This window comes from Colius striatus, chromosome 11 (genome assembly GCF_028858725.1).
Source record: "Colius striatus isolate bColStr4 chromosome 11, bColStr4.1.hap1, whole genome shotgun sequence".
Taxonomy (NCBI): Eukaryota; Metazoa; Chordata; class Aves; order Coliiformes; family Coliidae; genus Colius; species Colius striatus.
Genome location: NC_084769.1, coordinates 21,525,965 through 21,647,860, shown reverse-complemented (window position 1 = coordinate 21,647,860; position 121,896 = coordinate 21,525,965). Strand labels below are relative to the sequence as shown.

The 121,896-nt window shown below is 38.1% G+C and overlaps 1 protein-coding gene across 1 annotated transcript; it reads left to right on the top strand.

The window, feature by feature from the left end:
• The first annotated feature begins 8,541 nt into the window (after window positions 1-8,541).
• On the top strand, window positions 8,542-107,464 carry STK39 (serine/threonine kinase 39). The gene is made up of 17 exons (XM_062004833.1): window positions 8,542-8,677; window positions 29,028-29,140; window positions 34,142-34,250; window positions 35,516-35,657; window positions 37,514-37,569; window positions 38,234-38,343; window positions 38,452-38,553; window positions 38,744-38,877; window positions 42,141-42,189; window positions 42,296-42,361; window positions 66,448-66,570; window positions 66,707-66,739; window positions 68,670-68,737; window positions 86,600-86,652; window positions 88,521-88,589; window positions 103,371-103,435; window positions 107,192-107,464. Exons 1-17 carry the CDS (start codon window positions 8,557-8,559, stop codon window positions 107,264-107,266), a joined length of 1,488 nt encoding a protein of 495 aa, XP_061860817.1. The 5' UTR covers window positions 8,542-8,556; the 3' UTR covers window positions 107,267-107,464.
• Window positions 107,465-121,896: the final 14,432 nt, after the last annotated feature.

Below are 121,896 nucleotides of genomic sequence, written 5' to 3'. Positions count from 1 at the left end.
CTGTGCTAATGGTTTTAACTTTGCAGGCTCTGCTCTTCAGACATCTTTTTGGAGATCACAGTTCACTTTTTTCTTTTCAAGTCAATCATTTGGTTTTTTTAATCTAATAATTCTATATCTGCCTGCATTTTGGGGTTTTTTTTTTTTTCACTTATGGAAGCAAAGGCTTTCATGGCATTTCTTTGCTCTCCATTTGTGCTCTTGTTGTTAGAAACACTTGCAGGTCTTCCTGGATTTGGAGTTCTGCCACATTTCTCTCCTCAGGGCTGGGCTGGTTCTCAATCCCATGTGGAATATGGGAGTGTTTACCACCCTCTGCATGTTTCTTCCTGGAGTGGACTTCAGCTGTCTCAGCATGTCAGCAGCTTAGCCAAGATTTTGGTCTAGTAAAAGACTGGGAATGCATTTTTGGTTCATAGTTCCAATCACAACCCAATTCACTGTAGGAAACCTGAGGAAGTTCCTAAAGATGCACAGTTTAGCTTGCATATTCCCTTATAGTTTCACTTTCCCTTGGTTAAAAGATATGTGACTTGTACATTTAAAATATATATGCAGCACATTGCTCAAGTCTTTGTAACACAACTTTGTGGCAAACTTACTCTAAGTAAACAGTGTCTGATATGCACGATGTGTTAAAGAATTTTTTTAGTTACTATAGGAAATGAGATGATACTCCAAGAAGTTTTTTCTTTTACTGTTACTGCAGATTCAAATGAAAGCTCTACTTAAGTATCTTCCGGTTGTCTTTTGAACTTTTGCATACTCAGTTGACCCAGACCTTCCAGCTGCCCCGTGCTTCCCACCAAATATTATTCTTGACTTCTGGTTGTTACCAGCAATATTCACTCTGGACCCTACACATCATCAAGTGAGCTGTGCCTGCTCCCTCTTGCATCCTCTTCCCATCCAGCTCTCTCTGGTGCCACTTAAAGATCACATCCCAGAACTACACCACTTCAGCTGATGCTTTGTTTACATGACATGACCTATACCAGTGAACACTTTCAAACCAGCACTTTGCCACGTGTTGGTGTAATCACTAGTAAGACAAAGCTGTGCCTAAGCTAGGACTTGTTTACCAGCAGAGAATGACTTGCATTTTACTGGCACCATTTTAAAATATGTTCTCTGTATGTTGGCAAAATTAGGCTTTTATTTTAGCACAATAAGCACCCTTACATAACCATAGCAAGCAGAACTAGTGAAAGTATGGCTTCTGCTGCTATAAGTAGCTCTGTAGGTGCAATCATAGTGGCCAGGGTAGTGGGTTACAGCTCTGACTTTGATCACTGTATTTGCAGAAGATGCATTACAGACTATAACAGCAAAACCTGCTTATACTAGAGTACCTGAACCTACTTTTCCCAGAGTATCTGCTTTTCATGCACAGTTGATTTGACTATTAGTAACAAAATCAGGAGTGCTTTCTTGGTATGCTGTACCTAGAAGTATATACTAAATATCAGGCTTTAATGGGTAGAGCACCTATGAATAATAATGTGTGCTGGGGGTATTTTGTTTGTTTTAATTATATGCCAGCAAAATTTAAAAATAGATTGTACCTAAACTGCCTAATTTCTGCTTCTTGTCTATTAAAAACAAAGCACTGATGAGTTTAGGCTTCTGTCATTAATGAATAAAGTAGATTTTTAAAGAAATCATGAAAACAATAAGGGGTGCATTAGAAAATAATAGTGTTTATATGGCTATATTTGAAACCTCCTTTTCTTCAATTACACAAATGGTGTGAGTCCCAAAGCAATTGTTAAAGGTCTTTTAAAGAGACTAAAACCTAAATATTTGAGTCAACAAATGTTTTAATACTGTGATCACTCAAGGAGAATATATCTGTATATTTTAGCTTGTCTTACAGACAGGAGAGAAGGAATGGAGAATGTTTAGGAATTTAACGCACCTCATTGTTCTGAGGAAGGGTGACTTTAGTTTTGAGTTCTATTTTTAATGCCTTAACTGACATTTTAATCTTCCTAGAGTAGAGACTACTCATTTATTACTAGGTTTTTGTTTTAGACATGATTCCATTGCTTGTCTTAGGAAAGAAGAGCAACTTCTCATCTTTCTCCTTAGGGCAAATTACCATGTTTCAGCACATTGTGAGAGGGAATTACAGCAATAGACAGTTTTCTGAGTCTGAATCTACTATATGAAGCTATACTGACGTTATTTTTGCTCTGTCCTGTGATTCTGTGAATTAATAGTGGGTATGACAAGCACTCCCAACACGAGAAACACTTGATACTTTTTGACACTAAGTCCATATTGCCAGGCTCTGAGCACACCAACTGGCTTTCCAACCTCTTTCCCCTCTACTAGGGATTTCTCTGTACCCAAGGCCAGATTGGATGTGGTGCTGCTCTGTAACCTTGGATTGGGGTGCTATGAAAACAGTCAAGTTGCAAGAAAGAGCCATGAGAAGCCTTGATGGGCCTTCTCTGTTCAAGCTCAGCCCCCCCATGCTTATGATGCTCGTGTGAGCTATGCTGTAGCTATGCTTGGCCCTTGCCTGAGCCCACCATGCTGTAGTAGTGTCCAGTCTTGCATGCTGCTGATCCTGACCTTGCCTAGCTGACTGAGCTTCCTAGCTGCAGCTTGGACCCCTGCTGGCCCTACAGACTTGCCTAGCAGGCATCAAATTGTCACCGTCCCTGGCTGCAGTCCCTGGGCCTCCCCCCTTTGACTGGCTGGGGTCCCACCAGAATGCCCCTTGCTCGCTGTGACTACTGGCCCTGTAGCCTCACGGGCACCCACAGCTTCTGGCTCACCTGTCCTCACAGGGCAACCCAGCTCTTGCTGCTCCCTGACACGGTTTGCTTAAGCAGGAGCTCTTCATTAAACATTCCTCAAGAATGACCTAGGTCGAGGAGCTCTGACAGTCCTGTGAAAGCAGAGCAAGCTGCCCCGAGAGATAGGAGACTGAGCTTTTTATAATGATCAAGTTGGACTGGGAATTTTGTTGAATTATTTCAGGGGAAATTTAGCCGGCAGCTCTGGACAGTTTAATTTCTCATTTGCATATCATAATACTGGAAGGAAAGCATAAACTATGAACAAGGTTTATTTTGGTTTTAACTGCCATTTTGATTTCCCAGAAAGCATTGCCCATCATACCCAGGTTTGCCATCACACACACACACAAAAAAAAGGGAATTTTAAATAGAATCACAAGTTTTTGTTTAATGGTTAAATTTCTTATACAGGCACACTTAGATTATAAAATTACTTCAGTTTACATTCCCAAGACTAAAAGGAAAATGTCCTAAAGTGTTTCGTTCCTAAGAATGCAAGCACTTTGCTGAATTGAAGTTTGTAGCTTTCAGTAAAGTATGAACTGTTCCTTCCCTAATCTTATAAATAGAAAACGAGGAAAGGCTAGGGCCATTTACTCAAATGATGAATAGCCTTTTATAATGAAGATATTTGTTCTGGACTTAATGTCATTTCATGACCATCTAACAAAGCTAAAACTGTGCTGGTGCTTCAATGGTGGCACATCCCATTCCCCTCTATTGGCCACATTTATCTCATGTCTCTCCTATTAACTTCTCTTTATCGCTTGTTTGGCTGCCCAGTGAACTAGCTAGTGTTTTCAGCTGAACCAAACCAGAAACTAGCTGTCAGCCACATTAGGTCCCTGGTGCTGCTGAGAGGCAGCGTGAAAACCCATCCTTTGAAAATATGTGTTATATTCCCAGTTTTGCTACAGACTTCTTCTACGACCTTTAGCAAATCCCTTAAGCTTTTTCTGTTAGGAGTTGTGAAATTGAGATAATGATATTTCCTAGCCTTTTGGTATATGAAGATTAATTTATTAATATGCATGAGATGCTCATACCCTGTGGTGATGAAAGCAATGGAAGTTCCTAGATGAACTCTTTTATATCTTTGAGTTTTATTCATTCACAGCTACAGAGAGTTCAATCCTGCTACAAGGCTCAGTAAGGCAGACACCTCCACAATGTCTTAGTGATACTAAACTGGAGTTCAAAAGCAACAATAATCTTTAGTCCATTGTCATCTTCATGGTGACTGTATGTTAAATTCATTCAAATAATTTGTTCTGAATCATCGCAGTTCTGAATTGTGAATGTTTGAAAAGTATAATCAGTAGTGTGCCATCAAGATTTAGGTAATGAGCTTATGCTGCTGGAATGAGCTAGTCATTTTTAAGATGGTGATTTTCAGCTTTGATGGTTTGGTAGCAACAGCAAGTTAACTGCATACTCACAGTTTCATCTGAAAAACCTGTATGGGAAGGCTGTGAAGACTTAACAAAACTTAATGGTGGTTCCTACCATGCAATGCCAGCCATGACACTGAGGAATAAGCTCTACTAAGACTGTAGGCTGCATCTACTCTCTCTAGCTCTGCAGGGATGCTCACATACACTCCATTATTCCTTTAAGTGGTGTCTTCAATATGCCTGTCAAGATTGCTCACATTCAGAGCAGTTGAGACATGTACCTATGGCCTGAAAAGCAGGATAGTCAAAGAAGAAAATAGTTAAGAAAAAAATCTGGTGTTCACATGGAAGAGAACAGTACAACAGTACTTCATTCCGTGTCTTACAGAAAGGGTCACTAATCGCAGTGGCATGTATTGTGGTACTGACTGTACTTACCAGAAAGGCAATGGAAGTTTCTCTTGCAATGACTGGGGTATATCATACAAGGAAATAATCAAAAGGCTCATTTGACTATATAACAATATAGTTGAATGGTTATTGGTTCAACAATCATTAATATCCAGGATATAAAATCTTCCCAGTTGAGTTTAAGGAGTAAATTTGCTGAAGTGGAACAGCTTGCAAGGGTTTACAAGGAGGTGGGGAAGAAACGGCATAGGCTTAAAGGTTTTCAACCTAGAGAAAAATAACTGGTTTATTTTGTAAGGTCACTGTGCTCTGATAGACATTAGCTTCAGTGAGACTTAATAAGAACATAGCTGACAGTGACTTCTGAATCAGAAGTTTTCCAGTGTCTTAAATAAGGTGCTTTTTGTAATGTGAATTGTCAAGAAGATTCTCACACTTGTATGAGCAGAAACTAACCTAAGCTGCAAGATTCAATGAAAGCAAGTATTCTAGTGATAATAATGAGCACGTCACCTATTTAACCGTATATTCACTAGAAGAGAAAGGAAGGTTGAATGCATTTAGTCCACTCCCATCAGCACTAGCTGCTGTTGTGTCAGCCTTTATATTTCACAATGTCATTGAAAGCACAGCTGTCCCTAACCACTCCCAAATGAGACACTTTCAGACTTTACATACATAATTGTAGAGAGCTATGCTACACCGTGTGATGGTCTTAATTGCAATATAAGGCCATTTTTGGGGAGAGAGTTGTTTCTCTGATGTAGAAGTAACAGAAGAGAGAGAATAGTTCCTGCTCACTCTGGTTTAGTCTATGTGAGGTTATATGGCTGTCCAGGTGGCATCCGCTGCCTTTCTACTTAGAAAAAAAAGAGTGGGTGGCTGTTATTCCTTGTGCATGCTACTAGTGTAGCTGTTTATCAGCCACAATCCTCATGCCTGTCCTTGACTGTATATAGGTATGTTTATGTTTAAAGCTAATTAATTGGTCTGAAATGTTATTGTAAGCATTGATGTTTTTTCTTGTTTAAATCCTTCAAACCTAGAAATGAAGTCAGAGTTGTTTTGCTTTAAACTTTTTTTTTTCCTTCCTGCCTGCAGAGGGTACTGCTGGGGACTATGGAAAGATCTCAACATCGGCTAACTCTTCTCCCAGGGTGGCTTACAGAATTTTAAACGTTGCTAGTTTTGATTGCATATGTAAAGCTCCTTTTCACTTTGGAATTGATCATTTGGTGACCTAACTCAGTGACCCTGACAATCTCCTGGGAGCCACACTAGGAAAGGACAAACTGCATTCACAGGATCATACCATTGAACTGTCTTCAATTTGGAGGTTAGTGATTCTAAGTAAGCCCAAGCCCTTTCTATGGCATCTCCAAAATCTGCAGATTGCTGTTCTTTTCTGTGTGTGAAAAGCTTTGTGGAAGAACTGCTCCCTGTAATGCTTTGAACAGCAGTCTTCAGTACTGCAGGGCTCTTCTCCTCTGTCCCCAGCAGGGGACCTGTTTTTCAAAGGCAGCTTGCCCTGCTGGCACACATGAACTGCTTCCAGGTCTTGCTCTTGCTTTCTTTTCTATTATTGTACCAGACCCTAAGGCTCTGATATTTTTCCTGAGTTGTACCCTGAATGCCTGGAAAGTCCCCAGGTCCCACTGTTTCTAAAATTGCTCTCCTGGAAAGTTTTTCCTGTAAAAGCTGCTCATTTCAACAAATTGCAGAGCGCAGGTGCACTTTAGAAATTCCCAAAGTTGTAGCCTTATTGGGCAGATTAGGGCAATAATTGTGACAAAAATTAATACAATGGTATCAGATGTAAACCAGCATTTTAGATAGCAATATGACAAGAACATCCCAGAAATTCATGGCTCGGGAACTAACCACTCCTTAACCCTTGCCACCACCCACAGCAACTGAGTACAGATGGAGAACTTGGCCATTTGCCATCAATAGTGAGTAACCCATTTTTCCGTGGTGATTGATTTGGTCTGTGCTGTTGCTGTCTTACTCATTTTTTTTTTTCCATGGCATTGCTGGCAGAAAGGTCTTCTCTACTAAAACAATTTTGTCTAGCCTTGGCGTTAGGCTTAATATTAAATGACCATTTAATACTTCCAAGTCTTGTTGACTTTTAGTTTTGTGGTAGATAATTCCAAATGTGTGTATATGAAAATATTTTAATTGCCTAGCTTTTAACAAATGAGACAGAGTCAAATCATTAGTTTAGCACAAAAGTGTGATTTTTTTTTTCAGCTGCTACAAGTCTCTATAGTGAGCTTTACTGTCACTTGTGAGGAAAATGGAAGCTCAGTGCACAAATGATTCCATATTTGCATGTTGTCAATAGACTTTCTGATGAAATGTTAAGCAGTGGAGAGGAGCTTATTCTTCCTTCAGCTATCTCACCAGCACAGCAAAATACAAGTAAGTTGCTTTCCTTTTTGGAATAACCTTCTATTAACTGAAAGTCTTTACTGAATAAGCTATATTAAAAAGTTTAGTTAGCAAAAAATGATTATCCTGAACAGAACCAGGGCTGAATAAAGTGTCTAACCTGTTGTGTTATATGTATCTTTTAATGACCTGAAATCACACTTCATCATACTTTCTAACAATTTATGAGATTCAGTTTTGCTTTTAATCAGTGCTGACTTTGAAAGCTTTCCTGCTCATGTATTTTCATTCATTTGTTCTAATGACCTTAATTCCAGCTATAGTAGGAAGCAGTACTTTACAATCTACAGAAATCTTTTACCACTCTTCCAGACCTCTATAAATCTTAAAATACAGAGCATTCAAAGTAGGAGTGAGGCTATACACTGCACAAATAGCTATTTTCTAAATTATTTCACAGTAAGCCAAGTCGTGCTGATACACACTGACAGTACTAAGACAGTAGAAAGACACCCCCCCCCCCCCAATAATTCTGTACTATTATTAACAGCGGTTTCATCTAACCATTTTTAAAAAACCTCATTTTGTATAATGGGAAGCAGTAGATAAGTTTAATTATGATTCTTGTCTTGAATATTTGTTTCAGTCACTTGGCCGTGGTTGGCTTAGGGCAATATTTCTTGGTGGCATGAGCTGAGGCAGCATCCACGCTGAGGTGATGTGATGTGGCTCTGCTACCCTCTCTGGAAAGGGCCACTCAGGACAAGCGGCAACTTAACCAGTCTGTAGGACTACAGCTCTCATCACTGATAGAGACAAATGCCTCTTTTCACATTCTTAAGTAACCTTGCAAAAGCAATGCTCTTGCAAGTTACCATATGTAAGCCGGTGAGCTGTGCTCCAGCGATGCCCACGTGCCTGCGGTACTAGCCTAACAGGTGCTTCCAACATCGCCACCATGCGATGTGGCATCCTTCATACCATTCTTTCCCTGCAACAACCCCCCCGCCCCGGCTCAGCCCTGTGGCCTCCGGAGGGGCCTGGGGGTCCGACCGCAGCGTCCCGGCCTGCACACGCTCAGCTCGCCGCCCTTTACAGGACTTCGCTACGCTTCCAGCCGCGGAGAGCCTCACACGGAGCCGCGGGATGAGCGGGTCGGGCAGACGGCCGCAGATGCAGCCAGGCAGGCAGCCGGTAGGTTACGAGGCTCTGGGGCAGGTGGCGATCCCCCGGGGCTGGCGGCGCCTTCACCCTGCCGGAGAGCTCGCCCTGCTCCCTCAGAGGCGCGCGAGAGGGGCGACCCCTGCGCTCCGCCGGCGCCGCCGGGCCCCGACACCGCGCTCCCGCTCCCTCAGCGGCGCGGGGCGAGCGGCCGAGGCCGGCGGCGGTGCCCGCCTCTGCCTCCTCCCCCTCGGTGCCCTGCCTCCTCCCTCCGCCGGGCGGCCGGCTGCGCGGGGAGGGAGGGCGGGAGGGAGCGCGGCCCAAAGGTGTTGCTGGAAGGGAAGTTTGAATAAGGTCGTTGGGTGCCTCGGCGCTCCGACAGCATCATGGCGGAGCAGGGCGAGTCACCGGTCCACGTCCAGCAGCCTCAGCCGGCACCCGCACCCGCCGCCCCGGCCGTCGGCTGGCCCATCTGCAGGGACGCCTACGAGCTGCAGGAGGTTATCGGTCAGTGGAGCGGGAGAGTGGGGAGGGCGGCGGGGCGGAGGCAGGGGATGCCGCGGCGGCTCGCCGGCCACGGGCCTACCGGCGCTCATCCTCCCGCAGACTGAGGCTTGCTCACTGCGGCGGATGCGCCCAGCACTGCAGTGGCGCCGCCGCCGGCTGCTGCAAACTTTACCCGCCCGGCGGCGGGCGGGCGGCACGGCCCCGGGGGGCGGCGGCTCCTTCTAGAACCCGCCGCGCTGTGCCGCGCCGCGCCCCGCCCGGTGCGGCCCGCCACGGCCCCGCGGCGGTGCCGGCGCTCCGCTGCTGCGCGCATCCTCAGCCGCCACCGGTGGCTGCCGCCTCCTGAGCCCTGACCTGCTGCGCACTGGGACCTCGGCAACTCTGCAGATGCGCTCTGTGTGTGCGTGTATATGTGCGTCTGCCTGGGGATGCGCACATGTGCATGCGTCCGCTTAGATTACTCTGCATTTTTCTGGTGGTTTCGTGGGGGAGGTAAATCTCACCCCTAGATATGTTGCTATTGTGATGACTTCCTTTTATTTTTTTTTCCTTTCTTTTAAATATATGTATTTAAACCTTTTTCTCTTCTCCCTTGCTGTTTAATTATGCTCCTATCTCCTTGTGCCCCTCGGCTCAGCTCCCCATGTCTGTCAGTGGCATATAAGGGCAGCGGGGGATTACAGCTTCGTTTCACTCTAGCCAATGTGCTACACGTCCCGGTTTCCTCCCCCCCGTCCCTTTGGGTAGGGGGCTTTCTGGTAACGTGCTTCAGTGCCTTGTTCACGTGTCCAGCTAATGCAGATCAGATGTGTTCAGTTTCCATCTCATATATTTGGATTGGATTATTTTGAATATTACTTTGTGAAAAGCTGACTTGTTAAATGTGTGATAAAGTTTTTAGTCTCCTGACCTAGATATTGCTTGTTGCTAATGAACTACTTTGAGAAAACTTGCTTTTATTTGTATGTTACATCTTAAACCTCTAGCAAATAGTGCAGATGGCAAAGGCCAGCTTTGAGACTGTGATTGCTATTCCTTATAAACGAGGCCACTTAAATGAAAAAAAAAAATCCAGGAGTCTTGCCTGCTGATGTTGTTGGTTGTCTTCAGTATTCCAGACAAATTGCTAGTTGTTGTCAAGCGGATGACAACCAGAACTACATGTTAACTGATTGGAGTTGCATGTGTTGGGTGGATACTCAGCTCCGTCATTAAGCTAAGTAGTTAAGGAAAGTACTTCTGCCTTAAAATGAAACACATTCTCGCGTTCTATTGACACAGGTGGTGCCTTGTGTTTCAGTTTGTCATTCCTATGCTGTGAAGAGGGAATAAGGAAGGATGAAGGTATTTGGGTCCCTGGAGGGGACCAGACTGGTGCTTAGCATCCAGTGAGTGCTGCCAGTAGAACCCCCTGCCATAGGTATGGGTTTACTGGCCAGGGGAGTTGGTCTTACTTGGTCTGGGAAATGAATCTAAGTTAGCCAAATGGAACCAGCTCTACTAGCATGAACTCTATCTTTGCTCTGGTGTAAATCCCTTTTCTAAAGTAAAAAGAAGCCTCCAAGGTGTTGAATTAACCCTTGTCTATGGTGTGATATGAGTCATATGATTATTAAAAGAGTTATTTTCAATTGCAGTACCTGTAGAATGCCTGGGCAAGGATTTAATTCAGAAACTCCTTTCTACTTTCTTCTTTCCACTTAAAAGCATATCTTTTGATATGTAAACAGTATTTCTAAATACTTACGTATAAACATATATATATTGTACACATGGATGCTAAATTTGAGTAGCAAATGCCTATCTGTAGAGAAACTATATTAACAGTTACCTACTGGTGCTATTAAATGTTGATATTATTTATTTAACTACAGTGAATGCTCAGTGAGGAAATTGAGGTCAGGTTATATTGAATCAGATTCTTGAACACATTGAACTTGTCTAACTTCAGTTGAACTTTCCCAAAGCTTAGGCTGCTTACGTGGCTTTCTCTCAAATTCACTGAAACTTATTTTGTATCACTTCATTTAAAAAACTTGTGCTTAGTCAAATGTGTCTGTTTTCATTAACACCTTTTATTTGTTGTCTTATAGGAGTTGTCTTAACTATAGGAGATCCCACTTCCTCCAAAAAAAACCCTCGTAAATTCTATGTGTTTGGGCAAATGTGAGCATAATTTTCTGAGATATTGGATAAATGTTGTTGCTTTTAATGAACCCAGAGAGGGACTCTTAAAGCATCTTTTTTTTATACCTGAGGGAGTGGAGAATGATACAGTTGGAACTTGGTTTAGCAGCAGTTTATAGCCCTTTGCCTCAGCCGTGTCAGAGTTAATTACATCATGAATGTGATTAGTCTTGCCAAAACAGAGCCCTTCACCTCTGGAAAACACTACATACCTCTCCCTGAGGAGCTGGGTAGCTCTTTAGGGTGGGGTTGAGTAACAACACTTTTCCAGCTAAATGACAACATGTTGAAGCATCTTTGGGGGCTTCACAGGAGAAGAGGTACACAGGATGAGGTACAGCAGGATGGTTTATCATAATTCTCCCCAGTGGAACAGGATTGATATTGTATGGTAACTAAAACATAGATTCAGAGTGACTTCAGTGTCATGTTTTAGGAGGCATTTAAAAGATTTGGTGGTGGTAATAAAATGAAAATAATTTAGTCATTAGGGTTGTCTTCATCCTGTGGATTTAGAAGGTTGGAGAAGTTCTGTTTTTACTCTGTGTCAGAATGTGTGCTTTTCTTATTCCTCATCTCAGTCTAGCCAAATGCTATTTTGGAAACCAAGGCCATATGCTATGGATTTCAAATTATGCATTTTTTTCTTTCTTCTCTGTCCATTGCTACCTTTGTGATGGTTGATAGACTCAAGTGTCTGTTACAGAGAAAACGCTGGATTTAAGGAGTGCTGCTTATGAGATGTTCCATGTTTGTTTTACTTTTAAGGTGGCTAGCCAGTTCTTTGTAAACTCTTGGTATGTGATTTTGTGATACATTTAATCTGCTCTGACAGGCAGCTATTGAAAGGATCACAGAGAACTAGTTCTTCAGCTGGGTTAGTTTTCTGTCAGATCAGATTCCCTGTTTGACTTGCTGCATGGCTGTGTGATGGATAGATCTGAAGCAAGAAAGAGGTGCTTCCTGTTAATGCCTATATACAAGTCTTTTCTGGAGCAGGAATAAACTGTTCTGATTGCTGTCTGTAAATGTGTAGGTTAGAGATTTAAGAAGAAATTCTTACATTAAATCAGATCGGTACAGGCTGTCCCTTCTAACAGGAAGTTAGAAGGAGATTCCTAACGTAAGATAGGAGGATTCAAAGCAACCTTCCAGTAAGAGTTAGAGATAAGAAGTGTAATTGCTGTTAAGGGAGAGACAGATTTAATTTAGCAAAGACCTGGGAGATCTCTTTTTATGTTTTTTTAATGCATTAAGTTGAAATGTGCAGCGACTTTTAATGTATGTGCTTTTTTTTTTTTGTAAGCTGGATATTATTTGGATTTTAAAAAAGCTGATAAAAGCAATACTGAGAGTGTTCTTATTCACTTTGGGTTTATAACCATACATCCTGCATGAAATAACTGAAACAGATTTCTCTGAATTAATGTCACTTACATATGCAAGGTTTTTTTCCTCTTCAGTAGCAATAAAAAATATTCACAAAACGAAGGTTTAAATAATAATCAAACGTGAAAACCTGAACGTTTAATAGTGTTAAAAATGTGTTTGTACCTTTCAAGTGGTAATGTGCCATACATTGCATGGATGAGACAAAGCAGCATTCAGTCTAGGTTGTTTTCTTGGTTTTTATTTATGTTTTAGGATGGTTCTGTTGTTTTTAACAATGTTTCTTAAATTGATATGAACAAGTGGCTTTACTTTCTTTTTGGGAAACTATATTGAGTTGATAATCTCCTGCTAGATGTATCTTAATGTTTGTCAGCCTATTTTGATAATTGTGGAAGGAAGATTTTGTTATGGAGAAGCAGTGGATTATCTTGTGATTAAACTGCGTGCTAGCTTTCATTATAAAACTATATTTTCATCTCTTCTGCTGCAACTGACTTGGAAAATTAATTTGGCTAGAAATTAAGTGGTTACTGCTACGTGATGGATTATCTATACCAACTGCAATTCATTAGAAGAGTTGCCTTATCTGAACCGAGGCTTTCATCTTGTTTTGCCTTTTTAACTTAAAGCTCAAAAATATCTTGTTTGTTGCCTCATAAGGCAGTGTTGCTAAGTGAAATGTGTTGGGATTTTAGGTGGAACAGGTTACCATTTGAGACTGTCCTCCTGATTTTACAGTTTTTATTGTGAGCTGCTATTGCATTAATGGCTCTGGGGTCTTTGGTGGTGTTTTTATGGAATGCTATTTACTTACTATTATTTTTTTTCCCCTGGTGTGTGTATATTTCTAATGATTCTTTGACAGACAATAGACTCTCCTATAATTGTTGTTATCGGAGATCTTTGTAGAAGGGTTTCTTTCTGATGATGATACTTGGGAACTGATGTTCAAGTCTGTAAGCAGGGTGTATGCGTTTTGAAAACCTTCTCTATAGTTTGAGGTAAAAATTATAGTTCTGTGTTGTTCTGTTTATCAGGTACTTGCGTCTCATTCACGCTTTCCAAAATTTCTTACCCTGGTGCTTAATCAGGATTTTTGTTTGTTTGTTTGTTTGTTTAGTGGAAAAACACCAGTTGAAGGGTTTTCTTTTGCAGTAGTTTTTATGTATATGCTGCAAATTAAATCAGACTGTGCTCAGTGAAATAGCATATTGTAGCAACTAAAGCTATGGTAAACTGATATTTGTTCTTGTGGAGATGTTTCTAAATCCCCTATAATTCAAGCATAAGAAGCTGTATGATTTGATGTCACACTTAACACTACCAGAGATCTTTACAGTAAAACTTTGTGTAAAAAAGGAAGATGTACCTGCCTTAATTCTGCTGCAAAGCAAATCCCTTACCAATCTTAAAAGTTACTACAGCAGCTTAAGCATATTGTTCATGCACATATTAAATGCAAACTTCATAACATTAATTAATACATTTGTAGCTTGACAAGAAGAGTTTATTATTTTGTAAACTGAAGTTTTGTGTTTTGGGAAATTGGTCAAGATTTTCTGTCAACTAATAACCATTTGAAGAAACTGTAGAAATGTTAAATGCCCATTTAGTATTTCTATAAGGAGTTGCTTTTAAATTCAGTTATCAGAGTAAAGATGGTCATGGTGCAATTTAAAAATACCTTGTAGAACACTTGAAGTGCTGTGCTGCTAATGAGGCTGTGCAGAGCTTATAGTTGTTAATTATTTGCCTTGTCTCGACATGATAATAATAGTGTTGGGGAAGGGAGCTCTGTCTTGTTTTTTTGAATGAAAATGAACTTTCTGCAGTAGAAATGTGCAAATTGGAGACAAGACTAGTTTTCATTGCTTTTAAGAGGTTAGGCTTTGTAAATGATTCAGTGATCAAACTTTGTTATAAAATTTAGTGACTCTTAAAAAAAAGATCATTCATGCAATTGGAATTCAGGCTTGTTGGGAGGAAGATCAATTCTATTTTACAAAAACTTGAATGGCATGAAAATAAAGAAAATTATGTGTATTTTGCACTGAGTTTGTTGTGATTGCAGATAACCAGCAAAAAGAGCTTATCTTAAAATTAATTTGTTAACTGGAAGGGTAAAGGAGGAGCATGTAATCAACACATCGGGCAGTTGGCTGGTACTATGTAATGATCATTTACTGAAAGCATGCTGTGTTTTCCTGCACTTGAAATCTGCCTACTTCCTTTATGCTTGGCCCTCCTGTCCCTGTGCTTTCTCTCTTCTCCTTCACTCAAGTACTTCCTACAGATGAGGTCCAAAGCTTTGAGATCTGGAAAGTCCTATCTCCACAGGAGTTGCTTGAGTGCTAGGAGAGGAGCAGTTCTGCTGGCGAGTAGGTGGACATTTCAAAGTAGTGCATGATTTTGATTCTCACCAAGTCACACAATAGCCAAGGCTTTGCATCTACAAAGTGGGACCACTGCTTTTGACCAGCGTTGTAAGGGTACTTTGGTAGCAGGGGTCAAGTTCAGACCTGGGAGAGCAGTTTTAGGTTGAGTCATGTGTTGATCTGAAACATTAGAACTGTTTAACTGTTTTTGTTTTGTCTTGTGTTTTTTCTTTTCAGTAAAGAATCACTTTCCCTTAGGTCAGAGACCAGTTGTTTTTTTCCAGAATCTATTTGTCAAATGGAGCTTCTCTTTGTTAAATGGAAACAAAACCACATCTGTTCTGACTGGCATGAGGGCCAAAACTAGTGAGCTCTCTGTACAGAGGAGATGTGGGGTGATTGATATAGTGGCTACATGATGTAAACCATATTTCAATTTGTGTGACCTGTTTGGCTCACTCTCTCTCTCCCCTTACTCCTTACCAAAATATTTCAGAACTGTAAGGCAGCAGTAGATAGAAAATGATTTTATTTCCAGTAATAATAGCAAATCTTGGTGTTTAAAGAATGGACCTTAAAAATCAAGTTAAGTTAGTTACTCTTTTTAACTTCTCGGGTTTACTGAAGCCTCTGGGATAGTTCTAAGCAGTGGCAGCAGCAAGGTAATCTGCTTGCAGGACATGGGAGATAAACATGTCCCTAGGAAATTTACTGGTGCCTAAAATTAAGGCAAAATTTTGTTAATGTTTTTTCTTCCCTAAAGGAAATAACACTTGACAGAAGTTGATACTGTGTACTCTGTATAAACAAATAATTAGCTTTTTTGAATTAATTGAATTTTAATTTTCTCCCTTTTTCAGCACAGCATTGCTGGTAGGATGAAATCCTGACCGCTCTGATGGATTTTATGTGTCTTGCTGTGCTTGAGTGTCTTTGGGTATGCATGAGGGTCGCATGGTTGAAACTTGTAGGTGTAAGAGTATTGTCATCTAGCAGTGGCAGAATGAAGTGATGCTGGTATGAACTCTTTGAGAGAAGAATTTACTTTGGAACTTTTCTGTTTCCTTCTGTCAAGTCTCTGTGGTCACTGTGTCATGGTTCTGTATGACTAGCTCCAGAATTGAGCCACCAGTACATATCAGAAACTTGTCTCTTGCCACTTTTTGTAGGGTTTAGCTACTGTCCTCCCTTGCCTACCCTAAGGTTGTGTGGTGGCAATACAGCTCTTCCTTTTCTCTGCCACCTGCTTCTACCTGGAGACCGTTCAACCTGTGCAGGCTAGGAGTGCTAGACTAAAACGATGTGAAAAAAAAATTGCTTAGTAAAGTAGTAATAAGAAAAACTCAGGAAAGCATACAATGAGAAAAAAGCAATCACGTACCTGACAGAGCAGGAGAGACCTAATTTTTCCTGAAAATGCTGTCAAGTCAGAGTTTCTTTGAGAGCTGGTTGCCTTTCGGGATAGAATAGATAGTTGGAGGATGGCAGTAAAGGGGAAGAAGCTTAATCTTCATGGAGCATGTGAATGCTTCCTAGCATTAAGGTGGACTTCAGTTGACTTGTGACTGTTTTGTAGAAAGTTTCCAGGTTAGTGGTGAGATGCTGACAATGGTGATGAAGGTGATGGGATTTTAAAAGAATCCTTCTGAACAATTCCAAGATGTGATTTCCGCCCTCCCTCCTCTGAGCCACTTTAGACTAATAATACGTGGCCTCAGCCACTTTAGACTAATAATATGAACTTCATTAGAATTAGATTAGAATCATCTGATGAAAATTTAATGATATGATAGCATTTAGATTGTTCCAACTCTTCCATTGTTTCATGAGAAGCAGAATGAGAAATAGGTAAGTTTTTTACATGTGGTGTGTGGCCACAATAGGCTTAAATTTTAGCAGGTACGTTTTGTTGGGGTGAAGTAGCTCTGTAGCTCAACATTGCAGTATTCGTTAGAGATATTCATGACAGTGTAGCAGCAATGCTGCCTTTGTTTTGGTAGATTACTGTTCTTCATTCTCAGAAGAGAATGATGCACTGTGTGGTAACATCCGGAAGACTTGGGAAATAATGCATTCATGGTATTAGAATTGTTCCAAGTGTTTACTTTCAAACTAAACGAGAAACAATAAAATACACCAACTAAATCAACACCAGTGTTTGTTGATAGTGCTACTTCAGAAATGAACAGTAATTCTCTTTTAACAGCTTTTTTTCTAGGAAAGAAATCTGGTTCAGCATAGAAAACTTTCAATTTATCTTACTTGTATAAGGTGAAGTGGAGCTAAGCAGAGTTCTGTGGAGTTCTGATGATACCTTGGTAAAGTAAGTTTTCATCCCACACTGAATACCAGATATCAGGTTATTGCGTAGTTACGTGGAGCCATTTCCAGTGTGAGATTTTGCCTACCGGATGCCAAGATTTGTATGCATATTGAATAATGGTTTCTGTATTAATGATGGAGAATGAAATAATCAAAATCTATGTTTCTTTCCTTAAAATGCTTTAGAAATTAGATCTTGCAGTTTATTTTAGGGGGAACTATATCTGGCCATGTAACGGAGTATTTAAAGACTGTAGTAGAACATATGATAGGAAAGGGGTTTTGGTTTTATTTTGGATTTTATTGGGAAGAACTGGTTCTGTGCTAGAGAAAAGAAATTTCCTTACGTCTATGAACTTTGAAGTAAAAGCTTTATTGCTGAGGCAGAGTCGTGCACCTGTATTTGCTTTAAGATGCCATTGCCGTTGTAGGATATTATTGAAATTAACTGTTAGGCTAACCTTTTCCTTTCTTAATACAAAAAGGTAATTTATTTTGAATTTTTTTTTTTTAGATCTTTATGTAGACTGTAGCTCAAAATAGTAGCTTCTTCCTGGTATGTTATCCAAAGTATGTTACTCAAGGACTTTTCTTTGTGGTGTTCCGAAAACTAATGCTGTATGAGATTTGGACAGGCACATAAGAAGGAGTTACAAAACAGTGATAGAGACCTTAGTATTGCTGATTTTGTCTCATCTTGGACAATCAAACCTGTTCAAGGAGTCTCTTTTGATGGAGATTTTCCTCAGCTTTGTACTTCAGGCATAAGCCTGCAGTCATAACAGAGATGATAATGGGACTGGAGCATCTTTCATTTGAGGCTGAGAGCTGGGACTGTGCGATCTGGAGAAAAGAAGACTTGGAAGGATCTTGTCAATAATGTATGAATACATGATAGCAGGGGAATGAAGAAGGGGCAGCTGTACTCTTCTCAGTAGCATCCACAGACAGGACAAGAGACAATGGACAGAAAAATGATGAATCTCAATCTTTTGTTACACAAGAAGATTTTTACAGTGAGGGTAATCAAAGACTACAACCACTTGACTGGAGAGGTCATGGAGTCTCCATCTGTGGAAATACTAAAATACCGGTTAGGCAACCTACTTTAGCTGATGCTCTTGGGGAATTGCACTAAATGATCTCTGGAGGACAATTTCAACCTAAATGAATTTGTGTTTCCATGGTTTTAAACAATTTTTGGTGGTATCTTTGTGTGAAACAGCAGAAAAATACTTGGTTGGGGCTTTGTTCTTTGAAAGAGCATCTAAAATTTAGGAAGCAACTCTGGCAAAAGCACCCCTGTTAACATAAGGGCAGATATGGAGAATACAATGGATTTGTGCATTAAAAATTGGTTCTATGTTGGAATTTCATCAGTATCTTAGTTGCCTATGTCTACAAGTTTCTGATAAAATGGGAGCAGATAAGGGGAGTGAAGTAGTTAATACTTGCATGCATTGTATACATTGTATACAAAACCTCTACAATGTATTTGGATTTGAAGTTCTACTTTGAACAGGATAGACACTAGTTCCTCAGAGCAAACATCCTATCTGCCTTTGTTTTTTGAAAATGCCCAGGAAACTGGTCTGAGCTATTACATCTTTCAGGGGTTAGAGTATGTTTCAGCTGGAGCAGAACTTCCAGTTCAGGTATCTCCAAAATAAGCTTATTTTGAACACACAAGACCCTCTCTTCAAAGCAAATTAAATCTTTGTAAGGAAAGTCGAGCCAATAATCACTTCAAAACTGCTCTGTTTGCTCTAATCCAAAATGCAAATGTACAGGCAATCAAACAGTACTAAATACAGGTTAGTGCTCTTTTTTGAATTTCCCTCTTAAATAGCTGACAGAGGATAAAGTAATTAAAGTTATCTTTTTCTACTCTGTTGAATTTTTTATTTTCTCCTGTATCCGATGGGAGGCTTCGCCCTTGAGTAAAAACTGCATCCTGATACATGTAGTTGTAAATTGTGTTGTCAGTCTTTTTGATACTGTAAGTATTGTGTTACGATTTTCCTATGAAACTCTTGTGTTGGCTGTTCACTCTAGCATAAAACTCCAGACAACTTTGAAACACATAGAAATTTCCAAGGGAAGAATGATGTCATCTTTCACTTTCTTTTCTAGATAAGCTTCTTTGGGTAATAAATCTCAATTTAAACTAACGTTCTTTTGTTGTGCAGCTGACTGAATGATAAGGAAGTTTATTTTAGCAGCTTTTCAAATGAATGTAGAAAAAAAGCTACTTTTTGTGATGCACATGTCTGAGTGAAATGTTTGTGCTCCTTCAGATCAACGAAGGAAAAATGAAATGCCCCTACTTTGTGGAGGACTAATTAGATAGAGAAGGATCTCTCAGGTCTTTTTTTTTAGAAACCACCTCTTCTACAAAAGCCCTGAGGATTTTGCTGTGTCTTTTTGATAACAGGTAGTTTGAAGCCTGTAATTTTTTTGAAAAAACAGCATTTAAAAATGTACGTTTAAGCAGTGATGTGAAAAATTCACTTCTGTGTTAACCTGGTAAGAACAAATGTATTGTTCTCCCAAAAAGTGTGTAAATTTCACCTAGTTTTGTCAAATCCTGTAAAAACAAAAACTCTTTTGCATACTTCAAGGTTTTATTTGTTTCTTTTTCCTGTGTAGTGCTGCATGAATGATGAAGAAAAGTTTTTTTTTTTTTTTTTAAAAAAAGTGAGATATCATATCACTGGTGTAACCTTTGGCCTAACCAGCAAGAAACGGAATCTGTTTTACACAGGTGTTCTTATTTATGGCTTTTGGTTCTGTTAATTTGATTGTAAGTTTTGCCTGTTGTTGGGAAGATGCAGAATGCCTAGGGATTTGAATTCATTCATGTCAAGTACAGTATATCCACATTTCTACTTAGCACAACGATGGCCCCAATGTGACTGCACAAGAGGCTGGCTCCTGCCTGCAGTGTGCCAGGTGGGTGCAACGCAGCAGTGCTGCTGACTATGCTGCAAGAGTAGTGAAGGCATGGGTGAAAAAGCCTACCACGAGTTCTTTGGTTGCCACGTTTTGTGTTACTTCTTCCCTAACAAATTTGCAATGTTGTGAAGTTGGTTCTTTTTTGTTTTGCAGGAAGCCAGTGCAGATCTGATTACCTAAGCAAGATTAACTGGAGAAAGGCTCAGGTGCCTCAGGGCTTTTCTTCTCCCTTTTCTGTCTTGTGAGCTAGTTTTACAGATAATAATACCTCTTATATATGTGCCATTATTATCTGTGGCTCAGTTCTTGTTTTGGTCTTCTCAAAAGTCCTTTCAGAGAATTTTAAAAAATGATTCACGCTCCTGCCAGCATATTCTTTTACATAATCTGATCACCTAGATCCTAACTTAATTTATGATTTCTAATCACATAAGTTATAGAGAGATTATAATACAATTTAACTTCCTGTTTCTAATCACCTGGACCCTCATTAGATTGGGTCAAATCTTAGTATGCGATTGCTGTATCAATACAATAATAATAATCTAGACTGGAACATGCCATGAAAACATGTGAGTTGGTCACTTGCTTCTCAGAGGAAGCAGATGAAGGCCACTGAGGGTCGAGTCTCACTGTCCAGCAGCAACTCTTGCCCATGTTCCCCACTCAAGACTTGTAACTGCTTCATTTTGTGGGCAATGCTCTGTGTGTTGTTACGCTTCCCTATTTTGTCATGGAGTCATCATTGCCACTGAGTTGACTAGGTGCATGGGACCTTCAAGGTGGTCCTGGTTTGGCAGGGGGGTTCGACTAGATGATCTCTAAAGGTGCCTTCCAACCTCTACCATTCTATGATTCTAAGGCCAATAAGAGAGTAAATTGGCCTAGTGCCTGGGAATCTTGAGGCTGGAAGGGAAAGGAAGGAGAAATCTGCTTTGTCTACTTTGTTGACCAGACTTTCAGAGCCTGATAACAAGGGGAAAGGGAATAAATACGAGTTGCACTCAATTATAGAGAAATACCTCTTTGCCTTATGAAATGATTAGTTATGCTAATCACATTACCAGGGGTCAGGAGCAGGAGGTACCAATCACACCAATCTTATCCTGACACCTCCTCAGTGCAAATTCCAGTTATGATGACTGCAAATTCTGAAAAAGTAGTGATCATGGATCTTTATATAAACATTTTTCACTTACAAGTAACAATTCTTAGGAAGATATTTGAGATGGGGAGCTGAGCAAAAGGAATTTAATCTTGTGTAATGTTTGTAATACAGGGTTTGCCTAGATGGTCTAATTTAAGTTGCTATAGTTCCCTTTCAGCTTCTTTATTTAGACAACTCATCTATTTTAAATGACAAGTCAGGGAGAAGATAACACCTGCTGAAAGTGAACTGCTTTAGTTTAGGTTTTCCTTGCCTGCTGTGATGCTGATATTTCCTTGTCATGGTTTGCTAATGAATGGGAAGATGCTCTCATACCAGACCTGGTAATGTACCAGGCTCGCTGAGAGCTCCACAACTCGCATGCAGGAGGACTCAAGACTGTAGAGTACTGAGTTAAAGATTTTGGTGATGACACACACAGATAAACTGCCTGGATATTTGATGTTACTCCACTTTAATTTATAACACATCTACGCTTTTCTTTCATTGTCAATGCCAAGGTTTATTTGGAGTCTGTGCAGATTCCTATTCAAAAGCTGGCAAAGAGAGAAGCATTGTGGTGGTTGTGTGTTTCTGAAGCACTTCTAAAAGTTGATGCTTATGTTCTTTAGCTCTTTGCTTTACCCAAAAGACACACATTCTTTTATAGGTACCTTCTTAAAAAAAGGGCAGGAATGTGTTTTTTGTTATGTGCCTTATCTTATTTTTGTCATTGATAGTTCTCAATCTTTTCCAGTATTGAAATGTGGGGCCATCAGGTAGATTGCTAGCCATGTCTCCTGCTGTGCTGCTGGCACTTTAAACTTACTCACCTGAATGAGTTCCTGTGTGACCTACTCTAGGTGGTCCTGCTCTGGCAGGGGGGCTCAACTAGATGATCTTTTAAGGTCCCTTCCAACCCTTATGATTCTATGTGAGTCTGTGTGTGTGATAACACAGAATAAAACTGTTCTTCTCTAAATACAGTGTATTAGATTGGAAAACTTGTATGGGAGCTAGGATACTGACTGTTTTACTCCTCTACTGTGTCTTCAAAGGCAAGGCTATGTGCAATATGTGACAAGACTGTATGAGGTATCAATATGTATTTCTCTAGTAATGAAGCACGGCTTTATTTCTGCCAAGATTCCATGTGATCTTCATTGACATGTAAGTTACTGTTTTTCTCACGTGCTTAACAAACAGAGCAACTATATTTTTGGCAGTTCATTTATTTCACTTATTTCAATAGAGTTGCACTAAATAAAGCCTCTTTGAAAAAATAATAAAAAGTAATCTCTTGGGCTGGGCTTTCATGTCAGAACTCTTCAGTGTCTGTTGGGAGAGACAAGATGGGAATAGAGGTGAAATGGAAAGAGGTGGTGGACATAGTCTCTTTTTCTTTCCTACCATTCCAAACGACGTGCGTGTTGCCAGGTTTACTTGAATGCCTGAGACATAGTTAATGGTCATCCTTGGGCTTTCCAGTCTGGTCTAATGCACTGATGGCATTGTACCAAGCTGACAAGTACTGAGCTCTGTATGGCCCTAAGCAGAAATCTGCTTACTAATGAAGTATCTGAAAGCAAAAAGCCATTGCTTAGGCTGATACTTCTTTTCAAAGCTGAACACAGTCACTATTTAAATAAGCCCATGTCCAATATAAATATATATAGTTTCACTTTCTAGCCAAAGATTTCTTTAATGCCTTTGTCAATCAGAGTGGAGCTTTTTAAAACCTCTTTGAATCATGACTGGTGATGATAGTTTGTTCTTCTTCGGATCAGGAAGACACTTCAGAAAAGTTCATGCAATGTAGTATGTCTCGGTGCACTGGTGGAGGGAAGAAAGACTTTTGCATTTTCCAAGTTGTTGATGTAATTTCTTCACTGTCTTGTACAGTATTGATTTGTTTTATTTCCTGAATAATTAGTTTGTGATTGATAGTTATTTCTTGTACTATGATGCTAGAAGGAAGTCTGTATTCAAAAAAGTAGATTGTTGTTCTCATGTGGCAGAATATTTTGTTCTGCAGATTTGACTGGGAGTTGTAACATGATACTGCATAACAAACCTCAAAATGTTTAATATAATTTATTTAGATCAGAGCATATGATATAACCAGTGCTTTTACTATTTTAATGAGTGTAGGGGGAACTAGAATAATTCATAGAATAATAGAATGGTAGGGGTTGGAAGGGACCTTTAAAGGTGATCTGTTCCAGCCTCCTGCTAAACCAGGTTCACCTAGATCAGGTCACACAGGAATGCATCCAGGCAGGTTTTCAAAACCTTCAGAGGAGACTCCACACCCTCCCTGGGCAGCCTGTGCCAGGGCTCCCTCACTCTTACAGGAAAGAAGTTTTTCCTGGAGTTTAAGTGGAACTTTTTGTGTTCCAGCTTTTGTCCTTTACCTCTAGTTTTATCACTGGACACTACAGAAAAAAGTGTTGCCCCATTCTCCTGACATTCACCTTTTAAGTACTTAAAACTGTTGATGAGGTTCCTCCCCAGTCTTCTCTAGGGCTGAACAGTCCCATATCCTACAGCCTTTCCTCATAGGAAAAGTGCTCCAGTCGTCCTTGATCATCTTTGTAGTCCTCCAGTGGCTAAGACAAGACAAGGTAGTATCTAAGTGAATTGTAAGAGGAGAGATTGGATCATAGCTTGAGTTAAGAACTCAGAGTGATCAGAAATTGTTAGTAAATTGTATTTATGTGATTATTATGAAGTTCTGAAGAACACAAGCGTTTATGTTATCTGAAGATGGAGAGAGAAATCATGAGTTAGTTTTCTATCAAGAAGGTATGTTTCAGAAAGATGTATAATTTTGTATAGTGATCTAAATGAGCTTTAGTGAGTTGATTTGTAACATTTTTAATGGAAGTGAAAGAAAATGAGTAATACTGAAAGATCTATAGAGTATTGTGGGATAAAAGGTAGAAACTGAAAGAAATTAAAGGTTCCTCTTTCTCCATTTCTTAACTAAAAGTACTTCTGTGCCACCAGCAGGACTGATTTTTTTGAGAATGAGGAGACCAGTTCTGCACAATGCTGACATAGAATTTACTGAAGTACTGATCAGTTCATAACACATATGTAGTAATGCTAGAAATATGCTACACAGTATTGCATGCAACATACAACATAGCTTTCAAAGCTTGTACATAAGCACACATACTTTGTTTGTTACATAAAATACTGCCTGTGGGGTTTTTTTGACTTGAAACTGAAGCTAGATTGCGTTTGTGCAGGCATGATTTATGTGCACAAATGCATTCTGCCCTATGCAAAAGGAATCCTGCAGTTACACTGTGCATGAACTGCACTTAAGAATTACCTAGGGTACTACAGAACTGATCTATCTGAGAGCTTAAGTAAAAATACTGATGCTTCATCCATTTGTATAGATTATATTCTATTTAGTCTTGAATTTGAGACTGACTTAAAATTTGTCTGCATAAATCAGCTACATTTAATAGGAGACCAGCACAGGGCCACCAAGATGATCAGGGGACTGGAACATCTTTCATACGAGGAAAGGCTGCAGGAACTGGGGCTGTTTGGTCTTGAGAAGAGAAGACTGAGGTGGGATCTTATTAATATTTACAAATATCTAAAGGGTGGGTGTCAGGAGCTTGGGACATCCCTTTTTTCTGTGGCATCTAGCAACAGGACAAGGGATAATGCGATGAAGCTGGAACACAAAAAGTTCCACTTAAATATAAGAAAAAAGTATTTCACTTTGAGGGTGAGGGAGCAGTAGAACAGGCTGCCCGGAGGGGTTGTGGAGTCTCCTTCCTTGGAGGTCTTCAAGACCCGCCTGGACGTGTTCCTATGCAACTTTATCTAGGTGGACCTGCTTCTGCAGGGTGGTTGGACTGCATAATCTCTAAAGGTCTCTTCCAACCCCTACCATTCTATGATTCTGTGATTTCTGTATATCAGGAGAGCAGGAAAGGTGTGTAAAAATGCAGATCATATAGATCAGTATGTAAGAGCTTCTATAAATTCTGAGGTAAGGTATCTAGTATTCTACAGTTACAACTACTGTCTAACCCTTCAGATATCTAGTCAACCAGAAAACTTACCATTACAAACAAATTAAATTCTCCTCTTCAGATATTAGGTAGAACCACCATGATGTTGGGGAAGATGTCTTTGGGTAGAGCATCTGAAGGAACCTAATAAATGCAGAAATCTCTCAAATATATTTGTGTTAGATAACTATAGGGTAACACTGAACTACTGAAAAAAAGACTTGGCAAAGGGTGTAATGAGGTTAATGAATTTTGGTTTTTAGGGGAAGAAAATTCAAAAGAGTAGTTCTGGATCTATTTTGAATAGAGTTATTGCACAGTGATGAATGAATGAAAAGTGTCAGACCTTTATACATTATAGGCAATAAATGAAGTATCACATGCTTGTATGAAGAAAGATGAATGCATGTGTGATGTGCAAGTGATATAGTCCAGCCATTGCTCTTCACTGTCTTTTTGAGACTAGTGTAGGACAGATAGAAGTAAAATGTTAATGTCAGCTGATTGCTCTTGTTCAGAAGTCCTTCTTCCCTTTTCTAGCTGGAGACAGATTCTCTGAGGGTTAAATTCCTATTTTTTTTCTTTGTTTTGGTGTTTTTTGTGTTTTTTAAAGAAAAAAAATCTTTCTTTAATTTAGAACAACTTGAATGAACATACTTAAATAAGCTTAAATCCTGGAGGAGCATTTGTGTTTATGGGGTTTTTGTATGCTTTCTGTCAAGCATGTGTAAAGTAGATTGCACAAAACTACTTTTAGGTTATGTTGCTTCAGAAGACACAAAGTGTGGCCATACGTAATAGTGCTTGAATAGGCTTTTATTGCCTGAACCCAAATAGTTAAAAGCAATTTTAAAGACTTTGGTGTACTGAGGACAGGTCAGTAGGGAGTGTATGGTTCATAACATGAAAGAACAGGCTGGCTGTAGGGGCAAGCTTATAGAGAAGGATGGCAGCAAAAATGTGAGGACAAGATGAAACTCTCTGACTTGTCTGTTGTGAAATGGGAGTAGCAGGCATCCTGATGTGGACTGAAATTACATTATTTCACTACTAGCTTTTGAAATTGGCAAAGAGATCTTGTTGGTAGCAGAACAACTTCTTCAGTAGTGGAAAAACCCCATTGTTCTTACAAAGCTGTTTTTTTGAATCTAGTCATTGGTAATCCTTTGTTTTGTTCTTCTGCAGGAAACAGCTGGATATAAAGGCTTCATGGCTTATCCAACTTGAGCTTTCATTATACTAGGTCAGTTTTGTAAATACAGAGTAGCTGCTAAAACCAATCTGTTCCTTGGTTGTGGTGTATAGTTAGTATGTTCTCTGCTGTGAAGGTTTTGGAAGACTTCTAAGGCTCAGCCTACCTGAAGAAGTCATGCCTGCTGGCAAGAATTGGTTGACTAATCTATTCTATGTGATCATTTTTTGTGACCCTAATTTGTTATGATGACTGGTTGTCTATGGCAATTCTGTTTCACTATATGAGTGCATTACTCGTGGTCTGTTATCTCATAACTGAAATGCTTAATTGGGTAGACCTGTTTATGACAGCTGTTCCTCTGGAACACTTCACATTTCTACTTGTTTAATAGACTAAAGAAGGGCATCTCTTTATTGACACAAAAGGAGTCCTCTGGCCAGATGGAAAAGCTGCAGGTTTTCCTCATCTTTATCCCTAGTTATTCTCCTTGTGAGCCAGAGGAGGAGAAGGAAACATAATCTAAGATGAAGGAGGCATATAGCCATAAAGTGCCTGGCTTCTACTTCAGTACTTGAAACTGCATTTTCAAATGGGTTTTATATTTAGGTGCCACTGAGAATGCAGGCTGCACAAATTGCCTTTCTATGCAATAAAGTATTTTGATAGTAGTATTTGAAAGGCAGGAGAAAGAAGGAACCACGTAGATTGGCTTTACTTTCAACAATGCAAAAAGCTTTCTATGTTAATGTTGAAGAATATCCCATTGCAAGTCATTTCTGAGGAGAAAATGCAGTGCATTTCACACTGAAAGGCTTGTCATGTAAATAAGCTTAAAACTCCAGTTCATGTCCTAAAATCTTGTATTTCATCCTCTTTCAGTAGGCAAAAGAGGAACAGATCTTCAACTTTTGCATAAGGACAGCTCAGCATTAATTTTGCAATTGAATTTTTTAACAGTAATAGTGAGTACATAGTCATTGGTTTGGGGTCTCATAGAATTTAAGCAAGTGGTCAGGGATGTGACAAGGCTTTTCTTTGTATTCTAATATTTTCAAGATGTTTTGAAGTGTCATTTCATTTTAACTTGAAGAAGCAGTCAGGATTTCGTCCTGGTGCTGACTGAATAATTTTGCTGTGTGCTTGCTTTTTCTGTTTGTTCTTTATGTGGCTTTTGTACTTGAATCTATTTTGAAAGAGAAGGACTGGTTGTTTCTTACAAGGTGATAAAACGGCTGGCACAGATTAAAGAGATACATCAAGGAAAATCTTGGTCTTTGTTCCTGTGATTTCTTCCTCTTGCCTCAACCTACGGTCGTGTAGCCAAAGTAACAAGAGGGTTTGTGTCTTGATGACAACCAAAGGAGAACTTCATTAAAAAGATGTAGAGGAGTCTTACTTTAACTGAATTGTGCTGACTTGGTGTTTCCTTCCTTGGGAAGTCTTACTTAATTTTTAAAAATCTCTCTTAGTTCTGATGTTACTTAAATTATTGGAATTTTTAAAGGCTTTGTTCTGTAAGGAGACAGAACAGGACATGTCAATATTTGTCTGTGACCGCATCCTGCAAAAACATAACTAGTTAGTCCTGTTGAGACTTTTTTTTTTTTTAAGATAAGCTTGGGACTTTAATGAAATTAAAACACTGAGTTAAAAAGCTTTGTGATTTGAGTTAAAAGGTCATGAGAATAAACAATACATGAAAATAGTTAGGCAAATAGCAATTAAAACACAGACAATAACTTGCAGTCATGAGGTATTGTCGGTGATGTTTTTGGATGTGCAGAGGGAAAAGCTCTCAATTGTTCTAAAGTCGGCTGGTAACCGAATCCCACGTTTGTAGAGCTTGACAACAAAAGCCTTTTTGTTCACAGTTTCTATTCATCTAGGACATGCCAATTACTGAGCATAAATAGGATGTTGTGTATGAGCAGGCCAATATAACATGTTGCTCAATTTGTGACTTATCAGAAGTCCATAATTTGTATTAAAATATTTAGAATTACAGGTGGAAGCTACTTGTTGAAGGACTTTAGATTTCTACATGAATGAGCACAATATAATTACTTTGAAGAAGCATGCACTGCTGTATTTGATGTGGCAGCAAGATGTGCAACCCGGGCAAAACTCTTTCTGAATATTACTTGCAATCATTTCATTAGTTGAGGCAATTGTGACTGGGGCAAAGCTGGTGGGTGTTTGATAAAAGCAGCAAGACCTTTTACTCCTACTGTTCCCAAATAAAGCAAGCTAAAGGCAATTATTCTAATGCTCTCTCCAAAAGTTGTTCAATTCACAAAGTTTTGTTGTCAGTGTACTTGTATGACCATATGTGATTAGCATTTCATGTGAATATGGCAGTTTTTAATCTGCTGGGCCATTCAGTAACACACATAAATTGTTTTAACTGTGCAAGTTTTGTTCTCGATTACAATTTTATCTTTGGATATATCTATTTTAATGGTTCTCAATCTGAAACACATTGAGGGGGTGGGTGTGATAAATGAGCACATCATTTTATGTTGTTGGCTTGGGAATTTTTTGTGGAGTGTAGAACAGAAACTTTGAGGTTTTTCTTCTCCATTTGATAAGTGTGCATGCTGCCTTGCTAGTGGAAAGGTATGCATTTGAGGAAAGCATTGGAAAAGGATAAACAAATTTTAAGTTCTCTGTATTATGTTGGTCAGTAGTTTAAATTTGTCTTGTATTAAGACTGTGCTCCTTTTCTGCCCTTTTTCAGGTAGCGGTGCTACAGCAGTTGTCCAGGCAGCACTATGCAAACCCAGACAAGAGCGTGTAGCAATAAAGAGGATCAACTTAGAAAAATGCCAAACCAGTATGGATGAATTGCTTGTAAGTATATCAGAGAAGAACACATTACATGGAGCATGTCTTCTGTTTTGGTCTTGGATTTTACTTGGTCCTAGAGTGAGGGTAGACTTTTATGCAAGATAGTAATGAGAAAATGATTTGAAAGTAACGAAACGCAGTATGACTTTCCCTTAAAAATATATTTTACTAATGTATATTTTCTAATACCACACAATCAGGAAGTGCAAATGTGAATCTTGTCTTTTGAGAAGTGTGGGAAGAACCTTACCCCTTGCCTTTTGGAGACTCGATTTTGAAGAGATTGTCTGGTTGTCCGTCTTTTCTTAATACCGAAGAAAGAAACATTTTCCTTTGGTTAAACGCTAACAAAAAATGTAAAGCTAAAATTTAGTAGGTATTCTTACAATGTCTAAACTACCAAAATATGGAAAAACCTAGTTGTTAGATCATTTTGTAGTGATAACTTTTGAGGGGAAAAGTAGGAATGGCTACACTGCCATCTACACAGGGAAGCTCTTTTTAAAGCTAATAACATGTATTTATCTGGTAGGCCATACGAAACCATTCAAGGAATGCTGTTTGTTTCAGTCACCGATCAGAGGAGGAAGGGACCTGTTAAGAGGCCCTTTGTAAAAAGGTACTGCAGGAGTCTTTGCTCTGCACTGATTATAGCAATCCAGACAAAGTTGTGAAGAACTGTTAAAAACTGAAGCCTGTTGCTTTCTAATGCTCCTAGTCAGGTGCTTATAAGACTAATGCGTATTTATATATATGCAGCATAACAAGAGTTGAAGGACACAAAACCATTCTAAAAGTGAGAACACTCTCTTCTGTTCCACAGGTTATACTACTGCCTAGAGACTGGGGGCTTTTTCTAATGCAGAAATTCCTGCCTCTGAAGGAAATGATCTCCTCAGCAGGGAATTCCCAGTGCAAAAGATATCTTGAATTTGATACAGAGGGTATGGTCCATCCAATTTCTTCAGAGAAAATGGCTTTTTTACAGTGGAGGACCCAAAATGCTGTTCCCCTGGTGATTAATGGCATTCGCCTTCAGTTTATGTAACAGCTTGTATGGGACATTGTTGCATTTTTTAAAAGAGGACTGTAGTAGTGGAAGCTCCCTCTGAGATAGTGAGACTTCTGTCACCTCAGAAGTAAAAGATAAATTCTGAACTGTGTTTAGAAAGAGAACGGCCCAAGGTGAGATGCTGTGCATGATGAATTAACATCTCCAGTTCATAAAGAACACTTTTGTAAAACCAGAAGTACCAATTGTTGTAACATAAAAAGGTCAAAATTTGGTCTTTTTTTTTTTTTTTTAATTAGAATTGGAACTAGTAATGAGAATTAAGAATTAAAAAGTTATAACAAATAAAAAAAGACAAAACTGCCAAAAATCTGCAAGAGCTATTCAGATGATCTAGAAAAATGACTGCAGTTAGTTACCAGATTGTATGAAGTTACATTAGCAAGTACTTGAGTATCTTTACTGCTGACAGCGTTTCCTCTGTCTGCCAAGTGAGGCAAGAAGTCTTGAATTTTTGGTCCCGTATTGCTTTGTTTTGGTACAAAGACAATTGGCCATACCATCTTTTTTTTATTATTTAATGTTTCAATCAGTTTCTGTTTTTCTGTGTTCAGATTTTGTGTTTCTTTTATTTATCATTGTTTTGATCTTAACATAAATTTTGGCTTTTAGAGTTCCTGGTTAGGAGGGTGAAAAAAAGAGAGCCACCTATGATTTCTTTTGTATGTGCATACACACACACAGGCATGAGTAAACATACATTATTATTATTATTATTATTATTCTTTTTCTGTGAGGGGAAGTGTATTTACTCTGACTCGCTTCTAATAGATTTTAAAATTTTGTTTAAAAAATTGAGATGTTATGCTGGAAAAAAGGGCATCACTGACCTTCAACTCTTGCTGCAACTGTACTAGCACGTTTATTTCAGTTAGAATGCTCTTGTGTTTTGTTTTTTTAACACCATTTTTGAGGCTACTTATTTTTCAAACACTTATTTTTCTGATCAAAGTTTCAACTGGCACAGGAATGTTCTGAAACTCTTGTCTGTCCTATGAACATGCTGTTTTCTAATGTCTGATGGGAGCTACAGATGGTGTGCAAAGGCACCATTCGCAAATTCTCATCTGTGTGGCCTTCAGTGAGGTAGAAATGCAGCAAGCCTGGTGCCCATGTAAGCAGACTTAGGATCTGGGCCAGTGTCAATTAAAATAGAAAACCAGCGTGAGAAGGAGTTTAAATAATACTAAGGTTACACAAACTGCCAAACTCCTGAAATTCAATACTCTATTTCCTGCAGTGTCCTGTGTTCTTAATATTGTAAGCTAAATATAACTTAACCTCATAAGCCAAGGAAAAAGTTCCTGTCCTTATATTATCCTGACTGGGTATCTTCCCCCATCTCCTTACATCCAGTTTTTAAAACAAACAAAACCCTCAACACTATAAACCAAATAATATTCTGTAGGATGGCTTGTGTGATTGAATAGATCACACAATAGAGCTGTTTTAATTTCAGCTCTGAAGATAACCCTTCTCAAGACAGGTTCTCTAGGGAAGTCCCTTGTGGGTTAAGCCCAACTCCTGAAACAGCATACCCCTGAGTTTCCATGGAGGGGACTCTGAGGAAGCACCGACAGAACTATGTGGCACCTGCCTGTTTACCGAGAGCTGGCCCCAGCCCTGTGGGCACTGCAGCTGAGCACCAAGAGGACCTATCTTGCAGTTGCTTATTAACCGCATCACTCACCTGCCCTTAGGCTGATCCTTGTTTTTGTGCAGCTGCTCAGTGAAGCTGGAGCAGGAATAACCTGGCTGAAAAGAAGTTAGCTTTTAACCTGGGCATATTTCCTGATGCAGTGCACAAGCACTTGTGCTAGCACAAGGGAGGGAGAAGCAGAGGGACGATGGAGAGACTTTAAACTTAAAGTGCTTTGCTTTTTGTTTTATGGCTTTGGTGCTGTTGAATGTCTAAAGTGATGTGAATGTGAGGAAGGCTGCAGGGTGTTCTGGATATCCTGCTGCAAGCTTTTTCTCTGACAGTGTACTTTAAATGAATGCTTTTCTGTCACTTGTGCATGTCACAGGCCTTAGCCAACTAATTGAAGTTTGTGGAAGCTTATCATTCTGTGTGTGGTAGGGGCTCACTAGAATTTTAAGTCTGAAATTGATACTTTCCTTACTACAATTTAATCCCTCATATCTTCTGGGGTGCTTTCTATTTATTTTCTATTTATTTTTGTTTTGCAAAGACTCTCTCTGGAAAAAGTCACCGAAGCAGAGACACAAATTGGCCTTGGCCATACTTACTGTGATAGCTCAATTTTTGCCAATGAGTTGGTGCAGGCTGACAAAATACTCAAAGAACTTCTCAGTTAAAGATAATGAAACTTAATTAGTTACATTCCTGCACTACTAATGGGTGAATAAAATATCTGAAGCAGGTAGAATTTGTTAGCTCTCATTGTATTACCAATATAGGAAAACAATAAAACAATCTAAGAAATAAACTAGCAATAAGGAGTGGAAGAATTACAGTTAGGATTTTGTACAGGTAGCTGAATTAAGAACCTGAGACAGTAATTTGGCTTGTGTTTAGGCTGATATGTCTTCTGAGAAAAGGAAATGTGCACCACATTTCTTCTATTTTCCACCTACTGGCTTTCAGGATGGGGAAAGGGCTATTTTGCAAATTACTTATTATTCAGACTCATTCAATGACTATGTAGGTATTCATCCTTCTGTGGTTCAGGGCTCAGAAGTTGTCTAGGGAGGAGGACTAGCTGAATTGTGTGTCAAACTATGGTCTGCCTTAAGAGTTACCCACAGGCATCATGAGAATAATCACAGTCTTTAATACTTTAACTTTTTTTTAGAAAGCAGCTGTGATCTTGAGTGGATTGCAAATAACAACAAAAAGCTCTTTCAAACACTTGCTGAATTGAAGCTGAAAGTTGAAAATGGCATCCATGGTAGCTTTAAGTGTGACTGCCATAGTACATGCCTTGAGCCAGTGCTGGTGAGTCATTGTGTGACACTAATGCACCTGAAAGCAATTGCTTTTCAGGGAGGGAAGGAAGGTGGAAGAGTTTGGTTTTTAGCTAGATTTACTCCCTAACTGGCTCACCCTGCAGAAGCAGGTCCTCTGGTACTAGGGATGAATCAGGACTGTGTGGGCAGAGGTGGAGAGGGGAAAGTAGAGTTGTGGGAGCTTAAGTTGGTATGAGGCCAAACAGTCTGATACAAAAGAGACCTAAATGCTCCTATGTAAAGGATTGTCAGGCTGAGAGCTGCCAAAAAGGTGTTATATCACAATTATGCGAAAGACAGAATAGAAAAAGAACTCTGCTTGAAATGATAGGTACAAGACAGTCATTCTTAATGTGTACAGCTGTGACGTGTCATAGATGGTGTTACTTGGTAGTGCTGTGTTGTGCATATGTTGGTGACTGTGTGCTTCTCCAGTCAATTATTTCCTCTGACTTTTGGTCTGTAACATTGCTCTTTCCTCTTACACTTCAATTTGATTGCGTGGCTTTGGTGTCTGCCTGTCCATCCCACAGCAGCTAAGCCAGTGGTGCTGTTCCTGTTGACAGCTTCCTTTCTCACCTGCTCATGTTCTACTCTTTTCATATTCCCTTTGAACAGGAAAGGCAGTAGATTTTGATCTTTCCTTGCATTTTTTCATCCAGCCTGTACCCACACCTTCAGCACTTGGAGAGTGCTCGTTCTTCATTGCTCACTGAATTTGGGACTTTAACAGTAATTTCTTTGCTTCCCTCAGAAAAAAATAAATGTACTTCCTGGCCAGACCTCCCTAGCATTCTTTGCAATAATGTTTTATCTTGCATGCAGGTCTGTAGATAAATTTAAATGTTTTGGTGCCTTAATGCATACTTCTGTTATAGTATTTCACTTTGGAAATTAAACTTTCTCTCAGTACAAGCAGAACTACCAACTGTCTGTTATGTTGGGCTTTGTATTTCTTACAGAAAGAAATTCAAGCAATGAGTCAATGCAATCACCCCAATGTGGTGACCTATTACACTTCTTTTGTGGTGAAGGATGAACTTTGGCTGGTTATGAAGCTGTTAAGTGGGGGTAAGTTACTGATTTTACTTGTTTAGCTGCAAGGAAATTGTATGGGGTTTTTTATAATGTATCTTCTTTGAATTAATTGACCCAAACCAAGGAAGAAGCAGCGGGAGAGACTGCATAGGATGAACCTTGAGACATAAGTGTGTTATAGGAGGAATGTGCAACCTTAACAAGTTTGTATATGTATATTGATAGTACAGACTAAGAATTACTGAGATAAATTCTGTTGATCTGTATTATTTTATTCTGAAAAAAAACCCAAATTTCTTTCCTAAGGCTATGTAGGGAAAATGGATGATAGTTAAGCCACTTCTGTCAGTGTGACCTTTTTCTTTTTTGAGTTTCTCCAGAATCTACTCCATGTTTGCAAAAATTCATGGTTTTTTTTATTTCATAATGAGTGTTTCTCATTCCTTATTCAAGGAAGATTCTTCCTAGGACAGGCATTATACATGTTGCATTCTTTTTATTGATTCAGCTAACCAAACACTCATTACATTTTTATAATAATGCTTAGTGTTATAAAAATCTTACTTGGTTCTGTGAGAGGAAAAAGAGGCTGAACTGAATCTGCTTGTGGCTTAGAAAAATGAGACTGCAAAATAAGATAGGATGGTCCTGGTTGCTACATGGTATTTTTCAAGATTAGGCTTGATGGCAGCGCATCCTTCTACAAAGCAAGGACAGAAAGTGCTCATAAAGTAACACTTCTAACATCACATTTGGTTCAGTTGAAAGCAAGCATAGACCCTGAGAGATACCAGTGATTCATGACAGGAATTTACTGTGAGCTGTTGAAAAATGTCTGAATAAAAGAAAATGTTGCTATTGGATTCCTTAAAATTTATAGTATCTGAGTTCAATGTCAATCTGGGTGTCATTTGTTTGCAGCTGTACGTTTATGTTGTGAACATGTGAACCATAATCTGAACTGGAAAATAAACCAGACTCTTTACTGTATAAGTCAGTTTACATGAGGGATACTGCTGAAATCTTGATAAAGAGTAGCTTAGTAAGCTGTCAGCAGATCTTTCTAACAATCATCAAATGTTACGGTATTCTTGACAAAAAACCAGTGCTTTATATCTCTTTTCAATGAGGCAGTGGTGTGCTTTGTTCTGAGGGCTAGTTACAGGAGTCTTTAGATGTTCATGCCAAGATTTAAATTGCAGTAGCATAGAAGGAATGAAGAAATAGAACTTCTTCAAGAATCTGGTAAGATAATGGTGCATACATGCTTTTTTTTCTTTCCTGCATCTGTAACGTAGGTTCAATGCTTGATATAATAAAGTATATCGTCAACAGAGGAGAGCATAAAAATGGTGTCCTTGAAGAACCCATAATAGCAACAATTCTTAAAGAAGTTTTGGAAGGCTTAGACTATCTACACAGGAACGGGCAAATTCACAGGTAGGAGCATACACACAATGAATAGCATTTCACAGTTGTGAATATAGTTTGTTGATACTGGCCAGATGCAGTTGCTTGGCTAAGCCTCTGCTTACACACACTGTAAATGTAATCAGTAATTGTCACTAGTAGTACTTGCTTGATCTTTCTCCTGTCTGTTTCTTACAGTTAGACTAGATTTGTGCTGTACTAAGTATGCCAGAACTGTGGTCTATACTCCTGTGCCTGCTGGTACACCAAGTATCTAATCTGAATCCAGTTGATATGGCCTGTGACTTGGTTATTGTGTTGCAAGGTTACAGTAAACTTTTAATCTTGGTTACTAATGTATAAATGTGATTTTTTTTTTTTCCCTGGTAATCAGTAATGCCTATTACAATGCTACAGACCACTCTTTATGACCACATGTGAAGCTGGGATTGGTACTGTGGAAGTGGGTCTTGGTGTATGTGCATCTAGGGCATGTTCTCTTCTATATATTCTCTCTCCACTAACTTACTGAGTGTAAGTGGAGATCACTCAGTGTGGTCTATACATATCTGTTATAGTAACCTCCAGGTTGCTTCCACTTTTTGGATGTTTGAAGTGCTGTTCTCTGACTTTTCTAATTAATTTTACTGAGATGATCTTGCCTTTTGAAGAAGATGCCTTTAGCAGGCTGTCTGTTTCCAACATTAGTCTTTTATAAGGGAATCTTTTAAACAAAAACCAGGTTTGCTGCAGACAGAACTCTGACAATGGAGGTAGTGCAGATGTAGCACAGTAGTTGTTCTTTATGTGTACTTCTCATGTCTCTCATAAATGAACTGCTTCTGATGGAAATCAACAAATGTTTCCTCCTTTTGCAGAGACAAAATTGAGATAAATGGAAAAATAAAAAACTGTTATCTTGACATCTGATTTGGAATGCCAAACATTTGCCTCAAACCTTAATCCATAGTCTTCTGTTGAACAAATGTTGTTGCAGGAAGAACATTTGTTAGCTTTTAAGTATAACAAGACCCTTTAAAGTAAAATTTGGGAATTCCCCTTGTCTAGTCTTAAAGGACCTTAAAAAAGATAAAAAGATCTGTTTGTTACATCTGAGATTTCTTTTTTTTTAATAACATGTAATTTATAAACTGTGCAGTAACACAGAAGTCTTGTTAAAGATGATACAGTGTGTATTCCTTTTGCTGATGTGTTGTGGATGAAAGCTGTGTTAGTTCATGGAACACTATATCAGGTGTTATTTGCCAGTAAAGATGCTTCCAAAATTCTCAGGGATTTTGTTCTGTCCTGTTAATGCCTTCTTATATGTGAATAGCGTGTTAAATGAATATAGCTGACTATTAAGCACATGTTGAATTATTTGATTCTGAATCTCCTAAAAACTTCTCATCATGGTACCCTGGTTGTTATTCCTGAGATTTAATAGCTTCACTGAGTAGAAATCTACAGTATTTTCCTTTCTTGAAGATGAGTCTTCTCTCTGAAGAGATAAGAGCTTTTTTCAGCTTTTTGTTTTCATTAATGGTGCAATTGGATGTGATAAAGCATGAATTCTTACTTTAAAGCTTTGCATTACTAAAGGTGGTAAAACAGACCTGTTCTCAAAATCTGCCCCTGAATTTTGCTAATTTTATGCCAAAGCTGGAGTTGGATCTTTTTATACAAGAGATAATGTTTCTGAGAGTTTGAGTTCTGAACTTTTATTATAAATTAGTTGAATTTTATACTTCAGTTCCTGTTTTTGTCTTTTAAATTTTAAAATGCTATCTTGTGAAACTAATTAGTATACATCATTTATTTATTTACATAAAGCATGCACATTTGTACTTTCATACATAAAAGTAACCTCTGTTTATACATTCTAGAGATTTGAAGGCTGGCAACATTCTTCTGGGTGAAGATGGCTCTGTACAAATAGCAGGTAATGGTGGTGGTGGAGTAATGGCTAAATAAAAGAAAAAGGTAACTGCTGGTGAGTTAGGGCACCAAATGAAAGTTTTTATCGTCTGCCTCTCCCATTCAGCTGTCACTGATGTAGTGGCAGATTAATGGAACACTAAGATTTTTTTGCTGTTTTGGAATTTGGAAAAAACTATGTTGTGGTTTACTCTTAAATATATGTTATTGATCACTTTACTGATTATCTCTGATTTGTCAAGTCTCTATTAGCATTTAAACTATGTATAGTATTTACTTCTGTTCAAGTGAATTCAATTTTCATAGCTATACAGAAATAACTCGTTATCTTTGAATAATAGCAGATGCAAACCTTTTAAACCTTGCCTCAAAAGTGCATGTTTGAAAACCTGAAGTGACAGTTATACTGGAGTCTTGTATAACCATATTCAGGAAGGCCCACACAAGGAGGTTAAATCTAAGCATGGCTTAGGACAGATCTCCCCAGATAAAACTCTACCACTCTTCTGTAGCATTTAAAGAACAGCGTGTCATGAAACAAAAGTAAACTCTGCAGAGGAGACTTTCTAGTAATAAGTCTTTATGAATTGACTCAATTTCTAAAGTGCATAAACTTTTGCTTTGTTGATGGTAGTTTAACAGCTTTCAACTTTTTTCCTCTTTCTCAGATTTTGGTGTTAGTGCATTTTTAGCAACGGGAGGTGATGTTACTCGTAACAAAGTAAGGAAAACATTTGTTGGTACTCCATGTTGGATGGCCCCTGAAGTAATGGAGCAGGTATTCCTAATGTTTGGGGGAAAAAATAAAAAAACCCCAAATTATTAGTCTTTGAATTTGTGAAACTGGAGATATCACCACCATTTTTCCTTTCTGGTTCTTTTCCAGGTGCGAGGGTATGACTTCAAGGCTGATATGTGGAGTTTTGGGATAACAGCCATTGAGTTGGCAACAGGAGCAGCACCTTATCACAAATACCCTCCTATGAAAGTAACAATCACTTTGTATATACTTTATGCTGTTAGCTGTATTATTGATGTTGCTAGATAGTTAGCACTACTTCTTTTTCAGTATAAGCTCAAGATATCGATATATTCTGTGGAGAATATTTTCTTTTTAAATGATGATGTATTTTTAATTTATTTTGCTTACAGTACCTCTTTTTTTGGATTTACTGTAGGTGTTAATGCTGACACTTCAAAACGACCCTCCCACTTTAGAGACGGGTGTAGAGGACAAAGAGATGATGAAAAAGTATGGCAAATCCTTTAGAAAACTAATTTCATTATGCCTTCAAAAAGATCCTTCCAAAAGGTACGTCATGTACAGTGGAATTATTGTTTTAAATATACAGACCAATGTTTAAACATCTTTAAGTGTATGCTTTAAGTTTTGTAAATAGCAACCTTCAGTCATTTTCATCTAGGGAGAAGAAATTGCCTCTTAGTTGTTGCTTAGGTTTTCTTCTGGATTGTTGACCTAATTTACTTAAATATACTGTTGAATTAAACTCTGATGAAACAAAAGTTCTTGCTCTACATCTTAATTTCTCATATGAGGCAAGGTATAAATCTTGATATTGCGCATAAGTCTAACAAGACCTTTCAGATTGATCAGACAGAGCTGTTGGTAATCAAACATATCAGTCTCTTGGCCTTTAAAATAAATAAGTAGTTTTATGTTGATTTTTCTGTCTTATGTCATGAGCTTAGTATTACCTTTTAACTTGACTATTTCCAAAGAAAATTACTTAGTAAGAGGTTTTTATATTTTACTGTTAAGATAGGAGCTCCAAGCTTGTTTAGGGTTTTCCTCATGTTCATATAAGCAATTGCAGGTATCAGCATCTTTGTGATCTGTTCTTTCTTGCTGTTTTTTGTGAATGGGATAGCCAAGATGATGAAAATATTAAACATCTATGCCAAAATCATTGCTGAGGTCCTAAGTTCCCAGAATGATTAATTTATTTATCCTTTTAATTTTGATGTAGACCCATTTTATAGGTTTCCTTTGCTGAAAAGTTGGAGAAAGTACATTTTAATTAACATTGTTTCCTAAGGGTATTTACTGTACCACTTTTTGGAAGAGTTTCAGAGCTGATATTTTGTTCACAGAGAGCAATCTAGATTAAGTAGTATGTGGGTCTTTTCTGGTGTGTACTTCACTGATGTGCTAACTTAAGTCCAGGATATTGCTGTAGGGAGTCAAGTCAAAAAGGTGAGAGCAGGAATACTAGAGAACAAGTATAATTAAGAAAAAAGGTTATTAAATTCTTCAATTCTTCTTTTCACTGAAGAATCATTTGTGTACTGTTTCAGATTCCCAAACCCTTAACAATTGATAAGCAAGTCCTGATATTTTAAGCTTAGCACTGCAGTTTGGCTGCTTACAGATAAGTATGAAAAATGTTGTGGATAATCCAGTTTCCTCTAGTTTCCAGTGCCCAGCAATTTTCAGGGCAAGATTAAATTGGAATGAAAACATGAGAACTAAATAATTAAAATGGTTTTCTTTCTCTCCTTGAATACGTAATACTGTTACCTGATCTGTAGTTTTGACATCAGTGTTGAAACATTAATGTTTAAACTCATTACATCAATTTATTACACTGATACTTAAGCACATACAATATCTCAATATACAGACTTGCCTTGAACGGAACAATCAGGCCAGCAGATAGGTGATTATATCTGTGTTACAGTTACTCTAACAGAGGAGCAAGTGTCCTTATGGTGTGGGATCATCCCTCTTTATATTTCTCCCAGTCCAGGATTTAATTCTTCACAGAGTTACCTCCATAGTCATTGTGTCAGGTGTGATAGAAGTTCCTGCTCTTTATGGCAATTTTCTAGGACTGGTATTGCACTACTGTTTTCTCAGACCATGATGTTTATCTTTTGAGGATCTGTGTGTGGGTGTTTCTCTCTCTCTCTCTCTCTCTCTCTCCAGTGCCAAGGATGCTGCCTACAGTCCTCAGCTGCATTTCACTGTTGCAGCTTGTGTGGAAAACAGGCTGAAAAAGCATGTCCAGACCTTGAGAAGTGTCTGGCATAATTAATGGTAGAGGAATGGAGAACACTAGTTTTGACAAAATTTTACTAGGAATTTAGATTTTAACAGTGCATATCCCAGTGCATATGTGAGATGATACTGATTCACTGACACTTGTCTTCCAGTTAACAGTTAATTTGAGATAGAATAATACATTGATACAGAAACTGATTTTTGGTTTTATTTTTTTTTAAATTCCCCGTTTTACTTACCCCGGGTTTATGTGTGAATTACTGCTAAGCCTAGTGGTCTCCATGGTACCACTAATAAGAACTCCTTTATTGTAGAGTTTGGTGCTTTGAACGGGAAGAAAAGTAAGTGCTCTGTCGAGCTTCTCTCTGTATCTGAATTAGATGCATTTTGTTGATGTCAGGAGTTGATTCATTATTTCTAGCAGGAATGAACTGATATTATACATACACACCACTTATTGGTCTTTACTTAATCTTCAGATGTGTCCTTGGAGGAATGAACTAGTTCAGATTTTGAGATTTTTGAGACTGAAGTTTTTCAAATTGAAACTTTTCACTGTCTTACCTAGTTTGTGCTATATCCAATCCCTTGCTTTAGTTCAAATGGAAAACTATAACAGATGTTGCTTCTATTCATCTAGAAATGATGAATTTGGCTTCCCTAGATTTAGCTGTGTCAAAATTAGTCTTGGATAGTGCTATGGGCTCCTAATAGTAAGGGTGAAAAGAAACTGAAGGATTTTATTTCATGCCAAGAGATATTTCACTTCCTCTCCAGAGTCTACTTTGGTACCAGAGTCTGGCTTTGGCTACATAAGTAGTTCTTTAGATACCTGAAGCTAGGGAAGAGGAATCCTGCTGTTGGAGTCACTTCAGTAGCTGTGGGATTGTGATTATCTGTTGAAAATGTCAAAAACGTAAACTTGATGAGGATGGTGAGAAAGAGACCATGAACAGAACTGCAAATAAAAGTGAAATGTGTAGATTTTAACCATAGAACTGTTGCTTTGATTTTTTTTTTTTTGTCTGTTGGGATGGAAGATGCTCCTGATGACTCTCTCTTTGGTTTATGCATCATTTTAATAGTTTAGTTTAATAGTATAGCTTCCTGTGAATACCTACTGACAGCAATGAAGAATCAGGTAGCAGGTACTAATGTCACTTGGGGAAAATGTATGTTGTTGTTTTATTGCTGTGGAGCAAAGTTCAATTGTGTTCATAGACTCACTTGGGGAGGATCATGATACCTGACGCTTGCTCGTTGTTGTTTTTTTAATGGTAAAGTGCATTTGTATTGAAAGAAAAAGGAGGAAATTTGGCAACTTAGGGACTGATTTTTATTTTTTTTTACTTTGTTATTTTTGCTGTAGGGATGTTTATTTTTTTTAATATGTATTGAGTATGTGTGAATTAATTTAGCAGCTGTCATCATTTGTTCCCCATTCATACAGTACTAATTCAAAAGTGTGAGACGTACTATTTAGCTAACGTCTTGAACTGTATTCACAGAGAGGGGTCTTTGTTTTCTGTTCTAATTTATTATTGATCTTTCAGGCCCACAGCAGCAGAACTTTTAAAATGCAAATTTTTCCAGAAAGCCAAGGTAAAATGTTTAACCCTAAGAGTAAATTTTGCTCTGTCTTAAAATCTATATAAAATTTCATCTTTCCTTGTATTGACTTTTTACTTGTCAAATGTTGGTTTTACAGAACAGAGAATACTTGATTGAAAAGCTTCTCACTAGAACACCTAATATAGCACAAAGAGCAAAAAAGGTGAGTCTATTCACATGTTTTTCTTGGATGGTATGCAAGAGTTCAGTAACTGTTCAGTTGCCTTACATTTTAGGTGACCGACTGAACCATTCTCTTATGCAGTCTTTCAAAGATAGCAATTTTGAATGAATGACTTCTGCACCTGGGGCACTTTGAATACTTTTCTGGCCTTGCCAAAATGAAATATTATATTTTTCATCATACATGATATTTTTTTCCCCAGTAGCTACAGGTGAAATGATTGTGCAAAGAAGAAGTGTGGTGGTTTAGCTCTGGTTGGGTGCCAGATGCCTACCAAGTTATTCTATCACTCCCCCTCCTGAACTGGACAAGGGAGAAAGAAATGTAACAAGAAGTTTGTGAGTTGAGATAAGGATGGTAAGATTGCTCAGCAATTAGTGTCACAGGCAAAACAGACTCAACTTGAGGAGAAATCATAGAATCATAAAGTGGTAGGGGTTAGAAGGGACCTTTAGAGATCTTCTAGTCCAACCTCCCTGCAAAAGCAGGTCCACCTAGATAAGGTTGCATAGGAACATGTCTAGGCGGGTCTTGAAGACCTCCAAGGAAGGAGACTCCACAACCCCCCTGGGCAGCCTGTGCCACTGCTCTGTCACTCTCACGGTGAAATAGTTTTTTCTTATTTCATTTTGTGTTCCAGCTTCATCCCATTACCCCTTGTCCTATTACTATCTACTATAGAAAAGAAGAATGTCCCAACCTCCTGACACCCACCCTTTAGATATTTATAAATGTTAATAAGATCCCCCCTCAATCTGCTCTTCTCTAGACTAAACAGCCCCAGTTCCTGCAGTCTTTCCTCATATGAAAGATGTTCTATACCCTTGATCATCTTAGTGGCCCTGTGCTGGACTCTTTCCAGCAGTTCCCTGTCCTCTTGAGCTGACGAGCCCAGAACTGGACACAGGACTCCAGATGAGGCCTCACCAGGACAGAGTAGAGGGGGAGAAGAACCTCCCTCAGCCTGCTGGCCACACTCTTCTTGATGCATCCCAGGATGTCATTGGCCTTCTTGGCCACGAGGGCACATTACTGGCTCATATTTAGCTTATTATCAATCAGGACTCCCAGGTCTCTCTCTGCAGAGCTGCTCTCCAGCAGGTCAATCCCCAGCCTGTACTGGTGCATGAGATTGTTCCTTCCCAGATGCAGGACTCTGCACTTGTCCTTGTTGAACCTCATGAGGTTCCTCTCTGCCCAACTCTCAAGCTGGTCGAGATCCCGCTAAATGGCAGCACAGCCTTCTGGGGAATCAGCCAGTCCTCCCAGTTTGGTGTCATCAGGGAACTTGCTGAGGGTACACTGTGTTCCCTCATCCAGGTCGTTGATGAAGATGTTGAACAAGATTGGCCCCAGAATCGATCCCTGTGGAACTCCACTGGCCACAGGCCTCCAACTTGACTTTGTGCCATTGATCACCACCCGCTGGGCTCTGTCATTCAGCCAGCTCTTGATCCACCTCACTGTCCACTCATCCAAGCCACACTGCCTGAGCTTTCTGATGAGGATGTTGTGGGAGACAGTGTCAAAAGCCTTTCTGAAATCAAGGTAGATGACATCCGCTGCTCTCCCCTTATCTAGCCAGCTGGTTATGCACTCATAGAAGGATATCAAGTTAGTCAAACAGGATTTCCCCTTGGTGAAGCCATGTTGACTCCCCCTGATAACCCATCTTTTCCTTCAGACGTTCAGTGATAACACTCAGGATGAGTTGTTCCATCACCTTTCCAGGGATGGAGGTGAGGCTGACTGGCCTGTAGTTTCCTGGGTCGTCCTTCCTGCCCATTTTGAAGACTGGCATGACATTGGCCTTTCTCCAGTCCTCAGGCACCTCACCTGTCCTCCATGATTGTTCAAAAATGATAGAGAGAGGCTTAGCAATCACATCAGCCAGCTGTCTCAGCACTCTAGGATGCATCCCACCAGGACCCATTGACTTATGAGCCTTAAGCTTTTTTTAATTAATGAACAATTAGAACAGAGTGGGGAAAATGAGAAACATTAAAACACCTCCTCCTAACCCTCCTTCTTCCCAGGACTCTCCCTTCCTCCCCCAAACAGCGGTGCAGGGGATGGGGGATAGGGGTTACCGTCAGTTCATTACAGATGGACTTTGCTGCTGTTTCTTCTCAGGGGAAGGTCTCCTCGCACTTCCCACTACTACAGTGTGGAGTTGCTCCCACAAGAGATTGGCCAGGCCTGGGTCAGCTGCAGGTCCATCTTAGAATTGACTAGCACTGGCCATGTCAGCTACAAGGGAAACTTCTGGCAGCTCTTTGTTTAAAGAAGCCACCCCTGTAGCCTTCCCCACTGCCAAAACCTGGCCCAGGCAAAACCACTACAATAAGTGATCTGTGAGCATATAGGTTCATGAACTGCAGAATTCATATCTTCGTTGACCACCTAGACAAATGATGAAGATACTGTAAGTAGAATTTATTGAATACTATTTGGTTCCTTGGCCTAAATATTTGGAAGTTGAGTCCAAACTCTGAAAAAAGGGCTGCTGAGTTTTTCAAACCAGTGAAGCCTTATTGCACAGGTGATGGAGTTATACCCACAGCTGTGGCATATGCTGGTATTGCTGTGGTGCCTTTGGTATTTAAGTAAATAAGCTTACCAGATAGTGCACAGCAGAGCTAAAAGAATTCTTAACAGGTAAGTATTTCAAAACTGAAATATGAAGCAAGCTACTGTTCATAAAAGCTAATAAAAAATGATGACTCCTGCTTTTTGTGTGAGAAACCGATGGAACTGCTTTTCTATGGTGACAATTTTTCAGTATGAAGAGCCTGCTTGGAGATTGCTGAGCCTTTGTGTGTGACAGGGTAGTGTACTGAGTTCAGCTTTCTAAAAGGCTTTCTGGGAGGATATTTCAAGAGGGTATTTCAGGAAAGGAGCTGCCTTTGGCACATCAGCTAGGCTTCGGTTACCTGGACTGGCACCTTTAAAATTTATTGTTGCCTTGTGAATATTGGTTCCACACAATTCTTCAACAGGGAATTGTTCCTACATCTGGTGGCCTATGCTTGGAACAGACTGTCAGTAAGATCCTTCTAATCTTATTTTAGTTGAGAGTAATTTGGGAAATCAGTGGGAACGATGAGGCTTTATGAGGCTGGAGTAGAAAGCCAGAACGAGAGGGTTAGAACCCTCTGCAAAGTGTGGAGGTAGGCGTAGTTCGGCTATTTGGCCATCTGATGGCAGCAATGCCCACATAAAAAATTATCTAACGGAGAAAAAATAGGTGTTTCTGTTTCATTTTATATGTTAGACCATACAAGAGTAATGTAGACGAGTTCTAGTATGAATTAGATTTCTATTAGAGCCTGTACCTCATGAGATTTATCTCCTAGCTGTGTCCTCAGTTCAACTTTAGAGACTGAATATTACTTCATATATACATGTACGTATATTTATTTCTTCAAATAGCTTTGCTTCTAGAATTACAAAATGGGTGCAATGTAACCTCCTATACACCACCAGAAATAGTTTTATAGATGACTTTTTGGACAATTCTTTTCCATTTGGAAGAGGTTTGATTATTAAGAAATTAAAACTGTACAATGCTATAGACAAATTAGTAGGTCTTTTAATTACAGCAGAAATTGAAAAAATATTTAGTTTTTAGCTAGTGAAAATGCTAAATTATTTATATTTTAAAAGGATACAGTATTAAAATTCATCATGGATTTAAAATTTAATTCACTTGTTACAACTTTGCATGTAGCTGCTGTTTTAAGATACTATAAAATATAAATGTATTTTAATATTAAAAGTGTGATTTTTATTTAAAATAAAACTTGTGTAAGTAGAGTTTGGTTTCTCAAACATAAACATATAACATGACTAAGAGGTCATTCTTGGAAAAAGTAAGCTCTGTAATTTTAACAAGAACATCACTAGGGCAAGAGTTGGGAAGGAACTGATGTAATCTCTGCTTAAATTATCTTCTGTAGCACTTGGTGTGAAATGCCTATAACTAATGATCTGTAACACTGCTGCTGGCACAGATGTCAGATCTGCCCTGCAATAATTTAATTTTTCTTGCATTTGCTAAGTTTATAGTTTCTTTTTATTGTTGCCCAGAACTCTGGCCTTAGTTTAGCATTAACTTAAAATTATTGTCTTTTTCCATAGTGTTGTCATGTTTTGCTTGTGTCTATGCAGCTTATATGGTTTTGACTAAATACAAGGTCAGGTCTCTGTGAAATCTGGAAAGCAAGTACATGTCGACTTGTATGTGTGAGAAAAAGATTTGCTGCTGGTAAGATGTGCCCTGTGTTAAAAGTCACTTTGATACTTAAATGACGTTTACACTGCGTGTTTAAGATACCGTTTAACATCAGAGTTACATTTCTGTGACCATGTTCCCCTTGGCACAGTGTTTCTTTATTTGATTTTAATTCTGCTAACTTTGAGACTATGGTCTTCTTCCTGGTCCTATCCTACTAAATAAGGATAACACTGAAACTTCTGGAATTGACTTGCCCAGGAGGAAGATGTCTTGCCTCTTCCTGTGCAGAACCTGCCTAAATGTATACTGGTACTGATCCACACTATACAACTTCTTACTGGCAATTCGGGGTTTCAGTAATGTAACTACTCACTCGTGAGAGCATTTCTGGTGTCAAGAAGAACTGGAGAAAAAGCTATGGTGAATGGTCCAAGCTCAGTGTGGTCTGGTTAGTGCGAACATGATCTGAAGCTGCACTAGTGTCATTGACAGAAATCTGGGAGCCCTTATTGCAAGCACTGCTTTCTCAGGTGGTGTGGTGCTAGTATCAGGGCTATGTACACCAGCATTATACACCATGTTAGCGAAACTTTAGATACACTATTTTTTAATGTGTGTTGAAGTAGTTTTAAATTTGAACTGAAGACTAAGTTGTTTCATTTGTGATTAGAAGTGCTGTATTGGAATAAAGGAAATCTGGAACAGCTTCCAGAATTCCAGACAGTTTTGAAATACTGTCACACTAAAAAATTAATTATAACTGTAAGTACTGTGTATACCCAGAGGCCCTGGGTCAATTTTGTGGTTTTATAATCTTGTTTCTTAATTTTGAAAATCTCCTGTATGACTGTCACTTTTACAAAGTGAACAGGGAAAAACATGTTTCTGCATTTCATTCTATTGCTGTCTGAGGTGCTGCTAGAAAAAAAGAAAGTGACCCCAATTATTGTTGAGCATGAATTCTGTTTTTGGAAAGGTGGTATTGCTCTGTGCTGTTAATAGAAGCTCTTTAGAGCTCAGGGTTGTATGTTACTGGAAAAAACCTGTGACAGCATAAAGAGGAGATTAGTATGAGCGATACTAGTTTTTATTAAAGCTTCGGTAGAAATACGCTTCCTGATGAGCTGGAATTCTAGCTATGCAGTACAGCTAATTTAGAGAAATTATCTATTACCTTAGAGAAGAAATTGACAATCCTCTGCATTTAATGGTGAAAGTATCATGATATTGCAGATTTCCTGAACAGCTCTAGTAACATGATTGCACCGCAACACATACATGTGCAACACTTCCTTGTTACTGTAATATAGTCGAATAATGGACTTCCAGACCTTTTGAAAAAGAGAGAGCAACATTAGTTTGAGCTCAGATTCTTAATAAAAATGTATATTCATTGCCACGTTTGTTTACACTTGAAGAAATACTTATTTCATTAATGCTGATGAATAAACAGTTAGGACTTGTGTTATAATGGATCATTTTTTTCTGAAAAACAGCAGCAGAACTATAAGTATGTGTTTGTCAAGACTTTGTGTGGGAAGCCTCTCCATTGCAGAGGATGAATTGCTTAGTTTACCCAGAACACTGCTACAAATTATAGTACCAGTTACACCTTTTTTTTTTTTTTCCTTATTGGATGTTACTAGACAAATAGAGAAGAAAATGACATCAGGTCATGGGGTTTCTTTGGTTTATTTTCAAGAAGTTGTTGGAAATAAAACTTACTGGAAACACTTTTTAAAATGCAAATTTGGCAAAAATTCACATAATCAGCAGTGTCTGCATTAGTGAGTAGCAGAAGGGGAAAGTGTTAAAAGGGGGGACACACATGCAGTTGAATCATCTTTGGTTTTAGCATTTCAGATAAAGGAAGTCCAGGATTGCTGTCAGTGTTTCTGCCAGGTATACTTTAGTTATGCCATAGGATACAAGGAACTTAATACAGTACATGTTTTTGTTCATCCTTTCATAGAATGCTTTTACTGTCTGTAGAGTTTGTGAGGTTGGATTTGGTGCCCTCTCAAATGTTGCTGATCTAGTACAGAATAGATGAACTTCAAAATGAAATATGAAATAGTTGGCTCAGTTGAGTGTCTTCTGTACTTCAAATGGCCATAAACATCTCTATAATAGCTTGCATTATTTTTAATGGCAGGATTTAAAACCTCATACATGATTCATCTTAATTATTAAAAAATAACCCTGTCCTATATTGGATAATATTTTCTAGTTCATGGGCTATCATGATTCCATTTGTGTGGTGAATGAGTCGCTGTCTCTTGTGTAGCAGCATTGATCTGCTCATTAGTGAATGTGTGTTTGTGACCTGTTGACTTGTTCAGAAATGGACTAACGTGAGGTTGGTGTATAATGAACTCTTTTCTGGTTAGACTAGTAGCTTTAAATGTTTGACATTTATATAAGCTGTTGAAACTTTCAGTAGTGGAGGAGGATTTCATATCTGTGAAATACAAGGGTAGTGTTTTCTTAAAGGTGCTGTTGGAGGATTTCTGGTTAAAGAATCAAGACAAGAAAGGAAGGCCAAGTGTACATGATGCTGATGATAGATGCTTTGAGCAGGAAGTGTCTTGTAGCTAACCAGAAGACAATACCGTTTTATTGTTCAGATTTTTAAAGATTAAATTTTCCGTGTCTTGCTGAGAAAGTGTGGGAAGGTGCTGGTTTTACCTGTTTGTCTTCTGAGACATGAAGCCTCAAACGCTTCACTACATCCAAAACCAGATTGCCTTGCCTGGATTTGAAACTGACCTAAGTGGAAAGTAACTCAATGGACTTAGTTCTCTATGAAATCTGTTCCCAGTGTATAGGCCAGATCAGTATTTTGTCAGTGCAGGCAGCCACTTCTGGCTTGCTAGGGTCACTGTGGCCATGAGGCTTCCCACTGTGCTATCTCAAGTAAGGTAGTAGAAGATGCCTTTCTGCCAGTCTTTGCTCATAAAAGTCATGAGACTTTTGAAGGGATGTGGAAATGTGTGTTATATTTTATACATTTTTTCGGAAGCTTGTCAGGAAGGTCATACAGGGAGACAAATGAAAAGCAAATTTTCTAAACACAAAGTGCCTCAGAAACAGCGTTGCCATCTGTTACCATTTGCTGGAAGACTACTGGAGTAGCTAGGTAATGGATTTTTTCCATTCATATGGAGAAGTTAAATCTTTAGCCTTCTTAGTTCTAAAAGAGATTAATTGAAATGAGACAGAAAACCACAAAAAAGGAGCCCAGGCTCCTTTTCACCTTGAAGTGAAAAGTAAGTATGTTTTCCTGGTTAGACCTTATAAAGCTTCTAGAAGTAAAACACAAAAAAATTGCACGCCATTTGTTTTGACACTTGTTCCCCTCAGCACATGTGCTTGATGCTGGTGATATTCTTGAAGTTTTTAGGGAGAATTGCAAGGGAGATACATGTGAAACAGGACATCCTTGAGATTGTGCTTCCCAGAATTATTATGGGGGACTTAATTTAGCTGAAAAGTGCTCTTGGCTTAAGAAGTTAAAATTATGACTGAAGCTGAAAACTTCAAGGTTTTAATCAGAACAGGTAGTTTAAGGCTAGCAGAGCATAAAGATGGACTGGAATAGTAATAGCTTGTATGCAGATTCCACATTCTATTTAACACTGAAAAGCAACTATATGAGAAGATTATTGAAACTGTGCATCTCCAGGTAAACATCAGGTTACCTAGTACATGAAATGAGAGAAGCATCACTTGGATGACAAAGTTGTGTGTTCCAGCTGTGCTGTGAGGGTGTCAGAGGCAGCAGAGGGCAGCTGCATCTAAGGCAGCACGGCTGGGAAGGCACACGGGCTGGGAGAGCTGTGCCTAGGCAGGAGCCCCTCCAGGTCTGTAGCTGGCTGAATGCATGCTGCTTCCTGATATCTAACTAAAATATAAACCCTGGGGTTTTACAAAACTGGATTTTATAAAAAAAAAAAGATTTATGTTCATTATATTGATGTGAATTTGTAACTTTTTGGAGAGCTACATTCAAAGTTTCGTTTTGACTGCCTTTTTAAAAATGTCTTGAATATGTTTGGATCTTTTTAAAATCTGTGTGGAATTCAGAATATATATTGCAATACTTTCTCGCATGTGTGGAAGCAGGTGAAAACTTTGCAGAAAATAGAAGCGGGAAAAATTCAGAATTTCATCTTGAAATGGTATTTTCAAGCCCTGAGCTTAAAAGTAAAAGAAAATCAATGTAAATTCTTATTTGAATTCTATAGCAGTAAGACTATTTTCACAAATATTCTTTAATGTGACCATAGTACTGGCAGTGGAACCCACTTTATAATGAGTCTTCTAGTACTGCATAATGAAAGCTGTACAGGATACTCTATTTGTCTTCTTTGTTTCCACCTCTGGTAATTGTAAGCAAGTAACAGCTTGGATGATAGAAAAGGATGGTGGAACTGGAAAATGCTGATTATAAAAGGGAGGATCCAGTGATCCCTCTAACACAAAGCCTTTTAGCAGTGGTTCACCATCATGATACTTGTTCGTCTGAGCAGCCAAGAAAGATAACCAGAAGCTCTAAAGACCTGGACCACATCTTTCAGAGGATCAAGTTAGTTTGCTAATTTACTGTGGTTTTTATTAGCTTCCTTGGATTCCTACAGGTACCTTCTTGGCCTTAGCACTTAAATTTTATTGGGGGAAAAGAGGTGAGCATGCAGGGAAAAGAAAGGGAATATAAAAAAGCCTGTCTCTGCATGTATGAATTAGCCATCAGGTTACGCCTGATAGCCCGTTCAGGGTTCCTAGTTTTTGAAGTGAAGTGTTACTTCTGACAAAAAATACAACTTCTCCACACAGTTAATTGGAAACATCCTCCTCAGCACAGGTACACACTCATGCCTAAAAGGATTATTGTTGAAATGTGAATTAAAGAATTATTTGCAGTTAATAACATTTGGTAATGAAATTTGTGTAGTGGAACTAATAAATGGAGAAATAATGTCTGAAAACCAAAAATCATACTGAAATACCAAACCTGCATGTTTGCCATGTTACTGGGATTTCTGCAAAACGTTGCAATTTCTCAAAACAAAATGAGATTTAAGTTGTTTTGGACTTGGGCTGGAGCAGATTTAAGAAGTATGTTGCAGTATTTATGTAAAACCTCATTGTTTTGAAAGGCAGAATTAGGAGTACAGGGAATTACCTGCACTTGTTTACAAGATGTTTAGGTAACCAAAAAGAGTCTCTAGTTTGACTCACTACTATGTTTTGCTGTCTCTAAGCAAGAGAAGACTGCTGGTGAAAGGAGGGGTGACTTTGGGCAGGGAGTTGCCCAGAGTGGGTAGGGGATTGGCACACTGAGCATATGTGCCCATTTTTTTTATCATTTCCTCTAGAGATATAGGAACATGCTTCCTTCCCACATCTCCCTTTAGCTTTTAATGGCTTTGTTTTCCTCTCATCGATTACTCCACTGCATTCCATTTCTAAAGTGAGTGTGGGTAGGATTTCATGGCAGTGTTGTCAATTGATGACCCTGCCCTTGTGTGTCACACTCAGCATCATGTAAGCATGATACTTTTTGTATTTGGTTATAAAAACAAATGAGCATCATGAATATTTAAAGCAAATGGTCTGTTTTGTGTTTTTTCAGTCAGGTTTCTGGTTTTTGTTGACTTATACTGTTATCCCTTAAAAAAAAATACTCTTTGAGAGGGACAAAGAAGCTTTATTCAAACCAGAATTGTCAATCTCTTTTGTGTGTTACCCTTTCATGAAAGAAAATGTAATGATCTTACATTTCTTGACTTGACGTTGACAGTGTAATTGATTCCAATTGTGAGTGGAAACAGTGGTTTACACAAAAATGGTGAAGATTCTCGTATTTCCAATTTTTAAATGACTTCAATGTATTGTCAATTTTTGCAATACTTTGTGCCACATTAAGGAAGAAACAAATATTTGCAGACTTGCATCAATGACTCAGATTTTCCATATTGATTGATTTCTTTGAAGGTAATTATAAATGTTCCATAAACATGCCATTGCACACTTCAGAGCAAACAATAAATAGTTTTGGATGAATGTGCTTAAGAGCTGTGAATGTATATTTTAATTCCTACGGGGGTACAGTTTAAGTTTTTGAAGAAAATTATTGTGAGATCAAAACATGATTTATGAAAGCGTGATTCCAAAACAAACAAAATATTTTTGGCCATAATTCTAATAAGAAATTTTAAATGGGATAACAGTTTCAGTGTTGCCATGTTTTGCAGACACTATTTGACTTGGAACTGAAGAATTCAGTTGGAATTGAAAAATTTGATGTTCCTGTATCTTTCTAGTGAGAAAACAGATATATACGCTAGAATATTCTCTGCTCTTGCTTTTACTGACTAAGGACATGACACTTGAAGTGCTAATGACACGTCTTCTGTCACAGTAAGGTCACCTTGTGTTGTGTTAAAGGTTAAAGAAATTTGGCAAAAAATAAACTCCTTGTGTTCCAGCTTATCCTCAGATGTCAGAAGAGCTGGGAGCAGCTGGACTTAGATTCTGAGTGATGTTCAGTTTGGTACTGTAAGTCTGATCCTGTTAGGTATGTTGAACTGTCATGATTATGGATGCACAAACAGCACAATGCACCTTCACATCCCTTGAACCAGCATGGCCAGACCAAAGGAGTTAGGTCACATTCAGTGTTAACTCTCAGGGCTAGATTAATGAATAATGAAACTTACTGAAGGAACAGAAGTTCACATTCCTTTGGATTGCCAGTGGTAAACACACTGTCTGCAAAAGCACATACAATTGTTAAGAATATGGATAACGTAGCTGGAGATAGGTGCATTAAAATATGAATTGACTCTCTAGAGGTTTCTGAGTTTCCTGGGAAAGCACTCAGTACAGCTGGGTGTTTGAATCTCACCCAAGAGGTGTCCCTGTGCTGGGAGAAGTTCAGATCATCAGCTGATCCCAGAAGGCAGTGATGAAGTCCTTTAGACTCATCTGCAATGATGTCTTCCCCTAACATCTCTCCTTTCTTAAACCATATTTATACTATTTGTTTACTCTTAGATGGAGCTTGAGTGACTCTAGTCATACATACATCTGTTATAATTGATATAAAATTTCCTTGCTTTGCTTTTAAAGGTATAGACTAGAACAAATTCAGAGTGCATGCTTAGTGAGGAGTGGTTGCACCTTGGAGGCCGGTAGCCTTTGGGATGGAGGTGTGTTTTTGTATTATAATGGTATTATAAGGACAAACCAATAGAAAACTATTGGCTTAAGGTAGCATCTATGCAGCTTATTGGTTCCATAGTATCATCAAGTTCTGGTCCCTGTGGTGATATCAGAGCCTGGCCACCATGTCTTCTCTCCACTCTGCTTGTTGTTTCTCTGAGTCTGTACCTAGCTCCTCTGGCATTGCTAACATCTAAAGTTGCAGGTTATGTTGCCTAGGGAACTGTCATGGAACAGAAGAGATTCTGTGCATGTTGGCTACTTTCCATCCTGAAAGTTTTCATGGTTCATGACCAGTCTTACCTATCCTTTTCTGCATACGTATGTTCGATTTGTTTTTTTCCCCAAGGAAAATTTCTGTTGCTGTGGGCAGTGAGGTAGAGGACTTGCATCTTTCCATCCAGCAAACCTCCACAATTCTTGCAAAGGGAAGGGGCTTATATGCTTCTGAGTGACACATATTTCTATTTCTGTTCTGAGATTAGAGTTTAATATCTGGTCCTGAAAGACTGGTTGCAGTTATTCTGGAGCTAGTTTCCATGCCAGATTAAAATCTTACTGCCAAAGCAGTGTCTCAGACCTGCCTGTGCTTTGGACAAAAAAACCCAACCAACAACCATAAAAAACCTTCCCAAAAGCTAAAACTCTCCCTTTTCCAGTATGTGAATATGAAACATTTGAAGTATTCTCGAATTTGTTTTCCAAGTAGGACAAAAACAAACAAAGGCCTAGAGGAAGAAGGTTTTTTCCCCATGATTATATTTACAATATGCAGGGTGGCTTAAGACAAGAGGATGCTAACACCAAATTATTATGATATTTGTAATACCTATTAAGTCCTACAGTGGAATGCTAGGGTGTTATTATGAGCTTGGGGGAATTTAAGAATAGCCGACAGTGATTAGGATGTTCATGGGACCTGGGAGACTGGGTTGGATGGGGACTAGCTTTCTCTTGACGAAGTGCCTCAACTCTTGAACAAAGGATGTTGTGTACATACGGGAATTCGTGCTCTGTTTCGCACCTCAGATTTTTTTTTTCTCCCAAAAATGATTACAGTGTAGGTGCTCCTATGCAAAAATACTTTTCTTTTTTTTAATTCCCATGAATATATATCATAGAAAGTGACTTCTCCATACTCTGCCTCTTACCTCAAGTACCAAGCTGTGATTAAATGTGTTAACTCTTTTAAGCAAAAAGCTTGTGCCATGATTGGATAAATGTGATTTGTTGATTTCCTTCATGGCATTGGAATGCAAATAAACGCATAAGGGTGAGGATTGAAATTTGCTTTTGTATATTAGGAAACATTCAGGAAAGGTTTGCCAGATGGCTAAAGGTAAAAAATGTAAAATCTGATTACAGGCTTAAGATGTGTATGTAAGGAACTGAACTCTTTTTTTTTGAGACAAAAATACACAGAACAAAATGTACTAAAACCAAACGTGTCAGTAATGTACACCATTGTTTTTTCCCGTAACTGGCATGGAACTGACATGGTAACTGGCATTGTAAATGTCTCACATGAAGTTGCATGAAAAAAAGCTTAAAAAAGGGGGAGAAAGGGAAAAAAAAAAAAAGTCGGAGGGGGTTGGGGATGCAAAAAAACTTCATCTTATCAATTACCAAGCAATATTACCACAGTCTTAGGGAAAGGTGAAGATATACATCATAGAATCATAGAATGGTTTCGATTGGAAGGGTCCAACCTGTAGGCACAGACACCTTCCATTGGAGTGCATCAGTTGACTTCTCTTTTTCTGCCTGAAAGTTTACTAGGACAGACTGCAGAAAATGAAAAAGATGAAATAACTGCCTTATCATTCCTGCTCTTTGGGGCACGTGGGATTGAGTGTATCTTGAATACTGTGCTAGCAGATGTAGCGGAAGGGCATCAGTGGTAAAATAAAAGACAATTTTATCTCCAGAAAAAGGTAAGGTAGTTGATTTGTTGGACTGCAGTATTTCTGGAAGTAAGTGTGCTTAAAAAAAAAAAAAAGATACAAAGATACAGATTGGTTTTGGTAGATTGGCAAGTGTAAAAAATGGAGAACAGCACTGACTGCTCTCTTGTTAGAAATTAATAGGAAGCAGTGTCAGGGTTCCCCAAAGACTTTTGCAGATGTGTTTTAAGTGGATGTGGCTTACACATTTGCTTCTCTCCAGGAATTCAGGAACAAATTACATTTGGGCTTGAAGTTGTGTATCTATGGGGGACGGAAAAGCACCTTCCATGTTACTGAAATGTTTAATGCTAATTAAAGCCGTCACTTTACCTTAGACAACTGCATCTTATTTACCATACTTTCATGTCAACATTCTCTTTTTGTGGTACAAAGGTAAAAAATGTTGTTTTAAAGCTAGCCAGGACTCCATCCCAAATACTAGCTTGATGGAGACTTTAATAAGAATAGCTTAAATAACTGAGATAGTGGGAAAATCAAGATCACTAGTTCACTACTTACTCAAAGAATGAATTTTTTTAATGTGATCGAGTTCATGTGCTGTAGCATGTATATATTACAGCAATATTTTATGTGTGTATGTATTGGTATCCCCCAGTGTGTCCTTTTAATCCTTTGAAAAATGTAGATACTGAAGTAAAATACTATATCTGTAGGAGGCCCAGTTCTTTTCTGCTTTTGAGTAGCTGTAAAAAAGGAAGTAAAAATATTTTAATATTCATTCCCTTCACCCTACAAAAATAAACTTGTAAAGAGATTGCAAAAGCAAAAGAATGAGTGATGAATAATAGATTCTTCTATCCCTGGTCTCTAACATCTACATACAGCAAACACGTCAGTGCCTAGAAGACAACAATTTATGTTTTGCTTCCTTGTGCTGTAGGCTGTTTTTCATCAAGCTTTGGAAAATGTGGGAAGCTCCTGCATTCTGATGCTGGAGTTCTCTCTCTGTGAGGCTGATTTGGGCTAACCTTTGACTGATAATATTTAAAATTGGTTCATCTGGCTAACCATACATTCTCCTGGAAAGCTGATGAATGCTATTGTTGGCTGGAAATGTTAAATTATCCCTATCCTACTTTAAAAGGGTCAGGACAAATAGTTCTGTCAGCAACTGAATTTGTTCTTAAATCTCTGTGTACTGGAGTAAGCTTTAACCAGAAAAAACATTTACAACAATAATATCATAATGATGCTTAATATCTTTGTCATGATTTTTTTTCAGTGACTAAATTGTCCAAACACTCTCTATTGTTGCTTATGTTCATAACGTCTTTCTTCCACAGCTGTGGTAATGTTGGCAGTAGCTTGGTAAGTTTTTCCTCCTGCAAACTGCTTTTGGTTGTAGATTACAATGTTCTGAGCTGTTTTTGTGTTGGGTGCAATTGAAATGACAATCATTCACATTCATTTTTTATTCTCTGCCGCTCTTCTGATTTATGTGAAATATGTTTTCTAATATGTGTTAATTTGTCTTTATAAGGCTTAAGGCTTTCATTGTTTTCTTTATTAGCCAGAGTTATGGTTCCATTTAGTTCCTATTTTGGAAGGAGCATTTAGGTTTTAAAACAATAAAGCACAAATTAGAGCATATTTTAACTTGTTTCTCTCTTTCCCTCTCAAACATTTACTGAGAGATATAATCCTAACATAAAGAACTATCCATGCTGTGTATTTTGACTAAAGCTGATGGAGAAATTGCATTTGTATAGCTACTGCCTGCAATGTAGAACTTCCTCCTTGTTTTTGTAGCAGTAGAAGAACTTTCTTCAGCACCATACTCTGTCTCAGATTAGCTTTTGTTGCCTTAGATAAATTGCTTCATTTCTCTGTTTCTTTATTTACTGTGTTAAAATGAGAGACCTGTAGCAGGATGTCAGGTGAAATGTATAGAATATTCTCCACTACTGTAGTGCTATGATCGTTGGAGTGAAATGCAAGTGTGCTGCCTTTGAGATACTAATACAAGGCTAATATCAAATGGTAATTAGTAATGAAATGCCATTCTTTACAATATTCAAAACATAACCCTTGTATATTTTTGCTAGGAATAGTGTTAAAACTGTTGTTCTTATCCTTCCATTTGCTTTTTCTTCTGTGTTCATCCAGCACTTCAGAAATTAATTTTGATCCTAGACTAGTTCTGCCCAAAGCAGCCTTTCTTACAGTAGCTTGTAAGAATACTAGTGAAAGGTCATTTACCATGTTTAGAACAAAACAATCTGAAACAAACTGGGTCTGAATGGGAATATGGAATTCAAACTCCCTATAGCACAATTGAAACTAATTGCTAATGTCGTTTGAGGACTGAGTATGTGTTCTCATGTTGGTGAACTTTTCTGCCAACTTCAACACTGACACAAGAGAGACTGAAAAGCTGGACTGAAGTCTGCTGACAATTTTAGGCTTGCACATGGAGGTCTACAGAGGTGTCTGCTTTCCAGTAGGCTGAATTGTGAACTTGTAATCAATACGTCATTATGACAGAAACCATGAATGTGGTTGCCAAATAATGTTTGCAGTCTGTGTTGAGTTCATGGGACAACATTTTGGTAGCAGGAGAGCTACAGTGGAGGCATCTGTAAGAAGCTGCTAGAGGCTTCTCTTATGTCCAATGGAGCCAACCTCGGATAGCTCCATGTCAAACCTGCCCCTGGCTAAGGCCAAGCCCATCAGCAATGGTGATAGCGTCTCTGGGACAGCGTATTTGGTACAGGAGAAAAATTGCTGTGTGGCAGCAATTGCAGCCAAGAGGGAGAAATGAGAATGAGAGAAACAACCCTTCTGGTGCCAAGGTCAGTGAGGAAGGAGAGGGGGAAGAGGTGCTGCAGGCACTGTAGCAGAGATTCCCCTGCAGCCTGTAGTGCAGCCCATGGTGAGGCAGGCCCTGGCTCTGCAGCCATGGAGGCCATGGCTGAGCAGAGATCCCTGCAGCAGAGGGAGCACCCCACACAGAGCAGGTGGGTGCTGGAGTGCGGACACAGCTTATGCTGGAAGAGCCTTCTGCAATATCTGTGAACCCGTGGAGCAGGCTTACTGGCTGGACTTGTGACCTAATAGGAGACCCACACTGAAGCAGTTTGTGAAGAACTGCAGCCTGTGGGAAGGACCCCACACTGGAGCAGGGGAAGAGCATGAGAAGTCCTTCCTCTGAGGAGGAAGGAGCATAAGAGACAATATGTGATGAACTGACCACAAACTCTCACTCCTCATCCCCCTGTGCTGCTGGCAGGGAGGAGGTAGAGAAATGGTGAGTAAAGTATTTTAAAACACAGTTTTTTATTTCTCATCCTACTCTGATTTGGTTGGTAATAAATTAAGCTGATTTACCCAAGTCAAGTTGTTTTTGCCTGCGGTGGTAATCGCTGAGTGATCTCTTCCTGTCTTCATGTTGGCCCACAAGACTTTTTCTATATTTTCACTCCCCTGTCTCGCTGAGGAAGAGGAGTAGTAGAGTGGCTTTGGTGGGAATCTGGCACTCAGCCAGGGTCAAACAAACCACACAGTGTTAAAAAACTCCTCATAGAATGAAAAGGAAGGAAGACACTTTAATTGTCTACATGTAAAGACCAGGAATTTGAAATAGCAAGAATCAGGAAGAATGTAGTGTGGTCTTTGAAGGGCAATTCATATGAGGGAAATACTATGCTTGACTGTAAAATAAAATCAAAAGAAAAGAGAAGTTTTTCTCTTCTCTGAAGGGTGAAGTGTCATTAAAACTCATTGAAAATTGAAAAATGGGCTAAAACCTCTGGTCTTTGGTCTTTGTTTCTTGGTCATTGTATGATATCCTTTGAGAGCTGTGCAGTACTCGTTCCTGTCTTCATGTCTCTAAGGTAATCATGGTTTGAACTGCCTTCCTTGTATTCAGGTAATTATTTTTCCTCACGGGATAATACTAGAAGTTGAGATGAATGATCTATCTTGCATACACTTGACATTGTTCATTCACATTAGTTTCCTTTAATACTTTAAGGGTAGAAAAACTCTGAATGTCCATATTTCTGAAGTATATCTGCAACATACATTTCTAAAGCTGCTTTCAGTGAACAGAGATGAGGGTTAAACTGTTAGAAATACAAGAGATTTAAGTGGGGCTTGAGATACCTCTGAGGTGTTCATCATAATGCATTGTCTCTGATTTTGAGTGGAAATATCTGCAGTTTTAACAACATTTTGATGATGTTATTGTTGTCTGTCTGTGTGATCTCTTCAAGTCTGTTGCCGTTTCTGTCAGTTTTTCCATGGTTTCCTGCAGTGGCCCAGTGAAGCTGGCAGTGCACAGATGAATAGTTTGTGCAGTGGTGAACACAGCTTTCTATAACTTTCCATCAGTACTCATCTAGTTTATTTTTCAGATAACAATTGAGTGTTACGTAGGCCATCAAGTCCCCATGAATTCTCCTCATAATTTCTATGTAGTGGTTTTTGTGTTGGCCCATTACAGCATTTTCATTAACTTTTACAAGCTACAGCATTTCAAACAGTAGCTTAAGCTGCCCACTGCCAAAGGAAAGAATTTGTAAGCTTTGCCATAGGAGATTATGGTTTAATGGAAGAAAATGGGATAATCATTTGCTTCCCTCTCCCTGAATGGGCATACCACGATGTTTTTACTACAGATGCTTGACACCTGAGGCACAGATTCCTGTTGTTGTATTGTGCAATGTGAGTGCTTAACAGGCTACAGCTCAGTACATGTATGTATACAACTGTTACTAAGAAAAATGCTTCTGTGTATTTCAAACCTTTCTTGTGAGTAGAAAGAACACAATGAAAACAGGTAGGTATGTGAGAATGTCATCTAGAGGAACACATTCTTTGTTTGCACTCTGGTGAAGATGCATTCCTAACAATAGTTCTGGCATTGTTTTTGTTTTTTTTTTCTTTGTTCCTTTTTTTTTTCCTTTTCATTTCCTCACAGGCCTGTAACAATGGCCCTTAGTGCACCTGCTGGAAAAGGTTTTTCCTTTGTTGAAGGTTGTTTAGGCCTGTAAAGACAAGTGTATATAGATCTTTACCACAGTCTGTGACGAACACTTTAAGAGTAATCCAAAAGGCTGGAAAGACTTGGTTGTAATGAAGTGAAAATATTCTGAAGATTTTAGTATGGTGATGTGACATACCTTTTTAAAAATGTGCTCACTTGAATTCTGCAGTGTTTTGTGGGATGAGGGGAAAAAAGAAAAGTTAGAGCAGAAGATACATTGCATCCTAGCAAACTAAGACTTGAGATAGCCTAACAGATGAGTGTTTGGTGGCTGTCCTGGTTTCAGCTGGGACTGAATTGGTGTTCACCCTAGTAGCTGGGACAGCACTGTTTCAGATTTACAGTGAGAACACTGTTGATAACACACTGATGTTCTAGTTGTTGCTAAGTAGCACTTATCCAAAGTGAAGGACTTTTTCACTTTCCTCGCTCTGCCAGCGAGGAGATGTACAAGAGATGGGGATGGAGCATGGCCAGAACAGCTGATCCCAACTAGCTACAGGGCTATTCCATTCTATAGAACGTCATGCTCAGCATGTAAGCTTAGAGGGTTAAATTAGTGCTTGGGGAATGACTGGGCATAGGTCAATGGGTGATGAGTTGCACTGTGCATCACTTGTTTTCTTTCTTTGTTTTAAAATTCCTTTTATTTCCATTCTTGAGCTATTCTTAACCCATGAGTTTCACTTTTTTATTTTCCAGTTCTCTTCCCCATCCCACTGAGTGGTGGAGAGAAGCTGAGTGAGTGACTGTGATGCGTAGTTGCTGCTTGGGGTTAAACCTTAACAGTAGCCAAAGACAGGTGTTTAAAAGAGTCTGTTTCAAGAGACAGAATTGTTTTATCTTTATCCTATGGTTATCAAAAAGTCCTAGGACTTTTAACATTATTTAGAGTTTCTTTGTTATGATAAAGCAAACATAATATGCAAAGGGGATACAGAAAGTAACGAAGGGTTATCTTCATGCTTACTTCTTATTTTCTAAGCAAAGGTACACCTGGTCAGCCTTGAGGCTTACTGGTTGGATTGATTATGACCATTCTTAAACTCCCATCATCATAGTCTAATGAACATTGCAATGAGTGCTGACCCCCTACAGCTGATTAATATCTAATGTGGTGCTACTGTAGTTTCCAAACTCTCCAATTGTCATTGCAGTTCTTAAATGCTTATCCTAGATATATCTCTTCTGACAGTACAAACCAATACACTGATATGAGAAAATATCAAATTAGTTTTTCCTGAAGTAAAATTATCCTTTTTACTTAAATATTTAATGTCAATGAAGAGTGTAGCCACACTATAAAATGGTTTTCTATGCTACTGTTTCTGTCTCGGGACTCTTTTTTTTTTTTTTTTTTTTTTCTCTTCATGGAGAAAAGTGGTATTTATATGAGAAAGCATATAAAAATAGCAGGTAGTTTGACTTCACCCACCTCCTCACCTTCCCCCCAGAAAATATGTGCTGATGTGTAATGTTGACTAAATTCATGATGCAGAGCTGCCAAGATACTTAGGAAAAGAGGTAGTTTTAATTCTGAAAAGCCAATACTGTTTGCTTGTAGGAAGAGAAGAAAGAACACTGAACCTAATACTGGAAGCCTGATGTTTAGGCTGAATAAAACAAGAAGGAATCACAAAAGACTGTGTGACATTTAAAGAACTCAAACTAGCATGCTCACAAAAGGGAATGGAGGCAAATGTATGCCGTGTATGGATATATTTGCTCCCTAGTCACATTCATGTCTGTATTACTTTTTGGAAATTTACAGTGTTTTCTTACCTCAGATGGTCAGGGCAACTACTTAAAAAACGATCTTCCTCGTGTGCAGGCTCTAGTGCTTATGCTAGTTCATGATCAGCTAAATTAAAAAGCTGATTTGGCTGCAAGCTAACTGTGTTCCATGTTAATTTTTCAATTGGGTTGTCTGCACAGCTGTAGAAGCACAAATGAAAGCTTGAGGAGACTTGGTGTGGCAGATTGTGCACTTGTCATTATACTGCATTGTAAGGGTTTTAGAGTACATGCTTTTGAGGATCCTGAGGGATTGCTGCTGCCAAGACAAGGTGATCCAACTTCCCTTTCACTCCCGCATTTGTTCCTGCCTCTTTGCTTACAGTCTTTGCTATTTTAACCCACAAATCTTGAAAAAAAAATAACCAAACTTCTTCAGAAGAAAAAAAAAAGGAGATTAGTTTCTCTGTCATGCTGGCGAATGAAATCTGCTTGCTGTACCACCTGGTGGGTCCTGGCACAACCTTGATAGACATCTCTTCCCATGGTAGCAAACTAGTAGACTCTCAGTTGTCTTACCCCTTTAAAGTGTTTATCTGGCCATGCCAAATTCAAAGCCTTAAAAGCTTTAGCTGCATAATACGTTTTACTCCTTTAATGCTTCTCATGTATTTTTGCTTTTTACTAATGCAAGTAGTCAAATATGGTAAAATGCTATCTGTCTTCTAAAATAATTCACATGTGTTACTACCTATATGCGTTTTACTAAATGTGCTCTGGAAAAGTCACTAGAAAATCTGAAGAGAAGCAGTGCTAAAGTAGTGTCAAGTCCATTATGATAAGTTTCTATTGCAGCAGAAATTTAAGTTATCACATATTTCTGTCAAATATGTGATAACCGTTTTACAGGTTTATGATGAATTAAGAGACGGTTAATTTCTTTGCAATCATGGTGCAGTGCTTTTACTCTGTCCTGCACCTAGGGTACATGCCCTCCCTATGTGACTGTCTTTATGGCTCTAACCAGAACTGAGCCTGAGCAAAGCCACTGTTGATCAAAAATTGTGCAAATTATTTTGTTAGGTAATGCAAATGTTGAGCACACTCACCAATGAAAAACATGCCATAGACAACAGCTTCACATTTTGAAGGTTGAATAGGTTGAATATTTTGCTCTGTAGCAATCAGTCTGATTGAAAGAATACAAGTCTAAACTTTTGTTTTTCTGCCTTCAGACACCTTTCAAGAAAATAATTTAATTTAATGTGATATTTTATTTTGCAGTAAATTATTTTGTTTTCCTTGAGCTATTTGTTTATTGCTTATTAAAAGGCAATCTATTTAAAGATGTGAAACTTACACCATCATCAGTGAAGCTTTCCCATAACTCTCTGCTAGCATCATTAAGTTTCATTAAAGTCATTCTACTTAGAATAAGTTTTCAAAGCAATTGAAAATGGATGCAGAAGAGATTTTGGTTACTGCACAATGTAGTGGTGAATGTATCCATAAACCGTTATACTGTATTCTGTTTGTAAAGTTTGCTTTTGGGGTGGTTAATATCCTCTTCTAGATTCATGTATGGCTGTTGGGAAAATGCTTCTGCTATTAAACAAAAGCCTATGTCAGGACTACTTCTCTAAGAATAATAAATGATATCCACAAGCACCAGGCAAATCGCATCAGATTAACTTGTATCTGGTGCTAAGCCCTGATGATGTAGACAGTAAGAGCCCACTGATTGTGCCTGGGCTGATTGCAGCCGAGTAAGAAATTGCTGTGCTACTGCTTCTGTTGACTTTTGCTTGATCCTGCCTCCCAAACATGCTTAATTTCTTGTACCAAGCTTTGAGGCAGCTAGAGTTAAAACTGATATGTTAGGAGCCTGGGATGGCAAACAGGGAAAATAGTGCAGTTTTCCCTCAAGCAACAGTGTAGGATATTTGCCTAGCATAGGTTTCCCCTCTTCTCAATTACAGAGTACAAAATACTGAGAAACTTGAGAAGGCCACTGTTAGTTGGTTGTGCAGGGAAGAAATATAAGGGAGAAATATAAGGACTGAAGAAAGTGCAGAAATGTGCTGAGGTTTTGGAAACTTCATCCTTTCAGCCTTATATGTGCAAAAGGGAAGGGAGAGGAGCAGATGGGTGTTTGGGGAGTGAAGGAAGGAATGGAGGCAAAGAGTGCAGGTAGACACAAAGATATCTGTGTCTGTACACTTAAAGGTTTTGAAAGAAAGCTCCTAAGTTCATACTCGCTGTGGTAGTGTCAATCCAGACAGCTGCAAATCATGCTTGGGCCCAATCCACTAGAGAAATAGCTTTAGTGTGCAGCTCACTATGAAAAGCCATGTTGGAAAAATTGTATTAATATCTGCATCACACAGTTTTCTAGAAGCTCATAAGCTCAGACTTCTAATGTCCTATACTGTTCTCTTACCACACGTATTTTGCTGAAGTACTACGTGATGGGATTTAGAAGCAGCTGGAATCTGTCACATGCTGCATCTGTTCACACTGTGGTTTGCAGCAACTGGAGGGATTTAGAGCAAGGTTGAGAGCAGTTTAATCTTCAAGTTTCATTGTGTTGAAAAAAAATCCAGTAGTTTTTCCGTTCAGAAATCAGATTTTATTTGTAGTGTGAATGAAGTCTTCCTGTTTTGTGAGAGAGTGGGTTTCCATCATCGCCATCATCCATCAAGACGGCAGAACCAGGCTAATTAGTACTCAGAACAATTCCATGCAAGCCGTCAAAACACTCCAGACAGGAATCTGTGAAACCAAAGTTGAACCAAACTGTTGTGTGTTACTGTGGGTGTTGGCAAACAAGATATACAATTTTGTGCTAACACTGTGTAATTAAGCAATTTTCTAAAAAGATTTTTTTATTAGATGCCTTCTCCAGAGTTGTTTTGACCTGAAACCACTTTTCTGCCAAGTTAGTTCTCCCTTTTGTGTGATGTGGATACTTAATGCTTTGTTCCTTTCGTTCTCTTACCAGTGTACAGGCACTTTTCCTGATAACTTTTTAATTTTTATATTTCAAAAGGATATTATTTAAGCTTTACAAATTGATAGAGCTGGGAAGCCTACCTGTATGAGCATTTGAAGTTGTGCAGTGGGAACTCTATGTTGGTTCAGTAATGTGAAATAATTGGAGAAACCGATTCTAATCTAAACACCAGTGGGGCTACTGCTTATTGTGCTGTGTTTTCAGATATCTCATAGGTCTCATAAATACATACCAAAGCGTGAGAAGAATTGTTGGTTGTTCTTTTTTCTTGCTCAAATAGGCTAAACAGGGTCCAGGGGAAAGCAAGTGTGGTGTTAGGCTCACAAAGAGAGAAAGATGGCATCAGAAGAGTTTGGGGGTAGTTTTTTTCTTGTTAAGCCTTGTTTGACAGATCAGTAGGAGTTTGCCCAACTAGTTTGGTGTGGTGCATGCTGACCTACCTTCTCATTCTGCATACAACTGCTTTTTTAAACTTCTAATTTTTCTTTAAATAAGGATAGTTTTAAACCATCCTTAGTAGCTTTTTTTTAGCAGAACAATTAAAAGTTTTTAAGACCCATATCCCAAGAACAACTTAGTCTATGTAACTTCTGCTTCCTTGAATAGCTTCCTTTCATTTCAAGGATTAGTTCATAGTAAGGAGTTGTCATTTACTTGAGCTTGTTCCTAAGCAGTTGTAAAATACATCCAAACCCCATTTCCCTAGATGAATTTTTACAAACTTCACTGTTCACACTGGCTTGAGGGTGACCCCTGAAGTCAGACATTATTCCAGTATAACTTCTCCATTGGACTAATGAAATCACATAAAATAAAAATGACAAAGCATTGCTGATTAACCAGAACGCTGATAAAGACTGAAGATTTCTGTATAACAGTGAACACTTAATATTTTGGTAGGTCAGACGGGTACCGGGTTCCAGTGGTCACCTCCATAAAACAGAAGATGGGGACTGGGAATGGAGCGATGATGAAATGGATGAGAAGAGTGAAGAAGGCAAAGCTGCTGTTTCTCAGGAAAAGGTGACTTTTTTGTTAGCAGAGGTAACAGTGCTAAGACATTTGCACTCTGCCAGATATTCTGCCTTAATTGTTAGTATTTCTGTATCTTTACTGCATAAAGCCATGTAGTTCATACCTCACTGTATTTGTTTTCTAGTCAAGAAGAGTAAAAGAAGATGAGAACACAGAGGTAAAAATGTCTTTATAATTTCTTTTCTTTCAAATGTTTTGAGTGAAAGGATTTCTTTTCCGTTTCTGTTAAAAATGTAAATTGAAGTGGGAGTATTGTTCTGCAGCCTTGTATGGCAAGTACTTTTAAAGACACAGATGTATACAGTTGGGCCTGTAAGAATTAACTTGAGCACATAGTGTATAAAATGAATAGGAAACTTAAACATCTTATTATATTCTGCCCAAGAGAATTATTTGATAGATAATTTGACTGTTTTTAATGAGTCTTCATAACTGGATAACACTAATTGCTGTCAGTCATGTAATGATGATTCTTTAGGGGCAGCTGGAAGATCTCAAAATAATTTTTTGTTCTTGGTTTTGTTTTGATTTTTGTACCACAACATGTAGCTTAGAACTAAAATTCTTCATCCCATGTACAGTAAAATAGTTCAGTACTGTGACATAGATTAATTCAGAGGAATAAAATACCATGTTGAGCTTCATGGTCTTGTGCAGAGAGTATGGGAAGCATTGCTGCTATAAATAATTACTTAATAGGATTACTGGCTTGCAGCCAAAGTGCTCTTTTTAAAATGTCTGTTCCTTGGGTGGGTGACCCTTGGCACTTCACCTGTAAATTTAGATTCTCATTGATGTCACAGAAATCTTCTAAAAGACTAACAGCTTCCTGCCAGATTTGGTCATGTTAGCTCCTGCGATGACCTTAGCCTTTCCATTGCAGAGCTAGTTTACATAGTGCTTCAACATTTGAGATGTCTTTTTGTAAGCTGAGTATGGAAAAAATAGGACTTGCACTAGATAATCTGTTTATGTGTTAGAAACTGAGAGTTCTGCAGTTTTTTACTGAGTTTATACAGGTAGCTCTCTTACTATGAGTTGTTTAGAAAGGAGAAAAAAGCCTCTGCTTGAAGTTTTCTGTTGATTTTTTTTCTAAATGCTCTAAAAGATGACTCAGAACTGAGGCTAGTGCAGCTTGCCATTGTTGGTGTGTGCACGTTGGTCTTTGGGCTATACATTGAAATAACAGGTCTGTTGAAGTTGCAGAAATAATAGTAGTAGTGTATTGAATAGAAGGAAATTAATTGAAGTAGATGTGTGAGGAATTACTAAATTTTTGTGATGAAATGGTTTTCCAAATAGCATTTAACTTTTGTTTACAATACACAGATAATATAGATCTTGTGTAACATTTCTCTTTTTTTAAAGTACCTTTAAAGTGGAAAGCAGCTGGAAAAAAATGAGATTTATGATGAAAGTCTTTGTTTTGGGAGGACTTGAGTAACCTTTGAACAGGCTTCTGTGGGTAGTGACAATATGCCAAGTTGGGTGTGAAATTGTAGTAGGGTAGAGCACCCTGAGGTACTCTGTATGTAGGATATGCTTTTGCTTGAAAGTTCATATAAATGTTAGTTTAGGGCTGGGGAGGGTATCATAGTGTGAGGGAGGAGTGATGGTGTGAAAATTATCCATATTCCTACTTTTTCTCTGTGAAAGACATTTTCTGAGCTGTGATACCAGTTTTGATATGCTACTAGTTCTTTGCAGATGGGTAGATGCCAGACTTCCTTAACAACCAAAACTGTTACACAAAAATAATTTGAGTAGTAGCTTGGTATTCTCACTGTGTGCATATTATTTAATAGGTTATTGGAGCTTTGATGCAAGGTGGATTAAAAGCTCTTACACTCAGTGCTTTAATGCATGCCTTATCATTTGTATCTCTGTAATTGAAATATTGCAGTTTTAGTGGTATCAGCTATGTTTTTGAGTGTGTTACTGAAAGTGTTTAAAATGTTTTTGAGAGTTAGAGGATGCATAAAATATTCTGTGCTAACTTCAAACTGTTAGCATGGCAAGTATTTGGGGACTTTTTTTCCTTTGGCATCTTTTATAAGACTTTTTTCCTTTTTTTCTTTCTTTAATAGGCTCAGCCTGCAGTTAGTGATGAATATAGTGAAGTTCCATGTGCAGTAAATCTTGTCTTAAGATTAAGGTAAGAGATTCTTCTATTTATTTTAAATTATTTCTTAGTTGGCTTTATTATTCTTGATCTCCCTCATTACTTTCATAATATTAACATAACATGAATGTTCACCTCTTTAATCTCCCAGTATGACCAGTATGAATAGTGTTTCTGTGACTAATTGCTGTCTTTTAATTGCTTACTGAAATAGTGTAAAATGAATAGCAGAATATGAATGTAGCTTCAGGCTAACTGTACTCTTCATTAAGTATTTTCTTTCTTTTTTTTCCTTGCAATGCAGGATCACAGTGAGAAATTTTTAATGAGTTTCTTTCACACTTCAGCAGTCAGCCTCTGACAGAAATAAACCATAGCTGTATTACAAGTTGCCTACTCAAAATGTTTTTCACTGGCAAGTTTGATCAGCCACTGTGGAGAAATGACAGATATTTTAGAAAATGGATACAAATATGTTGCCTGACTTAAATTTATACATGGCTAAAATGAGTCAGATTGTCTTTAATTAAAATCAGTTTATAACTAAGATTTGAATTGTTTAATTATGCAGTCTGTTTCTTAGATGAAAGTATTTTTTGTCAAGAAGCTTTGATAACTTTTTTGTATTTATAGCCACTTTCTTTAAATCACTTAGTTAAAAAACTTACTGCCACTCATTTCAAAACTTGTTTATATCCAGTTTGTGCTGATGGAGTATCTATGCATGATTGTAAACTCTTAATTATTGCTATGGGGAAAAGTTAAATGTTATGGGGTTTTTATATGCTAACAAAAAGATAAAAGTCAAATAGAGAAATACTTACAAGTTATAACCAGTATGTTAGAAACAAATAGCAGATTTATACAGAAGATGTAGCTTTAAAACAGTAACATCAAAAATTATTAGTGATCAGAAAAAAAAATCTATACAGAATGAGTGCCAAGTTCCAAAAATCTGTTACCTTAACTTTTCTTTGACTGCAAAAAAATTTACATGGCTACCAAGGGTTGTTTACTGAAGGAATAATAAATTCTATTGTGAGGAGAGAAAAAAACTTAGAGATTATTTGAAATTGCTTTAGTTGTCCAATTTAAATAACTGCCCAGTTACACTATCAATATTCTTTTTAATCTCTCTGCTGACAGGTAGATGAAACACTTTACAAAAGAGGCCAATTTATACTGCTATATGGATGTACTAGTGAGGTGCTTTGGGTATTTTTAAATTACAATGAAACCCATAGAGTGATTAGCTTCTAGCCTATTACTTGCAGTGTGGGCATATCCACAGGGCAAACGTTTTAGTCCTGCAAGTACAGTAAAATTACAGGGATTATGCTTGCACTTCTCTGCAGCTCTTAAGGCAGAAGTGAAGGAAGATTCATCCTAGGAGGCTTGAGTTTCCAAACTTTTATTTGCACAGTCAACTTTTGTTGTTGTTAAGGAATTGTTAAGGATCCTCTTAATTTATGGGTGAAAATTCTCTTCTTCTTCCCACCCTAAAAACAAATCTGCAGTAACTAGATTAGTGTAGTGACAATTGTGAAGGATTAGATGGTTATTGGTAGAGAGGGAAGAAATAAGAATTTAAATTTTAGGAACCAGAAAGTTGCCTTTAAACACAACAACCTTGAACTGCAGATACCCTCTGGGGCCTTGGAGCATTGTTGGTGGTTTCTTGGAAAAAACCAAAAATCTGATGCATAATTTTGCAGATCAAATTTTGTTAATTTAAGATTACCTGCTTTTTAGGGAAAAATGCACTGTCCTGCAGACTCCTGGCCCCATGTGAGCTCTGGCTGCATCTTGCATCAGTGATGGGAGATGGAATGAGTTATGCATCTTTGTACTGTGTTTCTGGGTTTCCTTCTGATGGAAACATGAGCCTGTGAGGAGAGTCAGAGCTAGCACATAATCAATGTGTGTGCATGGATAGTTGGGGAATATAGGAGTGTGGGGTATATCAAGCAGCACTCTTTGGCTTTAGTTGGGACTTAGAGAAGTGTGTAACTGGGAACGAGGGCTACAGGCTCCCTAAACCTCTGCCCAGTATTGTAGATTCAGAGTTAGTAGTTATGCATTTCTTTATATTTACTACTTCAAAGGCAAGAGTTATTTTGTTTATGGAACATTCACATGCTGTGTGGGCCCCTGGACAGAATGACATTCAAATGTCTTGTTCTTTAATAAATTAACAGAAACCTTAACTGGAGAAAAGATCTGATGATGATTATTTGTTAACTTTTAACACATTACTTTTGTGGATTGATCTCAGCTAATTTGCCTGTCAGTGTCAACTATCAGTTAGGTTATTTTGTTAAAAGCTTTTAATCTTTGACCTTACTTGTAGGCACATTAATAAAGCAGCCTTGGACTGGCAGTGAGTGGTTACACCTGAAAACAAGGGACTCCTAGGTTCTGCTTTTTTTGTCTAGGTCTAACTGCAGTGAGCAAATTCAGAAATGCTAGCTCTGGAGAAATAGTGACTGTGTTGTAGTATAGTGCTGCTTTATGGGCTAGGAATAGGAGTCTTCCTCCATAGCCCTAAAGAGTCTTGATACTTTGACCTTACCACTCAACTAAACAAAGGCCAGAGTAGGTTTGAGGCTGGAATTCCAGTGAAGTATTGACAAGCTTGTACCACACCAGGTAATGTAAGTGATAAGCTGTAAGCCTGAAAAGTACATTTCCTGTATCACAGGATGTAAACCTGGAGGCCCTCAGTGATTTGCAGTGAGTCGTGGATTGGGGGAAACTATGCTCTGTATTCCACCCATATACAGCTGTCCTTATGCTGGGATCATTGCAGGGTGAATCAGCTTATATTGAGGGCAGCTGTGTACAGAGAAGGATGCTCTGGCAATTGCTGGCAATTGCTCAGCAATTGCTGTCTTTTGTTGTAATTGAGTATATATTTTTTGAGCATCTGAAAGTAAAAATCCTGCTAGTTTTGGCATTTGTAGTGAATAAAAGTAGTGTAGATGACTTACTTTGTGTCACACAGCATCCTCTTGGGATTGTAAGGTAGTAAACAGCTAATATCCTCACTGGGATTTCTCCATTTATGCACCTCCACTGCAGACTTTAAACTATTCTGTTGATGTCTTCTGGTGAATTGATCATTAAGTCATATAGCTGGTGGAGACTTGAGCACATTAGAGGATTTTTATAGGATTTGTTAAAATGAACCATAAGTTATGAACCATATTAGTATGGAGCAAGTTAGCTACAGTATGAGGATAGAAGTTATTTTCTGTGGTGTTTTATCTACTACTAATATATAGCTTTTAAAGTATGGCTTGATATTCAGATAAACATTATGAACATTAGATGCCAGACTTGAAGGTTCAAAGCTCAATACATAATCCAAAATGTTGGAAGCTTTTTCTTTTAAAATAATTCACTTGAAGCAATCAAATTATGTAAACTGGAATAGCTGGATGAGTTCAGAATGCACTGGTTTTAGACTCTGAGAATTACTGTCTTTAAAAAAGTTCAGTAATGTTCTGTTAAAAACGTAAATACTGTCAGAATACAAGAGGAGTGAACTGATGGATGAGGAGCATGAGAGGGGAAGGGAAGTAAATGTGTCAAGAGAAGGCACAGGAAGGTCTCATCATTCCTTTCCTTTTTGCTTCCGAGAGAGGGACCATGGGATAAGAGGATAGCAAAAGGTGAACATTTCAGATGGGAAGGAACTGTTCCTGTGTGATGTAGGCTGGCTGGGATAGGACCTGAGAAGAGAAGGCTTTTCCCTAGGGTCCTCAGTGAAGAAAGGATGGTAGATAGAAAGCTCTAATGATGCTTCTGTTACTGCTGAGACTTTGGCTGGGGAACTACCTTGGTAGCAGAGAGTTTGTCATGAAAATTGGTGAAAACATTTAGAACCTGATGGGCAGAAACAAAATAATATGTGACTTGGGAGTGTGGACCAAAAGGTTTGAAGAGTAGTGCCTGGAGATTTGGGACCAGGCAAAGCCTAGGGAAATGGGCTGCTTTCAAAAGGAGTGAGGGGGCTTGGGGGCAGTGTGCAAGTGAGCAGTGAGTGCAAGTAAGGCTTGGCTTTTTTAACTCTTCTACAATGAGTCTGTGCTACACAAACCCCATCAAATTTTAGATGATAGTTTTTCATTTTTTTCCTAGTAATATGTTCCAAAAAAAGGTAATAGTACCCATAAAAATAAAAAATTACCTCCCCAGAGGAGGAATTACAGCAGAAGAATCAATGCATTTCAGTAATTCTTCTACTGGATGATCAGGTTCTGTTATTTTTCCCAAGCAGAGCAGGGTTGGTCTCATTCAGTAATTGAGCAGGGAACATTGTAGGTAAGAAGCACAGCTCACGTTCTGAAATCATCTTTAAAGAATCTCATGACACTCTTTATCAAGTACTGGCATTTAACTCTGTTAGTCTGCTGGTTTCCAACTTAAGTATCTGATTTTGCCATCCTTTACTTGTATTTAATATAATTTTATTTTAGTAGTTTTCTCAGTAGGACTAACTTCTGAAAAAAAAATCTCTACTGTCAGAGTTGCTTCTTCAATTGGACATGGCAATCTCAGGTATTTTCTCTGTCTTTTGCACTGTTTTGTCTTGGAATATATTGCCCCTGAAGTGAAATTAGCAAGAGTGTGTTTCGGGTAACTCCATGCAAAGCTGTTTGAACAGCTGGTATTAAGGCCCTAATACTTAGGCATACCATTAGTATTTTAAAGCTCAAGTTGCTTTGAGAGACTGTGCTTAAATTTTGCAATGAACTGAAAATACTGGTTCTCAGTTGGTACTTGATCTGTTGTCATGGCATATAACTATGCCTCAGACTTAAGCGATTATTACGTTGAAATGCCGATGCTTCTGTATCCTCTGCCTCACAGAGGAAGAGGAACTTGAGAATGGAAAGGAATGAAATCTGTAGTTCAAATTTTCTCCTGTGAGGCTGTGCACACCCTGTGGATACTGGCAAGAACTCTGCAAAGAAAAGTTTAAGGCAATTGTCTGTGATTTAGTCCTCTGAAGGGACTGTTCATACCACTGGGGAAAAAGAGTGGGTAAGAATTGTTACCCTTGATTTGAAATTTCCAGTCTAATCACTAAATTGCTACAGTTACAGATTTAGGAAGGTCAGTCTCAGAGGGTTTGACTTGTTAATGGTTAAGAATTGCAAATTGTCTGAGGCAATCTAAAATGGTTAAATTTGCTTCTGTGACAGGAAGGTAATTTACTGATGGCAATTTGGAATGGCCCAGGACCTAATTTAATATAGTTTCTGCACACCAGATGAATTAAACCTATGGAAGAACAAAGGGGGTGAATGAAAAACTTTTACTTGATGCACTGGCAAGTGGAATACTTCTGTTATATTATTGCATATCTTATTTAAAATAATGTCTAGTGAAAATGCTGAGGCTGAACTGGTTATGTTATATGTGGCTGTATTTCTTGCACGAACATTACTTTCTTCAGTAGTTTATCACACTTTTAAACCATGTGTCATTTGATCCTTTCTGAGGAATGTATTTTCTGGGGAACTGGACAGACAGGTACAATTTAGTGACAAGTCCAAGGAGTAACTAGCAGCAGGCAGTTGCCCACACCGTGCTACAGCCGGAGAGTTGTTAGGACTTAAATGAAATGTGATTTCTTTTGCTTGCCAGAACATAAATGATGAAGTATCACTCACCAGTCTAAGCTGAAGCTCAAGTGCTAATCTTCTTGCTTTCCTATTTTGTTTTTTTTTTACTTTTTTCATGCAAAATTCATCACATATAGGGTTACAGAAAAAAGAGTACTTGGCTGGAGATACCTTAGTAGAGCTATTGTTATGTTGTTAATATTTAAGTTTGAAGGCTTAGATTTTTTGGAGAAGAAAACTCAAATCCTGTAAACAAGCAAACCCTCAAATGTGTTGTAGATAGAGGTGGAATGAATTTGATAATTGTCTCAATACCGTAACCCAGAGTTCTCAATTCTCTCTTTTTAAAGTATCAAACTAAAAAAAAAAAAAGCTTTTAGCATTCCAGTCTATTTTGTAAGAAGTGGGGCTGATGTGTGTCCTTCATCAAGGGCAAGTATTCCTCATCATTTTTGCTGTTTAGGAAGACTTCTCTTCTCCAGTGTATTTAATGACAAAATCCACAAATAAACTCCCAGCTGTGTGGTAGATTTGTAACTGGAAAGTAACAGAACTTCTCTGTAGGCTGGGAATTGATCCAATAACAAACATCATGAACAAAAACATTTGTAGAATTCTTGAAATAAATGTACCTGTGATTACAGTATTGAACACTGTCCTATATTTTATTTTGTCATCAAGGCTTTGCCTTGGGAATCAGGGAGGCGTGGGGACATGGTTACTGAGCTGAATTTTGTTTTCACAGCATGGAGAGTTCATTTAAATTACCTGTTTAATCATGATTAAATCATGACTGAAATCAGTAAGCAGGAACCCCTGATTAAACTATTGATTCTAATCTTGCTTTCTATTTGTACCTCTATTATTTCCATCAAAGCTTGCTCTTTAAAAATGGTAAATTGAGCATCTCTTATTCACTGCTTAAGGATGCTTTTATGCCTTGATGTATTTTTATTGAAAATAAATTAAACATTTAAAAATTTGTTTTAATTATTAGCTAAGTAAACCTGTGTAAAATTCCTATGCTATCACTTATTTGATAGAGAAGTGGTATATTTGTTTATCAAAACAACTTTTGTATGTAAACTTGATAATTATTGAGCCAAGGAACCAATATATTGTTTCTGCTTATTAAATTTAGATTTTCAAGAAGATTTGCATGTCTAAATGAATAGATGACAAAGAGTTAGACATTTAACCTGCACAGCTGTAGTTGTACATTATGCAGGCAATTACATTTGGGGATGTTTCTCACACTGAAATGTTAAAATCAGTTGGTATTTTTTTATTCCATTCTGACTTTTTATGGTTTTGTTTACAAAGGAAAGAAAAAAATGAGAACAAAACACAACATTGAAACCCAAATGTTGCCACCAATCTCCTTTAACATAAAAAGAACTAGTTTAAGCTTGTATTGACCTCAGTATTAAAAGTAATTTTATTTACTACTAATAGCGTATATGTTAATATGCCTTACATTTGATAATTCAAAGTTTAATTCTAAATAAATATTATTCTAATAAACAAAATTTAAAGATATGGTGTTTAGCTTGAGAATCCATGCTGTTTCATTTTCTTCCATTTCTTTTAGAGTTACCTGTGAGTATGGTGATGTAGTATATTTGGTGAGGTTTAAGCTATTTTAAATAGCTATTTTAAATAGTTTGGCTGTGGTTTTCTGTCTTTCCACTTTGCACTGGTACGGGTGTTTCTGGGACTGGATTGGATCATTGTAATGCAGAGTATGGTTGGTTGGTTTACGATATTTCTGATATTTGAGGGGAAGGCAAATTTTTAACTGAGCTCACTTCACTGACTACATTTTCATCCTCAAAATAACTGCTGTTGCTGCTGTAGTTGGTCCAGTGAATGGTGACAAAATGTGTACTGGGACACAGATGGGACAAGAACTTAACATAAGAGCAGGCTTTGCTGATGAAGCCTATCTATTGCAAAACTCCTTTTCAGAAAGTTTGGCCCATGGCAGGAAAACTAGATGAAACCTTAGAAAATTTTAAAACAAAGCTTAGACCTTTTGCCATGCTTCCCACTTTTCTTGATAACCTAGCCAGGATTCATGGATTTTGGATGGATGATATGAATCACAGAATCTTAAGGGTTGGAAGGAACCTCAAAAGATCATCTAGTCCAACTCCCCTGCCAGAGCAGGACCACCTAGAGTAGGTCACACAGAAACTCGTCCAGGTGGGGTTTGAATGTCGCCAAAGAAGGAGACTCAACAACCCATCTGGGCAGCCTGTTCCAGTGCTCCATCACCCTCGCAGTGAAGAAATTCTTCCTTGTATTTCTTTGGTACATCTTATATTCCAGCTTATACCCATTGCCCCTTGTCCTACCATTGGATATCATTGAGAAGAGCCTGACTGCCTCCTCCTGACATCCATCCTTTAGGTATTTGTAAAGATTAATGAGGTCACCCCTCAGTCTCCTCTTCTCCAAGCTAAAGAGTCCCAGTTCTTGTCCTACTATTGGATGTCATTGAGAAGAGCCTGGCTGCATCCTTCTGACACCCGCCCTTTACATATTTATAAATATTAATGAGGTCACCCCTCAGTCTCCTCAAAGCTAAAGAGCCCCAGTTCACTCAGCCTTTCATCATAAGGGAGATGCTTCACTGTCATCTTTGTGGCCCTGCACTGAACTCTGCAGCAGCTCCCTGTCCTTCCCAAACTGAAGGGCCCAGAACTGGACACAATATTCCAGATGTGGTCTCATGAGGGCAGAGTAGACAGGGAGGAGAACTTCTCTTGACTTAGTAAACACAGTCCTGCTAATACACCTCAGGATGCCATTGGCCTTCTTAGCCATGAGGGCACATTGCTGGGTTATGATTGTCCTTCTGCCCACCATGACCTCCAGATCCCTTTTCCTTACACTACTCTCTAAGAGTTTATTCCCCAACCTGTACTGGTACGTGGGGTTGTTCTTTCCCAGATGATTTCAACGAATTCATTTTAGGGAAAAAATCCTTATGATTAGTATTGCTCCTCCACAGCAACAAAACTGAAAGCTTTTTTCCTAAGTTGTTTCCACTTGCTGATACATGAGAACAGGTAGGAAGTGTAAGGCTCAGAGAAGATGAAATAAGTGAATACTGCTTTTCAGTGCCTGAGCAGGGAAACAGGTCACTGAGAACTGAAGATTAAAAAAACAAAACAAAACTGTTTTTTCCAGGGTTTGCTATTTGACTTAGCTGGCAATGAATATAACAGTGGAAAAAAAACTGAAGGACTTATAACATTATTTTAATTTAACTTCTGGTATCAGCATCTGCAGAAAGAGAAAAGACCATGTTTAAAAACATGTTTATGTACAGATAGATCTTAAATATCTCTAATTCTAGCACTTCTGTGTCAAGGAATGAAGACTTAAGATTGTAAACCAGGGCTAGAGAGGAGGTACTTAATGTTCATATGTCCCTTCTAAAATGATAAACATGTTTTTTACAGACTTGCCTGATGGTACTTGAGTGTATCACCTATTTTTTTCATGTTTTTTTCTGTCACACAGCTTGTGGATTTTTTAACTTTTACTGTCATATCCTAGTTGCTAGATGGAAAGCACTTTTAAGACTTAAGCAGCTTATGACTCATCAGCAATGGATGGATCTCTATTGGAAAGTCTGGACGAGCTGTTGGCTACCCTGGAGCTGTGGACTGATCTAATTGTCGTGATAAGAATTCACTCAATGGCTGCTTTTTGTAATGCACACTGTCCTTTTCTGTGTGGTAGATGGCATAGAAATAGTAAATCTTAAGTTACTGTCTCATTCCAACAGCCAAACAGATGAATGACAGTGTTTCATTGTGACATTGATTGTTTTTCAGTTTTGAAAGCGTCATTTGGCTATGTTTTGCATTTAGTATTTCTGCCTCTTGAAGTATAGTGATTAATAAATATGCTCCATCATTTTAGGGATCTGCCCTTTTACCTAAGATGTGAAGATTAAATGGTAGTGGCAATATTTTGTGTATTTAACTATTGAGTCTATAACTTGATCTTGAAGCATTGTATCCTTCTTTCAGCGGTGTATATGGAGAGGGATAAATAGTAAAAACATGGAGTTTTTTCAGAACCAGTGATGTAAATGTTGACGTTTTAATGGGCTTCAAAGAACTGTATTTCAGGACTAAATTTTACTAATATGGAGACATCTTAGTCACATTCTGCTTGGTGCAATCTGGAAGCAGAGCAGAGTTCAAATGTCGATTTTGTTTCTACTAAAAGTTAACAGAAGTGCCCTTCCATTTAATCCAGAATTAACCCAAAGTTGTTGAAAATAAATTGTGAGAAACCTCATTTTCTGCGATGCTGAACAGACACGATCCGCTCTTGGTAGTGTGGTCGTGTGTAATGGAGGAGCCTGCGTATTGATTAACAAATGACAACTGAGCATGACAGTGTTGAAGAGAAAGGGATTTGCATAAAAATGTGGTGAATCCTCAGGAGGCTAATGCTTCTTTACAGTAAATGCTTTCTTCTGTTATATTTATGTGATCCCACAGGAGTTTTCAACTTCTGATTCACAAAATTACTTTAATAAACAGACTTCCTCTTATTACTGCTTCAGTTCTGCCGTGTGCAGAGTACTATGACTTCAGAAGGAAAAAAAGAATGTGTTTGTGTCTGAAGAAGTGAGCTGTGATTTTTGCGGGAGAGGTTTCTGACTTTCCCTACCCTAGCTGAATGAAAGAAGTCCCATAGCTGAAGCCTAAGAAAATTTCAAGGGAAGGAAAGAAAAGGGACAGAAAATATAGATGCCAGGCTAAACCTTGAATTTGAGACCAGTGGATACATTTGCTTTCAAGGATCCTGCTCCTGCATCCTATTTGCAATAGTGGAAGTAAAGTTCCAGTTTGCACTTCACTTTTGTAGGTATTAACCATTTGGCAACTACAGCTGAAACAAAGTTTTTGATTAATCAAAACTGAGGCTAGAAACTGGTACTAAGTATCTTCAGTACATGTATTTAATAAGGAAGTTGTAAAAAGAGGTACTGTATCACTTGAATCAAGCATTATAGCTTGCCACAAAGTAAGTTCTGCCATAAAAAAAAATAGTAAGTTATTGTCCATTGAGAAAGTAAACACTCAGTTTTGTTATGGATTGATGCTGTCTCCATCTCTTTCGTTGCTACTGTGACCAGATTTTTCTCTGTGTAGTACAGGACACTGAAAAATACAATACTGGTGGAGTAAAACAGCAGTATGAAAGCTTGGTTACAAAGAGAACCATGTTTAACTTGTGCATTACGCCTTAAGCATGTGAAAGTGTGAAATGCGTGACAAGTCATTATGAGAAGGAAGATGACCTTTTGGATTTGAATAATATTTGGTGTCACCAAATAATACTTGTCCCTCCAGCATTTTAATAGCAAGGAAAAAAAAAAAAGCAAAACTTACTTTTAAAAAACCTGCAAACCCTCAGCTTCTGTGTTTTCTTCTCCATTGTATTTCTTGCACTGAACACACAAACATCTGGCCCCAGAGATACAGAATGAAAACTAGATGAGTACAGTTCTTGGATGTACAATGTTAACTATCATTCTGATTAGTCCACTCCATTTTGATGTGAGCTTCTGCTTTCTCTGCAACCTAAATGAGCAAGTCATTGAAAAGCTTCTGTGATTTTAATTACACCAGCAAACTGCAATGTGGCAGTGCCAATTCCATAGTGCTTGCCTTTGCTTCCTAAGCTGCACTGTCTTCTTGTTTTCCACTCTAACTTAATTTGCTTTTGTGGTAGTTTTAATGCCACTCAGATTTTGGAAGGGAGGAGCCTTTCTGAGACCTAAATTTTGTACTAAAGTGTGACAAGTGTATTATTTTCAGCGTGTGGGTTCTTTTGTTGTGTTAAAGCACACTGACTTAGACTTGGCCAATGTCAGTGGCCCACGATGGTGTTGGAAATTCTGTTCTGGTAGGAATAGAGCTTGTAGGAGTCTGGAAAGGGAGGGGAAGGTTGGTTGGTGGAGGATGTGGTGTGGCACCAGGTGTTATGGTGCTGTTCATAATACATTTTCTACAGTTGTAGTTGAAGACTAATTTATTTCTGGTTCCGGAGAAGAATACTTACTCTGCGGTTATTTCTTCCACTAGCCAGAAACATATAGTTCAGTTCAGTTGCTGAGTTATTACTAGTCAAGATCAGAAAAGCAGATGGAAGAAGTGCTCTTCTGACATTCTTATTATTTGGTTAATTCAACCATGGCTTTCCTCAAAGCTTGTCAGGCCCTGGAAGTGCAGTGAATGTTCTTTATACCAGGCAACAAATGGTGCAGGTGCTCTGGCCTCTTAACTACCTCCCACATGGGCAAACCAAGGACCCTTGCGTGGTCAAAGCTTGTATTTTGTTAACCATATCATAAAGCTTTTGGCTTAGATACTTTTTTGTTTTGATTTGTTTTTTTTGTAAAATGTTTTCACTTACATCTCCTTGACTGATAATATCCTCCATGTTTAACTGGGGCTCAGGAAAAAGAGGATGAAAGGAGGAAGATACATACATATATATATATATACACACACACACATATCTAGAGAGAGAGAGATATATATGAATATATATAGACACACACACATATATATATAAAAATACCTCTTCCTTCTCATATCCATATATATAGATAAACAGAAGATATATCTAGAAACATGGGTATAGATCCATATATACATGTCTTCTTTCATATGTATATGTAAATATATATATTCTAATTATGTAGTGATATGGGAAAATAAGGGAAAGAGAAGGTGGAATGTGCTCCAGGACAGGGCTGCAGCATCTGTATGTTGAAGTCTGTTAAAACAGGCACAAGGGTGAGGAAATGGGCATATAAGCATGAATACTTGTTGCTCTAGGAGAGTTCTGTCTTTCACTGCTTCATCTAGTCAGTCCATAGAAATAGCAGAGAATATTCCCATGCTTTGTTAGGACCTCATAACCATAATACAGAAAAATGACAGACTAATGAAAAGAATGATTACCACCCAAGATGGATAGTGTTGCTGTTGAACAATATACTTCTGCATATGCAAATGGACAGGAATGAGAACTATGTTGGGTTTTTTTTGTTAGTTTTCGATTGGAGGGATGGGAAGTGGTGATTAAACAGTTGTATTAAATGTAGCACTTGATAAAAGAAAAAAATAAATATTCATGGAAGGGGATGTATTTGTGAAATGCCAGCAGAAGTGAGTGACCATTAATTGAAAGCACGAATGTCTACAGTACCTCTAGTGTAGTCTAGACTGTGCTTGCTGTCTACATGACATTGTGATGGAACAGGTGGTGATGGGGAAGTGCTTGTGATTTATGGTTTCTAACTTCATCTGAATGAAGAGAATGAAAAATGTCAAGGAATCTCACTTTTGCTGTAACTAATCAAAAGCCATAAATGCTGCAGTTTCCATGTGATGTATATGTGCTCTGTACAGTTTCATAAGTCAGCTTTGTTGATTACTGTTCTGCTATCACCTGCGTTCTTGGATACTCAGCTCTGTATATTGTCCTTTGTTAACCATGTGTGACGATTAATAGCACAGAATTGAGTTGGAGGCCAGTGGAGTTCCACAGGGATTGGTTCTGGGGCCAGTCTTGTTCAACATCTTCATCAATGACCTGGATGAGGGGACAGAGTGTACCCTCAGCAAGTTCCCTGATGACACCAAACTGGGAGGACTGGCTGATTCCCCAGAAGGCTGTGCTGCCATTCAGCGGGATCTTGACCGGCTTGAGAGTTGGGCAGAGAGGAACCTCATGAGGTTCAACAAGGACAAGTGCAGAGTCTTGCATCTGGGAAGGAACAACCCCATGCACCAGTACAGGCTGGGGGTTGAACTGCTGAAGAGCAGCTCTACATAGAGAGACTTGGGAGTTCTGATTGATGATAAGCTAACCATGAGCCAGCAATGTGCCCTTGTGGCCAAGAAGGCCAATGGCATCCTGGGGTGCATCAAGAAGAGTGTAGCCAGCAGGTCGAGGGAGGTTCTTCTCCCTCTCTCCTCTGCCCTGGTGAGGCCTCATCTGGAGTCCTGTGTCCAGTTCTGGGCTTGTCAGCTCAAGAGGAACAGAGAACTTCTACAGAGAGAGTCCAGCACAGGGCCACCAAGATGATCAGGTGAATGGAACATCTTTCATATGAGGAAAGGCTGTGGGAACTGGGGCTGTTTAGTCTGGAGAAGAGGAGATTGAGGGGAGATCTTACTAACATTTACAAATATCTAAATGGTGGGTGTCAGGAGGTTGGGACATCCCTTTTTTCTATAGTAGCTAGCAACAGGACAAGGGGTAAGGGGATTAAGCTGGAACACAAAAAGTTCCATTTAAATGTAAGAAAAAACTATTTCACTGTTCAGGTGACGGAGCAGTGGCACAGGCTGCCCAGAGGAATTGTGGAGTCTCCTTCCTCGGAGGTCTTCAAGACCCTCCTGGACATGTTCCTATGCGACCTGAGCTGGGTCGACCTGCTTTTGCAGGGGGGTTTGACTTGATGATCTCTAAAGGTCCCTTCCAACCCCTGCCATTCTATGATTCAATATCTGATGTATGAAAATTCAGTGAAAAATAATTTAAATTTATGACTTTATACATAATCAAACTCTTCAAGCATGATTTAGACCTTAAATTTAATTCCAAGACATCTGATATTCTTAAATCTCACTTCCATGATAGACATTCTTTGTTTAAGGACAAAAGAAATAATTGCATTTAGTGTCTCCAATTTATGGTTGCATCATTACACAAACATGATTTCCTATTTTAATTCAACAATGTAGAACTTTTGTCAACCATGTGGAACATAGCTAATTGACTATAGCAGGAATTGTGCTATCATTAGGTAATTATTTGAAAAGCTTTATCTTTAAATGCAAATGCCCAAAATCTCTTTCATGTGTTGGATTTTTTCAGTAGAGCCATGTCAGTCTGAACAGCTGCATAATTTCTTTGTTCTCTAATCCTGATTTTTGTAAATATCAGCATTGTTCTGCAAATCATTTCCTTCAAAACAGAGCATCATTGTTTCATATCCTAGTGACAGGATGGCCTAGGTTTAATAGGCAGGGGGCTAAGTGATGGAATTTGTCCATGTGCTTTTTCTGGTTCTTTGTGGAAACCTAGAAAATCTGGTATAGCCATCTCGATGTGCACATCACATGGTCCTGACAGAGACAAAACCAGCATGAGGACTTGCAAACTCTGCTTTCATACACTGTAAAGTTTCAAATACTGAAATTATTTTGCAAGAAAGATGGCTGCCAGAATGTCTTAGCATGGCGTGTTTTGGTGTTACTCTTATTCAAGGTAGTTCCATGGAATTCCTCCTGTTGAAGGTGACTGCATACTGAAAAACAACTTGCAGGAAATTAATAAGCTGCAATGTACTAAAATGCATAATAGTATTTAAAGTTTAGTACTTTAAAAAAGAGATGAGCCGATGTCCATTATAATCTGGGTATATTAGTCTGTAATGGCACAGAGCAGGATGCAAGTAAGGTGTATTGTAAGAGGTGGCAAAAAGGTCTGGCATTTCAAAGTAGAACTAACTTTTTCACAAATGCATTAGAGAAACTAGGAACCATTAAGAAGTGATGAAGAAAATAAAATTATTAATCACAGAGGTACTAAGTGTCCTTCAAATCCCATTTCTATTTAGCAGAAATAAAGTCTGTATGCACTGCTGCATGATAAGAGTATCATGGATGTAAGTAAAAAGAGAACTCCAATGGAATAAAGAGAAATGCTACTTGGAAAATCCGATGGCAAATAAATCAACAAATCCAAACAATTGTCACCAAAGTATATCAAGGAAACTAGTAAACTAATTTGCAGTAATATTGACACTAACTACAACAAGCGAAATATCTGAAGACTGGAGAAGGGCATGAACAGCTTTTAGAGGAGAACTTGAGTGCATATTCCATTTGGTGGAATATGTAACAGCATAAATAATTTATGGAAATGAATAACTGTCTGGAAGGTAATGGAACCATAAGCAAAAGCACTTACAGGCTTCTAGCAAATTAATCTTGCCACACTTTCTTTGTTTTGCTTTTCTGAAAAGTAGATGGTACACATTAAAAGAGGAAGCAGCAGCATTCTAAGTTCAAAAATAGCTCAGTAGAACAGTTTCAGATAGCAAAGTTGGATGGCTGAATACATATCAACCTTCTCTGAATGTTCACCTTGGCTTACATAAACAGATTTGACTCATTAACGTTCTATTTGGGATATTCTGCAATTTGGAGACAAAGTAAAATACTCCTCATTTGCATCCTGCTTGAGGAAAGAGTCTGTATCAGGAGCAGCTGGTCTTTCATATAGCAGTATCAGTATGTTAAAAAAAGCTGGTAATTTTCATGAGAGTTCCTGATTATGTAGTACTTTTTTATATGGGGTATGTTTTACTTATGGGAAGTCTGTGGAAAGATATAATCTGAGAGCCTAATGTATTAGTTTTTCGACAGAAAACTGCAGGATTGCAAAATCTACAGAACTGCTTCTCAGCTGGTATAGCTGCTAATAAGAATCAAAACTTTCTGGTTTGCATCTGCTAAGGTGGGAGATAAAGTTTTTATTCCCTTGATCTGCTTCTTCAAAAGCGTGTGCAGGAAGTGAGTATCTAACTCTGAGCTGCCTCCCACATTACAGTTAAAACATATCTTGCTTGGGAAGAATGTGAAATTTCTGTGCAACCTCCCTGTTTTGGAAAGTGTCAGTTTTAACAAGCTCATTAGGTACCATAAATTTCAGCAAAGGGAATGTGGATTGTTGAGAGGGAATTGAAAGATAGATCATATGTTTGAGATTTTTTTTTCTTTTTTTTAACAGCCACATAGGCTTTTGTAGGAGGGGGAAAAAGAAGAAAAGAAAAACAGATTCATACTAATACTCTGTTGAATAAAAACAGACAGTGCAATATCCTGCATAATGGCAGTGGATTTCTCCAACAGAAGTAAATGAACCTTGTAAATCTGTACCTGACTAACTGCATTATGTGCAGCTTTCTATTAGTGATCTTAAACTTCTATAGTTGTGTATTTAGAGCGGAACCTGAAACTCCTTCAGCTTTGAAGCATTCAGTAAATGAGCACTCTTCATTTTATGCACTGCATGTGGCATACTTATTTTTCAAGGTTTGCTGTCTTGTTGTTGTCTGTGTTGCCAATGATCTTGTTTTTGCGTTCCTGGATGTTGCTGGTTTTTGACTTTGTAATATTTTTATAAGTGTTTAGCAAGTGATAATAGCTGTAAGTCACAGCTGACTATGCCTGCTTATTGGATTTAGTTTTCCCACAGTCAGACTTCATAGCCTGGTACGCTGAAATACGAGATTGCATACAGCTTCTTGCTGAGGAGAAGAATAATGGAGTGCAAAACACGTTCTGTTGCTATTAGCTTTTCAAGTGGATTGAGCTATTCATTGGAAAAAGACTGTTACAGCAATTAAGTCCATCCCTATGCTCAGATGGCTTGGCATTTCAAAAAATGAGATGGACATCTATTTTGCAAAGAGGCTAATGTTTTATTGATGGTAGAAATTATTAACTAAAACTGAAGCTGGAAATGTGCAAGTAATGGAGGTTTGGAGCACAGTATGAGACTATAAATGAATTCTTTTAACGTAGGTATTAAGTCCCTTATGACTGTGTCATCACTGAACTGGTTAAAGCACTTTTTGTGGCAAATGTGAAGGCAGAAAACCTTTGCCTTTCACTCTCTATGTGTAGATAGAACCTCACTGCTGAGAAAATGGTCGTCAGTGAAAGATGTCATTCATTCCAGAACAACTTTAGAAACACTGTCCATCAAACACTACTTTTCAGCATTTAACGTTTGCTACATACTTTGTCTCTTAAATAAGCATCTTTGTATATATGTGATCTCAGATAGGGACCTTTAAGTCCACCTGAGTATTTTGTTACTCTTGGAGAAGAAGGAGTAATACATACAATTCAGACTCTGTTGAACAGTATGGCAGCGTATCTTTTGAAGATAAAAAAGTGTTTGTCACAGGACCTCATCCTTTAGGCTGCTGAAAGCATGTTTCAGCTTCAGCATCTCTTTCTGTTAGTTTTCCCCAAAATACTGCCGTAAAAATAGAGTGAAGTTACACCAGTCTGGATACTTTGACAACCACATTTTTGTAGAGTGAACATCCTCTCCCAATGTCATAGGTATTCTTTGGGTGTAGTAACTAATAGTTGTCTGTTCTTCATGACATTTTAATGTATATGTTTTTCAGGAACTCCAGGAAAGAACTTAATGACATACGGTTTGAGTTTACTCCAGGCAGAGGTAAGGCTCCTTCAGTTGAATTATTCTCTTATTGCTCAAAAGGGTATTTCACAAAATGATTACTGCTTATGGTTAATACAAACTACCTCTCTGGAACATTTCCTACTGTGCAGAGCTTTATGTGAAACTTCACTTGAAGAAGAATAGCAGATGTATACAAATTCTAGTGGCAAGCTTGTATAATATATATTATGGAGTAGAAGACTTGATCCACAGTATATCTTATCAACTTTGTGTCTTATTGAAATGATCTATGTTGTATAAAAAAGTCTTGTGTAAGAATATTTACAGCTTTGGAATTTTCATTTTCACAGTTGGAAAACATTATAGGAAATCAAATATAATAGCCATAGAAGTACATGTGGTGATGGTGGTAATACTTTATTTTCTTTCCTCTTTGCAATAGAAGTTCTGTTAACAAGTATGAAGTGCACACCATTTTTCAAATGTGAAAGTTGAGTTGCATCTTATCAAGCTTTGATATCAAGAAAATCTGGCATTGAAACTTTGAACTCTATTGTGTGCTTGTAGAACCGTATTGGTTTTCCAGTTGTAAGAGTTGTAAGAACTCATAAAGTTGCTTTTATCTGAAGAAAACCAAGTATTACTGGGATAGAAATACAGAAGCTGCTGATATGTGGAGTAAGAAAGTATCATCCTTGTTAAATAGCAACGCTCTGAACTATGAAGACATTTCATATTTCTTAGAAATCAGTATTCACTATATTTAGAATAGCCTTCAAAGGGATTCCACCTAAAATGAGTCCAGATGGGAAGAAGTGTCTCTTTACCTGTAATTCATAGTATCTTTCATGTGCAGTAGTTCTCTGCGTGGACATACTTTGTGTTGTCTACCTCCTTTTCTCCGATTTTTGACAAGGAGGAATAACAAAAGAAATTTCTTAATTAATTAGATAATGAGCATACTGGATTGGTCACTTGTCAAAAGAAGTACTTATTCTCTGAGCAGTTGAATAAGCCATTTGAGAATTCTTACTTGGTCAAAAAATAGAGAATGAGACATACCAGAACATTTCCTATTGGTCAGTCACTGAGACAGCCTGACAGACCTATGATTCTCATCTTCAGAGCTCTTCAAAAATTGGAGCTAGCTCAGCTGTATTGTTTTTTATCTGTGTGTGTTTCTTGAGAGAATGATGCAGCTTTGCATAACTGCCTCAAAGCATTCACTCCATGCAGATATTTGGTGTTGAGGCCATATTACAGTTCATACTTAGCTGCAGTTTAGGCTTGTTCCTGCTGTTTCCTCCTACTAAGCCTTCTGAAATCCAGGAGCAAGTACTAGTCACAGGGTCTTGGGAATTAACCCACTCAAGTACAGGAATTGTTGGACAATTGATCCAAAGCTCTGAATTCCCCGGGTCACAGTACTTCAAAGCTATTTTAAGCCCAAAGCTCCAAATGATGACTGTTCATGGAACTCCTTTACCCCACTGGTAACAAACAGGAAAGTCTATATAGCGTGTTTCTATCTAGATATGCAGAACAATGGAGGGGATAAAGAAAACAGTGAAAACCACACCAAAACATAGTTTATTTTCTTGGTTGTGAACATACTGAACTTGTAAACTGTGTAGGAGTACATAGTTATGATAATAGAGGAGAAATGCTAGTAGCCAGGAAAGGTCTGTAGGGGGTTTGCAATGAATCAAGTCATCACTTTGTGATTTTCTGTGCAGAGGCTGATAATTTTCTTTTTTCCTCCTAATTAAAGATAATTTTGAATTCAAGCCTGCCTGCATGGGCGTTGTGGAACTGAAATGTGTTTTTTGTTGAACTGCATTGGATAACTGATGCTTTTTGTTGTTTTCTTGAGCTCTCACACTTTTGTTTCACCTTTTGGACAGACACAGCAGATGGCGTTTCTCAGGAGCTGTTCTCTGCAGGCCTGGTTGATGGCCATGATGTAGTTATAGGTAAATTACATTTTTGTTTGCAATTACACTCTTGTGACAAGTTGGTGTTAAATGGATGTGAAAAAAGTTTTTGCTAGTTCTGGTTTTCACACAGTCCTTTTTGTCCTAATTTTGCTTTCATGTATGCCTAGTTCAATCCACAAGCCAATTTTGGTACAAGTCCAAGGATTGCTTCTGGAAGTCAGAACTCTTAAATGGTTTGAGAGGGATGATACAAGATAAATGTCCCAAAAGATTATTTACAATTCAATGACTGATCATTTTTGTGCTAACTTACATTGGTTTATTATTTAACAGTTAAATGATTTTTGGTTGGATTTTGCAAAGTGGTTTAGGAGCTTTGAAGCTAGTAAATATTCTGCTCGGGTTCAGGAAAATAAGAGCAAGCCAGAGTTCAGGATCTATGGAAGTTGCAGCTAGAAATATTATCTCTGTGGTAAAAATAAAACCCCCAAAAAATCAGAAAAGCTTTCTGGCTGTTGAGAGGAAAGATAATTTTCTATTTTTCTATTCTGGTTTTAGGGTTTCTTAAAAAAATGAAATTCAGTGCCTGACAAAGATGATTAATTTAGAAGTGCTTATATCTCTACAGTTTCTTCTCTAGTTGCTCAAGACAAATAGATATATAGCTACCAAAAGAAGAGTGGTCTAGTAGATGCTAAAAGTGTAAGAACTGAATTGTAGAACACTAGCAAATCAATCTTTGTGTTGTGGTCAAAGAAGTTCATATCAGTTGGTTCAGGCTTCATTACCAAGCACCTCAATGACACGGACAGTGTTTTACAAATCCATAAGTTAATATGACTTGCCTAGAAGGTTCTAAATGTGCTTTCCGGGTGTTTGTAGGATAGCTAAAGTATTTCAGAGACAAGGCAATACTTTCTGCTTTTGTGTGTTCAGAATACAGGTTGATTCTAGCTGTTCCAAGAAACAAAAGCCGTACCTATGATTTTATTTTATTTTCTAATGAAAAAGTATTTAGAGGAGATTCAGAGCTGGTCCAGGCTAGCAGGCACTTCTGCTGCATGGTTGCTGTAAGGGTTCAGGGGAGAGGGCTAACTTGGCCTCAGTTTGCTGCCTTTAAAATATCCAGTGAGAAAAATGTCATTACCTTACTGCTGCTGATGTTGTTGTTAGAATTTTCATCGCTACAAGATACCTTCCTTCATTTAGAAATAATAATGAAATCTTTTTTTTTTCTTTTTCCTGGCTATCTATTTGCTCTCCCACCTGCCTGGGCACTCACCTGGCCCTCTGTGTTGCAGATTTTCAGTGTCATGGTTGGCAATACTGCAGTGCAAGTCCTGCTGGCAGCCAGTGAGACCCCTCTTTCCTTCTTCACTATTCTCTTTTTTTCTTTGCTGCAAAGTTCTCTTCCAAAGCCAAGTGCCAGTGGAAATGGCCCTATGAGGGATTTGTTATCATCTTTCATGGAAAGTGATGGTGGAAAAGCAAAGGAAAACACATATCTCTCATGGCTTTAGTGATGGAACTTTGTTCTTTGAAGAACTGTGAATATTTAAATAAGGATTTTGCTAGGAGGCTTGGTTACAAATAATGTCTACAACTAATGTCTACTTAATAATAAAAGTTTATTTCCTTACTTAGTTCTTGCTTTGAATTGCATCAGACCTTGATTTATAGCACAATTATGATAGTCCTTTCTATTATTTGCTGTTTATGTTTTTATTGTGTTATTAAAAGAAAGTATGGAGAGAAAATTTCCTGTAGAGAATTTTTTTAGAATATTTTTTATATAGAATTTTTATGGAATATTTTTTACTTTTGTGTGTTCAGAATACAGGTTGATTCTAGCTGTTCCAAGAGACAAAAGCCCTACCTATGATTTTATTTTAATTTCTAATGAAAAAATATTTAGAGGATATTCAGAGATGGTACAGGCTAGCTGGCACTTCTGCTGCACGGTTGCTGTAAGGGTTCAGGGGAGAGGAGCATTGAAGCTAGTAAATATTCTGCTCAGGTTCATGAAAATAAGAGCAAGCCAGAGTTCAGGATGTATGGAAGTTGCAGCTTAGAGATATTATTTCTGTGGTAAAAATAAAACCCAATAAAATCAGAAAAGTTTTCAGAAAAAATTCAGAAAAGCATTCAACTGAAATTTAATAAAATCATTTAATATATTCCTTTTTTTATGATGTTGTAATATACCAGAAGTTCTACAAGCACAAATTTTTGAATGACTTTGTACCATAATTTTCACTTTACCCATGAAGTTGTTCAAGTTTTCAAGTATATTTGGACATTGCTGTCTTCCTGGAAATTACTTTAGATTTCATGTTTTGCTGAGACAAGTTCTGCTAAGAGCAGTTTTACTGAAGTCCAACTTTTTTTAAAAAATTGTACTATGTTTGTGATTTGTGAAAGGTGGCTAAATGTTTTATGGACGTGGAATAAAACCACTTGCATGCAAGCAGGTTATTGTGAAGTTCAGAATTTCAGTGCAGCAGTGCAGTCTTAAGAAATATTTTAGTCCCTTAGTTAAAGCAATAGGTCATATTAGAGAACAGATAGTGCTGAAAACGTAAATCTGCTTACACGTTTAATTTTCTCTGTAAAATGTTTTTGCTGTCTTGTTTACTTGAAATTAAAAAGATTTAAAATCTTCCTATATAGAAAAGGAGGAATAGTATAGAAGAGCTTTGTTAACCTTCTTCACCAGAAGAAGTGATTCCATTAGCTTCCAGACTGAAAGTAGCTGATAAATTACCTTTCACTTTTCAGCTGAAGCATGCAGAAATTCAGCCTGTAACATAAATGGAAATGAAGTTCTGAGTCTCATAAGTTGTTCCTGTACTTTCTTTCAATGGGTGTTGGAATGAGTAGAGGCTAGGAGAAAAAGGAAAGGTGAAAATACCTGTGCTTTTGTTGAACTCAGCAATTTGTTGTTGTAACAGCTGATTTTGTCAAAGGACACTTGAATAGGAGTCAGGAAAAGCTGTTGTGGAAAGTATGGTCATGGTATACATAAGCTGAAGCTATTAGTGCTAATATTAAGTTCTATAGAATTTGCTGCTAGGCATCAACACCCTTCATCTTTTGAGTCTTTCTGGATTTGCTTCACTTGACACAGGCTTCCCAGGAAGATTTCCATTCTTATAAGCAGGAAGTGCAGCTATCTGTTCTGCAGAGAAGCAAAAATTCCATCTTGTGTCGTTCCCTTCTGGCTACAGTTGTCTGGTTTCCATTCTTATTGACAGTAGCATTGTTTCACACAAGGTTCGTAAATGAAGGGAATCAGTGCAGAGAACTTTGTTTAAAAGCAGACTAGAGTTTGCATTTGCAGAGAGAAATGAGACTTGGAGCTTATTTGTAGGCATTGGTATCTAGCTGGTGAGGTATTTCCATGTAGTACTGAAATAGCTGTGTTAAATCATATGAAAGGTATGGAAGATTTTCAAAATACATTTTGAGATGAAACATGTCTCTGCGTCTATATGCAATATATGTATATTAGCTAGTAAATGTTCATCTAGTGATGCTTTATTATATTTTTGATACCCTAAAGGAAACTCAAATTATATTAGCAGTCAGTTCTCTTGGCAGTCACATGGTTGTAAACCTGCTTCACTGCTGAATACAATGTGCATACAATTTCAGCAAAGCCTTAGGCTATAGTTAATCTCCTACAGGCCTTGCTTAAATTTCAGAACCTAAAGGTGTATTTACAGTTATTAAATTGCAGTCAGTATGTGCATTAAAAACCACTTCCTCTTCTGAATACTGCTTAAAAATAAGCTTTACTGTCCATGCCATCAGAAAATGTGCAGTTGCCCTTCACTATATTAATATACTTTTATTTTACGTATTTTTGTGCAAAAGTATCTGTGAATACCTTGAGCATCATGGAAAATGTACCTTCATTTTTAAATACACCACACATGAACTACTGGTAAATGGATATCTGGTTTTGGCCTTGGAGCGAGACCCAGCTATACACTTAGTAACCAAAGCAGCAGCTTTTAGTCAGTCAAAACAAAAGCTTCCAGCTGAAAAGCCTAATGTGTTTTGAAGAACCATCTGAAAAGTCAATTGATCATATTTTGAAAGTGACAAACTTTTTCATCAACATCTTGAATGTTTTCCTAGAAGTATAATAGGTGCTACAGTAGTTTGACAAAGGATTTGGGGATTATTTGATTTATTTCTTAGGGGAGTGGAAGTATATGTGAATAGCCACTGTGGTAAGTAGACAGGACTTAACTGGCATCTACACCAAAAAAAGGCATGACTGACTGTGGATGGGTTCTTTGGAATTTAAACAGTAAGTAGTATATATAGTGCCAGACTAGTCACAGTATTAAAGCATTTGAAATGGAAACAGCTGACCATCTTACAGTATCATGTCTGCTGGTGCTGAAGACACTTTTATACTAAAATGGGAAGATAAAAAAGCAGAGCCCAGATTGTTAGTATGCTGTCTGTAACAGCAAGTGGCACTGATAATCCAGTTCGTAGAAAAGCCACAGAGTTACCCAGTGATTATCATTTTGCTTGCCATGGTTTTGCTCTGCGTTTGCTTATACTTAGTTTACTTTGTCTTATTTGATTAATCGTCTTTGAAAGTGAAGGAAGTAATGCCTTTTGTTTGACTAATTCCACCTTATCGTCTTACTGTAATTAAGATGGAATAGTGCTGCACAAGTAGAAGATGTTGTATTAACATATGTCCTCAAAGAACAGTAATGTTGCTATGGATAGGTGACTTGGATAGTACTACCATTTGAAGGCAGTATAGGTTTGTCACATGATATTAGTAATGTTTCAATATGCACTGATTTTTGTAATCTGAGGGAATTTATTACAAGCTTTAGTTTTCCTTGTGTCTGTGTATTCTTGTGTTTCAGAGGGAAATTGAATATTTAGTTACATGTATCACAGTCTTATATATTCCAAAGCTCATTGCCCTCATAAACTTTCTAATGAGAAAATGTCTCTTTAGACTCTACAGTTAATTTCAGATAATAAATATTGTGTTTACTTTTTAATATATTATCCAGAAAGGAAACACGTAGATTTATTGAAAACCTGACTGTATTTTAAGGCATTTTGTAGAAACTTTTGTGCTTTCAATATGTGCCTGTAAGTCCATATCTCTTTAGCAAGATATGCAAATGCATTACAGATAGGAGAATATCTCTGAAATCCCCAGAGTTTAGCTAAAGACTTAAATATTTCAACACATCTGGCTCATTTAGTGCTAATGCACTGAAGGGTGACTCATAATGACTAGACTACTGGGAATTCTGGAAGCTTGAGGTACACTCACAGGTAATCAAGCTTTGCATCTAATTGTGACTTTGAAGTTATTTTATGTGTTGTGTGTAAAAGGAGCACCTGAGAAAGGATATTGTGTGAAACTTCATGTTCCTACCTTGCTGAATTTTCAATGTGGTGGAAACTGTAGAGATTCAAGGTGAAAAAACAGCATTGTGTTAAGTGCAGAGGAGGCTGAAAGGAGATATGATCACTCTCTACAACTACCTGAAGGGGAGCTGTAGTGAGATGGGGGTCAGTCTCTTCTCTCCGGTAATGAATGACAGGACACGAGAAAATAGGCTCAAGTTGCACCAGGGGAGGTTTAGACTGGACATTAGGAAGAACTTTTTTCACTGAGAGGGTTATTAAACATTGGAACGGGCTGCCCAGGGAGGTGGTCTAGACACCATCCCTAGAGATATTCAAAGACGCATAGGTGAGTTGCTGAGGGATATGGTTTAGTTTAGTGATAGGCTTGGCAGTGTGAGTTTAGTGGTTGGACTTGGTGATCCTAAAGATCTTTTTCAAGTGTAAGGATTCTATGAAGTGAATAAACACTGCTGGTGTAGTGGTTGTTGTGGCAGAACTATAAATATGTAAAGTAAGAAAATATCCAAGTGTGCAAGCTATTCTCTACACGTATATGTGTATTCATATCTATAGTAAATGTTCTCATCTTATAGCCATGATCAAATAAATAATTTGTAGTTATTGTAGTAAATAAATAAGACATTTAAGAAAAAAGGTGGAAATGGCAGTTATCCTTCAAAGAAAGTTGCTTTTTTCAGCACGCAGTCCATCAGTTTCTACTTAATCTACGTGAGGAATAAAGCTGGATGTTTATTTGTGGAATTAGCTTGGGTTTTCCCTGATACAGTAGGTGATAAACTCTAAGGCTTGGAGTGTGTTCCCTGCCCATATAGGTCTGCATTGGAATTGTGAGGTTTTTCCTTTCTATAAAAAAAAAAAACCAAACAGCTGTGAATTTGAATCAGAAGTTGCAAAGACAGCAATATAAGTAATGTTCTTCTTTTCAGTGGTAATTTAGTTGCTGTTATTTGTTTCCTTGGCATTTACTTTTCAGCAAGTGGTTAGGATGTCAAAATGAGGATTTATTGAGGTTCTCCAAACTAGAAGTAGTCTATTTCAGAACCTAACTCCTGCACATCAGGGAGTCTTTTCTAAATATATTTTTCCTTGTTTCAAGTTTCAGATATAAGGTATTGAAGCAGCCTGGCTGCTATTTCATCTTCTTAATAGTTTTGTCAGAACAATATCTATAATTCATAGCAGAACTCGGGGCAGGAGGAGTTGGGAAGAGGAGATTACCAAGTAATAATATGCATAGCAGAATGTGACCTGCCTTATTTCTGCATAGACTTACATTTCAACTCTAATCCAGCATGATGAAGATATCTGTTAGAGCTGTCTTCAGTATCTTGATGGCTATCAAACTATTGTCAGAACCTTTGTCTGAACGCTAGTACTTGCTTTATATATTCAGTCACTGGCAAATGATTTTTTTTTTAACCTTATACTCAGCCTCATTCTTTCATGTAGAGAATTTATGAGCACAATTTACTGTAATAACTCAGGCTTGTTAAATATCCCTACAAGTAATGTTGGGAGGCATGTCTAAATTTCTACTTTAAATGTTCGTTTGAGACTAGACTGATGTTTAGAATGTTCATGATCATCAAAATGCTTTTCTCAAAATGGGGAGGAAGGGGAAATTGTGAAATATGTATATGTTCCTTGCACATCTTCCTGGATAATCTACCCTATTAGACATATGCAGAATGAAGGTTGGAAATAGCTTAGCGTTTAAATAGACAAATATATTCTACTTACCTTTTATAACACTGTGTTTTAAATGTGCTGTGCTATGCCTAAGTGTTCTTCATACACTCTAGGGGGAAAAAAAATCAATCTGAAAGATCAACCTTCTATTTTTTCATGTATTTCTGGGAAAAGGTACAATTTGCTAGTCATATGAATATTTTAATTTAATCAATAAAAACAGTTATCCCAGTTTTAGTCTTTTGTATTTTTTCCTCACAGATTGTGTCAGATATCTGTATAAAATAACTGAGAACTTGAGAGTTTAATAATGTGGTTTTGGAATTGAAATAAGTAGTTTTCTAACACTAACAGTTCATTTACCATTTAGATACAATGATCTTCTGAATTTTTCCATCAACTATCTAAAGAAAAATTAAATCTTGTGCATTACTTTATCAGTCCTCAGTTTTCTAATTTCTGTCTGTGACCCCTGGGTATCAATCCGTGTTAATAGGCCTTAATGTGAAGACATTTGAAGTCCACTACTACTTCATAAACTCTTATGTTTTTTAAGTCTTTCTTCATAGAGGTCAATGAGAATGTATGTCCCTGATGTGCCTTTGCCTGTTCTGTTCTTCAATAACATAGCAGAAGTGGTTAGTTGTTAAAGGTTTGGTCCCACTTATCTGCTCCCCACCCCTTCCCCCCTTCTTTTATTTTTGAGCAAGATACCCTGATGCCAAACTGCTAGTTAGTGTTATGTCTAAGAAGACATGAGCTAGCTTTATATATACATGAAGCAGTCAGGGTACATTCCTGGAGCTTCAGAACCTCTGTTAAACATAGGAGTCAAATGGTTGCAATTATGACTTTGTGGGAATTTCACTGAGAAATTGTAATCCTGTTCATACGGATGCTGTAGGAAACCTTTTTTCAGTCTCCTAGTGTTTCAAGGGAGAACTGCTTTGGCCTTCTCTTACCCTGTAACTGTCTTCTTAAAGCTGTTTTTTCTGATTATAAGGCTGCAAATCAAGCTATTGGGTATTAAAGCATTAAGTGTTGAAATGGAGATAGCTTCTGTTGTCTATATCTACTGATTCAGCAATATACTTTGAGAATTCAGACAAATTCGTGAGCCTTAATCTCCCTTTGATAAATTCCTAATGATGGCATCTTCATAAATAATACATTTCTACATGTTTTTAATGTTTCTGCCTTATTGGTGTCCAATAGCTTCCTCATAAGAGAAGCCAGACTTGCTGTTGATCTGTTTTCTTTTATTTCTTTCTCATAACTTTCGTATCTAGTTCCTTGCAGTCCTCTAGAAAAGAACACTTGTTAGTTAGCTGTCACAGATCTCAAAGTGCTTTACTATTTCCCTTGATACTGTTCTCAAGGAACATAAACAAAAGGGATTTTATGACCAGCATCCCGAATGAGTGAACTAATGGAATCAGGCTGCACTTAAAAGACTTTTTTGACCTGTCTTCAAAAAGCCTTTTAATTTTTCGTGCAGACAGTTTGATTGTTTGCATTAATATACTATAGTCCAGTGTTAGCTAGTTTTGATTTTATTATCAACTTGCAATTGCATGAAAACCAATGTGTAGGGTGAAATAGAAATGAATGTATATATTGCAATGAACATCTTACAATATGTGAAACCACCTCAAGAGTGTGCATAGGAAATTCTACCCTTTGGAGGAAAGTCCTACCAACAGTCCTACCAATTTTCAGGAGTGATAATTCCATTGAAAAGTATTCCCTGTCACTCAGGCATCATGCTTCCTGAGACCCATAGTGGTGAATAAAGCATTAATCCTCAAATCAGCAGACTCCCAAGGCAGTTGATTATGTAGAACTCCATATATCAGATGACAATAGCAAAATAACTGTGTACACTTGGGGAAGAGGTAATACTGGAAACAATCTGCAGGAAAGCCAATAAATGTGTGAAGTTCTGAGTTTGGCCTCTCTAACAGCCAACTACTAACTTCTCAACATTGATGAAGTAGAGTAGCTGAAGGTAGACGTTTGTTTTAGACTACTGTTTTTGGACTACATAAAATTACTTGACTTTTCACATATTAAAAATATTTTCCATCTTCTCAGAGATTAGAATTTTTTCAGGGTTTTTTTGTGACTCTAATTTTGTGCCTGAATAGTGTTTTCCTTTTGATCACATCTGAATTTCAGGACTACAATGCGCAATAGCTTTGTAAACTGAACCTAAGTGTACTGTCAGAGGTTCCCCATCCATTCTTTTCAAAATGGAAAAGCAGATGAGTCATTACTCTTTTGAGAGCACCTCAGAAATATTATCTCAAGCTTTAGATTCTGCTTATGTCTGTGTTTATGCCAGATGGCTCTGGCTCAGTTGGCTGGGTTGATATTGTACTGGAAATAGATCTACTGTACTTCATATAGCTTTATTTACTGTCTCATTAATTTTAACTTTTCCAGAATTTTTCCCTGTTCAGAAGCCATTAGGATTACATTTCACGCTATGTTAAGAATTTTAAATAATGAGACAGCATCCTGCTGCATTACAGGAGCAAAACGACTGTTTGGGATGGCCCAAAGTATTGTTATTGTCTTATATTTGTTTGTGATCTGATCTTGAAGATGGTCTTTTTTTGTTTTGTTCTCTCAGTGTGTACGGATCACTTCAATTGTATGGCTGATGTGGTTTGCCAAAATTGTCATATAGCAAAGAGTGATTTATAGTATATTCTACATAAATATTTACAATAGAGGACTGTAGGATTTTGTTTTTCCATTATATCTGTAATTAGCAGCCGGTGTTGTGTATATTTATATGCTTTATTTGACCTTTATTCTATGACATGTTCACAAATGCAGACATTTATTTTGATGGAGTGGCACAACCATTTGTCACTAAGCAAAATCTGTAAAAGAACCTGGAATGATTTGTGGTACATAGGTGGATTATATGTCCTTCAGAAGCCTTCTGAAGAAAGCAGAACAGTACTTCATTTATTGTCGTGAACAACAAAAAGCCTATTGTGCTAACTGCTGCTAACATTTGGAGAGGGCTTTTGCTCCAAGGCATGATTTGAAGTATATTCTATTTACTTGAGGTTACTACTGGCAAAGGTTTTTCCATCACCACCTAATTTTTTCCTTCAGTTATCTTGTTCATGTTTCTTCTTCTGACTTTTGTAGGAGCATGGCTATAACATCTTGAGAAAACATTCTGCAATATAATGTTGAGTCTAGTATATCCAGGCCTTGTAGAAACAGTCAATTCCCAACAGCATTTGAAATTGTCAATTAGTGCTGCTTGCAGGCAAACTAATCTACTAAGAGTTTCAGAAGTACAACATCCAAGGCATGACTTAGAGTACTTCAAAGAAATGTAGCTTTGTCAATAGTAAGTGTAGTACACTTAACTTAGAGATAAGCTGTAAAGTAGAATTCAGAGACGTATATTTTACAACGCTCTCTGCTTTTCCAATAATTTGTCAGTGAAGAGAACCATTCCTACCTCTCTAGAAACTCCGAATGTGAAACTCTTTTTTACTTGAGAGACAGCATTACTATATTAAATTGACTTGTAATAAAAGAATTGTTGGGAGTGGTGAAGAGAGAGAAAGTGGTGAGAGTGGGATAGTTATTTTGATCTCTTTTGTTTGCAGATGTGGTTGGGTTCATCTGCATTTAGAAACTTTAGGCTCATTTTTCACGTTTAAGCCAAATCAAAACTTGTATGTGAACTGTACTAGGGGGATGAGCCTTGACCTAGTAAATAACTTTCCTTCATGAAAAGAACATAAATTTAGTAGCTGGGGAAGATGTGTATCAGTAAAGCCTAATAGCAGTTCCACTTAAAAGTAAATATTTTCATTTCTTTCGTGATGTGATCAGTAATTCTGAATAGGGCTGAATAGTAGCAGCAAGTGCTTGTATGTGAGGACATGTACTGTTATGAGTGTGTGTCTGGCATGAATTTCTCAGTGTCTTTCAGGAGACTTTGCATACTATGGGGTCCAAGCTGTGCAAGTTTAGTAATAGTCTTAAAATTTTAGAAGTGTATAAATACGAGTGACGAGTTAGCAACTGGTAATTTTATTGCATTTAAAGTAGGATGAGCATTCCACCGTAGAGTACATTGTGCTTAAAATTTTGAGATTGTCTTTACTGTAGTTAAGGTGGAATCCCCACAGTTTCTGGAGAAATAATTGGAAGGCATTGCAGGGTGGCTTTCAGGGAGGACTTTCAACTGCTTGGATGACTTCTGCTGCCTATGCTTCAGGCTTTATTTCTAAAGGAAGCTAACTAAACTAGAGATACCATGGATAACTGCATTTCATATGTTACTACTGTTTTTCCTAGTTGATTGTATTAGGCCCAAAGGATTCCAGTTGCCAGATGAGACCAGTTCTTCAAGTTTAGATGTCCAGTGCTATGTACTTATTAAGGTCCTAGAACCTTTGGCTTGCACTAAGGTGAAAAGATTATCTCATCCCTAAAAAAAGGAATTCAGTTTCCTGAAATGCAAACTTAGGTATCTAAATTCAGACAGTTGTCTCTAATTGTTTGCCATGGAGTCTAAACAAGAACAAGACCTAGTAAAACAAAAGCAAGGCCTTAGAAAAATGAAAATGATAACAAGACTGTGTAGTTTTGCTAGGTGATTACACACACATATTTGATTCTTAGTTGATGGTTATTACATTCAGAGATCTCAGAGCAGGCTTTTGGGAGCATTTGCATTCATGGTGGCTTAATTGAATGGGATTAATGAGTTCTTTTGGCAAAATCATTTTTGCCACAATTCTGTAAAAATGAGAAAATGTAAAACACAGCGTACCAAAAATCACAGGTGAAATGCTAGTTTTACTTGAAAAATGCTGAATGTGTATAGTTGAAATAGATAAGATCTGTCTGTAGGAAACTGCAGTTGTGACTACTTGTATTCTAATATTGTGGGCTCTGGATCTGCTTTCTCATTTTGAAGTGTGGCCTGAAAACATCTGATATTACTCCCTTAAATCCTCCTAATCTTCTGTTTGATCAAACGTCCCACTCTAGGTCTGGCCCGTCAAAGAAACAAAATAAAGCATATTTCACATGCTTCAGATTTTTCTCAAGTATTCTACATGTGAAAATTTGGCTTGTTTATATTAAAAGTGAAGACAGGTGAACAAATAAAACTCTGTCCCTGAAGCCTTTCACTGAGCACTGTTCTTTGAGAAGCAGTTTTTTTGAAGACTGAACTCCATCTAAAGTATCACTCCTTTTTGTTACAGTGCTTAATTAACAAAAAAAATGTACTAGAGTTAACGATATGCATATATTGCTAGGTTATCATTTGCTATTTTTGCTTTGAAAATTTAAATTTCCTCCCTGGTAAAGGATCAACAGGAAGGATAGGAGGTTTTAAGACTTTGGTATTACTTGTGAAGTTCTCAGTGCTACTTTCTACTGTATGATAGTTCATTAAAATACTTTCTGATAATGGGTTGCTATTTACAAGTGCAGAAGTAACTTTGCTTAAAGGCAGCTTTGCATTCAGGCAAAGTAGCCAAGCAGCATGCTGACTTGCCTTAGTTCTACAACTGCTCAACATTAAATGAAAGGCTGCTCGTTCTGTAGACAAGCATGTGTTTGAAGCCCATCTTACAATAGGTGGAGTTAGAAGTCTTTGGATTTAGGACTCCTATCTGGCTTTGTAATACTGTGTCTCCATTTCAGTGAAACCAGCTAACACTAACTGGAGAGTTAGTTCCTTGTGGTTTGGGGTTTTTTTTTAACACAAGTTTTGCAGGGATTTGGATAAGCCAGAGCTGCTCTTGAGTACATGATCCTATTTTATAGATTTTCAAGACATAAAAAATTGAAGCTGTTCTATCCCGACTTCCAGAACTATGAGACTGAATGTTCTTTTTTGCCTGCATATGAGGTTCTAAGTATTCATTGTAGTGAAAAGCATTATTTGTATTTTGCATGAGTTTGTCAGGTAGGAAGTATAACAAAATCAACGTTTCAGTCATGGAAGTGAATTCTGTGATTAAAATAAAAATTGTAATGACTATAAAGAGTAAAGAGGATTTTGAATAATGAAGCTTTAGAAACAGAAAGACTTTCTATTGTAATGGCTATAGTTGAGTTAATTTCATTGCGAAGGTTAATTTTTTTTCTTTTCAAAAAGTGTGCTTTGCAAAAGGTACCTTGTGCTTGGTTTTAATGCCAGCTTTTAGTTTCAAACATCCCTTTTATCCTCTGTCAAATTTATTACAGGTGTATAAACAGTTGTTGGTACCTTTTCAATGGTATAAGGAAAATGAGAGCCCAAAAATTTAATTTCCGTTTAATAGTGGTAGAATGGCCTAATTGTTTAGTGCCCTAAATTCCCTTGCCAAATATTGTACTTCCCACTGTGAGGCCAGTTTCTGCTACTACACAAAGAATTATATATGATCAGGTATGGCAGGAGTGAAATGTTAGAAGATTGAAGAAGCAGGAATGTGAGTTTGTAGCAGTAGGACATTAAGAATGCAAATGTTTGCTGTGTATTTTCCACCTTATGAAGTGTATGAAAAGTATAATTTATGGAGAACATCTGGTTTCTTATTCCTCTACTTTATGGAACTTACCTACTTAGTGTACTAAGAAATGCGTACTACTTAATACCTGTTTATTTCCTTTTAAAAATCTTGTCTAAACAGTTCTGCCAGAGTGAGGAGTCTGTAGCTCATGTTCATGTCTTGACATCCTCATAAGTCAGTCCTAACAACAGTCTTGATGATTTGTACCGAGTTGGCTCAGGATCTGTGACTCTGCAAAGCTGAGGAGTGAGCTTAGTAGGCATACAATGCTGAAAGTGGTCAGTTTTTTGATCAAGATCAATGGTAGTAATGTTGTAAACAAAACAAAACGTTTGAAAGTGTGACTTAGGTATTTTGATAGTATTTTTTTTCCTATCTTTTCCTCTGTTTTCAAGGTGTAAATTGTTTCCTTCCTGCTACTTCTGTTACGGCATACAGCTTCCTTCTCTGGACTTCTGAGGCTCTGTAAATTTGTCTTAAACTGCAATTGCTCTTACATCGCAAATCTCAGTCGTGCTTACTGAGACAGTACTTTGAAGATATTAGCTCCTATTGTATCCCTTTGGTTTTGATACTCTTCTTTTGGTAGCAAGCTATAACAGATTAACAAGAGTCTGTGTGGGTACTAATATCAGCCCCCCAAAAAGGACAGAAGCACAAATGTAAAACCAGGAAGAACAGAAGTTAGAGGAGACAGTGAGGTCAGCCTGCTGCTAGAAACTCGTGCTGGTGGTGGCCCTGGCCATAGTAGAAACATGATGTAAATCATGACAGCTATCAGCTTATCCCTAGCACATGATTCTTGATTTTCCTTGCATTTGCATTTGTGTCATTGTTAATTGTCTGTAGAGTAGGCTAAGCTGAACATTAGTAATTATTTTATTCTATCATTTAGTGTTCAGGCAGATTTTTTTCCCCTTTTACATGCTTACAAAGTACCAGTGACTGAGGAAGAATGGAGGCAGGATATATGACAGCCCAGCTGCCTTCTGGCTTTCAAATGACAGCTAGAGAGTGATTGAATGAATCAAGTGGTAATCTATAGACTTGTATGTATATAGAATTAAGTAGAAGATTCAACATGAGGCTTGATATCATGTTAAATGCAATTTTCTGTAAATCATATTTTTTTTCATACTTTGTTTTACAGTTGCTGCTAACTTGCAGAAGATAGTAGATGATCCAAAGGCCTTGAAAACATTGACTTTTAAGTTGGTAAGTAAAAGCATAAAGGGAAAAAAGACGCTAATTATCACAGTATTCACACAGTCTGTATTTTATCTCTTTTACAGCCATTTTGCTGAATAAATGTGTTGACAGATAAGATTATTGAAATTGCCATGTTTGAGGGGGGAAAAAAACCCCCATAAATCCTATTTTGACAGGGCATTAGGATTATATACAGTTACACAGCTCTATAACTGTACAGGGAAGGAGGTTCATTCACCTGAGTTCTGTGGAAGTCTGAGGTTTAGGTGAGAAACTGCAGGGAGAAAACTGGGGAAAATTGCAAATACTAGTAAAACAGGGGAAATAGTAGTTGTTAGGTTAACTGCTCTCTCGCCCACCCCCACTCCCTCAGCTCTGCCCTAACTGAAATGTCCTCTACTAATGGGCATTTTGTTCTGATCCCACTTTTTTTTTTATAGCAGCCGTCATCATTTTTCTTGCATGCAAGTTGTCCTCTCCATTGCTTCTTAGTTATTCCCGTCAACCTTCTTTCAGTTGACCATCTACAATTGCAAACTGATCTTGTTCCCACTATATTTCATTACCCTACTCTCCCTCTCTTTCTGTCTTCTGTATATACAACTGTAGCTCAAACTACCACAACAACATCAGACCCTGGTTTTGGGCTTGAAACTGATTTCTGTTCTGCATTTTTGGGTGTGGACCATGGGTAATAATTTGGGTCAATTTTGATACTAACATAATAGATCTAATTTAATATTAATAAATTTACAATTCAAAAGCTTAATTCAGAATCAATGTGCTGGATTTGTTTTTATTTCTTGCTAAAATTACGTAAAAAATCTACATATTTAAAGCTACTGAATGATTTAGCTATGTTAATCCAAACCCTTACCAATTAGCTTTCAGCACTCCTTGCTGAGGGTGACTCAGCTCCGTTATGAAAGATCAGACTGAATGTCTGGTAGATAAGCAAGTCTCCAGAATCACAGCTTTGTTTATAAAAGCAACTGTTTCAGATGGGCTCTAGAGAGCCATTTACAGAGAGTAAGTGACATAGTTGATGATGACGTATTAATTCAAGATTTTTCTTCCCATGTAATTTTAAAAATAAAGGCTTGAGTAGTTATAACTGGCCAAATCATTTGGATTCATTTTTCCTGTACAGCCCAGTAAAATTACCAGAACTTACATATTTCTTTCTGAGAAGGGTTTGGAGTGCATGAATAAAGGCATGTAACCCAAACTGTTTTGTTTCTGTGGCCTTTGTTATCTAAATATAGCTTAAAGGCTGATGCTTCTGTTTTTGCAGCTGATCTGTGTTTTTGCTGTCTAAACATTTGACTTCTCTTTATTGTGTAGTCCATGGCATCTCACCAAGATCATTTAGACACACAGATGCTCCAGAGGCACTGTTAAAGTCTGGCTTTCCAGTTCACACACTTAAAATGAAGTCTTGAGATTCCAAAATATAATATTCCATAGTACCTAGATAATATTTATATATGTTGAAAACAAATCCACTTGAAAATGGAGGTTGGAGTATTTCTGTGATTCAGTTGAATTTATTGATAGGGTGCAGCCAACGTCAAAGTATTTCATATTCCAGTGAGTGAATCCTGCTCCTTACCATAAGCAGACTTAATAGACAATCCAATGTCTATAGACAAAATGTCTAAATAGACAAAATCAATGTCTTCGTCTCATCTTAAGGTAAATTCTGTTTGCCAGGTAACAATTCCTGGGGTTAATTTTTAACCTAAGTTTCTTCCTGGTGTTTCTAACCTAGATTTCCAGCATTTTAGCTCCGTATTTCTGGGAGAAAGAACATAACCACAAGAAGTATCCTGATTTATTCTGATTCTTGGTTAATTTAGTATGTGTTTGGTTTCCGTGTTGTATAGTGGAGCTGGTAATGGAATTGTTGCCTAGGAGACCTCAGTCACTTGTTTGTATGCCCTACTGAGTCCTTGTTAACTCTTGGCAAGGTCTTAGTAAATTTGAAAGCACTTGAATATACCTTGATTAAAACACATTTTATTGGTAAATATTTCATGGGTATTCCAAGACTAATCCTATAGGCATTCAGAGAATTTAATTGAAAAGTAGTCTTATGTCTAGGATTAGTTACTACTATTTGTGGACAAGGAATATGGTTAGTATCTCACCACTTTCATTTGCTTTTGCGGATATTCAAGCAGCAACCATATTCATCTTTGCCAAAAAAAGAAAAAAGGAACAACCGATGTCTTAATCATTTTTTGTCTTTAAATGTTGCCATAATGGTAACGAAAGTTATTCAAGTGAGATTCTTGGTCAAATCTGTCCTTAAGGTTGGATTTCTCCTTGCATATTTTTTAAACAATGCATCTTTAGTATTACCATGATGTTATTCTATAGAACATATATAGTGTTAAACCTCTCCTAGTTTTCTTGGCTGAAACAGAATGATGACTTCCCTGCGGGATCCAGCTGTCCACACTTTGAGAGGCTGCTTTAATACACAAGTAATCTTGGCAACACTCAAAAAACCAAAAAGTTATTTTGCAGCATAATTTGCATTTTATATAAGGATATTTCATATGAAAAAAGGAGCAAAATACATTGATGAAAGGATGCATTCAGTCCCTAAACAATGAATTATAAATACTAAGAGCTGTTATTTTATGTTGCAGTTTGTATGTAGTTGTAGTGTGTAATTGTATTTATGCTAAGCCCAAAATATAAGCTAATATGTTCCTGGCATGTTAAATATTAGACAATATTTATTGACAAGGAAGGCATTTAAATGTTACTTAACGTGGCTTTGAGAGATTGATATCTAGCTAGAGTGTAGAATAGTGTTAATAGTATTAGCTTTTTTTTAATCATAATATTTTATGTGCAACATTCAAACTCTATTGAGTAAATTCCCCCAAAATATTGAGATATCTTAATAGTAGCCAATGGGATAAACTTAGACCTTTAACTTGCTGCTTCAGCAGAATCAAACCTGTGAAATATTCTCTGCAATGAACATCTGTTCTCTTGTGTCTGATCAAAGTAAATTTGAAAGTGTACCTTGATGTGACACTTCCACAAGTATTGAGTGGGTATAATTTTGATCATGAAAACTCAATGGGTAATGTCACACAATGCACCTTATTTGCAAAGTCTGAGAGCTGTTTTCTTATATTGCATATACACAAACCATTTTTACTAGAGGATTCAACTGCTACTAATGCATAAAAAGATAGAGTGTTTTTTACAGGGTGAGCTGATTTTTCTGAACTATACAATTTTAAGTACTAGATTGTACTGTCAAAGAGGACCTGACCTTTTGCGGAAATAGGTAGCTACAATTTGTAGCCTTATTCAAAAATTCAGTGGATTGGTATTCCAAACAGACTTGATAGGTGGACTTGTGAGACATTTGGTGTCTACAGTGCAACAATAAAAGATGGTTTCTAGACATGTAGCTTTTTGCTCTTCATGAGTCAAAACAGTATGCGCAGATGAAAAAGCAAATTTGGCTTCAGTCTGTTAAGTTTGGGTTAAAGAATTTGGGTCTCTAAGTGTTTATTTCCAGCGTTTTTTAAGTATTATTTAATATTGATTAAAAAACTTTGCTAAAATTAAGGATGCAGTTGGCTGACAATGACAGAGGATAAACTGAGCAGTTTGAAAGCTTTCTTTCAAGTGAGCTGTTTGCTGACTAGGCAATACGGGGAAAATATATTGTCTGCCTGTCAAATCTGCCTCTATAGCATGATATACTAAACATATCTGTTTTATTTGCAGGCCTCTGGCTGTGATGGCACTGAGATTCCCGATGAAGTGAAACTGATTGGGTTTGCTCAGTTAAGTGTCAGCTGATGTCTGTCCTTTGACCCCAAGACGAGTTGTGAGATTGCAAAGAGGCCAGCTTAGACGCAAAGGAAAATTAATGCACCACACCTGGAGTTCTGCTTCATTCTCTAGCAATTCACAAATCGGAACAAGCAAAGCCCACAGCTACACCGCTGCTGCTAACATTAAAAATGCTATTAAATGTCTCTTAGAGGTTGATTTGGAGTCCCCTAAATGAAAAGCCTGTGGAAATATACTCAGGTGGCCGTATTTATTGGTTACAAAAGGAATTTTCTATCAAGCTTATTAACTTCTTTCATAAACTCTGGGTGATACTATTTTACCTGTACTTGTGGTTGATAAAACTGCCTCTGTTCTGTTATATTTAGGAATTAACATAAATAGAAAAGTTAAGAATTCTTAGCCAAACTTGAATTCTAGTTTTAAAACTGACTGTGAATTTTATTTTTCATATATTTATGCATTACACATCCTAGTAATAAGAAAATGATTTTACTTGATTATGTGCTATTTGCAGTTAATCTCCCATTACTTAAAAAAAGTTCAGGTATATCTTTGAAGTATTTGGTAACTTCTAAGGGTTTTTTTTCGAAAGAATTAATTAGATATTAGCAAGATTTTGTTGGTTGTGTGTCTAAAAACCAATCCACAAACTGATTGTTAAGGGAGTGGGAGGTGCCTTGCAGATGTTAATGTTTTAAGAATGTGCCTGAGGCTGCTTAAATAAGTAATCTCCATTTTCTAGAAGTACCATACATATGGTACAATACATATAAATACATACAGTTATTTGAGCAAGGAGGGGATATACAGTAGCAAAAGTGTTAAAGTATTTTGACTATGTTTTTGGGGGGAGTCTATGAGCTAGAAATACTTTTAACTGTTGTCATTAAGGTAGACTGCTTACTGTGTCCATCTCTGATCTGACTTACCCTTAATGATAGAAGCTGGTTTCCTACAGTTGATAAAAACTTGAAAACAGAACTGAAGCTTTAGTTGAAGTTCTGCAAAATACCAAGGTGGAGTGAAAGTAATAGGGCTTTGTGCAATGATCAAGTAAAACTCTGTTACAAAGAAAACACTTTTGACCCAAGTAGTCTTATGCTTAACCTGTGACGTAGATGTTATGGAGCTAGCTAACTTTAGAAAGACTTTCAAATGTGGAGATGTGTTTCTTGGAGGTTACAATTTAAACTACTTCCTAGCTAATCCTAGATAAGCGGCAGCTCTTCAATGTACTGAAAATGGCAAATATATATTATTAAGAGAAGTTATTTATAATGCCTTGTCATAATTGTTGAGATGTTCTAGAGCCATTTGCATATGACTCAATGTAATCCCATCCCATCCTAATGTTTACATGATTATTCCAAGATGACTGCAAAGGTTAAAAAAATAAAATAAAAATAAAAGTGTATTGCACAAACAGATTTGTCCTTTGAATTCCCATGCTCTCTGCAGATTTTGACAGCCATGTGGCAGGGTGATGTTGTAAATGTTTGCTGCCTTTATTGAGTTTATGAGCAGCACCTGGGGGAGGAGAATGGTAGAAAACACTGCTTCATTGTTCACGGGAGGGGATTGCTCTTGACTGCTTGCTTTCTAGTGCTTTGCAAAAGCCATTTTTATTACTCCTGAAGTGTTTGTATTTTAAGAAATTATTTGGTTATTTGGGACAGGATCTATATTCCTGTGGGATACTCACCTGTGGAGGGGGAGAGAGGGCAAGAGGGGCCCCAAGCTGATACCTGCTGCTCCCAGCCCAGGTGGGGGGCTGGTGGCCACATCTTTGGCTCGTCAAGGTAGTTCAAGCCCTTCTCAGGGGATTGGTGCCCTTGGGCCTACAGGTGTGGGCAGCCCCAGCCTAGGGGAGAGTTTGGGTTGGGTACAAGGGCTGTGTGCTGAAAGGGCCTTGTGGCGTGAAGGATGCTGTGCTTGGGGTCGCTGGGCCAGGCCTGGCCTGCAGCTGGCAGAAGACAGAGAACTAAAAGGGTAAGTGTGACAAAAATGGTGTGTTTCCTTAGCTTTGGGGTGTCTTTGTAGGTGTGGGTGGTGTGGCATTATTGATAATCTGCTCAGAAATCTCTTCCCCATCAACAGTATTTTACCTCAGTGCCCTATAACTGGCCTTTATCTCTCAGCTTTCTTTGGTTAGTGCTTTGCCCTGGTCTCTCTGGGGCCAGCAGATGGAGGAGCTGGGCAGGGGACTTGTGACAACTGGCACAGGCTGTGTCTCTGGACACCTGCCAATCTATGGCTGGGGAGCTTCCACCTCAGCTGTTCCTAATCTGGGGGGCAGATGACCATTTTTGCAGCTAATTGTTCTTTATCAAACTTCTTGCTGGAGTAAGAGTAAATTAAAAAGTGCCTTAAAACAGTTGAGAATCTTCGGTACTGTGATGGGATGGACACAAAGGAGTTAACGATAGATTTTTTTTGTTGTATGCTTCTCAAAATATTGCACCAGTAATGACTAACCCACTGGCAAAGTACTTAGCTGGTTAGCTTTCTTTTTCAGGCAAAGAAATGAACCTTCAGGGAAGCTTGTTGTTTTCATAGATCTATAAAAGAAGTGGGAATATATAATTGGATGAAAATTGTGTTCCACTTGCTATACGCCTCTCTGAAGGCTGAGGAAAAGGTGTTAGGGTACGAGTAGCAACTGTCAAAAGTGCTCATCTGCTGTACTGGTGTGGGCCGCGGGAGGTATCTAAATAAAGAATGTAATACTTTAATTGAAAGAGTCAGCAGTATTATACCGAGATAAAGCTGTAACAGTTGTTGCTCACTTCCAGCCTGATGTAGAAACATTCCAATGCTTCACTGAGCTTCCATGGTTCAATGAGACAGCAGACTCATGCAGCAGCATTATTTATCACAGCTGTGTTGGTGTTTCAAACTTTTTTTTTTTTGTTACTGCTAAGTTATTGTGAATAAAGACAATGTGAGTAAAAGAAGAACAAGGACCTGAAAGAAAAGGTAGTTAAAGCTTTAGTGTGTGTTAAAATGAAATTTGTAGGTAGTTTATTCTTACAGTAATATTCAGGTGAAAAAACATAGAAAATATACAATAGGTTGCAGTAGAAATTCAAGTGCAAGTGACGATAGAGTAGAAATAGCTGTCCAATGTAATAGGAATTTGCTTTCTGAATACTTTATTCATATCCTCTGAGCAATGAGGGAAAGAGAAAACCAGCAACTATTTATTTATGTTTACATGAAAAGCATTTAGGAGATGGGTACTCTTCTCATATCTATGACATGATTTGCCCCAAAGCAGTTGTTTCTCTTGTTAGAAAGGGGTTGCTGGACAATACCTTAGGCCTGTTGTTGGCTGGAGCACCTGGCTGTGTTTGAAGGAAGAGATGTGTAATTAACAAGATGAGTCTGGAACAGGTGAGCTACCATATAGCTGTCTCTGAGGCCAGGAAAATGTGGCTTAATTATATGGCACTAAAAATATACTCATCTATAGTGGTGATCATATGCCAGTGCATGCAGCTGGGCACTTGCAGGCTCTGTGATCTGATGAATGTCAATGTCAGAGGAGCGAGCCCTGCCAGCGTTGCTCTGCTGTAGTGTGCTGAAAGTAGCTCTGTACTGTGTGTCCTGAGAGGGAAGTGAGTCAGTGAAGCGCAGTTCTAAGTTTACTGTTTTCAAAGTGTTAAAAAGGATGATTGTAAGTATATACTTTAGCTCAGCACAAAACCAGGCCTGAAGAATATCTGGTTTGTGCATGTGTGAAGGAGTGGGAGATAGGGGACATTTCCAGCCTTTTATCTCCTGGGACTCCAGCATGGGCTTTGGGCCAGGAAAGCTGCCTCCCACTCTGGCAAAGTATGCTTTTCATGCTGACAGAACAAGAGTGCATGTTTCTTTCCTCTGACAAGTGCCGACCTCAGATACTCCCACTGACACATACAGAGAATCACATTCAAACTGCAATGCGGATGATGAGTTGTGGTAAATATGCTTGCTTTCTAGAAATATTCTGTGTGCTACCACAACATCCTCTATAGACCTCCCTAGCCGAGAGCACACCTCTGCTTTGTGTAGGTGGAAGGGGCAGCAGAAAAATAAGGCAGGAAACTACACTGAATCTTCTCTCCCCTACATTCTGTCCTGAGATAAAGATGAGAGTGTGCCTTTTCAGTCAGCTTAGTCAATTTTAAATCTATGATTTGGGGGCTTCCAGAGCAGTACTATAAAATTTTATTGCAGGACTTCCTTTCAGAATGGTTTTAAACACTGTTGTTTCTCAGATATACGGTGCTGTGTGCAGCTTGTAAATAGTGTACCTCCCTCTCATGATTTTCTTAACCAGGGATTTGTTTTCCTTTTCACCACCTTCCTCTGCATAATGATGTTGGATGGTGAGATTGGCCTGTGCCTGAAATCAATTAGCTCTGATGATAAATCTGACACAGACCTAAAACATTGCTAATTGAATGCATTGAAACTGCTGATTTTTGTTTAACAGAGAGTGGAGAATGCCCCCATCCCCCTTCAGTGTTATTTCAAAGCAAGAAAAAAAAAAGACACCTTGATAACAAATAGCAGTTAGTTTGCTTTTTTCTCTGGATCAATTGCGATACAACTTTACTCAGTCAGTTGCTGTGGGTTTTTCCACTGCATCAGGTGGGCAGCCTTTCCACCCTCTTGCAATGTACTCATGCATGTGCGTGTGTTATGAATGCTAATTACTTTAAAATGAGATATTGGAAAAGCAGCAGAAGCCTGCATCTTCGAGTTCCTTGTGCATGTCCTCTGCTAATGAGCGATGGAGCAACTGGATTTACTCAAACCACAAAAACTCCAACGCAGTCTGGTTTACATCTGTTTTATTACACAGCAGTCCAACTAATGAAATATCCAGGCACATTGGTTGAGCATTGTGACATTTTAGCTATTCATTTTCCCTCAAAAACTAAGAGAAACATTACAATGCACATAAAAGTGTGGTTTTATAGCTGCATGATGATTGTTAGATTGATGCTTGTCAAGCTGCTTGTGTAGTTTAGTCATTGTTAATCAGAGACGTTGAACCAAACTCAGTAATTGTGAAGTTTTCTGCTTCTAATCATGTTTAGAGTAGGGGCAATAGTAGGTTACTGAGTAATTACAGAGTCTTGGGAGAGTATGGTAAGAAGGAGAAATATTTAACTTTCACTGCATAAGCCAATAGGGAGGCAATCTTGTCCTTCTCAGGACGTGAATATTTTGCCATCTAATTTTAAAATGCATATTTGAAAGGCTGTGCTTGTTTATCGTCTCAATAGAATGTAGAAAATCACTTACGCAAGTGAATATGTGTATTTCTCATAGCTGTTCCTCTACATAGAGTTGGAGTAGATGGAAAATACATGCCTCTCCTCTTTTATATTTTCCCTGTAGGCACAAATTTTAAGAATTAATGAAAACCAGCTATCTTTCAAATATATAACCTTTTTTCTTCTGGTAAGAAGCTAAATGGTTGTTTGAATCTAAATTATTACATGAATGAAAAAGAAACATTAAGGAAAGGTGCTGCTCGTGTATAGAACTGCTGGGGTTCTTTAGATTTACTTCAAGCAAAAGGCTTTTCTAGTTTTGTCACGTTTACTTTGCATCCTGATTGATAATAAGCTAAACAGGAGCCAGCAATGTGCCCTCGTGGCCAAGAAGGCCAATGGCATCCTGGGATGCATCAAGAAGAGTGTGACCAGCAGGTCGAGGGAGGTTCTGCTCCCTCTCTGCCCTGGTGAGGCCTCATCTGGAGTCCTGTGTCCAGTTCTGGACTCCTCAGCTCAAGAGGGACAGGGAAATGCTGAAGAGAGACCAGCACAGGGCCACCGAGATGGTCAGGGAACTGGAACATCTTTCATATGAGGAAAGGCTGTGGGAATTGAGGCTGTTTAGAGAAGAGGAAACTGAGAGGAGATCTTATTAACATTTATAAATATCTAAATGGTGGGTGTCAGGAGGTTGGGACATCTCTTTTTTCTACTGTAGCGAGCAACAAGACAAGGGGTAATGGGATGAAGTTGGAACACAAAAAGTTCCAGTTAAACATGAGGTAAAACTATTTTACTGTTCAGGTGATGGAGCAGTGGCACAGGCTGCCCAGAGGGGTTGTGGAGTCTCCTTCCTTGGAGGTCTTCAAGACCCTCCTGTACATGTTCCTATGTGACCTGATCTAGGTGACCCTGCTTCTTGCAGGGGAGTTGGACTAGATGAGCTCTAAAGGTCCCTTCCAACACCTACCACTCTATGATCTGTAGACCCTATAATTCTGTTTGTTTCCTTTGAAAATAATACGACATCTCAAGATGTAAAGGAATTTCAGTTTATTTTGGTAGCACAACTGTTTCTTCACATGAAGGTAACGTGTAGCTGTCATCAATAATCAGTTGTAAATAAGGAACCAGAAGAACAAGAGTGCATCCAGTGGTTTAGTGGAGGTGGACTCTGTGATATTCATGTAATATAAAAACACATAAATAGGCAAAAAGGTTTTTATCTCCTAGTTGGAAAAATTCTGTGTTCTGAAAAAGAGATTGTGCAGTGCTAAACTGGGAAGCCTCTTTAAGGGAGAGGCATGTAAGGTGATTCTGTCTGTAATCTCTGTTTTTGGAATTGGTTTTATGGAGCACTGGGGGAGGGGAGAGGGGAAGGCAAAAAACCTCAAAATATTGAGGCTCATGGACTTTGATGTTAGAGCCTGTACCTGTGCTGTTTCATAATGTAAAAGTAAAGTCTCTAACAGATACTGTTCTCTTCAACACATCAAAGGAGGCTGAGGTAGCTAGGTGCATCATTATGATGTTAGCCTGTTGGCATTTGTATTGCTAATGTTGCTGAAAGTTTGGTAGTTTTGTTCTGGCAAATATCTTTTGCTAATGCCCTGCATTGCTGTACTCTCTTATTGACCAAGAAAGAGCAAAAATGCTAAATTAAAGAATGAAGTATAAAATCCGATTATCAGCAAACATGCCTGTTCAGAACCAGGAAAGTGTGGATGGATGACAGTGCTGCCTCTTCTCCCAAGCTTTCCCATGGCCTCAGTCGACCACTGCTCCCCTCCTACTCTGTCTGTTGGGACGGGGTTCCTGTGTGATAGTGCAGCAGTGTGTCACGGCCTTGGTGAGGCCGCTCATCCCTCTCTCAGTGAGCAGTGAGTCGTGCCTCGGGCCCTGAATGTGCCCAAGCAAGAGGTTAGCAGTCCTCTGCTCTGATGCAAAAAGTATCTCCTCAAGGAAAACTTTCTGTGTCTCTTTTTGCAAAAAGGCCTCTGTACTCAAACTGCCAATGAATATATTTGATGGGTTTCTAGGTTGCTTGTGTGCAGAGTTTTTAGCATAAACTGAAAGCTGGATCTTTCTGACGGGGGAAGGTGTGCAATTTGTGAAATTAAATTATCTAACAATATTTTTTTTCATCTCCGTGGAAAGAATTCGATGGTTGTGGTTTTTTTGGTGAAGTGTTCACATTGAGGAAATGCACAATAGATATGTGATTGCAATTGTTAAACCTGAAACTGTTCCCAGCATCTGAGAGTCAGACAAGGATCCTGTTGAATTCAGGATATTTTTTTTTTTTGGTTAAAAAACCTCTGATTAAAACATAACTTCACTGGAGCATTGACTCTCTGTTATGAGAAATAGGAAGAAAGTGGAGAAGAACACCTGAAATTAGAACAGAGAATCTAAAGGGCAGGACCATTATTGAAATCTCATCCCCATGAATTAATAATATTTTACAGCAGCTTCAGTGGAACTAAAATTTCACTCCCTATCTGTGATGATTATAAGCTCCTCAGTTTACTCCTGGGGTTATAAAATGGGAAAGGATCCAGTCATGATTAAAGAGTAGGTGTGATTTGAATGGAAGGTGATTACTAAAATCTCCCTGAAGTCTTCCACACTGCTTGTGCTGCAAGCTTTTCCGATTTATAATAGCATAGCAGAGCTGTTCAAGCAGAAAATGACACCAGAGAGAAAGAGTTTTCTGATTGTTTCTGATTAGGTTCAGTGCTAACCTTGTAAATCTGTCTGTCAGATGGGGCACAACCAAGTCATCCATAAACCTGATACTTCAAAACTGATTGAAAGGGTGAGGAAACTCCTGCACTGGTGTGTTGCTACTTTTTTTTTCCCTCCAGAAGAATTTTCACAAAGATAAACCTAGACTCTCAGATGAGAGCGATGGAGCTCCAATTTAGTGTTTTATGAATTACTATACTTAATAAAATTACTTTGTGTTCACATATTTGCATGTATTGTGTTTGAAAGCACAGTAACTCAGATTGGTCCATGGAAATCAAAGCAGGGCTGTGCTCAAGCAAATGAGTGTTCCTCTTTTCAGTTTTTTATCGTTGTATTTCATTGTCAACAATAGTCAAGCAGAGTCTCTCTCATAGGCATAGATTTTATTAAAGTAATTGCAGATAATGTTTTATAGTAATGCTGTATGTTTTTAAATCCAAAGACAACTGGAACTGTTACACTTGTGTGTGCCCCATAAATTATTTTAGGTAGCATAAGAGTTTATGCTAAGAGCAACAGTACTGAAGTAAATTTAGTATTCTTCCCCTCTTCTGTTATAAGCCAAAGGCCTAAAAATACCTTTTGGAAGAATACTTCTGTGACCTTGTGGCAAATCAACTTGATGTCAGTTTAAATGGAAGACAGCTGTTGGATGCAAAAAAAATTACAATGAAGCAAATTAAACATTCGGTTTCAGTCCAGGAGAGTAAACAGATTTATTTTCCAATTTATAATGTGTTAGGTGTGTGCTTTGAGTATTACAGAAAAGTGACAGTGTCTTTCTTGCTGTAAAATTGGCATCCTGAAAATGTTTGCTGCCCTTTAGGTTTAACAAAGGATATACCTTGAAATATTGGAATGTGTAGACAATATATTCTCAATCTGAGTTGAAGCACAAAGTGTTCTTTAGCCTAAGATAACCTTTTGACTGGTTAATAATTACAAAAGGTCTGTTTTGTTGCATATGCCACATATCCATGGGGCTACTAATTATCAAATATACTTTTTAATGTATTTATGCTAACTACTGCCAAGGCAATGCACAGAAAAAATATTTATACCATAATATTTTATAATTATGTATGTCCCTATAGGTTTATATTTCATAGTGAGGCTTTTTCTACACTGAACTGTCATAATTGTTCACATTCATTCAGAAGTAAAATATGTTGCCTTATATTATCTTGTATTTACCAGAAAAATCTCATCTGAAACAGAGGCTCCAAATGCTATTACAAGCCAGCATGGTTTTGTGTAAGCTTTATGGAGCATCAGCTTAGGCCAGTGGTGTGATCCTTGCAAATGTGAAGCAGCTGTAGCCCAGGTAGCTGGGTGGGATATGGACAAAGCTGTACAAGGTCCTCCGGTGCCAGGGAGTGGAGTGCTGCCAACACTGGGGATGGCCCCGCGCTTCTCCTGTTCAGCTTGTGCTGCAGGAGCAGGGATTGTTCTGGTCCCCATGCTGCCTCTGCTGCATTTCCCCAAGCTGTCACCTGAAGAATGAAGCAACTTTTGCAAAAAGTTGGAAGGTGGGAAGTGAGGCTTCCTCTGCTCCGCTGTGTTTGGGATGCAGCACGCTTCGCAGATTCCCCTACCAAGGCAGCATACAGGCCACGGTCCCCAGACAGTGCAGTTGTTAGTGCAGGCATTTGGAAATCATCAGAGTGGTCCTTAAAGGTACTGGCAAAGGGAGCAGACAGTCACACGAAGAGCAGTTCCGTTGTTGTGACACATTGTCCTGCAGCTGGATGTTCCTTTTCCCCTTGAGACCAGGTTGGTATTTGGTCCCTAGGGTGCACGGAGGGAGTAAGTCTGCGGGTACACGGAGTACAAGCAGAATGAGAGCATATGAACTTCCAGAAAGTTCCCTAATTGTAGTTTTGATGCTCAGTCTGTGCTTGTTATTTATACCTGTCATAAATCAAAGGGGAGAAAACTCTGGAACAGGATGGTGAGTGCAACATTACCAGTAAATACACTGTGTTTTTGTAATAGCGTAGCGTATATGTAGATTATAAGCAGATGAAAGAAAGTACCTCAGCTCTGGTTCTCCTGTCCTGCACCAGCACATATCTTATGTAAGTTCAGTTATTTTCACTTGGTGGTTTTAGTATTTTCTTAGTACTGAGCTACATGGCTATAAAAAATTCAGGATGAGGACAGAGTAAACAATAAAGTATTTAATCCTTCCTGGAGGTGTATACATGCTTTTGTGTTGCTATTCTTTGTTTATATGCTGCCCTTGCTTTCTGTGTAGAAAATACACGGTAGCAATTTCTTAAACAAACTTCACATACCACTACTGCACATTCCAGTTGCATTCTAAAATTAAACCTGATTTTTTCCAAAACTTGCATCAGTAACTGTTCATCTCTGAACTATTTATTCTTTCTCCAATTTGTATATATGCAAAGAAACATTTATATAGAAGCTGTGAATCTTGCAGTTCACAAAAGAATTTATTTTCTCTTCCTTGTCTTGAAATGTATGTGTTTCATTTGTGTGTTTAGTTTTGTTTTTGCAAGAGTATTTATCTCTTTGAGTGGATCCCAACATCACAACACTTAACTTGGTGACAGAGAAATGAGAGCTCTTGGGCTTCTTGCTCTGTCTCCTCATTCCTCCCTCCCTTTCACCCTTCTCATGGACAACTCACTGTCTAAAGAGGAAATCTGTGAGACCCACAGATGTTGTGGTTCATGGAGAGGTGTGCACAGCATGTCAGACTCTCTTCAGAAGTTGTTGCTTGGGAACTGCCCCTTCCAGAAAACCATTTCAGCTGCTTGCAGCTTTCCGTGATTTAGTTCCTGACAGACAGCATTAGAGACCAAGATGTAGCCGAACTAGCTGTTGAGTAATTTCTGAATGTTCTGTAATACAAACTTCACCTCAATTTGATTTACTCTGGCAGTCATTTGTGGTTTTTAAAAGCTACCATTATAATTGCAAACAAAACCAGACAAGAGCTTTGATGTCTACACAGTTACGTGTAATATGGGGGGGAAAAATCCAAACCCATTTTTTAGCTGATACTTCAGCTGCATACTTAAGTGATCCTTTGTTACAATATTGAGTGCTTGGTATGTACACACTATGTTTTTGTGGGGGTTTTTTCAGTTTTCACCTGTGAATTTACATTTTTTCCAACTAAAAATTTTTCTGACTTCTGGATTCTGTTTGTATTTCAACACAAATTAAGCTATTGGAGCACTGCTAATGCCTGACAGAAGAAATTTTTGCACTTAAACAATTGGTTACTACTTTTAAAGGCATTTGGAAAAAAACTGTGAACAGTTTTAAGTGTTTAGTTGCTCAGACTTCAGTGAGAACATTTTAAATGCATCTATGGAGTCAAATATGCATATGTGTTAATACTAGCTAATGTAAATACAGAAACAGTGGAAATTAAGGCTTCTAGTGCTTATCTAGATCATAATCCTTGCCTTAGTCACAAAAGAAATATCTTAAATTAATTTTTATCCTTAAAGGCAAAATTATTACTTTCTGAAGAGAATTTCAAGCTTATCTACTATTGTAAAACTATATTACTGTCTGAATTTATGGTAAGTTAGTACAAGAAAAGATTATTTGTATATAATGTCATCTTAATGCAGATAGTGGCAAATTTAGGAACAAGGATATGAATATACTTATTCTGCGTGGTACGAAATGGTACCTATACAAATTTTATTTTAGCAGGCAGGCAGATGAAGCTAAGTTCTTGCTGTACATCATTTAAACTCATGTTATAAACTTTTTTCTGGTTTAGATATTCTTTCAAAGTAGCATTGAAGAAATTTTTCTGGGGGAGGGGGAAAAAAGTTGAAATCCTAGTGATTTTTACCTGTTGCTCACACATTATGTTGAGGAAATAGATCACATGGTTTATAGTTAGAATCATAGAATGGTAGGATTGGAAGGGACCTTTAGAGATCATCTAGTCCAACCTCCCCTGCACAGGCAGATCCACCTAGATCAGGTCGCATAGGAACAAGCCCAGGAGGGTCTTGAAGACCTCCAAAGAAGGAGACTCCACACCTTCCCTGGGCATCTTGTGCCAGGGCTCCCTCATCTGAACAGTGAAATAGTTTTTTCTTATGTTTGAATGGAACTTTTTGTGTTCCAGCTTCATCCCATTACCCCTTGTCCTGCTGCTAGATACAATAGAAAAAAGGAATGCATGTTGTAAATTAAAATTGATGTATCAAATGCATATTTTTAGGGGTTAAATGCACTGTTAGGATGGAATTTATTGGAAGGCATGTTAGAATGAGTTGTGGGAAGAAGAAAAAGTGTACTACTACTCTTCAAAATTCTGCCTTTCATTGTTGTGTAGGTACAGATTGGATTAAAAGTGTAGTTTCACTTCAAGAACTGTTAAGATAAATCTGTTGTCAATTGCCTGATATATTCCACTCTGCTGCAAACATCACAGATGATGTTGCTTTACATGATATTTATTTGCTTTAAGCAGTAATTTATTGTTTTGGCATTATAGCAAACTGAGAATAAACTTGCATATCAGAGAGCGTTCTACTTGAAATGACTGAGCATGCATGTTATTCTAAGGCTTTGTTGTTAGCTCACAGAAGCTTCAAAGATACAAGTAGTTTTGTCTCTTGTAGTGTACGACTTCACTAAACATTTCTGCAGCTCCCAATTTTTTTGTCTTCCTTCTCCAGTGCAGTTTCTTCACCTATAAGTACTGAATATTTGTTTTGCTTCCTTTCATAGAATGGTTTGGGTTGGAAGGGCCCTAGTCTTCAACTGGATTGGATTCTCTTGCTCTCAAACAGTAGCACGATTAGTAAAACTTGGGAAAAGGTGTTCCTGTTTGCTGTAGCCCTTCCTCGTGAGGTGTCACCCATCCACAGAGCACATGTCAAGAAACAACAAAGTATTTCTCATTTTGTTTCTCTCTCTCATGTGCAGGTTGCCAGCCAGTGTGCACATGCAAGTCCAACTTTCCAGGTGCATTTTTCTGCTTTTCTTTAAAAAATGTTGGCATAACATTAAAGCAGATTTTTTTCGCTTAAACAAAATGCAGCCTTACTGAAATTGCAATGCATGACAAAACCCCTGTAATTGTTAGATCCTTCTGAAATGAAGGACATAGAAAAGAAGAGGATGAAATATGATTGATGATCAGAGCTGGAAAGGGAAAACATGGACAGGTGGCACTATTAACACTGATGATCCGTATGGCTTTTAGTATACTTACTGATATGGCTGTCTGGGCATTCAGTGAATTGTAATATGCTCCTCTGAAGTGGTATTTCTCTTGGGTTTAGCAGAAGATAAAAGTGTAAGCTTGTTGTCCATGACATTTCCAGCACAGCAATTTCAAAACCATAAAAATATTAAAAGCATTTCATCATCCAAAATGTCCGCAAAGCAGATGATCTATCACAAATGAGCCAACCTTATCTGCTAAGGGTTCACTGTCTTTATAGCCTAGATATCCTAAAATATAATGCTTGAGGCCACCATGATTTACTCTCCAAGGTAAAATGTGCTCTTCCCCTGTGGAAGCTTTATGCTAAGGTGTAATCAAGGATACAGCATGGTTCCTCCCTGGTTATGCTGGGAAACACCCAAACCTTGGGCTACTGTGGGCCTTTCAGGATGTGGGATCTGTAGGATCTTAACAGATCATGATACATTTCATTTATGCTCTGCTATGAGACCAGTCCTTTCTCTTAGAGGTGAGAAGGACCTGCAGAATAGTCAGTCAGTATGGGCCTTCCTTGCTAATCTCTGCTTTCTGAATATTGCAACCAAGGAGTTTAATGAGCAGATTTTGTTCAGTTATATAATAAGCGTGTACTTGTCTGTGTTACTTGGTGGGTGAGACATTTTCCTATTGTTTACTTAGACATTATTGGATGCATTATTTTTGTTTGTAGTTGATTTTCATGGAGTTGAAGCTTCTTGGGCATGAAGATTTTTGTTACAGAATATCCCTAGAGTTCGGGACAAGAAGCAGTATCTGGAGCTTAAACCTTAAAATGAGTAGAGATCTGTCACGGGTTAATACATGTTCAGATGACCCTAGGGATTCTCCCTTCCTGTGTCTCATGTTTTAGCAAGTGACTTTGCCCTAAACAAGGACAGCAGTAGTATCTCTGCACTGACTACCTCAATTGCACACTTAACTAGTGTTTTTTAGGAGAGGAGAGTAAGGGTGGTCAGTTTACATTTACTTAATCTCGTGATTCTTTTAAGCATATGGATGGCTATATCTACATGATATTCCTGACATTCGTTTATCTCCAAGGTCTAAATATAGAGCACTATCTTTCGTGTTAGGCACATTTTTATTGTGGGTTAATAATGGGGTTTTTTAATCTTGTTTCTGTAATGATAAAACAAATAGCCAATAACTGTTTTGTCAAATACTGACTTGTAAGGCTCAATTTGTTTTCCTTCAGATACTAGATGTTCAAAACCTTTAAAGGAATCTGTGAACCGTTGTGTAATTTATTGCACCTAATTAACCCAAGCCAATACTTCTACAAGTAATTAAATCAGTTTAAAACCATTGTATGACTTACCCATCTGTTTGAAGTAACAGCTAAATTGTAGTATAATACAAATTAAAATGTATACTTC

Excerpts from the sequence above, each read along its gene's own strand:
- STK39 (XM_062004833.1), top strand. The coding sequence starts at position 8,557 with ATGGCGGAGCAGGGCGAGTCACCGGTCCACGTCCAGCAGCCTCAGCCG. Across the intron at positions 8,678-29,027 it reads CGAGCTGCAGGAGGTTATCG|GTAGCGGTGCTACAGCAGTT; the intron begins GTCAGTGGAGCG and ends GCCCTTTTTCAG. Across the intron at positions 88,590-103,370 it reads TGGCCATGATGTAGTTATAG|TTGCTGCTAACTTGCAGAAG; the intron begins GTAAATTACATT and ends TTTGTTTTACAG.